Source organism: Cynocephalus volans, chromosome 16 (genome assembly GCF_027409185.1).
Source record: "Cynocephalus volans isolate mCynVol1 chromosome 16, mCynVol1.pri, whole genome shotgun sequence".
NCBI classification, from domain to species: Eukaryota; Metazoa; Chordata; class Mammalia; order Dermoptera; family Cynocephalidae; genus Cynocephalus; species Cynocephalus volans.
Window position 1 is genome coordinate 28,644,201 of NC_084475.1, and position 109,929 is coordinate 28,754,129.

Consider the following 109,929-nt stretch of genomic DNA (forward strand, 5'->3'; position numbering starts at 1 on the left):
ACACACACACACACACACACACACACACACACACACACACACACGAATGCTTGGGAAATGTCATGGATCTTCAAGGTCCTAGAAAAACAGAGCATGACTAATACTTAGACACAGAAGACAGGCCAAAATCTAACAGCATCAAGAAGGAAGCCAACAGAACAGAGACTGTCACTCAGAAAAGGTAAGTGGACATGTCCAGAGCAGGTTTGGCTGCTGGATCCTACTAGAACTCACCAGTAATAATCAATCATCTATTTATATATACTCATACAGATGTTCTACACAGCTCAGAGACTATTCACAAACATTTATTGGTGTTATCTACAGAATTCAAGTTATTCCTCCAGTCTTAAAACTTCACTTCTTATAGTGGCTTTATCTATAGGTAACTGTTTTCTTACATATTTTCTATAAAAACTTTTGATATTACATAAAAACACAAGTTTTGGTACATCACTTCTAGGTGAAGGTTTTATCCTCAATCTTGAAACTGATACATATCCTCAGAATTAATTACCTGAAACTAAACTTTCAGTATTTGTTGAAAAATGTCATTTATTCAAAACATAAAATTTTAGTCTACTTGATGTTTAATTCAATTCACTTTATGGTAAAGGCTTTTGTGTTTTTCCCTGAGATTTTTCAGATTTTTAATAAAGGATCAGTCATGATGTTGACAGAACTTTTCTTTCTTATATGTAGTCTCGGACATACAAAAAGTTGAATTCTTATAGGTCTTCTGAGGTTTATATCAATAGGAATTCATACCACTTAACAAGGTTGGCTAAACAGTGTGCACTTAACAGACCAAACCTTGAAGAACCCAACAGAATACAAATTTAACTATTGCTTTTCTAAAAAAGAGCCAATGGGCGAAGGTCTGGACTTGGAGAGTACTGTTCCACACAGCTGTTCAGATTCTAGCTTCCTTCACCTTGTGCTGTACCATGTTCAGTACACAGGGCCCAAGTTTGCTGTGGAAATCATCTTCATTCCACCTTAACATGGACCAGGAAGAATGTAAGGTGATTTGCTTAAGTGCCAGGCTTAAATGTAATAGCTATCATTAGCATCACATTCCATGGCCAGCCCCCCGCCGTATGAGTAACAAATTGAGAAATTTCGACAAGCTATGTGCCTAGCGTAAATGGAAATGTATAAGGGAAACAATTAGCCAGTTTATGTGACATGTTTCTCTACTGTGTGTTATCTAAGGTTTGAGTTCCTTCAGGACTTCCCAAGTTTATTACGTTAGGTTTTCTCTCTGGTGTGCATTCTGGTGTGATGTACTCTAAGAGCTGCCTTACGGACAAAAGTTTTCCCACATGCATCACACTCATAGGGTTTCTCCCCTGTGTGAATTCTCTGATGTACTCTAAGAGTTGAATTTTGGGCAAAAGCTTTCCCACATTCATTACACTCATAGGGTTTCTCCCCTGTGTGAATTCTTTGGTGTGCACTAAGATGTGACTTCTGGGAGAAACTTTTCCCACATTCGTTACACACATAGGATTTCACACCTGTGTGAATTCTCTGATGCACTCTGAGGGTTGAATTATGGGCAAATGGTTTCCCACATATATCACATGCATAGGGTTTCTCCCCCGTGTGAACTCTCTGATGTGCGCTAACATATGACTTCTCAGAGAACATTTTCCCACATTGACTGCACTCATAGGGCTTCTCCCCTGTGCGAGTTCTCAGATGTGCTTGGAGATGTGATGTTTTGGAGAAAGTTTTCCCACATTCATTACATTCATAGGGTTTCTCCCCTGTGTGAATTCTGTGATGTGCCCTGAGCGCTGAATTATCAGCAAAAGTTTTCCCACACTCACTGCATTCATAGGGCTTTTCCCCTGTGTGAATTCTCTGATGTGCACAGAGGTGTGTTTTTTGGGAGAAAGTTTTCCCACATTCATTACACTCATAGGGTTTCTCTCCTGTGTGAATTCTCTGATGCACTAAGAGGGCTGCCTTATACACAAAAGATTTCCCACATATGTTACACTCATAGGGTTTTTCTCCTGTGTGAATTCTCTCATGTCCACTGAGGTATGATTTCTGAGAGAAAGTTTTCCCACATTCACTACATTCATAGGGTTTCTCACCTGTGTGAATTCTCTGATGTGTACTGAGGTGTGTCTTCTGAGAAAAAGTTTTACCACATTCATTACAGTCATAGAGTTTCTCCCCTGTGTGAATTTTCTGATGTGCTCTGAGGGCTGAATTATGGGCAAAAGTTTTGTCACAGTCATTACATTCATAGGGTTTCTCTCCTGTGTGAATTCTCTGATGTACTCTAAGGGCTGAATTATGGGCAAAAGTTTTGTCACAGTCATTACATTCGTAGGGTTTCTCCCCTGTGTGAATTCTCTGATGTGCTCTGAGGGCTGAATTATAGGTAAAAGATCTCCCACATTCATTACATTCATATGGTTTCTCCCCTGTGTGGATTCTTTGATGGGCTCTGAGAACAGAAATATGGGCAAAAGACCTCCCGCATTCATTACAGTCATAGGGTTTCTCACCTGTGTGAATTCTCTGATGTGCTCTGAGAACGGAAATATGGGTAAAAGACCTCCCACATTCATTACAGTCATAGGGTTTCTCCCCCGTGTGAATTCTTTGATGTGCTCTGAGAACAGAAATATGGGTAAAAGCTTTCCCACATTCATTACATTCATAGGGCTTCTCCCCTGTATGAATTCTGTGATGTGCATTGAGGTGCGTCTTGTGAGAGAAAGTTTTCCCACATTCTATACATTTATAAGGTTTTTCTCCAGTATGAATTCTCTGATGTGCTCTAAGATGTGATGTCTTCGAGAAAGTTTTCCCACATTCAATACATTCATAAGGTTTTTTGCCGGTGTGAATTCTCTGATGTGCTCTGAGATGCGATGTCTTGGAAAAAGTTTTCCCACATTCAGTACATTCATAGAGTTTCTCTTCTGTGTGAATTCTCTGATATTCTTTGAGATAAGCTGTTTTGGAGAATGTTTTCCCATTTTCACTACCTTGATAGAGTTTCATCTCTGAGTCTGTTCTTTGGTGTCCTGTGAGCAGTGACTCATAAGATTTCCCACAGCCATTGTTATCATAATGTTTCTCCTTTGTGTGAATTCTCAGATGTTCACTGAGGTTTGACTTCCGACAGAAGGTATTTCCACATTCATTACATTCATAGAGTTTGATGCCCACATGAGATTCATGATGCTGAATAGGGTGTGAATTTGAACAAAAGGATTTCCCACATTCGTCAGCTTTCTCCCCTGAGTGGGTCTTCTGATGCTGAATGAGGTGTGCTTTCTGGTAAAAGGATTTCCTGCATTTCCCACATGCACCAGACTGGTAGAGTTTCTCCTTGGTGTGAGTTCTCTGATGGCCTAATCTCTGATAAAAGGCATGTATACATCCATTAAATTCACAGAATTTATCTTCAGTTTCTGTTTTCTGATGTATTATATGGGCTGAACTCTGGTTCAAGATTTCCTCACATTTATTGCTTTCAAAAGCACTCTGTCCTGTAACACTTCTTTGAGGTTGAGTGAGAGGTGACTTCCTACTGAAATTAACCCCACTTTCATTACATTCATAGTGTGTCATGGCCATGTGAACCTTATTATATTCCACAATGGTGATTTTATCACAGGATTTCCCACATTCATTAAGATCTGAGTATTTCTCACTTGTGTCAGTTCTTGTGTGGTTATAAAGAGTTGTTTTAATACAGTTTTTCCTAAATTCATCACCTATACATGACTCCTCTCTTGCTGGAGAACTCTCAGCTCTAATACAGATGATCTTATTATGTAAAACTTTTCCAAACTGATTACAATCAAAAGATTGCTCCGAAGTTTCAAATTTCTGATGCTGGTCTTTTTTATAACTGAGAGCTTTCACATTTTTATTATATTCATAAAATTTTTCTCCAGTATGTGTTTTCTCATGCTCAATATCAAGATGCAACTTTTCATGTGCACTCATACAATCAGCCTTCTTTCCTGAAGAGTGTCCTTCACTAATGATTAATTCAGAAACAATTGGCAAATTCATTCTACATGAGTCACATTTACAGGGTGTTTTTCCTGAAAAATCTGGAGGTGGCCCCAGATTAAGTGGTTTTTCTAAAACTTTCTGTCCTTCTTTACTCAATGTTTCATCATCGATGAATATTACTTGCCATAGAGGTGTCTCTTGTTTGTCCTGGTTCCCCTTGATGTGGACATCAACTTTGTAATATCCTAAAATGAGAAAAATTAAAAACATCACATAAATCTTATACTTTTCATGGAGAGGAACTTATAACCATGTTTTGTTATTTATTTTATTCTATTGTTCCTCGTCAGGTTTCCATAGGTTAAGTGATTCATACACACTGACAGACATACACTCTCTCTCTCCTCATCCATGTTGTTTAAAAAAAGGGTTTTATCTCCAGTGCCAGCCAAGATGGAGTAGCCCCTTTCCCAAGTCCTCCCTCTTACAATTAATCCCTGGACATTAACACATTAACAAACATACAAAGACTACAAAATGGAGAGAAAGTGGACCCCAGTTCTTAAGAAGTAACATAGTGCAGAATGCCAATGCTTTTCCTTCTGTTTCCCATATACTCTAGGCTGGGTGCTGAGGAAGCCTACGATCCAGACAACAGGCAAAGTCAAAAAGAGCTCTAAGAAAAGGCTATTCTTCTAGCCAAAGGTCTGAGGAAAAGGTGGTCTAACAGAACAGAAAAACTCCCTGACAATATTCATCATTCTTGAGCCAAACAAAGAAGGAATACTCCTCCTGTGGTTCCACTGAGGCAGAGCAGAGAGCTAATGTTCCATTGCTACAGAGACAGAGGATCTGCACATATCTGTAATATTTCCCTCCATGAGCCAACTTGGAAGCTCATAGGACAGATCATAGAGAATCCTGAGAAGGTTCCATTCTTGGGATATGTTGGAAGATGGTAATGGCAGTCACAGCCAAAATTCCACCTGAAACCATATTGTTATCTAACTTATGAAACAAACATCTTAATCTGCAAGGGCAAAAACAACAAATCTATTTTTTGGTTTTTTTGGTGGCTGGCTGGTAGGGGCATCCAGCCCTTGAACTTGGCCGTTGTTTTAGGATACTAAAACAACTTGTAGCAGCTAGGGGAAGAAAAAAAGTAAAAAAACAAAACAAAACAAAAAAACCACAGAAATAAGAGGCAGAAATACACGATAGGCCCAACACTACAGGTAGAAGAAATGAAATCCCTCTTGTGAAAACTACACCTCCAAAACCTGGAATTCACGTTCTTCTCAAATGTGCAGAAAATATTCATGAAGACAGATCACATTTTGGGCTATAAGTTTTTACAAATACAAAAGAATAGAAATCTTACAAGTATGATCTCAGGCCACGGAGAAATTATACTAGAAATCAATAAACACGAAGTTATCCAGAGAAATACGAAATATTTGTATATAACACATGTCTAATGAACCCTTGGGTAAAAATGGGAGTCTTACAGAAAACTGAGGTATTTTTAAGTGAATAAAAATAAAACCAAAACACATAGAAATCTGTGGAATCCAGTCAAAGCAGTGTTCAGAGATAAATTTGTGGCTTAAAATCTTTATATTAGAAAAGAAAGATCTCCAGTCAATGACCTAAATTTCCCCTTTAAGAAACTAGACAAAGAAAGGAAATTAAATCTAAAGAAAGCAGAAAAAAGAAAATAATAAAGATTAGACAGAAAAGCACAATGAAACTAAAAACAGAAAACATAGAAAATTGATCATATCAAAGCTTAGTTCTTTTAAAATATATATTTTGTTAATGATAAAAACCAACAGAAAAGAAAACAGAAGACACAAATTAGTAATATCAGAAATGCAAGAGGAGACATAACTAGTGACGCAACAGACATTAAAGAGATAATAAAAGGGGCCGACCCCGTGGCTAACTCGGGAGAGTGCGGCGCTGGGAGCGCAGCAGCGCTCCCACCGCGGGTTCGGATCCTATACAGGGATGGCCAGTTCGCTCACTGGCTGAGCGCGGTCACAAAAAAGGACAAAAAAAAAAAAAAAAAAAGAGAGAGATAATAAAGGAATATTAACAAAAACTCTGTCTTCATCAGTTTGGGCTGCTATCACAAATTACTGTAGACTGGGTGGCTTAAACGATAAACACAGATTTCTCACATCTCTGGAAGTTGGAATTCTGAGATGATGGTGTTTGCATGGTCACATTTTTGTGAGGGCCCACTTCTGGGTTACAGACTGCCTGCTTTTTGTTGTATCCTCAAATGGTGAAAAGAGAGCTAGCTAGCCTTCCAGCCTCTCCCTATAAGGGCATTCTGATCTCATTCATGAGGGCTCCACTCACAGTACCCAATTACCTCCTAATGGCCCCACCTCTGAATATATTACAATGGGATTAGGGTTTCAACATAAAAATCTGGTGGAAGGGCACAAACATTCAGTTCATTCCAAGCTGTATGCCCATAAATTTGACAAATTATAAAAAACAAACTACCACATTTGCTCAAGAAGAGATAACCTGAACACACCAATATCTATCTAAGAAATTGAGTATGTGGTAAACACACATACTCACACACTCAATAGTCCCCCCTTATCCATGGTTTTGTTTTCTGTGATTTCAGTTACCCAAAGTCAACTGCAGGCTGAAAATATTAAATGGAAAATTCTTGAAATAGACTATTCATAAGTTTTAAATTGCACACTCTTCTGAGTAGCATGGTGAAATCTTGTGCTGTCCTGCTCTGTACAGCCCACGAAGTGAATCATCCCTTTTTCTAGCCTGTCCATACTGTATGTGTTACTGTCCTTTAGTTACTTAGTAGCCATCCTGGTTATCAGATTGACCTTCTCAGTATCATAGTGCTTGTGTTCAAGTAACCCAAGTAACCTTTATTTACTTACTAATGGCCCCAGAGTGCAAGAGAAGTGATGCTGGTAATTTGGATATGCCAAAGATAAGATGTAAAGAGCTTCCTTTATGTGAAAAGGTGAAAATTCTCAACTTAAGGAAAGAAAAAAAGTCATATGCTGAGGTTGCTATGATCTACAGTAAGAACAAATCATCTGTCCATGAAATTGTGAAGTAGGAAAAAGAAATTCACACACAGTATATATAAGAAAGTACTACCTGCAGCTTCAGGCATCCACTGGGGGTCTTGGAAACATATCCCTCACAGATAAGGGGGGACTACTGTATAGACATAGTTCTAAATAACAGCACTTGGACCAAATAGGTTTTTTTTTAGGTTTATTTATTTATCAATATATATTTTTTTACATTTTAAGATGATGTTGCATAGCAGTTGGGGGGGAGGGAAGGGGGGAAGGGGAAAAGAAATAGGGTGGAAGAATGAGAAAGGAGGGGAGGCATGACTGAGACCCGTGGCACCCCCCTCATTCCTGCAAGGGAGACAAGGGGGCTCTCAGCAGTGGCTCAGTTGTTGCTGGGCTAGATGCAGATGTCAGAGGGCTGTGGCTGAAGCCCTCAGTCCCCCACTGCCCCAGACTGGGAGACCAGGGAGCTTTCTGCAGAGGCTCGGTGGACCAAATAGTTTTAACAAGTGAATTCTACCAAACATCCAAGGTAGAAATAACACCAATTCTACAAAATCTATTCCAGAAAACATAAGATGGGGGAATATTTTCCAAATAACTTTATGACACCTGCATTACCCTCATAGCAAGAGCAGAAAAAGACATAACAGAAAAAGAAAACTACACACCAACATCCCTAATGAACAAAGATATGATATCCTCAACAAAATACTAGTAAACAGAATCCAGTGTCACATTAAAAAGATCATGCACCATGATCATGTGGGATTCATCACAGGGATTCAAGGAAGGGTCACCATATGCAAATCTATAAATGTGATACATCACATCAACAGAATCAATAAAAAAATTATGATCATTTCAACAGATGCACAGAAAACATTTGACAAAATCCAATACCCCTTCCTGATAAAAAAACACTCAACAAATTAGGTATAGAAGGAATGTACCTCAACACAATAAAGGCCACATAGGACAAACCCATGCTAATATCATACTGAATGCATGAATATGGGAGGCTTTTCCTCTAAGACCCAGAACAAGATGAGGATGCCCACTTTCCCCACTCTTATTCAACATAGTATAAGTTCAAGCCAGTGCAATAATGCAGGAGAAAGCAACAAAGGGCATTCAAACAGGAAAGGAAGAAGTTGAACTATCCCTATTTGCAGATGACCTGATCCTATATATAGAAAACCCTAAAGACTCTGTCAAAAAATTACCAGAACTAATAAAAGAATTCAGTATACTGGCAGCATACAAAATCAACACACAAAAATCAATACCCTTCCTATACACAAACAATGAAATAGCTGAAGAAATCAAGAAATTCCTCCCATTCACAATGGCTCCTAAAAAAATGAAACACCTAGGAGTAAATTTAATGGAAGTGAAAGACCTCTGCAAGTAAAACTATAATATAAACATTGATGAAAAAAAATTGAAGAGGACACAAATGGAAAAATATCCCATGTTCACAGGTTGTTATAATTGATGTCATGAAAATGTACATATTACCCAAAGCAAGCTACACATTCAACATAATCCCTATCAAAATACCAACTACATTCTTCACAGAAATAGAAAAAACAACCTTAAAATTTGTATGGAACCACAAAAGACCCCATATAGCAAAAGCAGTCTTGAAGAAAAACAACAAAGCTGAAGGCATCACACTTCCTGATTTCAAAATATTCTATAAAACTATAGTAACCAAAACATCATGGTACTGGCATAAAAACGGACAAGTTGGCCAATTGAATAGAGAGCCCTGAAATAAATACATGCACTTCTAGTCAACTAATTTTCAACGAAGGTGCCAAGAATATACAATGGGGAAAAGACAGCCTCTTCAACAAATGGTGCTGGGAAAACTGGAGAGCCACATGCAGAAGATTGAAACTAGATCCCTATCTCTCACCATACAGAAAAATCTACTCGAAATGGATCAAAGACCTAAATTTAAGACCTGGAATTATGAAACTACTAGAAGAAAACATAGGGGAAATGATACGTGAAATGGGTGTGGGTAGTGCTTTCTTGAGCAAGACTTCACAGGCATAGGCAATTAAAGCAAAAATGCATAAATGGGACTATATGAAACTAAAAAGCTTCTGCACAGCAAGGGACAAAATCAATAAAGTGAAGAGACAACCTACAGATTGGGAGAAAGTGTCTGCCAATTACACATCACACAAGGGGCTAATGTCCAGAATATAAGAGGAACTCAAACAACTCAACAGCAAAAAACAAACCACATGATTAAAAAATGGAAAAAGGAACAGAAGAAATTTCTCAAAAGAAGAGATACAAATGGCCAACAAGCACATTACAAAACGTTCAACATCACTAATCATCAGGGAAATACAAATTAAAACCACAATGAAATATCATCTCACTCCAGTTAGATAGCTATTACCAACAAGACAGAAAATAACAAATGCTAGCAAAGAGGTAGAGAAAAAGGAACTCTCCTATACTGTTGGTGGGACTGTAAATTTGCACACTATTGTAAAAAACAGTATGGAGGTTCCTCAGAGAACTAAAAACAGATCTACCCTAAGACTCTGCTATCTCACTACTGGGTATATATCAAAACAAAAATGAAATCAGTATATGGAAAAGCCACGTGCACTCCCATGTTCACTGCAGCACTATTCACAATAGCCAAGAGATGGAATCAACCTAAATGTCTATCAATGGATGAAAAAACTGTGGTATATATACACAATGGGATACTACTAAGCTATTAAAAAAATGATATCCTATCATTTGCAGCAACATGGATGGAACTGGAAACCAGCATGTTAAGGGAAGTCAGACACAGAAAGACAAATACTGCATGATCTCACTCACATGTGGAATCTAAAAAAACAGAGTAAGGCAGGTTGGTTAGTTCAGTTGGTTAGAGTGCAGTGTTGTAGCACCAGTGTCAAGGGTTTGGATCTCCAAACTGGCCAGCCACTAAAAAAATAATTTGAATAAAAGCAGACAGTAGAATGGTTACCAGAGGCGGATTGGGTGGTGGGAGAAATTGTAGACTAACAGGTACAAAACTATGTGATCCACTCTAAGTGAATCACTGCACAGTATATGCATGCATTGAAACAATATACTGTACTCCACAAGTATGTACTAGTAAAGGTTAAAATAAAGAAAAAAAATACAACAAAAATGCAAAATTTCTAAAAAAAAAAAAGTACACACCAATATATAAAAACAAAATAAATCATGCCCATGTAGAATTTATTTCAAGAATACAAAACTGTTGCTATATTTTAAAAAATCAATGTAATCCATTATATCAACAGTGTAAAGAATTAAAACCACACAATTATATCAATTAATGCAAAAAATTTTAACAAAACTCAAAATCCACTCATCAACCTAATAAAGAGAATCTACAAAAAATCCTACAGCTAATGTCATACTTAAGAGTGAGAGACTAAATGTTTTCATTCTAAGGTTGGGCAAAGGACAAGGGTGTCTATTCTCACTACCTTTACTCAAGATTGTTCTGGAAGTATCAGCCAGAGCAATAGGGCAAGAATAAAATTAAAAAGATATAGAATGAATCTACACAGAAAATTACGAAAACATCTACAAAAATCTCCTTGAACGAATAAAATGTTTTTAACAAAAGTAGAATACAAGGCCAATATACAATGATATGCCTATAAACAATAATCAATTAGAATTTGAAATCAGAGAAAGAGTATCATTTAGCATAGCACCAACACACCAAAACCAAAAAAGTCTTGGTATCTCTATTCTGAAAACTACAAAACATTGATAAAAGAAATCCAAGAAATCCTAAATAAATGGATAGGGATATTTGCTTACGGACTGGAACACTCCACTCTATATTGTTAAGATGTCAATTCTCTTTAATTTGATATATAGATCAAAAGAAATTCAATTGAAATGACAGCATGCTTTGTTTTGTAAAGATCAGAAGCTCATTCTAAAGTTCATACAGAAGGTAAGAGTTGAAGGAATACCTGATTTCAAAAATTAATAAACAAGCTAGAGTAATCAAGTTAACATGGCCCTGGCATAAGGACAGATATGCAGATGAATGACAAAGAATAAAGACACCAGAAGTAGATGCACAAATGTACACTCACGTGTTTTCTAAGAAAGGTGGAAATTCTATTCAATGGAGAAATGATAGTCTTTTCAACAAGTAGTGCTAAAATAATTGGACTCCCCTTTTCAAAAATTAAACTTGACATAGAAGTCACCCTTTCTATGAAAATTAACACAAAATGGATCATAAATAAGTGTAAAAAGTGAAACTAAAATTTGTTCAAGAAATCATAGTTATAAATCTTGTGTTACTTTGAGTTTTGAAGTTTGTAACAGGACAACAAAAGCAGGATCTGTAAAAGAAAATTAATAAATTGAATTTTTCAAAATTAATGTTCAGCTTTAGCCAGCCTGCTCTGAAATCATGCCAGCAGGAGAATTTGGGTGCAGTGCTACTACCCGCCAAGCATGGATAGCAGTTCAGTTTCCCCAGTAATCTCTGGTGACACCATGGTGGGCAGGAGACGGTTTCCACATTAACATTTGGGCAGGTATGGGAGACCAAGCACCCTATAAAGGCCTCTGCTGACTCTAACCACCTTGTATTTCCTCAGGTGCCAAGACCCCTAGTTCATCTCCACTGTTTCTGCCACCATACAGTAGAAAGGAATACATTTACTCTATCTTTATCTTGGTTAATACCTTCTATATCTTATTAAATCCTTCCTTGCAAAGAGTCATAAACTTATTCTCCCATATCATCTTCTAGAATATTTGTAATTTTGCTTTGGTAATTAGGTATTCAAGACATTTGAGTCTGATATTTTTTTGTCTATATGGACACATCAAGATCCTTCCCCACTTTTCTGTGGTGCTACCTAACACCCACTGTCTATAAAGCACCTGTTTTTTTTCTTGAGCTTTCTATTCTGCTTCACTAATTTAGTAAACTATCCCACCCCCAGCTCCACACTACTAACCTACTCAGAGACTTACATCAAGTCTCAATATCTGGTTGGAGCACGTACTCCCACAATGCTCTTTATGACTGGAATTTTGATTGGTATTGCATTAAATCCTTATAAATATGTCACAACTTGAATTTATTACATAGGTGTTTCCTCTCTTTTGTCTTTGTTACAGTTAGCTAACATTTCATCCATTTTATTGTTTTTTTATTCTAACATTTTTCAGTTTTCCAGTTTATTAATTTCAAATTTTACTTATAAATTCCTCTGCTTTCATTAGTGTATTTTTGTTACTGTTCTTGCTTAATTTATTAATATACAAATGAGACTACAAATCTACATCTGTTCACTAATTTAGCTATATGTGAAGGTTTCTAATATACCATTACATTTATTATTTCATAAGTATCATGCAATTTGGGATGGATATGATTCCTTTTTTTATACATTGTTTAAAAGCGATAATTTAAAATTTTTTCACATGGAAAGATTTTTATTCATTTTATTATTCATTTCTAGATTTATAAAACTATGTTTAGGGAATATTATTTGTGGTGATTCTAATTTGCTGAATTTATTGGGCTTCTCTGTAGACTAATGCGATACTTTCATGATCATATGATCATTCCAAGGGAACTTGTTCTTTGTGTTCAGCACATACACGTGCGCATGCGTTCGCACACACGCACACACACGCGCACACACACACGTGTATGGCTCACTTTCACAAATATCATTTATGTCCTCCACAGGTGTACTCATTTAATGTCCAGCATACCTATTGTTTAAGCAGATGAGGTACTTTATGATGTGCTACTTCTAATGAAAGTTCTTAGAATTCAATTCTTGTGTTTTATGAATACTGATGTTATTTGTCATTCAAATGCTTACAGGTTTTCTCTAACCTGTGCTCTTAAGCTAGAGCAGCTTCTTTTCATTTAATGTACTTATTGTCTAAATTCAAATCTGAATGACAACAAAACATAACACCTAAATTATTTTATTTTTATTGACTCAAGAATTTACCATTCTTTTATTACAATCTCCCTAAGTTACTCTTTAGGGATCTTTTTTAGCCAATCAGTATGATCCAATCATTAACATTTCGTGACTGGAAGATAATTTGATCTAAACTACGTTAATCTTTACGTTTTGCTATTTGTTTATATGGCTTCACAACAAAACTTTCAGTAGGTATGCTACACTTCTAATAATTAAAATAATTTTACTCTTTTGTTCTAGCAATTATATAGAAAACTATAACTTTTTAAAATTCCTGGAATTGTTTATTAGCATAGACAAAGGCTAATGGGCACATGGAAAGATACTTGATATCATTACTAATCAGGGAAATTGTTATGGACTGAACTGTGTCCCCTCCAAATTCATATGTTGAAGTCCTAATCCCCAGTGTAACTCTATATGGAGACAAAGCCTTTAAGGAGGTAATTAAGTTTAAATGAGGTCGTAAGAGTAGGGCCCTAATCCAACAGGACTGGTGTCCTTACAGGAACACCAGAGTGCTCTCTACCCCCCGCCCTGCTGTGTGCACACAGAGGAAACGCCATGTGAGGACACAGCAAGAAGATGGCCATCTGCAAGCCAGGAAGAGAGACCTCACCAGAGACCAGTCCTATGGGCACCTTTGATTCCAGCCTCCAGAACTGTGAGAAATAAATTTCTTTCGTTCAAGCCACCTAGCCTATTGTATTTTACTATGACAGCCTTAGTTGACTAATACAGAAATGCAAATCAAAACCTCAATGACTACCCTTTCACATCCACTAAGGAGGGCAGAATCAAAAAGTCAGATAATAACAAGTGTGGGTGAGGATGTGGAGAAATCAAAACCCTCACGTGCTGCTGGTAGGGATGGAAAATGATGTCATCCCTCAGAAAAAGTCAGGCAGATACTTACACAGATAAATGCAGAGGTACAATGTGACTCAGTGATTCCACTCCTAGGTATTTCTCCCAGAGAAATAAATACATATGTGTCTGCAGAAACTCCTGAATGAATGTTTATATAGGCATTATTCAAAATAGCTAAAAGGTGGAATCATAAATGTCTACTGCCAGATGAATGAACAAAGAACAGCTGGTACATCCATATAATGGAATATTATTATTTGGCCATAAAAAGCATAAAGTACTGATGTACACTATAACATAAACCTTGTAAAAATTATGCTAAGCACCTGAAACCAACCACAAAAGACCACATATTGCATGATTCCATTTATACAAAATGTCCAGAACAGGCAAATCCACTGAGACAAAGTAGATGAGTGTGGAGTAACATTTATAAAGCAAATGTATTTCACAGGGCCTAGCTTCCAAAGCCCTGTAGTTTCAGGTATAGCCTAACTTTTTAAAATTACACATAGAAATGTTAAGCTTGCAAAAGACATGAAACTTTCCCCAGGCTAAAGTCTCTGTTGTAGATAAAGAATTGTAATGCATCAAAATTGCTGGCTCAAAGGGCAGATGTCTTTGGTGCAGGTTAACCTCCTGATTGATATGTTGAGAAAGTTACTTGACTGTTATGTAAACATACTGAGGAAATTGCTGTAGGCAAAGAAAGTGTTTGCTAAGAACAAGCTTTTGCTGGTGGATTGACTTAACCTTTTACAAATTGCATTATGGAATGTCACTTTGTTTATTTCACTGATGTTACTAGTTTCCACTGTTTAACTATACTTAGCCATAACTCTGCCCCATGCCCTTGTGTTCTTTGTAATGATTAAATCAACTGAATTTTCTTGTGAAACTTCCTTGTCTTTACAATAAAAGGGAGAAACTAACTTTGAATCGGGGCTGTCACATTCAGCTTTCTCCTCCTGATGGGGAAATTACTGAAGTGCAGTCCTTCCAGGCTTCTCAATTAATTTACGGTGCTTTGAGTAATTGAATAATTCTTTTTTACGTCTCTGTTACACAGGGAGAAGTGTAACAGATGAGCAGTTGCTTAGGGCTGGGGGGATAAGAGGGTGATAACTAAAGGGCATGGGTTTCTCTTTGAGGTGATGAGTAATGACCTGTGGTGATGTTTGCACATAGTTGTGAATATACTAAAAATCACTAAACTGTACACTTTACATGGGTAAACTGTATGATATGTGAATTATATCTCAATAAAGCTGTTAAAAAGAAGAAAAAACTTTCAAGGTTTTCCTCCCCCTAAGGTCTCACTACCCCAGGTCTCCATCTGTCAATGCTCACTCACCTGGGTACTTCTGATTTGGAAATTCATCCTCTAATGACCATGGTTCTTTTCCTTGCTCCAACGTGAAGATCACCAGGGGTTTGGTAATGCAATATCCTGTAAACAATAATTGCAGGCACACATGGAGCAGATGCATGGGCTTCTGGGTTTGTGAAAGTGGAAAGAAGATATGGCAGCAAGCGCAGGTGCTCGCTGGTAGTTTTCAATGAGAAAGTGATGACAAGAACATTGTTTCTCTTTCTCTAAAGATCCAAAACCTGAACAAAATTAATCCCTATAACGTGTCCCTATGCTTTGACCTTTTTAAAAAACAGAAATATATTCTTGAGGGAGCCAGAAGATAAGATCTGCTCACCCAGTGAGACCAGGTGGCTGTAGTTCTCCAGCATCACATCTCTGTACAGAGTCCGCTGAGCAGGGCCCATGTGCTGCCACTCCTCCTGGGAGAACTCCACAGTCACGTCCTCAAATGACACTGATCCCTGTAACACATTTTGTTCAAAGGTTCAAAATTACTGACATAGAATATACCTTTGAGAACACTACTTTTCCTGCTTACTCCTGAGGCTCGAAAACCAATGGTTATAAAGGCCTATTTGGACCTAATTTGGTCTTAAACTTCGGGGTTACTTAACGTAATTCATTTATATATACTTATATGAATTATAAATTTTTTTAAGACAAAAAATTTCAATTTAAATAGAACTCCTACAACTTTCTTTCCACATCCCACCAGATTATCCCAAATATTCTCTAGGATGTTCACACCCTCCTTGGGCATCAGCATTGTGAATAATGGGGGCCAAGGAAGAGACACATGTAAGTTCTGGAGATAGTACACCTGACCAAACTTGCATATAAGTAAATGTGTAAAGATATATAGATCTATAGCTCATAAAAAGCATATAACAGCATACAAAGGAGTTGTAAACAGAGACAGCAGTATGAAAGAACACCTCTGTGTTAGTCAGTTTTCTGCTGCTTAAAACACAATAACTTAAACTGGGTAATTCATAAAGAAAACACATTTATTTCTTATAGTTTTGAAGGCTGGAAGTCCAAGGTCCGGGTGGCACATCTGGTGAAGGTCTTCTTCTTTGAGGGGACTCTCTCCAAAGTCCCATGGTGACATAGGACATGACACAGGGAGAGCTGAGCAAGAGATCTCTAACATGCTTCTTCCTCCCCTTATAAAGCCACAAGTGGCACTCCTGTGATAACCCATTTATCCATTAATTCTTAATCTATGAATGGATTAGTCCGTTAATGAGGACAAAACCCTCACGATCCAATCACCTCCCCACAGTCCCACATTTCAACACTGCCACACTGGGGATCAAGCTTCCAAATGAGCTTTGGAGGGGACAAACATTCATATCATAGCAGCTACCTACACCGAAGTAACAGCAATAGATTTTAAGAATAGGAATACAGTCACATTGTCACACAGGAGAAGGAACAATCATTTGATAACTACTTTGTTGTGCAGCTACTCAGGCTAGCTATACAAGCAGCTTCTTTCTTTTTTATTTTTAATTTAATTTTACTTTTAATTAACAGAAAGACAAATATCACAAATAAGAGATCACTTACATGTGAAATCTGAAAAAGTCAAACTCATGAGTGTAGAGAGAATGACGGCTAACAGAGGTGGGGGTGTGGGGGAAGAATGGGGAAATGGTGGTCAAAAGGTAAAGTTTTGGTTAGACAGAGGGAATAAGTATTAAGATCTTTGCACAGCATGGTGACTGCAGTTCATAATAATCCACAGTTCAAAATAAGCCACTTCTTGGTGCTGAAAACTGGTATGGGGGTCCCCAAAACTGATATTTGAGAAACAAAAGGAAAAAAATGTGTTAGAAATGTAGTGACATAGATCTGTTCATGTTGCTACTTCAGGGTCTATGGAACGTAAAGCAGAGCTGTCCCAGCACACAAATGATTTCAGAGCACACATGGGACGTGTAGGATGAAGACAAGCATTTAGGAGTCACGAGCAATTCAGGTGGTAATAGTAGTTATTACAGATAATGCAACAGCTCCTTGGGCACAGAGGGATTGAGGAAAGAAAAGTATCAAAACAACACCTGAGGAACCATGGATCTTAATGAGGCTGGCAAAAAATAAGTACAGGCTAGAAACACAGAGAAGAAGTTTTCTGAAAACCAATAATAGAATCAAAAGAGGGACATCTTGGAAACTGAGAAAAGAGAAAGTTTCCACAACAAAAGACTATAAGTTCAAGCTAACAAGTGACGTCAGTGAAAATAGTGAAGTAAATACCTAGGAAGATTTTCTCTTCCATAAGATTGGTAAGATTCTGGGAAAATTTATGAATCAACTTTTTTCAGAACTCTAGAAGCTAACCAAAGGCATGTAGCAATCTGTGGAACATTTACACAAGAAAAATAGTTGCATCATAATAAAAAAAGTGATCTTGTGTCATTTAAATTTGCCGTTTCCATCCCTTTCTCCCCAATTCCACAGTAGATTTGGGAACCAAGAGTCTGAAATGTCAGTGAAATTCAGCAGCCTGGCAACCCCTGGAAGAGGCAGAACTGCAGAACTGGGTTGGGGTTCTGTCAAAGCCTCAGTCCCAGTAAACTGTCATCATGTGACCTGTGTGGTGGTTTCCTGGAAGACTCTCTTGCAGGGCGGCTGTTTGGAAAGCCTTACCCTCAGAGGATCAGTCAGAGACATTTAAAGGCAACTGTTTAACTTAGCAGCTACCTGAGGTGGTGGATAACAGTGGAAACAAAGCCTAATCACAAAGCTTGACAGGAAAAGCTGGGGAATGAGATGACCATAAAGGTTTTGAAAAGCTCCAGGATGTTCCTGAGAATCTAGAAGGCCACATACATGCGTAGAGCTGAGCATATGTCCAGTGCTGTGATCATGCCCAAGGAAGGCATGAGAAGGCCCTGTCACCTCTGGGTGATCTTGAGGTTTGGAGTAAGTAGGAAGTGAAGGCTAATGCAGAGGTGTGAACTGCCTGGATGATTGTTGAAGGAATGTACCAACAGGCACACAGTCCCTTTGGAAAAACTGGGAGACTTACTGGTTTCAGGCATTTAAGAAAATTTCTGCAGACAGTTCAATGCCACACATGACAAGAAATACAGGCTCTACAGAATTAGTTAAAAAAAAGTTGCTAAACATATAAATTTCAACAACAACCCCAATGGAGAGGAGAAATTCTGATTTCTAGGGTACTACATTATTTTATTTAAAGCATCCAGTTTTCAATAAAAAGTTTTAAAACAAAAAAAGAAACAAGAAAGTAAGGCCCATATATACAGGAAAAAAGTGTAATCAACAGAAACCACTCCTAAGTGAGCAGACATCAGAAATTAGACAATGATTTTAAATCAGCTATTTTGGGGCCTTAAAAACTAACGCCACCTTAAGTGACATTACAAGTGGCGCCATTATGGGCCCACAAGGGCGTATTAACGTGGCAGCCTAAGACGGCGCCGGGAGGAAGTAGGGTGGGAGTATCCGCGGGAACCTTGCCTTAGCCCTTATTGGCCAAATACGCGCTTCCGCACTCGTGAACACTGCATGATTGCAATAGCGAAGCATTGAGACAGGATGCATGCCCTTGACCTTTAAGCTGATAGGATTATGTTAAAACCTCCCCTCCCCATCTGCCTATAAAAGCAAGTGCTTGTGTGATAATAAATGGAACTGCTGGACAGAACCCTGGGCGCATCTGAGTGTACTTTACCGGGCTGGTTGGGGCCGGTGGCTGTGCTCACCTCTCTTCATGGCTCTCTTCCCCCGTCTCCTCCTAACGGGGACCGGAGGGAAAGAGGAATCCGGGCCATTCGCTCGCCCACCAAAAGTAATGAGGCTAGGGCTGTTCGGGTCGGCTGGCGGCGGACCCAACAAGCTATTTTAAATATAGTCAAAGAACTAGAGGAAATAGTATCGAAAGGCTACAGAAAAGTATGAGTACAATATCTCACTAAATAAAGGATATCAATAAAGAGAGATTATGAAAAGGAACCAAAAGGACAAGAGAAGATGGCTCCATGAAGACATTTGCAGGGGAAGGACAGGCTAGTGGAGAGTGTCACTGACAGAGAACTTTTCCAGAAGGACAGAGTGGGAAGAACAGGCAAGTATTGCAGAAAAGTCAAATAAGAAAAGGATGAGGCAATGCCCAGTGGATTGACCTCTAGTCCCATTAGGGTAACTGGAGAGCATAGGCAAGTGGGAAGAGAGAGCAGTGCACCACACCAAGATTTAAAGTTGAATGCCAAGTGTGGAAACATTGGAGAGATAAGAGCATTGTAAACTGTCTGCTGAGCAACCCGAGATCCTGGGTACTAGAAATATTTATGCAAAGTCACTTTAAAGACATTCAGCTGATTCATTAGAAAAATGTCTAATTCAATCCCGGTGAGTCCTCGAAAAACAGTGCTGAGTTCACATTTACCCTTATGTTTTCTACTTCTGTAGAAGAACAAGTAGAGGCAGCATTTTGTGTTATCTTAGTGAGCTGTTCAATTCCATGAGGGATCAGTTTGCTTTACCTTTCCCATCAGTGTAAACCTGTAAGTTCTGTCTGCCTGACACCTGCCATGGCTGTCAAAAACCTCAGAAATAAATGTGGAGCTCAATAAATAAATGTAGATCTGTGATATCGGAGGACCTGCGTCTATTCACGTGCCACCTTTGCTCTGCTGTTCATCTGTATTTCTGTATCTTCTACAGATGTGAATGACCCATTTCTGTTTCTACTTTTCCACCTTAATGTGTAGACACGCAGACCCTTATAAAATCCATTGCAAAACAAAGTGGTTATTAAAAACCAAACTCACCAGAGGTATGTCCATTTTCTGCTGGTCCTGGAAGAGTGCAGAGAGCTGTGAAGGTTCAGCTGGGGAGGATGAAAGAGAAATGGGGTCATGGGAGACCTGGTCTGCCTTGTAGTTCCTGTAACTATACACCTGCCTAAAAATCTCACCACACCAGCTGGAGAAAAGGCTTCCCAATGGGAAATGTCCCTTTGACTCTTGAAAAGGGACAGGAAGGACCACACAGAGGTAGCAGAACCTGAACGTGTGCGTCTCTGAAAATGATCATGTGGGCTTAACTTTGCATTTTCACTGAGCAAGGAAAATTGTTTTTTGTTGATGTATTGACAATGTATGTCCCCTTCTGACTGACTAAGAAGTAAAAATAAAACAACAGAAGACTGGCTTAACAAGTTCAAGTACACAAGAGATAAAACCCTCTACCTTCATGAAAACTCATTTCAAAAACTATTCAGGCTTGCTTATTAATCGAGTTCTTGTCTTTACACCCAGAGTTAAAGCTTCCACAGAAAACTCTGAAATAAATATGGAATGTTTTATGCAAAGTATATATTCTTAAATTTGTTCTAAATTGGTTGCCAATTCTAAAAAAAGACCTTTTCATAAAGATACTTACGGCACTCACCTATGTGAGTGAACAGCCCTGTGCTTAGTTCTTGGTCCTGCCCTGGGTAATTCTACAAGTTATTCATTTCAAAACCAATATTTTGGTGCTTTCAATATAGAAAACTCTTCCTCTGGTATAATTTATTTTCTATGTTCAAAAAAGAGGAAGCATCAGCCTATGGTAAATGCCATCATGACAGACAGACATGGTGTGAAAGCGGCCCAGAATCTGGAGAGAGGGAGGAGAGAATGAAGGAAACTGGGTGTATTTAGGATTTTGTCAGTGGATTACCTCTTCCCTGAATATCATGCCTACACCACTCTTCTAGGAAAGCACCCTTTTCTATTCAGTCTGGCAGTCACCCATCCCTCTCAACTCCGAGTTACCACCTACTGTAAGGTGGCTCAAGGCATCCAGAGTCACACAGTCTGTGACAGCTTCTGGATGTGTGGACATTAACAAGTCTGATTCACGCTATGCAGGGAATCAAGAACTGCCTCTGGTGGAGTTAATCAGGATGTGGTTCTTTCTAGAATCTTCTGCCTCTGCCCTAAAGCTCTGGGAGAGGTCTCTGTCAAATGGACTGTTCTTCTGAGTGGCAGTAATCCCTGGGACTCCCTCTTTCCTGACTTATAAGAGCTGCTTTGCTCCAGAGGAGCTGGGGCCTGGGCCTGAGAAACAAATTCACTTCATCTGAAACCTTCATCTAACACCCTAAACCTGACTCATTTGGAATTCACTAGAAATGTGCTATCCAGTCCCTGTAGCCATGAGCCATATGCAAGAACTGAACACCTGCAGTTTTGCCAATGCCACAAGTAAAAGTAATATTTAGGATCTACTCAGTGTCATAAAATACATCACTAAAATTACTTTACCTGACCCTTCTCTTAACTGTTTTTACCGTAGCTACTGAAGAATTCTAGATCCCGTCTGTGTTTGTCTTTCCAGTGCACAGCACTGCACTGGAACATCAACTTGCCTTCGAGGACAGACACGGCCTGGAACATCAACTTGCCTTCGAGGACAGACACGGCCTGAACAGCGCAGGAGGGTTCCCGGGCCTCAGTCTGACCCAGGGGCTCTGCAGACACCCCACAAATCCCAGGGTGTATTTACCACATGAGATTAGGTCCACATTCACTTCACGGTCATCCCTGTAGATCTGGGGACGGGCCACTCTGCGTAAGTGCTCTGAAGGTTTTAGGAGTATAGAAGCTTAGGAAGAGCAAGAGACGGGGAGCAAAACCGTCCGTGTGTGCACCCTACGGCTCCCACCCACCCTTCACGCCCTTGCGCATCCCTCATCACAGGCCTTTCATATGTAAAGTGTCATTTTTATAACAAGTAGGGTCGTGGCGAGGCTTAAATGAAATACCAAACGAAGGGAACAAGTGTCCCCAATCATGGTAGCATCTTATACTCCCGGTGATCATGGCAGGCACCTGACACAACGTTCCACAGATGACAACGTGTTTAACTCTTGGAACAACGCCCCAGTGACTAGCGGCACCTCCTGGGCTCGCGCGCGCAGCGACCGCGCTCCCTTCCCGCCCGCCCCGCCGCTCCTGGGCCCCGCACGCAGCCCACCCGTGCCGAGGGTCCCAGGCCGCTCGGCGCCCCGTCTGGGGCCCTCACCCCACGCGCTGCCGCCGATCCCACACAGGCCCCAGAAGCCGAGACACGGTCCCTCAAAGGGGCCGGAGAGGCAGGACGAGGACGGAGGGCGGGGCATGCACATGCGCAGACTGAGCCCCGAGGGTCCATCCCAGCGTGCCGCGCGCATGCCCACCACCGACCACTACAACTCCCAGAAGCCTCTGCGGCCGGAAGCGTAATTCTCCTTCCTCGGCGGGCGGGCGGACGCTACCGTTGGTTCTCGCGGCCCGGGTTTAACGACATCCTGCGGTGCGCGGTTCTCATCGGAACCTGGCTGCAGAAGAGGCTGCGACAGACGTTAACAACGGGGGAAACGTGCCTGCGGACTGAACACGAGGAATAGAATGACCCTTACTTTTCTTAGTGTGGTGGTGATAGGAGGGCGGTGCAGATTGTTCTTATTTGTCGAAGATACTTACCGAAACGTTTACCATCACGTCCGGTAATGGTCGTTTAAAGTCGAACTTTAAAATAATTCAGCAAAGGGCCGGCCCCGTGGCGCACTCGGCAGAGTGCAGCGCTTGGCAGCGCAGCCGCGCTCCCGCCACAGGTTCGGATCCTGTGTAGGAACGGCCGGTGCGCTCACTGGCTGAGCGCGGTGCGGGCGACCCCACAACCAAGGGCTGCGATTCCCTTACCGGTCACAAAAAGACAAAAAAAAAAAAAAAAAGAAAAGAAAAAAAAATTCAGCAAAACAATTCGAGGAAGCAAATATGGCAAAGGGGAAAAATGGTTAAATTTGTGTAACATATGCATGTGATGCTCATTTTACTATTTTTTAATATTCCGAGTGTTTGATTTCTCTTTATTTTTAGTGTTCTCCACGGTAAATGACATGTGAGGGGGTGTTGGAAGTGGGGAGACTCTTCTGTCTCTTTAGAAACGTGCCTTTCTACTCCAAGCTGCCATGAGGGGTAAGGGTACGTACACATATGTCTTATGAATAAAGTTGTAAACTAGGACCGTGAGACACGGGAGTGTCGTCAGTGACCAGCAGGGTGTGTTGTGTGGGGGGAGGGCGTGGAGGGAAGCTAGCACTAGCCGTTCACAATTACACAAGTAATCCATGAAAACACATGCAGCCCAAGTAAGAAATGATTATTGTGTCCACCTTGCATTTCCACGTGGTAACATTTCTTGAAATTTAATGTGTGCACCCATCTGGCTTTTTAACAAATTATGGATGTAGGAGCGAAATAACATGGATGTTTATTTTATTAATAGGCTCTTTTTAGAGCCGGTTTTGGCATACGAAATAATTGAGCAGAAGGTACACATGGTTCCCATAAACCCCCTCTCATCTCCCCCCACCACATCTTGCATTAGTGTGGTCAATTTTGTACAATTAATTCATGAAGTTTATAGTTTACATTAGCTTTCACTCTTTGTGTTGTACAATTCTACAGATTTTGCCAAATGCATGATATCATCTGGTCTGATTTCCACCAATTCCATGATGTAATATCCACCATTACAGTATCACACTGAATAGTTTCATTGAACTAAAAAATCCCCTTGTGCTCTGCCCCTTCTGAACTCCTGGCAACCACTCATCTATTTACTGTCTCCATCTTTTTGCTTTTTCCAGAATGTCATATAGTTGGAATCATATAGTATGTAACCTTTTCAGACTGGCTTCCTTAATTCAGCAATATGCATTCAATCTTCTATATGTCTTTTCATGGCTTCGTAGCTCATTTATTATCTCTGAATAGTATTTCACTGTATGGATGTATCACAGTTTATCTACTCATCTATTGCGGGATGTCTTGGTTGCTTCCAAGTGTTTGCAATTATGAATAAAACTGCTGTGAACCTTTGTGTGCAGGTTTCATGTGGACATAAGTTTTCAGAACAATTGGGTAAATATCAAGGAACACAATTGCTGGATTGTGTAGGGAGACCATGTTTAGCTTTATAATAAACTGCCACACTGTCTTCCAAAGTGACTATCATGTTGCATTCTCACCAGCAATGAAAGAGAGTCCCTTTCTGGCGTGCGGTGGGGATGCCGCTGAGGCTGAGCACGTGCTCCCGCGCAGAGCCCAGGCAAAATGCTGCAGGCCTCTGGGTGCTTGGCTCTTCGCACCACCCCACACCCCAGGAGCTGGACAGGAATTGCCCCCTGATCTCTTCACACTTGCTGGGAAGGGGGAGAGAGGGATGCTGACTTTTCATGAGATTCCAGGCAGTAATAATTAGTTAATCTAGTAAATAACAATCTGATAAACACATTTTCATAGCCTTTACGTGAGATTTCTTTTAATGCTGATATCTGTCAAAGAGAATAGTCTTTTTAAAACTTAAATGTGTGTGTGCATCTGGTGTTTGTGCGTGCACACATATATGTGTGTACATATATTCCATGTTGCACAGTATAGTCCAGGAAACCAGGCAAGTGGAGAGTCCTGCCCTCAGCTAATAACTGACAGACGTGCCCCAGAGGGAGCAGATGGCTGAGACCCTAGGAGGGAACCAGGGTAAGGACTGCAAATGGGGAGGGAGGGGGAAGGGAGGCTTTAGGGACAAGCAGCAACAGATAAGGGCAGGTTATGCACTGAGAGGTCTCATCCATCTGTCAAGGGGCAGCCTTAAGAATACCACTCAGGCTCCAAGCCTTGGGCCTCACATCAAGTGAATCTTGGATTTGTTTCTCTGCAGTTTTTCTCCCTAATTCTCTACCAACACAGAAAAAAATGCATGAGGACCCTTAGGAAGGGAATCTCAGGAACAAGGGGGCAAATCCAATGTGAAATTTGCTCTGAAATCCTCATGGTAAAAATCCTAGCCTTCTGTTTCTTCAAGATGTGGTACTGCTAATGCTGTTGGCAGCGGTCGGTCCTTCCTGTTAGCTTGTCATTCCTGTTAATTCATCCTCTCATTCAACCAGTTTATGTAAGTACATAAATAACTGACAGTGGCAATTTTACCAAATTTTTTAATTTCAAAAGCCTTCATCTCTGTCAGTGTACTTACTCTACCTCGGGTTTTTCCAGTTATTACCCTGTTTTCAAGGAAAACGCAGGAAAAATATCTTTAAATCTTCTAATCAGTCATGACATTGAATACCTTAAAAAAAAAAAAAAGATGAAGCATCTTGAAACAGAGTAACTAAAAAAAAGAGGAAGCTGTAATTCCTAGATTTTTATATTTTTAGAACATCTCACCACCTCACCTCCACACAGCAGAGTGAGCAAAATATATTATTGCTTTTAACAAAAGAATATACTTCTTAAGAGAGCCACAAGAATTTTGTCCTCTGTTAGTGGCAACTCACAGTCAAAGCATGAATTAATCTACCCCACTAAATCAAAGGACTTGAGCTAATAAACTGATCGAGTCTAAGGAGAAAGAATAAACATAACACTATTATTCTCATAATTGGAAAAGAAGTGCTATTCTTGCATGGAAAAAAAAATTGGCTACATAAATAATAAAGAAGGACTCTTAGTTTAAGAGAAATCATAATGATACGTCACATGATATTTCTTATTATTTGCATTGGGAGAAGAAATGAATGTCCTAATGAGATTATAATGACATAATTAGTAGAAATATCAATAGAATTATTTTGATTAATATAGATTTCGATTACAACTTAGAAACAATAATTTTAATAGTTGTGCTTATACTATGTTTCAGACCCTGGGCAATAAATAAAATGTTCCCTCTAAACTCAAGGTACAAAAAGAATTGTGGATTTAATCACCATAATGGTATTTACATGTACTAAGGGGAAAAGAACTAGCTCACACATGTGGGAAATGCATGCATTTAAATTTAGTTGATTTTTTAAATCTCTGTACTCTGGTAAACGCACAGCCCCTAGCATAGCATCAAGCTGACCTTCAGTAGTGTCCCCTCCCTCCCTCATTCCAGATGTCTCTCTCCAAAAAGAGGTCATTTGAAGGGGAAAATCTTTCCACTTAGAGCAGAGCCATTCTAGTCAAGAGCAGCCATGCAGTCCTGCGGGAACCACCAACTAGATGTGAGGACATACTGACTGATTTGCGATGCCACATATGTAAGTGAAATTAGACCATCGGATGTAGAAACTTAACTCTGACACTTCTTGGTTATGTGACCTTGAGTGAATCATTAAGCCTCAGTTTCTCTTTTTATAAAATAAGTAATAATATCTACTCTACTATGTTAGTTAAGACACAGGTTCAGCTACTGTTAAAAGATAACAAAAACCCCACAGCTTAAATAAGGTAGAATCGGTTTCCCATGTAGCTGTTGGAGCTATGATGTCTGGGCTGATATGGCAGCCCCACAGCATGGGGTTCCAGGCCCCTCCAACCCGTTGTTCCCCATCCACACAGGCTGAGACAGCTCATTGCCCGGTCCTCTGGGTCTGTGTCCCGGGCAGGGAGAAAGGGAAAGGAGAAATGAAGGGTTTGCATCTTCTCGTTACAGGTAGGACCGAACAGTTGCGCCCACCATTTCTGTTTATATCCTGTTACCAGAATCTCGTCTCAGACTGCACCTAATGAAAGCAGTCTGGGAAATGTGGTCTCTAACTGGAGGACCCATGACCAAAGGAGACAGGAGAGAGTGGGGCTGTGTCTATAACATGCACGTCTGCCACACTTACTTTCCTACAGTGCTGTGCGTGTGGAGACAGCAGCAAAGCTACAGCTTTATTAAGCCCTGTTCGTTCAAAGATGTGCAGATCTGATCCTTCTATAACTTAGTTTCTTTCAGTTCCTATCTTGGGACCCTGGCTGGAGTTGCTGCCCTGGGAACCCTTTGGCTATTTCAGCTTTGTTTGAGTCTCCTGAGGAGCCCTTGACTGTGACATCAGTCTCGTGATGAGCTCATGAGTTAAAAGAGTCAATGATCCCCATCAGCAAGTTCACTGTTTAATCAATCACTCTCAGTTTTGCATCCTTCAATGTATATCCCTGCAAGACTTAGTCTTTTATCAAGTTCATAATCCTATTTGTCTTTCTTATTTTTTTATCCAAGCAAAAAATAACAAAAAAGCAAAACCACTTACTTTTAATGATAGAAAGCTAGCTTGTACCACCAACCAGACTTGGATTCTGTTTCTTTGGCCAGGAGACAAGGCATCAAAATTACAGTTGATTTTTTAAAGTCATGTTCATAAGGCACATGTGTTGCCCATGCTATCCGCTCACAAGCCACTCATACATCTTGGAAGAAGTTGGGAGGCAAACTCTGTGGTCCCTTCTCGTGATGGCTGGTGGGAAGCAGTTGCTTTCAGTATTTCCATGTATGTGAGCCTGTGAGAAAAATGAGGATACTTGGATCGAGTTCGTTTCTTAGTGAGTAGCTGATGAGAACTTATTCAGATGTGATGACATTGCTTATTCAAAAGCAATGACAAGCAAGCCACAACATCCTTATGCCTATTTCGTGTCCAAAATGCTTATTTCAAAGGCTGGGCACTGACGTCCTTCTCTACAGACGGCTTTGCTTCTGCCGTTCAGAACACAGGCTGGCACCTCAGCCCTCGTCCTCAGGGAAGAACTAAACTGGTAAAGTATTTTACCGAAAGGTTAAGAACATGGATGCTTTGTTTCTGTAAAATCTGTTCAATCTTAATTCTTCTCCTCTCAGTCCACTTTAAAAATCCAGCACACTTGGGAATGGCAGCAACAAATCTGGTCTTTCTCCTGCTTTCTAAACATTTAGAAAATAACGGTATTGTTGAAGCCATCCACCTGCAGCAAGGGTAGAGAGAAATAAACTGGAGCACTGAAGGAATCGTCACAGCAGTGACAGCAGATCTGCTCACTGTCTGCCAGCAGAACACAGCATCTGACTCTCCTTTTCTCATCTCCACTCAGAGGAAACGGCACAGCAGGTCACAGACATGCAGCCCATGGAAGACAAGGGGAGCCAATAGCAGTGCCACCTCTCTGCTGATATGTGTGCTCTTGAGTTAGGTAAATCAGTTATCCCCTGCTTAAGTGACAAATGGTGGGGATTGCTCATTGTTTGATCTTCGTATTTCCAGCTAACATATGGAAAAAAAAATACTAACAAGTAATCTCACATGGTTTGAAGGGGAAATAGCCAACGATCAGGCTTGGACCTCATCTCAGATGCAGGACCACAAACTGAAGCAAATACCACAGCAGAGGGGTTAGGGTCAGAAAGATGCTATTATCTCCAGCGTTGCTTTCAGACCACTTTTAAGACTGGGTGAATTCTGTTTCCACCTGTTTTTACTAATGACAGTCACCAAACTGAAACACAAAAACAGTCCTGCACATGCCATGCCAGTGTCAGAAGCAAGATCTCCATTTACACACTTGGTAATAAATGGCATTCATAGTGTGAGACAGTTAAGTGATATGATTACACCTGTTAACCAAGGTAGTTCCGTTGATTGGAAAATATTTTTTCCGGATTTCCACAGAATCCAGATAGCTTCACACAAAATGTCCTGCAGCCCACCTCTTCATCAGCTTTTTGCTTTATAATGCTGTTAAGTTCGGTTTAGTTCTGTTTGGCATTGAGAGTGAATTCCCATTCTCTTCAGTGTGCTTTGCCTGTAATGCAGCCTGGGGAGCTGGTGACTACATTTCCCAGACATCCTCACCTTGAGGGTTCTCAGTGTCAAGAGCTGGGCTTGCCTGAGACTCAGGAGGCAGAGGCATAGCAACCACAGTCGTCGTCGTCCCCTCCTCCCCCTCCCCCCCTCCTCCAGTAGTGGACAGAACTGCCTTCAGCAGCCTCTGCGTGGCTCTGCGTTGCCTGTGTCAGCAATTCTGATGCAAGGCAGCTGTAGCCAGTGAAGATTTCAGGCAGTGTCCTGATCCCTGTGGCAGCAGCAGTGGCCTCCTGGATCACAGTGAGGGTGGCTGACTTGAATACCACTGGCAGTCTCCCCTAGCTTTCCCTCCTGCAGCCCTATAGACAGTTACATAAGTACTAATATCATCCCTTTCTGCTTGAAATATCTATGATGTTTTCTGTTTTCCTGACTGAACCCTGACTAATATGTGATATACTGTCTGGAAAATGAGCAAGAGAACATCTGCCCAACAACTGCCCGTTCACCCTCAGATTGGTGTCACTCTTGTATTGATCCTTATAGCCAAGGATAATTATCCCCAAACAATTATGTAATCCTCCATCACTTTTCCTTTAAAACTGTCTTCCTTTACTTGCTAAACACACACAGTTTACTAGGGCACTCATATTCCCTTTGCAGTGTTATATTCCCAATTAAACTCATTGTTCTTTAGGAGAGTATTTGTTATTTAGGTAAATGGCAGAATCATTCACACAGCAACTCACGTGTGCAAAAAAAACATTTCCACTGTTTATTAACTAAACTGATTTTTAAGCAGAGCTGTCCCGCTGCTGATTATAAGAGAGAAATCATCCACCAAGGTTTTTTTTTTTTTTTTTTTTGATTATTTTTTATTTATTTTTTTTTTAAATTTTATTTTGTCGATATACATTGTAGCTGATTAATGCTCCCCATCACCAAAACCTCCCTCCCTTCTCCCTCCCCCCCTCCCCCCCAACAATGTCCTTTCTGTTTGTTTGTTGTATCAACTTCAAATAATTGTGGTTGTTATATCTTCTTCCCCCATCCACCAAGGTTTAGAACATATTAAATCCAGTAATTTAGACAGGCTTCTCAATTAATGCTCATTATCCCTTGGGAGTATATCTAGTCTTGTCAGTTTTCTCACACACCTTTCCATGCCTCCTGGTCAAGAGGGCATCATAAGGGCACCATAGCTCATCAATAGCAAATATTTGTCTGGTGTGTATGAGTGTGTGTCTGTCCGCTCTGTTCCCAGGCACTGGGGACTCTATCATGAACAAAATGCTAAATTCCTTGTTCTTATGCAGCTCATATTTTACTGGTAAGCTGGAGAAAGAAAGTAACCATGCGTCAGGTGGTGATAGGTGCTAAAAAGAAAAATAAGACAGGACCAGCGGATACGGTGACAGTGGTGAAGGGAGATCAGTTTTAGAAAAGTTGGTCAAGGAAGCCACCTGATGTGGGTGGCGACTGGAGAAGGGATGTAAGTGCAGTAAGGCAACCAGCATGCTGGGGGGGACGCATTTCTTCAGGGAGGAGGATACCTCTGTGCAGGAGCCCCGAGGTGGGAGGGCTCCTTGGGTGTTCCAGGTAAAGCCTTCAGGGGAGCAGCGGGGCTTATGGGGGAAGAGCCAAGACCTTGAGCTGCAGTGTCTGGGACAAAGGCCCTCCCAACTTATCGCCCCTGCCCTCAGCTAGATAAAGGCTAGAGGTTGCTCAAGATTTCCATCACCCTGGCTCAAACTCAGTGGCCTTGGGCAGATGTGGCCCTGCCCAGGTTTCTTCTGGCCCTGCAGATGCCTCTGATACTTGCTGTGCCTCGTGTTAGGATCCAGCCCATGTAGGCCACTTTGCGCCCACATGTGTCCCAGGAGCCAAGAGAAGTTCAAGAGCTCTACAGCTCAGGGCATCCTGCTTCCTGACCACCCTCTACCCCCAAGTCACCATGGCTCCACCTGCAGCTGGTGCCGGGCTGCTTCTGAGACAGTCTTTCCCCAAGCCCGAAGGTTAAATAGTGTGAAAAATAATTGTCATGCAAGAAATAAGCACTACACCCATGTATAAAAGGTAATTATTTTATATGTTGAGAGTATCATTTGATGAACTCTATTTTTAAACTAAAACTTGCAAATATGTAAGGATAGATATATAGAGAAAGTAGGATAGATTCTACTGTGTGATTTTGTGAGGTTGGGAAGAACCTGTGTCCACAGATGCTTTTAAAATCTTGTATCAGACTGAAGCTGTGTTTTTGCTTAGGAATTATGAGAGATCAGGGAGGCAGAAATGAGGGTGTCTGTAGCCACACTCTTCAGCTGCCACTCGGCCATTGCTGGGCAAGCTGTCAGCAGAGGATGGGCTTGCTTTGGCTAATGTCAGCTCTAGGTTGTCGTGTCCTTGCATTGATTCATGCAAGATGTGATGCTCTACCAAGGCTGTAGACCCTGTCCTAGTAAGAAGCATCACTCCAGCTCGGAGGAAACAGCCAGGAGACAACAAGGTGAGACCCCAAATGCCACAGCATTCACAGGCCTCCCTAGGCAGTGGCTACATTCGTCATCCCTTACTAAGAGGTGACTTGCTGTCATTTGCATTTTTCTTCTTTCCTCTTGGAAGCCACGTCTGTGAATTCCAGAGGGAGTCTGTGACTAATTTATATTCACATTTTAAAGAAAAAGAAAAAAGTTGTAGAAAAATGGTATCCACTGCCATAACTGAAGATTAAAGGAGCTAAGCCAATTGTTTTACTTTTAAAAGATTGAGTTACCCCAGATTTATAGTGAAAATACAGGAATAAGAGGCCATCATTTCCAGAGGGAGACTGGAATGGAGCCCAGGCTGTTCTGGCTCTTCCCTCCCTGTCTCAGGATGTTGTATTCTCAGGTTATTTTACAGTATTCTTAAGAACTACATGCAAAAAGGGGGGAGAAGTGGGTCAGTCCAAGACCACCCAGAGAACTGTCCTGCACTTAGATTATTTTAACTTTTGCAATTAAGATAAATTCCTCTAATTAGTCATCTTGTTTTATGATAATTATTCATACAGTCCTAAATGCATTTATTATATAACTAGAGAAATCAAAATCAAAATAAACTGAGCTTTCAACATAAGAAGTTAGATAAAAATACAAAATAAGCAAGAGAAATAAATAATAGAACAAAAGTTTATGAAACAGAAAACAAACAAAAAAAAGACATTATCTGCCATTCTGTGATTTTTATTTCTTTTATGTTCATATCATTTGAACATTTTTTTCCACAGGGATATTTGTAATCTTAGTGTTGATTTGTAGAAGCTGTATAGATTATAAATGGCAATCCATTGTTACACACATTAAAAGTATTTTCCTTGTATTTAGTTACTTTCTTATAATGTTTATGCAATCTCTTGCTGATAACATTTAAGATTATAAAATAAAATTTTACTATATTGAAAGGGAAAGAGAATTAAAAAATACTTCCTTCCCATAGAACATTCCTCAGATACACTCATCATAGCTAAATTTGATTATTCCCTCCTGTGTTGTATACTAACCATGCTTTGAAAAATGAAAAGTTGTTTTGAAAGTATACACTGGAAGCTTGTTTAAGATTAATGTGCCTACCTAAAAGTTTCTGAGTGAGTAGAAAATTAGAAGTAAACACACAAGCATTACACACACACATGCACATACTCACAGATACACTCAAAGCAAATGGCAAAAAAGACAAGGAAGGAAAAATGTATGAACTTGAACATCCCAGAGCATTTGGGGCGTTTAATCACAAAGACAGGAAACTAAAGAAAACTGAAGTTCTGACCTGTCTCGTAAGTTCTCTGTTGCAGGGCAAATATGTGGATGGTTTCAAGGACGTGTGTTGAATATTAAATACTTACTGAGATAAATTGCTAACAAAACCCAGAAATTCAGTAGAGCTGAATTGATCAGCCAGCTATGCACAGCAGTACTTTAATTCTTTGAAATATAATGAGTCCTTCAAGAATACTATGGGGTTCTTACCTACGTATTTGTTGTTGCTTTGTCTCACACAGGTTTGTCACACACAGATTTGTCACCTCCCTTCCCCTGGGTGACAGAGCTGCAAAAAAGATTACTCAAAGTCCATCTCTTCTGAGCAGTGAGAAGCCCTGAAGGGGTTAATCCCCTGGAATCCTCAAGAGAGAGGCATCCCTTCCTTTTGGGAAATTAACCACAAATTGGGGTTCTCTTCCCTCATTTATTCTGCAGACCAGGAAGTTACAGGAAGAGAACATAGGTGGGGTTATAGTTTAACAATATAGGCTGGTAACATTCAGTAAAACAAGCAAAGTTACATTCCATTATGCAATTTGCAAGAGGTTAAGTCGATCCACCAACAAAAGCTTGATCTTAGCAAACGCTGTTTTTCCCTACAGCAATTTCCCAATATCTTTATATAACAATCAGTAACCTGTCTGTCCTTGAGCCAGCAACCTTGCTGTGCTATAATTCTTTATCTTACAACAGAGACTTTTAGCCTGGGGAAAGTTTCCTGTCTTTTGCAAGTTTAACATTTTTATATGTACTTTAAAGAAGTTAGGCTAAACCTGAAACTGCAGGGAATTAGACTCTGTGAAATATATTTGCTTTATAAATGTAAGTATACTCCACAATTTGTTTCCAACTTTAGTAAAGTGTGTAAATCCTTATAAAATATTCTGCCTTATGTCAAATAGCAAAGACAAATCCCAGTTTGTTGGGGATTTTTTAAAAGGGTTTAGAGTCAACAACTTTTTTCAGAAATGGGGAAGTAGGATTTTTGAAAATACTTTTAAATATTAGAACAGTACAGTTTGTAAAAGTTAAACCACTGGATGATTGTTTATACTTAACGTTGTCTGATTGTAGGAACATAACTGCTCTTAGATGATACATGCCAAAACAGCAAATTATCAAAAATGCAAACGCTTCTATTTTGCTGATTTTTCAGACTAGTCGTTAAGGCCACACAGTTCTATAATTAACTACTTTCTGACTTTAAGACTGTGGCTGATACCTGTTGTCAAGGGCTTTGAATATCACTCTGAATATGAATGCACCTCTCTCATTAGACTGTCCACCCTAGAAGACTGGAAAGATGACTTAAATGTCTTTACATTGCAAATGGGGCCCCAGACATAGTTACGTGTTCATTAAATACAGGTTTTTTTAAAAAAAGTAAAAAAAGGCTATGGCTGGTGCAAAATAAATGCATTCCACTTTGTTTTAACATTTCCTTTTTGAGAGAAGTCAAGTATAAATGTAGATCTGTAAAACTTTTGTGTTGCTAACAATGTCATCAAAAAGACAAAACCCTAGAATAGAATGAAATATTTGCAGGTCATTTATCTGACAAGGGTCTTGTATCCACAATATAAAGAAGTCATACAACTCAACAGTAATAAGACAAATAATCCAAATAGAATGTAAGCAAAGGATTAAAATAGGCATTTCTCCAAAGAAGATGTACAGATATCCAACAAACACAGAAAAATAACATTATTAGACATGGGAATACAAATCAAATCACATCTACTAGAATGGCTATAATCAAAACAGACAGTAACAAATGTTAGCAAGGATGTGGAAAAGTTTAAACATATACATTTCTGGTGAAAATGCAAAATGGTGCAGCCTCTCTGGAAAACAGTTTGGCAGTTTCTCAAAAATGTAAACACAGAGTTACCATGACTCAGTAATTCCACTATTAGGTATATACTCAAGAGAATTGAAACATGTTCATACTCACAAACAGGGCACATGAATGTTCACAGCAGCATTATTTATAATAGCCAAAAGTGGAAACAACTCAAATATCCAAAAGCTGATGAATGGATAAATAAGAGGAGGTATATCAATACAATGGAATATTACTCAGCCTTAAAGAGGAATGAAGTATTCATTCATGCCACAACATGAATGAACCTTGAAAGCAGTACACTAAGTGAAAGAAACCAGTCACAAAAGGCCACATATTGTATAATTCCAATACAGAAAATGTTCAGAATAAGCAGGTAGATTAGTGGTTACTTAGGGCTGGGGCAGGGGGTGGGGTGGTGTGTGTTGAGGGGTTAGTGAGGTGGAGCAGTGACTGCTAATGGTATTGAGTTTTAGGGTAGACAAAAAGTATTCTCAAATTAGATAGTGGTGATGGTTTCACAAACCTGTGGGTACACTAAAAAAATATTAAGTTGTGCACTTTAAAAAAGTAAATTATATGAAATGTAAAATTTTATCTCAATAAAACTTTTTTTAAATCCCTCCTTGTAGAACATGTCCTTTCCACCTTTCATTCCAACTCTCATTCCATCCTTCATTCCAAACTCTAATTTTCCACCTTTCATTCCTTAGGCAGGATCAAAAAACACTCTGTGTGTTTGTTTAATATATGAGTGCATGGGCTTAGAGAAAGGTACTGGATGAGAACAACAGACTATTAACGTTCAGAGGGACGTAAAAGATGGAAACAGGATGAAAGAAGAGGGAATAATTTTTTTCTTTAAATTATGCAGAAAAGAGAGAAAACACACATAATATTAATTGAACATAATGAATATAAAATTCCATGTATAATATTACTGCAAATGTTTGAAAATGTACAGAAACAAAACATACAATGTATGCCCTATTAAAATAATACTACAGCAAGGTGGCTGGCTGGCTTTGGTTAAAATTCAGTTATTAACGTGACATAAACCTATGTTTTATTTGCCAATTCATCCAAGATCTTTGTTCAGCGGTGTATACCAGAGGTTCTTTCCTCCACTAAGAAGGTTTAAAAACTATAAGAGGGTACGTGGATTGAAGAGAGCAGACAGAAAGCAAGCATTTAATTATGCTCACTCCTGAAACAATGCTAAAATGACAATAAGGGACTGTCTTTGCAAAAAAACATAAATGCACAAGGACAAAAGAAGAGAAAATGGGAACTAGGGGATCTGAAAAAAAAAAACACATGAATGTGTGCAACTGACTTAGCAGATTACACCAGAAGTAGAAAAAGTCAAGGAAAGGCCTGAATAACACCAAATGCCCCTGGCCCCAAAGTTCAGGAATTGATGACATTAGATACACCTGAAAAAATGGGCAAATTTGGTGCTAAAAGCAGGAGGATTATGTAAAGGACATCACCAGCAGGCACATTGCATGTCCCCTTTCCAACTCTGAACAACTAGGTAACGCCCCTCCCATTCTCTCACCTCTCATTCCCTCACCGCTGCTCATCTTATATTCTCTCACTCTCTCTGACTTCAGCCATGGATACATTGCCCCGCCTGCTTCCTGCAGTGAGCTTCACTGAAGCTTCTTAGGACACCTGCAGTAACCTAGAAGTGGGAAGGCATTAACTCCCTGGGGACAACCTGCTTCTAGCGGAGGACCTCCTTCTAGTAGCCATCAAATATTCCAACATGCATTCATGTAGTTCCCCAAAAGGTTCCTCCGCACAGAAGTGAGCCCTTATCCATTTTTAAACTGGCTTTTCCTTCTCTCTTTCATGCTCCCCAGGCCCTCAAACTACTGCTTCCTACAATCACTTTCCGAATAAATTAGATGCACACAGTACCTTTGAACTAGGCTCTGTTTTTAGGGAAAACTAAGGCTAGAAAACTTTGATTTGAATATTGGTATTAAGTGCCTAGAAAACAAAGTATATCAACAGAAAAACAAACAGGAAGTCACTAATTCCACAGGAAAAAAAGTGCTGTTCTTGAAAGAAAAGAAAAGAAAGAGAGAGAGAGAAAGAAAGAAAGAATACAGCACATGGCTAAGCTTGGAGTAGCAGGTGGGTAGTCATAAACTTTGAATAGCAATCTAACCACAGTATGATACGTGCATATTAGGTTCTTGGGAGAACTGGGGATGAAAAGTGTGGATAGCTGTTGTACTATGCTGTAAGAGACATATCGTGGCTGTAAGATTAATGATAGCCATAATGCCCACTCTAACATCTTGCAGAGCCTACACTTAGCAATACCATGTGACATAGCAATACCATGTGACCTGCTCTGGGGACTTTCAACCCTGTCCAGGAGATTATCAGGTCTCTATGATAATGAGATCTAAGGACCCTGAGTGCACGAAAGACAAGACCACCTCAGCACAGATGCAACTCTCATGAACCTTAAAACAAAGTGTACCCTTGTCATCTCTCCCAGCGTGATGGAGACACAAAGGATTACTCAAAGCCCATTTCTCCTGAGCAGTGAGAGGCTCTAAAGGGTTAATTCCAGAACCTTCAAGAGAGAAGCATTCCTTGGAAATAACCCAGAATCAGGTTTTCTCTCAGTATTTATTGTCCAGGCAAGAAAGTTACAGAAAAGGAACATAGGTGGTTACAAAAAGAACAACAAGATAATTGTCCTGGCAACACTTAGTTCCCTAAGAAATTAAAAGAAACAGCCAGAGACAAGATGTAGAACATCCCCCAAGCATTAACCTTGAAGTTTTTAGCTAACATATTTTCCCATCATTAGGTTTAGCTGCACCAAGGGCATTAGCCCTTAGAGCAATCACCTTTTGCTGTGCTTCAATTTTCTTATCCTCACCAGAGACTTTTTAGTCCTGTGAAAGTTTTCTGTTTTTCCCAAACTTAGCATTTCTATGTGTAATTTTTAAAAGTGAGGCTATTCCTTAAACTATAGGACTTTGGTCCTGCTAAAACTAAGGACTGTGGTCCTACTAAGTTATAAGTTAGTCTTATTAATGTTAGTATGCTCCACAGAAGTGATCGGGAATATTGCTGTTTACAGGGTTGAAAGCAAACATTTCATTAGGGCTGCATGTAGTTAAGTTGGCCTGGTCAATACGTGTGTGTGTGTGTGTGTGTGTGTGTGTGTGTGTGTGTGTGTGTGTGTGTGTGTGGTGTATATATGTAACCGTGTGGCATTTATTTCAAAATGAAGTGATTCCTACTTAAAAGTAACTTGATTCTGTAGAGCAGTACACCCTATTAGAAATAAGACTTGTTAAGTGAGCATTTGCTAAGAAGTGCTTCTTACCAACTCTGGAAACATGATCTTGACTATAATTTTCAGGCAACTCTATCCTGTTGACATGTTTTTTCTTAACAGTACCTGAAAATGTTCTTTTCACCTGAAGATTTTATAATAACAAAAACGAATAGCTGAGAATGATTGAACCATCTCTATGGAATGAACTCTAGTGCTTGGTAAACATTTAACTTAACATCAAGCAACAACTAGAATTTATACAGAGAGGATTTTATTGTGATCCCTAAAAAATAGAAGACACCCTTAGGCACTTGCATTTAAGGGATTTGTGTGTGTGTTTTTTACTCTCAAAACTTCTTGTTTTTTATTTCCTATATCCCAAGATATAGAACCATAAGTTAGAGAAAAGGACACAATGTTAAAGCATGAGACAATTGGAATCAACCATTTTCTCTACTTCCTCTGCTTTTTCCTATGTGTAGAACTGGGCAAGCTACTTAACTTTGACTTCTGATTTATTCTTTGCTAAGACAGGAGTAGCAACATGTCAGTTATATTAATATTGTTAGGCTGTTGGGGCTTCATTCTCTGAAGGCATACGCTTAGACTTACTGAACTATGTCTCACTGAACTATGTCTCTAACACTATACAGAATACTGCAATGCTGGAACAGAACATGTTTCCTCCTCTGCAGCATGTGATAGCAAACTGTTCTGAACTGATGTAAACCAATTTAGTTCTGCACAACTCAGAAATTCTTTTTTTTAGAAAAAGATGAACATTTTGATGTGGATTAGTGTTTTCTGCTCTGCATTATCAAACTTTGTTACCGTTATGATAAAACCAAGTCTCACATATGAATCTATATTCATACAGACATATATTAATTAAACACATATGTGCAGGCAGACACAAAAGAGAAAATACAATGTTATTTGTTTCAGAAAGACTCAATTTGCTGTCTTTTTAGATGAACAAACTATGCAGGTTTGTTATATGAATGATTCACTGAGACAGACACAATATTTCAGATGCAGATTTTGTTACCTTTATAAATTAGCATCAGTCACTAAGAAACTCTCTCATCCAAAGACAGCGCTCAAGTGCATTTAGCAGTCTAGTCTTGGGTGACGTTCCAAAGGGACCAGGTAACAGATTTCATGGATTCTAATTCTTCATTTTATGAAAGTGTTAAGTGTGTTTCTAAAATACTTTAACCAATCTACGTATCTTGAATTCTACTAATTTTACAATTGAAAACCCATTTCTAACATCCATTAGGCTAATTAGCAAGCCACTAAATTCACCAATGAAATCCATTTCTGACATTAATTACACTAATTAGCCACTCATCTGATGTTACATTAAATATAAAGACAGATGAGGCCTCTGAAGTGTGGCCATTCTGGGATAACAGTGGCTGACCACCCACGGAGTGTGGGGTTTTTATCAGAACAAGCCACAGTCTGACAATACTAAAGGGAAGTGGAAACCACTAATGTATACATTTATATCTCACTTTACGGTAAAGAATTTTAAAGTTACCAACACCATGACACTAGGCATTTCAGCTTTTCTTTCTGTCTCTCTCTCTCTCTGACCTAAATACTCCTCTTTTCTACTTGAAGCTAGTTTGTGGGGTTTCATCCACCACTGTCATTTTTTGGCCAGTTGATTCCTCCGCGAACCCATATCAGCAGCTCATTCCTCTCCCTGCTGCCACATGCACTTTGCAGAAGCCGGACGCCCTTTTCTTCCTTTCCCCAAGCAGAGCCCTCTGGAGCCCCCTGAGGTTTCGCAGTTTATCAATTCTGTAGCCACTGTGCGTGGCCTGTAATCACCTGGCACTGATCCACACTGCCCTGTCTTTTGGGACAGTAAAGGCAAACATATGGGGAGAATAGTTGGGGTAGGACTTTCTGGGCCAAGGGAAACAGTACAGTTTTCTCCCACGCATAAGCTACCTGTGGGCCACAACATGCCACATTATCATCCTATCAATTTCCTAAGTCTTCTTGGCTTTTCCCCCCACATATTGGCTGTATACTCTTTTAGTCCATTTGCAGATATTCGAAGGCCTGAAAGAGAACAACCAAAAGATCAGCCAGTGGCTGGTATTGTGCTTGTGGAGAGAGCTAAAATATCAAAAAGCCAGGTATACTCTAAACACACATACTGTGCCTGTTCTATAGTTTTACACGGAAATGTAAATTTGGAATGGTTAGTAGTGTGCGCAAATGGATTAAATATCTTTGCTGTTACCAACATGAAATGTGGGGGTCTTTTAATTTAAGTCCGTGAGTAAGGGTTGTATGCCTGCTTTAGTCTGCTCTTTGGCAAGACTCACAGGTCTTGGCTGGAGAGTTAGTACTTTTTTGGCTTTTGTTTTTCTTTTCCCTACCTTACAATTCATATAGAAGCTGTTTCCTCTTGAGTTCATTCTTATACCTTAATTAAGTGGCCAATTCTAGTTTATTTATTCCAGATGTTTCTTATGCACAGCTTAACATACATAACACATGACGTGGGTAGCCATGCTTTTTACCGGCCCTAATATCGGGTTTCTTGGCACCCTAATATTTCTTAGATGATGAGATTTCATGTAACACAATAATAATGTTTCACATTAGCTGGTATTATATGCATTTCAAATAACTTCAAGTATTTTGCCAATAGCACACTCATTCATTTTGTGTGGCTTGAGTGAATAAAATTTCAGATGTCTTCTTCTTAAGAGGGATTCAGAAAAAGAATATTTTCTTGTGGCCTGGAAAACATAATTAATTCTTTCGAACTCCTAGGCTATGTGCACATTGAAAGAAATGTGAAGAATTAGAAGAGAAATCTATTGAACTGTGGATCTGAAATATATTAGATGAAGAAATGGTTATATAATGTACATTTGTTTAGAGAAGTTGTAAATATATAATTATATGGGTAAATATGCTTAAAATATTCTGAATGCTTTATTTGCATGATAAACATTATACATTACTGGATTTGCAAGAATTTATCTTATTCAGAAAGTTGATTAAAAACATAACTGACAAAAATAAGAGAATGTGGCCGTGTTTATGTTCTCGTGATCCAATAGTGAGGTGATCCAAGAATGTGGTTAGAGTTTGACTAAATTGGAGACTCACAACATACATAAAAATTATAAACTCTTGAAAAAAATTTATTTTTGTACTTATGATAGTGTTTATTTATTTAATATTTTAACATTTATTTGTATGTATTTGTGGGGTACAGCTTGTTGTTTAAATACATGCATTTACTGCACAATGATTGACTTAGAGTAGACAGCATACATTTTCTCTCAGTCCACCATTTTCTCTCTTCCATCTCCTTCCTGTCCTGGCTTCTTCTTGTGAGTATTATTCTCCCCTACTTCTGTAAGAACCACTTTTTCAATTTTTTTTTTAGATTCCAAATATGAGTGATATCACACAGTATTTATCTTTTTGTGCATGACTTATTTCACTTAATGTGATGGTTTCCAGTTCCATCCATGTTGCTGCAAATGATAGGATAGCATTTTCTTTAATAGCTGAGTAATATTCCATTGTGTATATATACCACAGGTTTTTTGTTTTCTTTTGTTTTGTTTAATCCATTCATCTGTTGATACATTTATGTTGATTCCATCTCTAGGCTAGTGTGAGTAGTGTTGTTATGATCATGGGTGTTACACATCTCACTGTGTAACAGAGATGAAAAAAGGATTACTCAAAACACCATGAATGCGATGAGAAGCCCGAAGGATCTGTACCCCAGAGAAAACTGGGTACAGCCCTGATTCAAAGTTAGCTTCTGTTTTTTATTGTAAAGACAAGCAAGTTTCACAAGAAAATTCAGTTGATTCAATCATTACAAAAGGACACAAGGACATGGGCAGTGTTACAGAAGTTATCTATGGCTAAATATAGCTTAAGCAATGGAAACTAGTAACATCGGTAAAATTAACAATGTGACATTCCAAAGTACAATTAGTGAAAGGCTAAGTTGGTCAAACTGGCTCATTTTCTAAAGTATAACCTCCCCTTAAGCAAAAGTTACATTCTTATGATAAAATCTAAGTACAATGATTTCTAAAGTTTCCCCAAACAGAAGCTTGTCCCTAGCAAACATTTTTTTCCACATCTTTCCCTTCAGAAATTCTTAAAATCTCTCAACAGGATTGGTATGACAACCACCTGTTAGCTCTAAAATCATTAAAGTATACAACGCCATACCTAACAGTGATTAGATGGGCTTTTGCCTTCTGGCTGTAGGCTGTCACCTCCCACCCAAGGGCTTTTGTCCTATACATGCATTTACCTAAAAACCCTATTCTAAAATCAAATGAGAATCAAGATTTCTAACCCTCTATGTTTCCCCCCTATTTAATTATTTAAAAAACAATCAGAAGAGATCAAGGAGTCGGAGTCAATGGTGGAAGCAAGGATATTCTGATGAAGAAGAGTCAGCATTATTTCACCTTGATGAGTCTGTTGGAACATGGAACATAACAGTTTGATCACTATAAGAAAACACAAGGTACATAAGACAGTAATTCCAGCAACAATCCAAATTCTTATGTTTAAACCAGAAAAACAATGAGTAGGATTAAGCCTATGGAACAAATCATTTAAATGATTAATAGTAATCTTTTGAGCTTCTTTTTGAAGCTGTGTCATTTGTTGTTGAAGTTTAATTATTAAGTTTTGAATATCTCCATGTAAATCAGAATGAAAAGCTCCATGTAAAAGTCTTTGTACATCCTTCCATGTAGTGGAGGAATTAAAGTTTCATTTGAGTTAGCAGCTCAGAGGTCATATTTTGAAAATAGCCATTCTTTGTGTTGTTTGGATAAAATGAGAACAGTCGCTGCTGTAGCAGTTGTAGCTGTAGAGGCCATAAGAATGTCCAAGAATCTCTTAGGGTACACTCTCTCTAGAGCAGAGGTGACTTGCTCCAGGGCAGAATTCCCCATCCATTGTCATGTGCGGTTAACAGGTAACTAAGCTTCTGCTCTCTGTTTTAATATAAACACATGATTAGGGATATTAAAGTGTAGAGGAGATGGCAAATATATATGGATCAAAACTTAATGGTAACATTAGCTATCCAATATAATTTATTTTCTGTAAAATTATTTGAACAGCAAGAGACCCATTAAAGTCCAGACCATTTCCAATAACAATCCAGGGGAGAGAAAAGGCAGGAATATCGAGTTTAGGATGATTGTTTTCCCATTTAGAATTTCCACTGGCTCCTGTAGTTTGAAAATATATTTGATGTTTCACAGCTTATAGTACAATTAAAAGCTGTAAAAATATGATTTATATACCATGGGTAGAAATGGAATGCAAAAGTTGTTAGCAGTAAAATTAGTACTACAATTTATTCCACAGTCTTGTAATGGACCAGGAGACCTCCAGGTTAAGCAGTATCATTAGATGAAAGAGGAGGCTCTGAATCACTCCAAGTAAGCAGATCTAAAATGGGAGAATTCAAAACATGGGTCCAATAAATATTATTACTTACAGAAGGCTGAGTAAAAAGGAAAAGCTCATATGTTATGAACAGCCATATTACCTCTGGACTGGAGGAATTTATAGTTACATGATTCTGGATTTCTGGAATTGGATTTGTTCTCACATGGTGCCACATGATGGGGGCAAATGGCCTTTGCTGGTATCCAAAGTGTCCTGTAGGAGCAAAAACAGAAGACCCTCTTTCTCCAAATTAACAATTTAACAGGTTCCAACTATTGTGGTCCCATTGGTAGGTGGTGGTATAAAACCAAGCATTTAGGTTTTTCGTCAGTGGTAATAAAATGTCATTCTATAGCTGTTAAATTTTGAGAATTGCAGTTTAAAAATTTTAGAGTAAATAAAGCCTTAAAGACCTGTTCATTTTTAAAAAATTTGCTGAGACTCGATTTGTGAGCTAATATGTGGTCTATCCTGGAGATATACCATGAGCTAATGAGAAGAAAGTGTATTCTTTAGCTGTTGGGTGAAATGTTCTGTATATATCTGCCAAGTCCAGTTGGCCTAGGGTGTAGATTAAATCTTGTGTCTCTTTGTTGACTTGTTGCCTGGAAGTCCTGTCCCATACTGAGAGAGGGGTGTTCAGATCACCCACTATTAATGTATTAGGTCTTATCTCCTTCTTTAGGTCTAAGAGTGTTTGCTTGATATATCTGGGTGCTCTGGTGTTGGGTGCATACATTTTCTGATTGTTATGTCTTCTAGGTGGATAGTTCCCTTTATCATCATATAATGGCCTTCTTTGTCTTTTTAAATGTTTTTTGGTTTAAAGTCTATTTTGTCTGATATAACAATAGCTACTCCTGCTCATTTTTGGTTTCCATTTGCATGGTATATTTTTTTACATCCCTTCACTTTTAGTCTATGGGTGTCTTTACAGGTGAGGTGGGTCTCTTGAAGACAGCATATACTTGGGTCTAGCTTTATAATCCAGTCAGTTAGTCTGTGTCTTTTGAATGGGGAGTTTAGTCCATTCACATTTAGAGTAGTTATTGAGAAGTGTTCTTTAATTCCTGTCATTGAATTGCTACTTGTTTAGGTGGTTTAAATATCTTTTGATCATTATTTCCCCTTTTATTTCTCTTCAGTGTGATTTGGGAATTTAAGGTAGAATGATTTAGCTTCTTTCTCTTTCTTACTGGCATTTTTGTTTTAACTATGGGTTTTGCTCTTAAATCATTCCAACAATGTTTTCAGACCACAGTGGACTAACTAAAACTGGAGATAAACAATAAGCAAATCACTGGAAACTACACAAATACATGGAAAATAAATAATAGGCTCCTGAATGACCTATAGGTCCAAGAAGAAATTAAACAGGAAATCAAAAAATTCTAGAAAGTAGTGAAAATAAAGAAACATCATACCAAAACTTGTGGGATACTGCAAAAGCAGTACTAAGAGGCAAATTTATTGCAGTAAATGCTTATATCAAAAAAATGGAAAGACTCCAAATAAATAACCTAATGATATGCAAATTTATTGCAGTAAATGCTTATATCAAAAAAATGGAAAGACTCCAAATAAATGACCTAATGCTATGCCTCAAAGAACTTGAAAAACAACAACAATCCAAACCTAAAGGCAGTAGATGGAAAGAAATAATTAAGATCAGAGCAGAACTAAATGAAATAGAGACCCAAAAAACAATAGAAAAGATCAACAAAAGTAAAAGTTGGTTTTTTGAGAAGATAAACAAAATAGACACACCATTAGCTAGATTAACAAAAAAAAAAAAAAAAAAAAGAGAGAGGACCCAAATAACAAAAACCAGAAACGAAAATGGCGATATTACAGTTGACACCACAGAAATATAAAGAATCATTAGAGAAAATTATAAACAACTGTATGACAACAAATTTGAAAATCTGGAAGATTTGGATAAGTTTCTAGATACATATAAATTACCAAGACTGAACCAAGAAGAAATAGAAAACCTGAACAGACCAATAACAAGCAAGGAGATTGAAGCAGTAATTGGCAATCTTCCAATAAAAAAAGTCTGGGTCTGGATGGCTTTACAGCTGAATTCTATCAAACTTTTAAAGAGGAGTTAATAGCAATTCTCATGAAACTGTTCCAGACAATTGAAACAGATGCTACTCTCCCAAACTCATTCTGTGAGGCCAACATAACTCTGATATCAAAACCAGATAAAGACACAACAAAAAAAGAAAACTACAGGCCAATATGCTTGATGAACCTAGATGCTAAAATCCTCAACAAAATATTAGCAATTAGAATACAGCAACGTATTAAAAAAAATTATACACTATGATCAAGTGGGATTCATCCCAGGGATGCAAGGATGGTTCAATATACAAAAGCCAATATATGTGATACATCACATCAACAAGCTCAAGGACAAAGACCATATGATTATCTCAATACATGTTGTAAAAGCATTTGACAAAATTCAACATTCCTTCATGGTAAAGACTCTAGACAAATTAGGTATAGAAGGAAAATATCTTAACACTATAAAAGCCATTTATGACAAGCCCACTGCCGGTATGACTCTGAATGGGGAAAAATTGAAGGCCATCCCCTTATGGACAGGAACAAGACAAGGATGCCCACTCTCACCACTTCTATTCTAGCTAGAGCAATCAGGCAAGAGAAAGAAATAAATGGAATCCAGATTGGAAAAGAGGAAGTCAAACTTTATCTATTTGCAGATGACATGGTATTATATATAGAAAAACCTAAAGACTCTATCAAAAAACTCCTAGAGCTGATTAATAACTTCAGTAATATTGCAGGATACAAAATAAATGCCCCCAAATCAGTAGCATTTATATACTCAAATAATGAATTAACAGAAAGAGAAATAAAGAAAGTAAGCCAATTTATAATTGTCACCAAAAAATACGATACCTAGGGATCAATTTAACCAAGGAGGTGAAAGACCTCTACAATGAGAATTACAAACCACTTCTGAAAGAAATTAAAGAAGACACAAAAAGATGGAAAGATATTCCATGTTCTTGGAAAAATTAACATTGTGAAAATGTCTATAATACCCAAAGCAATCTACAGATTCAATGCAATCCCCATCAAAATACCAATGATATTCTTCACAGAAATGGAAAAAACAATCTTACCTTTCATATGGAAAAACAAAAGACCCTGAATAGCCAAAGAAATCCTGAGGGGGGGGGGAAGCTGGAGGCATAACTCTGACTGACTTTAAATTATAGTACAAAGCTGTTGTAACCAAAACAGCATGGTACTGGTATAAAAATAGACATTCAGACCAGTGGAGTAGAATTGAGAACCCAGAAATCACTCCTCAGGCTTATAGCCATCTGGTATTAGACAAAGGCAAAAAAATCTACATTGGGGAAAAGATTGCCTTCTTCATCAAGTGGTGCTGGGAAAACTGGGTATACATATGCAGAAGAATGAAACTAGATATGCATATCTCACCACACACTAAAACCAACTCAAAATGGATTAAAGATCTAGGTATAAGACCCAAAACTAAAATTATAAGGGAAAATATAGGTGAATCCCTTCAGCAGTTAGGTCAGGGCACAGGCTTTATGAACACGAGACCAAAAGCACAAGCAGCAAAAGAAAAAATAAACAAATGGGACTATATCAAACTAAAAAGTTTCTGCACAGCAAAAGAAACAGTCAACAGAGTGAAAAGACAATGTACAGAATGGGAGAAAATTTTTGGCAACTATGCATCCAACAAGGGACTAATATCCAGAATATACATAGAATTCAAGCAATTATACAGTAAAAAATTAATAAATAAATAAATGACCCAATTAAAAAATGGGCAAAGGAGCTGAATAGACATTTTTTCAAAGGAAGACATACAAATGGCCAGCAGATACATGAAAAAATGCTCAACATCACTAATCATGAGGGAAATGGAAATTAAAACCACATTGAAATACCACCTCACTCCAGTTAGACTGGATATAATCAAAAAGATGGTGAATAACAAATGCTTGTGAGGGTGTGGAGAGAAGGGAACACTACTGCACTGTTGGTGGTACTGTAAATTAGTACAACAACTTTGGAAAACAATTTGGAGGTTTCTCCAACAACTACAGATAGATCTTCCATTGATCCAGCAATCCCTCTTCTGGGTATATATCCAGAAGAATGGAAATCATCATGTCAAAGAGATAGCTGCACTCCCATGTTTATTGCAGCTCTGTTTACAATAGCCAAGATGTGGAACCAACCTAAATGTCCATTAATAGATGATTGGATAAGGGAACTGTGGTATATATACACTATGGAATACTACTGTGCCATAAAAAAGAATGAAATACTCCCGTTTGCAACAACATGGGTGAACCTGGAAAAACATATGTTGAGTGAAACAAGCAAAGTGCAGAGGGATAAATACCTCATGTGCTCACTCATATGTGGGAGGTAAGAGAGAAAGGAAGGCAGGCGAGAAAGACCACAGTAGTGCCATGATCCAACAGAGGGAGGGAACATTCCTAGTGCTACAAATTGGAGTTGAGGGGAGAGGGGCAGGGGGAGGGACTTTGGGGGATAATTGGGAGGGGACAAAGGGTATGCCCCCAGTATGAATCTGGTCCCCACATCATGGGCAGGAGGGGGGGACAGTCAGTTTTGTATCTCATGAATATTCATAATAGATAGACAGATAGACAGACAGACAGACAGACCTGTTCATGAGGGGCCAAGCCTTTCTCCATACTCCCTTTTTTGTTTATTTAATTGAGATTAGAGTAGGACATTAGCTCTTTTTACAATGCCTGGCCAGTGGGGTTATATGAGATTCTTGTAACATTTTAAATATTTTAATTATCATAAAATAATTGAAAGGCCTTAGAAGTATATGCACATTTCTCATAAAGACTCAGAGTCTTTGGCAAAGAAGAGAAGCACATGCAGTTAAGAAAAGAAAATATGCTCAAACAAAACCAACATTGTAAAGAAATATCAACTTCTTTTACTTTAGTTTGTCCAATTTAAAGTTTTTTCAGTCACTGGCAAAGATTAAGTTTTATCTTTTTCAGTAACATAGACATGTCTTTGTTTTTTGTTAAGGTCTCGAATAAGTCTCAAAGAGATGATATAGATTCCAATTTGTTAGATGAGAAGACTTGATGAGACCCATTGTAATTTTTAACCAGTGACCAATTTTTTCCCAAATTTTTATGTCAATGCTCCCTTCCTTGAGGTACCAAGGACATTGTTGTCTAATAACCACTAACAGTTTTAAAAGCTGCCATTCAGTTACTTTACAGTTGGCTGCTTTAAGGAGACATTGGAGTTGTAATTTATGTTGAGTCTCCTCTTTAGTTAGAGATTTTTTTCATATTTAAAGAATGAAAGTAAGAGAAAAGAAACATTCCGGTGAACCTAGCTAGACACTGCCACAGATGTGCAATGCTAATTGAAAGCCACCTGTGATTCCCTTACTAGGACGCGCAAATATAAATGTCAGACGTCCTTTACTTGCCAAAACTTGGCAGGTTAGTCTCTGATCCGTGGAGTCAGAATGGCTCTCATGGGGCACCATTTGTTACACTTCTCACTGTGTAATGGAGGAAAAAAAAAGGATTACTCAAAGCACCATGAGTGCAATGAGAAGCCCGAAGGGTCTGTACCCCAAAGAAAACTGGGTACAGCCCTGATTCAAAGTTAGCTTCTGTTTTTTATTGTAAAGACAGGCAAGTTTCACAAGAAAACTCAGTTGATTCAATCATTACAAAAGGACACAAGGACATGGGCAGTGTTACAGAAGTTATCTATGGCTAAATATAGCTTAAGCAATGGAAACTGGTAACATCAGTAAAATTAACAATGTGACATTCCAAAGTACAATTAGTGAAAAGCTAAGTTGGTCAAACTGGCTCATTATCTAAAGTATAACCTCTCCTTAAGCAAAAGTTACATTCTTATGATAAAATCTAAGTACAGTTATCTCTAAATTTTCCCCAAACAGAAGCTTGTCCCTAGCAAACATTTTTTCCACATCTTTCCCTTCAGAAATTCTTAAAATCTCTCAACAGGATTGGTATAACAACCACCTGTTACCTCTAAAATCATTAAAATATACAATTCCATACCTAAGCAGTGATTAGGGTTGATTAGATGGGCTTTTGCCCTCTGGCTGTAGGCTGTCACTTCCTACCTAAGGGTTTTTGCCCTATATGTTCATTTACCTAAAAACCCTATTCTAAAATCAAATGATAATCAAGATTTGTAACCCTCTACACATGGGAGTGCAGGTGTCTTTTATATATTGACTTCATTTCCTTTGGGTATTTACCCAGTATAGCCTGATAGCTGGGCAGTAAGACTGACCTTTTCTTATAGTTCTCTGAGGAACCTCCATTCTGTTTTCTATTTTATTTCATTGGACAATTAGTCTGTTTTTATGCTAATACCATGCTGTTTTGGTTACTGTAGCTTTATAGTATATTTTGAAGTCAGGAAGTATGATGCCTGAACTTTGTTCTTGTTGTTTAAAATTGCTTTAGCTATATAGGGTCTTTTGTGGTTCCATACAAATTTTAAGATCGTTTTTCTATTTCTGTGAAGAATATCATTGGTATCTTAATAGGGATTGTATGGAATGTATAGAGTGCTTTTGGTAATATGGATATTTTCATAATGTTAATTCTTCTGACCTATAAATATGGGATATCTTTCCATTATTTGTGTCCTTTTCATTTTTTTACACCAATGTTTTATAGTTTTCATTGTAGAGGTCTTTCATCTCCTTGGTTAAATACACTCCTAGGTATTTCATTTTTTTTTATAGCTATTGTGAATGAGATTACTTTCTTGATTTCCTTTTCAGATGTTTCACTATTGACATAGAGGAAGGCCATTGATTTTTGTGTGTTGATTTTGTATCCTGGCACTACACTGAATTCATTTGTTAGTTGTAGTAATTTTTTTGGTAGAGTCTTTAGGGTTTTCTATATATATGATCATGTCATCTGAAAATAGAGATAGCTTGACTTCCTCCTTTCCAATTTGGATGCCCTTTATTGCTTTCTTTTGTCTTATTGCAGTGGCTAGAATTTCTAGTACTATGCTAAATAGAGTTGGGAAAGTGGGCATCCTTGTCTTGTTCCAGACCTCAGAGGAAAACCTCCAATATTTGTCCATTCAGTATAGCATTGGCTGTGGGTTTGCCATATTTGGACTTTATTGTGTTGAGGTACATTCCTTCAGCACCTAATTTGTTGAGTGTTTTTATCATGAAGGGGTATTGGGTTTTAACAAATGCTTCTTCTGCATCTATTGAAATGATCATGTGGTTTTTTTCCCTTCATCCTACTGATGTGATCTATCACAACACTGATGTGATGTTTATAGATTTGTATTTGTTGAACCATCCTTGTATCTCTGAGATAAATCCCACTTGATCATGGTGTATGATCTTTTTAATGTGTTGCTGGATTCTGTTTGCCAATATTTTGCTGAAAGAAAACTTAATAAAGTTAAAAAAAAAAAAAAACTTAATATTACCTTGTTTAACAGGTGTTTCCCAAATGTATTGATCACAGAACCATAATAAGATACCACGGGACTTCCAATTTCAGCTCCAACAAGTAAAGAGGTTGAAAGTTGTCACTCCCATCTTTACAGAAAGAAAAAAATTTTTAAACTGAAAATCAGTTACTTTTTTTACGCCTGTCAGAGAACTGAGGTTGCAAGACAAGCTACCACTGTGAACTCTGGAGTGACTGGTAAATAATACAGAGAGTCACAACTAAGTTCTGCTTAATTGGAACAGAAGGTGCTGGATCCATAACTTGTAGAAACACTTAAATAGTATTTTGTCTTTTTTTTTTTTTTTTTTTTTTGTGACCAGCCACACCGTGCTCAGCCAGTGAGCGCACCAGCCATCCCTATATAGGATCCGAACCTGCCGCCGCTGCGTTCCCAAGCGCTGCACTCTCCCGAATGCGCCACAGGGCCGGCCCTAAATTGCTGGAAGTTAAAGTGTGGAATAGCAAGATAATGAGAAGTTCCTAGCAGCTGCAGTATTAGTAGAGTCCCCACATTTCTGTAGGTGTTACCTCTGGGAACCGAATTATGTCCTCACAGTGAAGAGCTGAGAAGCAGTCCCTTGGGCTCTGGCAGGGGAAGAGTAATCATAATAAATACACCAAGAGCTTTCTCTCCAATAAATGCCTGCTCTCCAGGGAAAAATCCTTTCCCAGACCTTTATCTCACCTGGGGAAAGGCATTTCTCCCACTCCAACCCCCACTAGTTTTCTAGTCTCACCTAAGATGGGGGGAGAAGTGAAAGCTAAGAAAAACTTACAGAAGTCCATGGTAGGAACGGAGGCCAACTTAAAAAATGAGATTTAATTATAACATTGTGGAACATTTTCCTTCCCCCACCTTACTACAACACCGACAGTTCTCCAATACAATGACAGTGGCTTAGAGCAGAAAAGAGCTTCAAGACACAGACTTTCTCTGAGGGAGAGTACTTAGGGATACCCAAAGTCAACAGAGGGAGACAAAAATAAGGATGGTAGAAGAATTTTTAGCTACAGTAAACATTAAACACAACTCAACTCCCAGCTAGATTAACAGAAGCCTCACACTAAAGGCCCATTTACTTCAATTCCTATTACCTGATATATTGTGCCCATTAAAAATATATATACAAGGCATGCAAGTAGGAAAGAATAAACACAGTGTAAAGACCAATTCCCAACAAGACTCAGATATATCACATACGTTTGAATTATCATATAAGAAATTTAAAATAACTATGTTTAGTAGAATAAAGAATAGAAATTGAAAAAGGGGGGAAACGGGAAATCTATCAATGAGAAGATCATTTATGAACTAGTCTATTACTTTAAATACAGAAGTCTACATTTCCTAAGGGTAGCTGAGGATGCTTAATTTTGATGTACACTAAAGAGATTATTGCCATGTATTGCTGAATCCATAGGGAAATTTGAATTATGCATTTTCTTTAAGGAAGGTGTGCCATAATACATGCTCATATCATGTATTAGTGATATGAACAGTTTAACTCTAATTATCAGAGTGGACGTTAAATCACACATTTTATCATGATCTCATCACCTTCCCATATAAAGCATCATCTACGTATTTCAGATTTGTTTCATCTTTTCATGTGTTGCTGTACATATATACATAGTATAGTAACAAGAAATGTTGACTTATGTTCTACACACACTAAAAATATCTTTCTCATTTATTGCTGTAGTGGTGAAAAGATAGGAAAGGAGAGGATGGTGTGGTGAGCTTCTCAGTTGGCCCCCAGTGAGCCCTGCTCCCTGATATCCACAGCCTTATGTCATTTCCTTCTGGGTACGGGTTGGACCTATTAATTCACTTCTAATAAAATATGCCAGGAGTGATGGGATATCAGTTCTGAGATAAGTTATAAAAGGACTATGGTTTCTATCCTAAACATTCCTTATCATGTTTTTAATTTGGGGAAGCCAGCTACCATGTCTTGTCAGGCTGATCAACTATTTTAGTTTTCCTGGGACTTTCCTGCTTTTAGCACTGGAAGTTCAGTACATGGAAGAGTTGGTTACTTAGCAAGAGGCCAATGTGAGTGAGCTTAGAAGACTCTGAGGTTTGCCTATAGCCATGTGAGTGAACTTGGAAGAATATCTTCTAGAGAAGAGACCAACAACTTTTCTAGGAATTAGCTAACCCCGGAAGGGGCTGCCCCTCTCAGGTCAAGGCTTCAGATATCAGAGCATCAAGAATACAGAAAATAAGACATATAGTTAACACACACAAGAATTATTTTCTGTTGTAGCTAAAACAGTCATAGATGGTACATAAACTAATGAGCATGGCTATGTTACAATAAAATATAGTTTGCTGACTCCTGTTTAAGGCCTGCCTGTAGCCGTTTGCCTTAAGTGAGTTTGGAGGCAGGTCCTTCCCCAGTTGAGCCTTTGGATAAGACCATGTTTCTGGCCAAAGCTCAATAGCATCCTCATGAAAGACCCTGAACCAGAACCACCCAGCTAAGCTATAACCAGATTTCCAATCCATAGAAATTATGAGATAATAAATATTTGTTTGTAGACACTATGTTTTAGGGCATTTATTATTCTACAACAGATAACTAACATATATGGGTTGAGTAGAAATACTACAGAGAGTAAAGGAAGTGACTTCAGCAAGATGGTAAAATAGGAGGTGTCTCCAGCTTAGAAGTCCCCCCAGCAACAACAATTTTGCAGCCACCCATGGACAAAAGTGGCTTTGTGGGAACTTTGAGATTTAGGCAGGAGGTTGTAAATCTTCAGTGAAGCCCAAGACATAGGAAGGCCATTTTGAGAGAGCAGATCCACACCCAGGTGACAGGCTTGCCAACTATGTTCCAGGCTTCAGATCTGGAAATGGCTCTGTATCCCTGTACTCATGTGCAGCCCTATTTGACCTTGGTCTTGTTAGAGCTGTCCACCAAGGGAACCAGGAGGAGTCTTGTCCACTTATGCCTTGTGTGACAAGTCCACTATATTAGTCAGCATTCTCCAGAGAGACAGAATCAATATATCCATAGGATATGTTATAAATATATGAGAGGGATTTATTAGGGGAATTAGCTCATATGATTTGAAGAGAAGTCCCATGATAGACTGTCTATAAACTGGATGCTGGTAGCGTGGTTCAGTCCAAGTCTAAAGGCCTCAAACCAGGGAAGGTGATGGTGTCCCTGGTGTGTCTTGGAAGCCAAAATGTGAAGAGTCTTGAGCTCTGATGTCCACAGACAGGAAAGAAGAGTATAACCCAGCTCTTGGGAATAGAGAGAGAGATTCTTCTTTTTCCTGTCTTTTGTTCTCTCCAGAACCCCAGTGGATTGGATGATTCCCACCCACATTGAGGGTAGGTCTTTCCAACCCAGTCCACTCAGACTGACATACTAATCTCTGCTGGAAACACCCTCACAGACACACCTAAAAAGGTAGCTTTACCAGGTTTCCCAGCACTCCTTCATCTAACCAAGTTGACACCTAGAATTAACCTTCACTCCCACCAAACTCAGTTCCAGGTGTGTACCCTAAAATAGCCCTGTAACTTAGCTTTAGTCCCTTTCAGCTGTGGCTTGAGAGCAGCTCTGCCAGTACAGGAACCTGAAGAGAGACACACCTGTCTGAGTCCCTGGGGCAGGCCTGCCAACACCAGTCCCACAGCAGATCCTGAAACTTCCCTAAAACTGATCTCCAGCCTCTCTCAGCTGGAGTCCTGCCTGCTCAGAGACCCAGAGGGAACAATCCTCTGGGCCTGTCTGTGCCCCTGTAGGCAGGCCTGATGTCCTCAGTCTCAATGAAGACCTTGAAATGGCTCTGTGACTCCACTTCAGCCTCTCTCAGGTTCAGTCTAAGAAAAGTTCTGTCTGCTCAGGGACCTGGAGGAAGACACACCCATGTCAGTCCCTAGAAGTGGGCCTGTAGACCTCAGTCTTGGTTGTGGACTCTGAAGCAACCTTGTGACTTGTTCCCAACCCCTCTCAGCTGCAGTCCAGAATCAGTAATTCCTGCCTAGGAACTCAACAAGTGACACAGTGAGAGTTACCAGGGACCTTTAGAAAGCCAAACCCATCTGTGTACCTGGTAATAGGCCTAACATCTACAAACCCTGAAGTGGACCTTCATCCCAGCACCAGCCCTATTGATCAAGGTTCTGGAGGAAGTTCACCTAGGGACCAGACAGGAACCATGCCTGCTTGAGCCTCTGGGAACAGGCCCACCAATCATGGACCCCACTATCGACCCAACAGCAGCCACATAACCTGGCTCTAATACCACTTGGCCAATCATGAAGGCAATCCCATCATCCCAGGGATCCAACAGGAGAAGATTTTTCACTGCCAGAAACAGTCTATAAAGACTGAAAGAAGTGTTTGCTCCTTCAAATGCATAGATACCAATGCAAGGCTACACGGATAAAAAATCAGGCAGACATGATACCACAAAAGTAAACTAATAAAGCTGCAGAAACCAACCTCAAAAGATAGAGATGTATGGATTGTCTAAAAAGAAATTCAAAATAATTATCTTCAAGAAGCTCAATGAGATGTAAGAAAGCAGAGACAACTACTTGAAATTAGAACAACAATGAATAAACAAAATGAGACATTTAATAAAGAAATAGGAACAAAGACAATGAACTAAACAGAAGTCCTAGAGCTGAAGAAAACTGTGACAGAACTGAATTAAATAGAGATTATCAATAGCAGACTCAGTAATGCAGAAGAGTTACCAAACTCAAATACAAGTCATTTGAAATCAACCAATTATAGAAACACAAAGAAAAAAAAAAGAATTAAAAAGAACAAAGAAATCATAAGAGACTTGTGGAACACTATTAAGCATATGCATACATTAATTATGGGAGTTCCAGAAGGAGAAGAGCAAGAGAAAGAACAGAAAACACACTTAAAGAAGTACTGGCTGAAAACTTCTGAAATTTTGGGAGAAGTGTGGATACACAGATTTATTTTCAAAAGAAAAAAACCTGGGTTTCAAAGAGATATCTACATCCCCATGTTTATTGCAGCAGTATTCACAATAGCCAAGATATGTAAGCAATCCAAGTGTCCCTTGATGAATGAATGGATAAAGTAAAGTGATATATACCCAATGGAATATTACTTAGCCCTAAAAAAGGAGGAAATCCTGTCATTTGCAGCAACATAGATAAACCTAGAGTACACTATGCTAAGTGAAAAAGTCAGACACAGAAAGACAAATATATGATCACATTTATATGTGGAATCTAAAAAGATTGAACTCAGAAGCAGAGAGTAGAACATGGTTGCCAGGGGTTAGGAAGTGGAAGAAATGGAAAGATGTTGGTCAAAGTGTAGACACTTGCAGTTAACAAGATAAATAAGCTCTGGGCATCTGATGTAGTGTGGTAACTATAGTTAATAATACTCTGTTACTTGAAACTTGGTAAGACAGTAATTTTTAGTGTCCTCACTACTCCCCCAAAACAAAATGATAACCATGGGATGTGGTGGATATTTTAATTAATCTGATTGTAGTAATCATTACACATTGCATATGTACATCAAATCGTCATGTTGTACATATTAAATATATACAATTTTTATTTGTTAATAAAATACTTTAAAATTGAAAAAACATCACAGACTCTTGGAAAAATATCTTGAATTTTTAACTGTCACATTTTTTTTACTTTGTGTTCCATACTGGAGCCTCTTCTACAAAATCTTTGATAAGTCATCATTCAGACTCTGCTTTAATATTTTCTCTGGAAATACCTTAGCTCGTAGGAAGCCATTTCATTTTTGGGTAATGATAATTGTTTAGAAAGGCATTTCTTGAGATCAGCATAGGGGAGCACAGTTTTTTCTCTAAAAATCATTTATTACTGTCTCACCTCAAATTCTGAGGCTTGGCTGACACTCAAATACACTGATTTCCAAACTTGGTTTATAGATTGGTGCATCTACCATATTTGACATTTTTTTTTTTCTTTTTTTTTGTGTGAGATATTTGACATTTGGAGCACACTGTTTTTTTTGGGGGGGGCACACTGTTTTTGCTTATTTGTTTGTTTTAACAATCCCCTCCTCTGAACAATCAAATTATTTTCAATAATAATAATGTGATAATTAGTAACCATTACTTTAGTTATTCTTTTTTATATGAGTAATTTAAAAGAAAAGAATAAATTTCAATTTTAGAGATATTATCAAGTTGGTAATGTATGCTATGAACTAAAATTAGTACTCACCAGAAAAAATAGTATACCTCACAACTGCAATCTGTACCATTGTATTATATATTTTTTCTTTTGTTTTTGTAATTTTTTCTTATAATTAGTATATTCATTTTTACAAATCATGATATTTCTTTATGCCCTTTGAGAGACCTATCACTTCCCAAACCCCCTTCCTCCCACCCCCTCCTATTATCCTTAGGATTATTTTCTCCTTCTGAAATTTCAACTTATTGTCTTTTTGTTCTTTCTTATTTTCATTCCTTCCTCCTTTTTTCCTTCTCTCCTTCCCCCACTTAATTCCTAGCAGCCAGTTACGAGTGAGAACATGTGGTATTATTCTTCCCTTGTTTGGCTTATTTCACTAATATAATTTTCTCCAGACTCATCCATGTTGCTGCAAAAGGCAGAATTTCATTCCTTTTATGGCTGAGTAGTATTCCATTGTGTATATATACCATAATTTCTTCATCCAGTTTGCCATCAATGGACACTTAGGTGGGTTCCATATTTTGGCTATTGTAAATAGAGCTGTGATGAACATGAGAGTGCAGATATCCCTTTGACATGATGATTTCCATTCCCTTTGAGTATATACCCAGTAGTGGGATTACTGGATCATTTGGTACATAGACCAAAGTGATCTTCCAAAATTATTTTTAGTGGATTGCAATAGTGGCTAACTTAATGTCTCTAACTCCTTCATTTATTTTTATAGGTCACATTCCATCCCTAAAACTTTCCATGGGCCTGTCAGTGACTTTGATTGAAGCAAAAATGATTAGTCTTATCAGATATCCTGATGAGTGCTTTGAAGGGTCTTTGCTATTAACAGAGTTTTGTTGTCATGGTATTTATCTTAATCAGATTTGGCTGATGTGTCTTTTACTCATTAGAATTTTAAATGGGAAAACAGTCTAACCAACTTAGAAATCATCGAGTCCAACCACCTCATTTTGCCAAAGTGGAAACAGCCGGAGGTTTACCCAAGGTCACATAAACCTGTCTTTGGATCCCAGTCCTGGGCTCCCCCAAGACTCCTCCAGTGTCTTTCTGTGTTGATTTATGGATGTGATCAGTGGCTTTGAGGCCCAGGGAGGCAGTTTTCCCCTGCGAGCCATGGTGCCCTGATCCATTCACTGCATGGCCACACCACCTGGCCCTGTCTCTGATAAGCCGCAGTGGACTCACACGTGCCCTGGGGAATCACAATTGCAGCCAGTTGGCCTGTCTCAAATTCTGCCTTGCTCTGTGCAAGTTGTGTGACTTTGGGCAAGTCATTGAATCCCTTTGTGCCTCAGTTTCCTCAGATATAAAATAAGGATCTTTCTCATAGGATCATTATGAGGACTGAGTGAATACATACAAAGTGGTTAGAACAGCAGTAAAGAGCACTGTAAGTGTCACATTAGGGTTTGCAAACTATGGGTCTCCACAAGGTATTGAGTTGTGAAATCAGTGTCCTGAGTCATTAATAGCACTAGAAGCATTCAACGGCATGTATTAGAATAAAATAGAACATATTAGAGCACATCGTATCCGTGCAGGGTATTGTTGGGTGTCCCTTTGCCTTCTGATTTGATGTTCTTTTGGTTTCGTGTGTATGTGTGATGGTTCACAACATACAATGTATTTCTCACTGAGGTTGTGGTTAAAAGAGTTTGGAAGCCCCTCCTCCAGGGACTGGAGTGAGGGAATCCGTTTTTCTAAAAGCAGACCCATCAAGGTGATGTGATTGCAGCAGGTGACGCTGGCTGAAACTTCCATGTGCTTCCTTTGCAGAGGGAGACGAAAGGGCAGTTTCTCATCGACCACATCTGCAACTACTACAGCCCGCTGGAGAAGGACTACTTTGGCATTCGCTATGTGGACGCAGAGAAGCAACGGGTAAGAGCTGACCTCTATCCAGAGCTGTTTCCGGGGAGTGACCCAGACTGGGCACTGTGTGGGTTCCTCTCAAAGCCCTTGCGATACCCTGTTCTCAAGGATTACTGGCCACAAGGGTGTGTGAGCAGAAGGCCCTGGCTCTGTCCCCCCTGGACCGGGTGCAGCAGGAGGAGGGAAGAGTTACCTCAGGCCTTTCTGGAAAACTGCTCCCTCCTGGTTAGAACATTGTTCCCGTGCCCTTTGAACCCTGGGTCTGCAAAGCTCTACAAACAGTGGTTACATAAAATCTCATCACAGAGAAAATCCCCTCACTCCTCACTGTAAACAGCTATGGGTAGAGAGGAGAATGGGGGAGTGGCTGCTTAATGGGACTGGGGTTTTCTTGTGGGGTGATGTAAATGCTTGGAACTTGGTATGGGGGGTGGTTGCACAGCACTGTGAATACGGTAACTGCTCCTAAAATGTACACTTTAACATGGTTAATTTTATGTTATATTAATTTTGCCTCAATTTAAGAGAAAGCTTTGACAGATGAAGGGTTGAGTCACCTCAGAAGCTGCTCCTTGAGCACCACCAAATTTGACAGCCCCATTGTATTCCTGCTCCTGGACACACCTGCCCATTCTGGTGTCTGCTGGTGGGTAAGAGAGGATGGGAAGTGTTGCTTTTTGAGCCGGTGTACCATCCCAATGTGTTCAGGCATGGCGTGTGCTGGACTCACAGTGTGTGTGCCCCTCACATCCCAAAGACCCCTGGGAGTCTCCATCCCAGTTCCCGGGGTGCCCATTCCGGCAGCCCTGCTGTGGGTTCCAGTTATGGGTCCGGAGGCCCTGTACCCACTCTGGCCTCTGCTTCTTACAAGCAGGGCAGTGTGTGAAGGGGTCACCTGGGGGTAGCCAGGTGGGGGGAGGATAGGACCCCTCTGCCTTCTTTAATTTGCTCCCCTCTTCACCAATGTCCCTGGTCTTCTTGTCTCCTTGTCCCTCCGCACAATCCTACCTGGCTCTTAGTTTAGTATTTACTGACCCAATACCGTGAGGAGAGACTCATAGAGTGTAATTTTGTAATGGAGGAGGAGGTTTCAGCAGTAGATTAGATTTTCTTCTGAACATAGAGAATCTTACTCAGCTCCTGGAGTCCTGTGGGACCCAAGCTCATATGAAGGGATACAATGCAGTAGCTCAGAGGAAGGAGGGTGGGTTTCCTACAGCACTTGCTGTAACCCTTTCAGGGGCCGAGCATTTACCTGAGTGAGAGGAAGGTGGGGGACGGTGGTGAGGATGTAGGGCGGGCATGACATCAGGGATGGGATCTGTGTGGCATTTACTACTGAGCAGCAGTGCTTCCCAGACCTGGCCCTGAGATTAAGTCACCTTAGATGTTTGCTGAAAGTGCTTAGAGTGCGCCCTGCTCTAGGCCTCCTAAATCAGAATCCCTGGGGCTAGGGCCAGGAACATGTATTTTAACACATTCCTAATCCAATTTTGCTGTCGCCAACCAGCTTTGGTCTGGGAACATGGCGTAGACATTCATAGACATAACTGCTTATGGCCATGAAGATATTACACTTGTATGAAGGAAATAGGTTCAAAGGGGTTGTTACTTCAGTATTTGAGTTTAGGATTATGGTTCAGAGTCCCTGTGGGTCAAATAGACCCTGTAGACTCTATTAGTCATCAGAGTATCCCCTTGTTACCATGGTATTTTTCATTACAAAGGGAAAAACAATAACTTTATAGTGGAAAAACCTGGCAGGCACCACTTTAACCAAGAGATCAAGGTTAACATTGTCCGTAAAAAGACACGTCAGCATCGCGTACCTCCTGATGTGGCACTGAGAAGGGCACATCACCTCTGTGGGATTCTCCCCAGCACTGCGTGACCTCAGTGACAATCTTGAGAAAACATCAGACAAACCCAAAGTGAGAGACAGTCCAAGGCAGCCTACCAGTATTCTTCAAAAGTGTTAGGTCATGAAAGACGAGGAAAGACTGGGCAGCGTCCACGGGTTGGAGAGACACATCGGCTGAAGGCAGTGTGGACTCCTGGATGACAGTCTGGAGCGGAGGAAGGTGAAGCGGTGGGAAAACTGGGTAAACTCCAGATTAACTCTGTTGTTTAGTTACTACTATTCTGCTACTACTGGTTTCCTGTTTGATAATTGCATTGGGGCTGTACAAGATGCTAACCTTAGGGGAGGGTGAGTGAAGGTTATACGCTACTATTTTTGCAACTTTCTTTTACATCTATAATTTTTTTAAGTTAAAAAAAGGATAGCCTTTAGATTTATGTGCTTTATTGTTCTTTATATTTTGACTTGGTTTAGCTCAATTTTTTTTTTAACTCTCAATTTCTTTTATTTATTTATTTAAACATAATCGATTGTACATACCTGTGGTTTAACTTAAGTTTTAATGTCCAGACTTGGATAGTAGATTGGAGGGAAAAATGAGGGCTATCCCCCAAACAATCTTATCTGATAGAGCTACTAAATCGCTTAGAGGAGTGCCTGAATACTTCTGATTTTTCTCTGCATCCTACAGCTGTCATAGCCTTCTGATTTTGACGATACAGTGTGAGTGTAGCTCCCACAGGGGTTGCAGAGTAGATGCTGCACACAACTGTGTGGACTTTCGACTCAGAAAGATGTGAATTAAAAATCCTGTGTCTGCTGGTGAGTACGCTGTGTGATCTTGACCAAGTTATTTAGCTGTCTGGTTGGTATGAGAATTAGAGATAAGGTATAGAAATGCTTAACACGTGGTATACATTGAGTCCATTGGTATCTGTTGTTTTTACTATTAATTATTATTAGTCTTACAATTATCATGCACTAGCTAAGTTCAGGCAAGACAGTTGCATGAGGAAATACAGCTATGATTGGCACCTCTAAAACTTAGAAATGTGTATAATAACTTCTTTTAAAGGTGTGGGGCGCTATTATGATCTTTGGAGAGAGAAGGCAGAAAGTGAGTCTTGGATAATTAGAAAAATGGGCTCAAAGGACAAGGATGTGCTGGTTTGGGAATTTTAAGTAGAGATTAATTGACCAATATTGTTTTTTGTTTGTTTTTACCTGTTCCTGGACTTTTCCCCCCTCAATGACAAATAAAGCCAGTGAAATATTTGGTTTCTGTTTTGTTTTTTCTCTTTCTTTCTGATTTTGGTGTCTGGCAAGTACAGGGATCGAACCCTGAACTGGTGTTATTAGCACCACTCTCTATCTGACTGAGCTAACTAACCGTCCAGCCCTAAATTATTTGGATAGGAAGTTAATCGACAAAGAAAACCAAGTAAGTTAGAGAAGCTATAGTGGAACTTACCTTTGCTGTGAGGGCTGGTGGTTTGCCTACAACTTTTCACCACTAGATTTACGATTAAGCCATTGTGGAATATTAAATATTTAGCACTGTCATATTTGGAACACCATATGTTTGACAAGATGTCTCATGCCCCGTATGCTCTGCAAGTGGTGAGAACTGAATCAGTAAATGATGACTGTCTTTTGTTATTTTAATGGCAAGGGCCCAGAATTTCCATTATTGTTACTTTTTAACTTGATGTAAGGAGGGATAGATGGAATACTGGTCAGTAAAAATCCCCTGAGTTTCTACCACATTCCTCCTCTGAGGAACTCATATGCTCTTAGTTGCCTGAGATCAGGAAGAAGATGGGTGATGTTCTCCCCGTGCTACAGAGAGAGAAAGCTGGACAGTGAGTTCAGAAGTTTTAGAAGAAATAATTCTAGAAGAAGAAGGTAGTACTTGGCTTACATTAAGATTTTTTTCTTTTCTTAAATCCAGAATATCCTTTCTACTATTTCTGTTAAGGAATTTTGGTAGCTTCCCTTTAGAAAGGTGAAGTTTTGAAATAATTAACTGGGTCTCACAATTCTAGTTTCTGTGACTATGGTTTGAGATGTCCCTTGTCCTGGATTTCCCTCTTGTTCTTCCACCTTTTCCCTTTTCCCAATCCTAGCTAAGAAAGTCACACCCAGTGCTTTAGAGCCAAGGAAGTGTCCCAGCCCGAGCTCAGACTTGGTGCAGGTGGTCGGTTTACAGTCAGGAGGGAGATTGACCTCAGTGCATTCGGTTTGAATTTCCGTATTTCTAAGCATCTTTTAAAACCCATTTACATCAGTGTTGTTTGCTTTTCCAACATAACGATGATTTCCACTCAGTCCCAAAGACAAGGGATTCACCTTGGAGATGCACACCTCTGGACAGCAGTTCCCAAAGGCCCTGTGGTAGGGCTTGGGTGCCATTGTGTCCACTGGCCACCAGAGCATTTACTATGCTTTCTGCTGGGAGGATGAACTGGAAGATCATGGATGAGAGGATTTGCTGAACCTGAGCCCTCTCCCCACCATATGATTACAGCCCTGAGGTTTTTATGTTGGTATCCAGAAAGAATTAGTGAGCCTGTCAGTAAGTTTCATTAAAAATGGGGAAAGACCTTGTCTATGTTAGAGCAATTTGTTTTTCCTAGAGGCACCTTGGGGAGGACATGAAATGGACTAAAAGCAGCCCCGTGATTCGAAGTTTCAGTCTGGGGATGGTGCCAGGAAGCCAGACAGCACGATGTCCCACCAGCTGCTCCTGCTTTGAAGGGCTGCTTCCTGCTCCTCGGAATAATTGCTTCACAGCTGCTTGTAACTAGGATTGAGAGCAGTACCTGAGATTTAGGGCAGCCCTGTGTTGGGGAGAAGGGCTGCTCTCCTGCCTCAAGTCACTGGTCGTGGATTTGTCTGCTTAATGAATCCTCTTTTGTTTTTAGTATCAAGAGGCATTAAAAACCAAGACTTCTTGGGTGTCTTATGGAGCAGGGCATGTACCCGTAACTTGGCTTTGTGGGAAAGAACCTTGGGCTCTCAAGTTACAAGGAAAACAGCACTATCATAACAGCTTTAAAACTGGCTATCTTTCCTAGTGTTCACTTGTGGCCCAAGGTATGAACACTGACAGGTTTGGGGAAATTGTGATGCCTTGAGTAGAAAGCAGAACCTGGTGTTTAACTATTGCTCCTACTTGACTCTGCCTACATGTGATGTGCTCTCCTGGGAAGGGAGAGGAGTGCCTGGTAAAAGGTTGCAATCTAGACATCACTTAGTAAACTGGGATGTCATATTTTAGTGGGGGGAGGGGCAAACACATGAACTGGTTATCTTGTTTTAACCAGAACACAGGCACAAGAATAAGTGGGGCTGGGAAAATTCCATTTTATCCCTGTTCAAGTCAAGAAAAATCAGGAGGAATCCAAGGTAGGAAGTTTGTCCCCTCTTGATGGTAGGAACAGCATGGGCAGGAATCACTTAGGGAGATAAGGTTTAAGAGGAATCATTAGAAAGAGAAGCACTTGCTGGAGGCTTCCAGTAAGCAAGATCAGAGCTATTAAGACCAGCAGGTTGGGAAGTTTCAAAATAGCTTTAAAGACAAGTTTTAAGTCAAGCTGGGAAGAAGACTAGGGTGCAACAATGTATAACTCAGAGAAATAAAGACAGTATAAGTTAGGACATGAGAATTTGAAGTCAGCTTTTGTTTCTTTTTCATTTAGGCCCCAGCAGATTTCTTTCAAAGGTCAGTTGTCATTGTGTGTTACATGCACAGAGGGTGATAGTGAGGAGCTAGTGTTCTAGTTATCTAGTGCTGTGTAACAAGCCTCCCCAAAACATACTGGCATAAACCAACACAATTTTATTATATCATAGGACTCTGTGGGGCAGGAATTTGAGCAGGGCTCAGCTGGGTGATTCTTCTGCTCCATGTCATGTTGACTGTGGTCATTTGGTGATGTTCCATTGGTGGCTGGTCTGATCAGGAGGTTCCAAGACATCTTCACTCATATGCCTGTTGCCTTGATGGGGGTGGCTGGCAGGTGGGGCTCAGGGCATGTAGTTTCGGGGCCTCTCCAGGTGGCCTGTCCAGCAGGATATTTGGACTTCTTACAAATGGCCATTTAGCGATTCAAGCAAGAGTGGAGCTACTTACTAAATAAATTGTACAGAAAGAGGAAGTGGTGATAAGTTTTAAACATGTTGAATTTGGATGCCTGAGAGATGTGGAGGTGGAGATGTTCAGTGTATAGTTGAAAATATGGGCTGAAGCTCAACGAAGAGGTGTAGGCCACAGATGAATACTTTGGAGCCCATGAGGTCTTTCTTACATCAAAGCCCTGGAAATAGATTGCAGAGATGAGGGAGAGAGAGTATAGAATGAGAGGAGAATCTGAAAGCTAAGAAACATCCATATTTTAAAGGGTGGTCCAGAAGGAGAAACCAGCAAAGGAGACTGACAGGGAATGGACAGAGCAGAAAGAAAAGAATGAGAAGAGGGAGACATTCTGGAAGCAAGGATAGAGACAGACTTAATAAGAGGGAATTGTCTGTAGTTTCAAGCATCAAGGAGGAGGTGGGATTGGAGGGCGTTACTGCACAGATGCTAAGAACGGTTAGCATCTAACACCAGGAAGACTGGGTCAGATCCCGTCCCTGCCACTTGCTGGTTGTATGTGAGCAGATTCCTTACGTCTCTATACCTCAATTTCCTCATCTGTAAAATGGGGATACTAATAGTATATATGCCATATGGTTATTGCTTAAATGAATTAATCATAGTGACAACTTACATAACTGATCATTTTACTGTTTCCTGCTTTAAAGAGTTTGAAAAGGCTCTTCTCGTTCCCAGACTCCCCGCTTCACCTCAAGTACCATGAGGCCTGGTGGCACGGCTACCCTGGCGGCGGCCTTAGCGACAGTGGCGATCGCAGAGGTCTCGGCCCCGGAGCTGGCCCCAGAGCCAGCCCCAGAGCCAACCCCCGAGCCCGTGCGGAGCTTGCGGATGGCTCACGACGTCGGTGGCCCGCGGACCCGCACGGGAGACGTGCTGCTGGCGGAGCGGGCGACTTGGAGTCTCGGCTGCTGTCGCGGCCGGTACTGGAGGGGCTGCGAGCTGCCGGCTTCGGAGGCCCCTGCCCCTGCAGCGCAGGCCATCCTGCTGGGTCGCAGCAGGCTCGATTTAATTGTTCAAGCTAAATCTGGAACTGGGAAAACCTGCGTGTTCGCCACCATTGCTTAAGCACCCAGATTTTGATTTTGGCTCCTACAAGAGAAATTGCCATACAGATACATTTTGTTATCACAGCCATTGGAATCAAAATGGAAGGCTTAGAGTGTCATGTCTTCATTGGAGGGACTCCATTATCACAAGACAAAACCAGACTTAAAAAGTGTCATATTGCTGTTGGATCTCCTGGCAGAATTAAACAACTCATAGAACTTGACTACTTGAACCCAGGCAGTATGAGTCTCTTTATTCTTGATGAAGCAGGTAAGGTTTTAGAAGAAGGCAGCTTCCACGAGCAAATAAATTGGATTTATTCTTCCTTGCTTGCCAGTAAACAAATGTTGGCAGTATCAGCTACTTACCCTGAATTTTTGGCTAATGCTTTTACAATATACATCAGAGATCCCACTTTTGTAAGACTAAATCCCAGTATCCAAGTCTAATAGGCTTGAAGCAGTATTAGAGCTGTCAATTCATACCCTTTGGCCCATAAGATTTTTGAGGAAAAGGCTCAGCATTTACAGGAACTGTTCAGCAGAATTCCATTTAATCAAGCCTTAGTCTTTTCTAATTTGCACAGCAGAGCACAGCATTTGGCTGATGTTCTTTCCTCTAAAGGCTTTCCTGCTGAGTGCATTTCAGGTAACATGAATCAGAATCAGCATCTTGATGCTATGGCTAAACTGAAGCAGTTTCATTGCGGAGTCCTCATTTCCACAGATTTGACTTCCTGTGGGATTGATGCTGAGAAGGTGAATCTGGTTGTAAATCTGGATGTACCATTGGACTGGGAGACATATATGCATCGGATTGGCAGAGCTGGCCATTTTGGTACATCGGGACTGACAGTGACCTACTTTTGCCAGGGAGAAGAAGAAAATATGATGATGAAAACTGCCCAGAAATGTAATATCAACCTTCTCCGTTTACCAGATCCCGTTCCTCCTGGTCTGATGGAAGAATGTTTGGATTGGGATGTGGCGGTTAAAGCTGCTGTGCATACATATGGCTTAGAAAGTGTACCTACCCAACCCCTAAGAAAGCAAGTTCAAAAAATAGAGAACCCTTCAAACTCAGAAAGCTCATGGTAACCACATGGCTTCCTCTAGAAATACTTTTTATCTACAAATCAAAAAATAATACGAAACAAAAGCTTCCTGTGAAAAGCCAGTCAGAGTATAGAATCATGGAAAAAGCAGTGCCACTGAAAGAACTGGGCTGTACCATACAACTGGAAGAGCAAATGAAGAATTCTGTTCAGACCCCTGTTGAAAACCCTACCAATAGTCAGTACCAAGTCCAAGAAGCTTTACCTGTGTCACTCCCCCAAATTCCTTGTCTCTCTTCCTTTAAAATCCAACAGCCCCGTACTTCAACTTTTGCAGAATTGGTAGAGGATTATGAACACTATATTAAAGAGAGGTTAGAGAAACCTGTGGAAATCATCAGATACTACACAGGTCCTGGGGACCAGGCTGTGAATCCTCAAAATGGTTTTGTGAGAAATAGAGTTTCTGAAGAGAGAGTACAGATATTGGTAAGTAGTAGTTCAGTCTGGAGACTCTGATAGTGACAGTGATTCTTATAGCTCGAGGACTTCTTCCCAGAGTAAAGGAGATAAGTCATACTTAGAAGGCTCTTCTGATACTCAGCTGAAAGACTCTGAATCTACTTCTGTGAATGGGCATATCTCTCTGCAACAACCTCTGAATGGAAATGACACCCCCAATCTGGAAGAATATCAAGGATCACATGAAATCCAGATAAAGTCAAGGCACAAAGAGGTGGCTAACCAGAGAGCTAAGCAGAGCTAGAGAAACCTACCCAGGCAGTCTTCCTATCCATTGCATACAGAACCCCAGGAAGATGGTTGGTATGACTGTCACTGGGAAACACATTCGAGTTTTTCTGACACCTATCAGGATTATGAGGATTACTGGAGAGCTTACTATAGGGCATGGCACGAATATTATGCTGCTGCTTCTCAGTCATATTACTGGAATGCTCAGAGACATCCAAGTTGGATGACAGCCTACACATGAATACCATTTATCTACAAGAAATGATGCGAGGTAACCAGTGATTATAGGATATACCTGCAACCGTCAGGAACTATGAACAAGAGTTATGTTTGGATATCCATCCTCCTTGACCTATAGTAGAGGGGCATACAGTGGTAGTTTTGAAGAACTTGAAATGATTTGAGGATTTCCACTGGGCACATCTATTTTTCAGGTTGTTTTGATTTAGGCCAGTTATACTATACTCTTTTTTTTTTTTTTAAAGAAATTTCATCAGGTTCTTGAAAAAGAATTTCTGGGACAAAGCTGAAGGTCCCAGGGTGCCATTTTCTATGAGCTGTTCCCTAGAGAAACTTCTCAAAAGATAACATATATACCACCGAGTCTTAATTGAGTCACAAGGCCCTCCAATATCTACACATCAAGTTTCAAGAGCCAATAAGAGATCTGAAAGGAATGGCCAATGAGTTAGGAGAAACCAAGATAAGAGAAATGTTTCACAAAGCAGCGAGGTGCTAATTGTGCTGAATGGTATTAAGAGAAGAAAGACATAAGCAGAAAAATGTTCACATGGATGTCATAGTCACTTTGACTACAGTCTTCTCAGTGGGGTGTTAAAAAAATGCAATTAGACTACAGTTCAGAAAGTAGAAAAGTAACTACGAGATGATAAAATGTAAGCTGTCAGTATGGACAAATCATTCAGGAAATTTTATTAAAATGGAAAGCAGAAATAGAGGTAGTCTCTGGCATGGGAGGCAAGGTGTCAAGGGAGGGCTTTTCCTTTTAGGATGAAAGATACTAATGCACATCTATATGCTGATGTGAATGATAAAAGTAGTGAGGGAAAGACTGGTGATACAAGAGAGGGGATGACTAAAACTGAGTTGTCTCTATAAAAACGAATGAAATACTGCCATTTGCAACAACATGGATGGACCTTGAGAGAATTATATTAAGTGAAACAAGTCAGGCACAGAAAGAGAAATACCACATGTTCTCACTTATTGGAGGGAGCTAAACATTAATATATAAATTCACACACACACACATACACACACACACACACAAATCGGGGGGGGGAGGGAAGAAGATATAACAACCACAATTATTTGAAGTTGATACAACAAGCAAACAGAAAGGACATTGTTGGGGGGGAGGGGGGGAGGGAGAAGGGAGGGAGGTTTTGGTGATGGGGAGCATTAATCAGCTACAATGTATATCAACAAAATAAAATTTAAAAAAAAAAAAAAAACTGAGTTGTCTCTGAGAAGATGAAAAGAGATGAAATCTAAAGTAGGAGTGAAAGGGAGAACATATATATACACTGAGTTTAAAGTATAAGAATATGGTGGGAACTTAAGTTGGTACAACCTTTCCAGAAAAAAATCAAGTGCTTTATAGATTATGAAGACAATAGCTATATCCTTTGAGCTAGTGATTTCGCTTATAAAAACCTACCTAAAAATCTGAAATCTATCTTAACTTTATCTAGTGATTAAGACTGTTAGGTAAATTATTATAAGATGCTTATGAGAAGTCCTTAATGATATGGGAAAAGGCTTATAATATTAAGAAAAAAAAAGAAAGATACAAAATTCCAAATGTTAACTTTCAAAAATATAAAAATATGTGCACAGACAAAAGATGAAGGAATATTAGTAACTTATTTCTGGATAGTAAAATCATTGATTATAATTTTCTTCTTTATGTGTATTTTGTACTTTCTCCAAAGAGAATGGTTCCTTTTTAAGAACAGAATAAAATAATTTACTTTCACCTTGCCTGGATATTCAATGTGTGTCTCTTTCTCTACTGACTCTTTCCTAACAGCATTAAATATTTACATTTCAGAAATATTTTTGAATTACTATATTGCTGTTTATAGCATAAAAATTTATATGTAAGTATCTGGGACATCTGAAGGCTATCCACCATAAGTCAAAATGATAGCGCAAGGATGCCCTGCTGGAGATACACGTTACACTGTTGTAGTAGTTCATCCATGTTTTCTACCACTCAAACTTCCAAGTGGCATGACAGTATCACCAATAATAAGGCAATAGAGAACAGACAGTCTACAGGAATTTAGACAACACTTGCTTTGATATAGCAACAAGAAAAATGGAGGAGGCAAGAAGAGGTAACGGGCAGGACCCAAGTTGCTCTTACTGGATGACCTCAGCAGAGCAGCAGTAACAAGGGTGACCGCAGCTTCCTCTAAGCACAAGGAGGAAGTACACAGCCACAGAAACTAGCAGCCACAGATATTTAGTGTCAGGGGAGAGGTTATTTATTAAGTCCCCTTTCCCAAAATAGTGTTCTGTGAAGAAGAGAAAAAAAGAGGGTACTCAAAGTGAAACACTGAAAGATAATTTTTGCATAGCCAAATATCTCGACTTATGGAATTATCACATTTGTAAACTAAGGGTTTGTGTCTCTTTCTAGAGTAACACCTTTGGAGTCAGAAGCTCTGGGTTAGAACTCTAGCCCCTCTGTTCACTGGCTGTGCCACCATGGACCATTACGTCACTAACCCTCAGGATCTGCATTTTTAATTTCAGGATTATAATATCCTACTTGCAGAGAAGTTAAGTGGACAGAAAAAAATAAAACAAAAACATTTACTGAAATGCCTGGTATATATTAAAAATTAACAGTTTTTAGTTTCCTCTCGTTCATGTCATTCATTTACCATCTTCACAATTTACTTAATAATTCACTTAATATTCTTCTTTCTATATGTTTATTATTTTTCTAAATAAATGTAGCCTCATATTAACAATACTATCCACTGAGACACTGAATATAAAAACAGACGATGGCCAGACCATACATGAAAACAGAGCTCTGACCCACATCTGCACAACCAACCTGGAAGCCAGACCACAAGCTCTGCAGCAACGAGCCCAGAACACTCAGGACGTGGGCAATGACTACCAGCTTCCCTAATGTTGCCCCTGCTTCCAGCTCAGGAGCAACCAGAGAAAGCTAAAGATGCTCCCCAAACCAGTGCAGGGGTGAAAAGGTGACCCTCATAAGGGTCACTTACCTCTCATAAAACAACACTCCTCTAACCAAAAACATGTTAACAAGAGAAAAGCATAACAAATTTATTTAATCAAAGTTTTATGTAACACGGGAGCCTTCAGAATGAAGACCTGAAGATAGAAGGAAAACTACTCATTTTCATGCTAAGGTTTGACGAAGAGTGGACAGCCATGAGGGAATATGACAGGACCAAAGAGTATGATCTAAAGCTAGTAATCAGGGGGGGAAACCCAGCAGGGCCTGTCTGTTCAGATATCTCTTGGCCTCTGTGTACAGCATTCCTCCTCCCAGGTATGGGGCAGGACCCCCCTGAAACAAAGGTCTGTGACCTACTGTCAGACAAGAGTAGGTCAGAAAATTTCTTTATGATCAGCTCCTGGACAGAAAGGCACGGGAAGATTAGACTAATAATTCTAGTTATTATGGCTGGCTTTGGGGAAAGGGGGCTCTAGTTTTTATCGCCCACGTTGGGGAAGGGAAATTCTGGTTTCTACGACTCACTTCAGGGGAGAATGAGGAGTAAGAGGCAGGAGGGCAGGAGAAGGTCAGAGAGACCTTGGTTCTGAGGCTGCTTCTGAGGCCTTCCAGTGTCCTTTAGTTCAAAGTACTCAGCAGGCCCAAGTGCCATACTTTGAGGTATTGTTTTCCGATCCCCAACACCAGTTGCATAAGATGCCTACCTCCTGCCTCCCCATGCCAACAGCCTCCAATCAGTTCCCTTTTTCCCACCGTGAAGCTTTCCCTCTCCCCTGCCTGCCTTTGAGTCTTTGCCAAACGCAAGTGATGGTGGCCGACTCCCTTGCTATGCAAGCTCTGAATAAACAGCTTTTGTCCTCATTTGAGTGGTCTTAGTTGATTTCTATACCATGAAAGGAGAGATTTTTCATATTCATCTAATACATAAAAATAAATAACTGATGAAATTAAAAAGGTTCCCTATGTACCACCTAAAATAATCTCAAATGTCACACTCTGGGAAATACTGTGCTGCACTCAGGGTATAGACAAGACTGTTGCCCAACAACCTGTGGGATTCTCAAAACAGTCCAACAATGTAACCTCCTAGGGAGATAAGGTTATCAAGTTTCCTTTCTAATCTATATAAAAAGAGCTAAAGTCAGTAAGTGGCCATCTGTCCACAATTTTATTGGGATCAGGCATGGAAGAAGCCTGAGTGGATCTGAGTGTGGTGGGCAGTGGGAAAGGAAAACAATCACCAGAGCCTAAAAGCTTTTATAGGAGGCCCTGGCCCTCATCTGCACCCATATTTCAAGATGCAAAGTTTGAGGTCTCAATATTCCTACAACAGGGTCATTCAACAATCTGATGCAAAGCTAGAACATTAGAAAATAGAACGTATTTTGTTTCCTTGAGTCTTAAACCAACAGTTTTTTGTTTTTTTAAATTAGTCTAAAAGTCTTCCAATGTGGATTGAGTATCCAATAAGCTTGGATATTGGAATTACAAAATATGTCAAATGGGTTTTTAAATAATAACCTCAGACTCTAGTTAGTCTAGAAATTTGCAACACTAGTTGTTAGTGAAAACTGTGAAGAGTTGTTATATAACTGACACTGGTTATATAACTGACACTGGTTCATTAAAAAGAATAAGAAAAGAGTTTGTGTACCGATAATGAAAACTTAACTCAAGTTCAGAAGAATAAAGAATAAATACCAATGAACAAACAAGGACTCTCAACAACTATCTGGTGACACATCTCTTGTTACTGGGTATTTGCCAATCAGCACTGTTACGGTTCTGCAAAGAACCTAGTGTGCCAGACTGTAGCTAATTATGTATATTCAAGTGATTAGCAAGCACTTGTTGCCTCTTTCACACCACCCTCCAAACAACAGCCTCTGAGAGGAGAATAGACTGCAGATTTATTGAGAGAACACTGTTAATTCTTTGGGGAGAATCTAAACGTAAACAGGACTACTCTTTATCAAGGTGCTTTGACAACAGCTGTCATTTGCATAAACACATGCTCAACGACAAACAGGAGTTCTATTTCAGAACTAGCACACATTTGATGCTTTCAAGTAAGCATTATGCACAAACGGTTAGAGTACTTTGAAACCAGCTGCAATTACTATAATTAGCTGCTTTCCTACACTTTGTTTCCTTTTACCTGTTCAGTACTGTGCCCTATGCCTGTTCTTGCACTCCAAGTAAAATGACCAGTTCAGGACTTTCACTCTGAAGGTATGAAAAGAGGACAACCTAGACTCAATTTAAACTAATTTAACCAGAACACTCTGCAAAAGAGCCCAATCAAAAATACTGAGGGCAAAACTCAAAACTTCTGTTTTAAAACACACAGTAGTGAGAGAAAAGATAGTTCTTTTTCAAAATCTGTTTAAAGTTTTTATACAGAACAGACACAAATTATTGTGGTACTGACTGAAAAGAAGAGAAAAGGGTGAAACAGTCTGAAAGTCCATCAATTAAATAAATAAAATGTAGTGGTGCATATTCAAATGGAATACAATACAGCAGTTAAAAGGCATGACCTAACAATAGCTATTGCTGTAGCTGTAATGACACAGCATGAGCAGAGCACAAAAACATAATACTGTACTGAGGGGGGGGGGGAAGAAATTTTTAGAATGCCAATGAGTAAAACTTAAAAACTACATAGAAATCAAACCAATATCTACATAACTACAAGCATAATTCTAAAGTCAGTATATTCAAATGTATTAATAAAAAGCCCAGAAAATACAAAATTCAAATACAGAGGATCTCTCAAGAAGAAGAATTTGGATAGGCTGATTCTCCTAAGTCTAATCCAGTCACAGATTCACTGTCAAGTCTGTGAGGGCCTGGACTGTGCCAGCCCTGAGTGCCACTGTTCCTCCTGTACCTGGCCATCACCTCGAGTAAGCAGTAAGCATGTGATCAGTAAAGGATTCAAGAATGAGTGGATGAATGAACGTGTGGGTGAGTCAATGAGCATATAAATGGAAGTTCAGAAATACACTGAAACGCTGAAATATGATTGTTTACAAAAATATAGCATGAAAAATAAAAAAGGAAAAAAATACCAGGTCATATTATTCGATTATTTAAAAATATCTGTAAAAATACCATTTTAGTGAGATATTTGACACTGTTAACAACAGGTTGCTCATATTTAAGATAAATAGTAGGATTATTTGACAGCCAGAAAAATACTTTGCTGGGTTTCTCCTCCTAACACTTTCCATCATTTTTTGTCATTACTGGAGACTACTGTAGCATAGCCAGCAACAAACGTCAGCGCAGGAGCAGCCAGGTATTGTCATCATTATCCTCACTGTCTTCACTGTCGTCCTCATACGTGTCATTATTATTAGCTGTCCAGCTATTTCCAGCCTTTTTTATTACACTGAACTGCACAAGTGGGAGCACATTTGACACTAATACATAGGGAAGACAAAAATGTAAATTCAGTTAAAGAGTCAAACTTTATAAGTACTGGGAAGAAAGAAGAAAATGATGGGTATCTGAGATGATGCCATGGGAAAATATGATGGAAGAATGAATTTGAGTTTGAAAATAAACATTTCAAATATTATTAAAAAGTAAAATTACTTCGTTTTGCTAATTCTAAACAGAAAATATGTCCTAAATAAATATTAAGTATAGTGGTAGGTAATCTAGGGGGAGATGCATTCAGCTTTGGTTATATTTAGTTTAAAACATCTGCCACATATTAAAAAAGAAAAACTGTAAAAATAAGAAAAATGGACAGAAGGCTTGAGATGGGGTGAAAAGTGTGTGCTTTGTAGTCAGATACCTGGATTCAAATCCTGGTGATAACATTAATCCTGCTGAAACTTCATTTCTTTCACTATAAAACTGAAAAATAACATAAAAATGCCCACCACATAAAGTTGTTATATGGCTTAAGTTATAAAGTACTTAGAGTAATTAACACACTTAGTGACCAATGAGTGTATGTTAGAAATTACAATTGCCAATCATTATCAGCTGTAATAATCAATGTTCAGATTCCAAAAAACTGAGGTCCAAAAAAAAAAACCACTCTGCAAATGGCTGTACTTGATGCCCAGCATCAATGAAATTTACTAGAAAGGTACTAAAGAAGGCTGCAGAAAAAAATGGTCCTGGAAGAAAACAAAAAGCTAGAATTAGGAAGAAAATGAAAAAATTAAGAAGAGAATTAGGAAGAAAATGGCTCTATAGATGAAGGTTTAAAAGTCAGAAAAACAACAGCTATAGAGTTATTTTGTTCTTAAAAATATTTTAAAGGCAAAACAAAACAAAAGTGGTGTATTATAGGAAAATCTTAAGGAAACTAGGAGTCTTGGAAAGTACTAAGAGCTACAAGAAAGAAATGGTGTTGCTTTGCCTCCCACGGATTTGTCACCCCTTTCCCCCGGGTGACGGAGCTGCCAAAGATTACTCAAAGCCCATCTCTTCTGAGCAGTGAGAAGCCTCGAAAAGGGGTTAGTCTCCCGGAACTCTCAAGAGAGAGGCATTCCTTCCATTTGGGGAAATTAACCACGAATTGGAGTTCTCTTCCTGCATTTATTCTCCAGACCAGGAAGTTACAGGAAAAGAACATAGGTGGGGTTTCTGCTAAGTATAGTTTAACAAGTTTAACAATAGATGCTGGTAACATTCAGTAAGAAAATCAAGGTGACATTCCATAATGCAATTTTTCAAGAAGTTAAGTTGACCCACCAACAAAAGCTTGATCTTATTAAACATTCTGTTCTTATAGTAATTTCCCAGTATCTTTACATATCAATCAGGAACCTGTCTGTCTTTGAGCCAGCAACCTTGCTGTGCTACAATTCTTTATATTACAACAGAGACTATAGCCTTGGGAAAATTTCCTGTCCTTTGCAAGGTCAATATTTGAAAATGCAAGGCTTTGGAAACCCAGGCCCTGTGAGGTATATTTGCTTTATGCATACTCCGCAAAATGGAAGCCTAACTACAAAATGACAAAGTCAGGGCATATTCCTATTTAAAACAACACAAAACAGATGTACCAAGAATTTGGTCAAGATTCGTCTACTTTTAAAACCCTCAGACAAAGTCCATTTAATTCCATTCAGACAGATACCACCCATATTCTGCTCTTTTCTTTCCATCTTCCCCACAGACAGCACCCACATAACTGGCACTCCATAGACACAAGTATTTGCCAAATAAATGAACCATGGCATGCAAAACCATGTGTAAAACATTATCTGAACACAGAGCAGTCACCTCTTCAGCATCACTTCTCCCTAATCCCTTCCTCACACACTACTCCAGCCCTGCAGATGGACCTTCACTTCCAAAGAGGTGTGAGATTCCTCTCTGTCGCACTTTTGTTGGTCCCTCTTCCCAGAACCTGCTTCCCTTCACACTGCACCAGGCAACTCTTCCTCTTCAGGTCCCAGCTTCTCCTTCACAACCTCTAGAAGCCTTTCTTGGCTCTATCATACACAAGATGTCTGAGCTTGGACAAGTCACTTTATTTCTCTGGGTCTCACTATATTCATCTGCAAAAGGGAGATAATAATAGTGCTCACCTCATGAAGTTGTTCAAATTAAATGAAATAAATCATGTGAAGCACCTAAAATAGTGCTTGGCTCAGTAAAGCACAGCTGTCATTGCTATTCACTCTAAGTCCAGGTTAAGAGCCCCCTTTACAACTTCTTCTTATGATTACTATTAAACTTTCCCTACCACAAACTTTACCAAAGTGTGGATGGACTCCATTATAGTACACTAAGGAAGATGAAAGTAGAAAGAGAAAAATAAAAACTAAGAAAAGTAGAAAGCAAAAAAAAAAAAAAAAAAAAGGGAACTCACGACAGAGATGAACAAACAAAAAGATTTAAGGATCTCAACAGCTTTTCTCTTGAGCCTACAAAGTATCTACACTAAATAAGACAACTATGAGATTCCACTGAGAGAAATTTTGGGATGACAATAATGAGAATAATATTTTGTTATAAATCAGATGAAATAAAATCAAGGGCAAAAAGGATTTCCCATCCTAATCTGGGATTAAAAATCATGTATAAAAGTAACCTAAGATAAAGTAACACACAGTTGTAAATTATGAAAAGATTCCAAAACTCTGAAGTCCTTTGGTCTCTTCCTACAAATTAGATGTTTGTTTTAAAGTAATATTGAGTAGGATCATAACCAGAGATTAAGGTAAACTAATACACTCAAATTGCACCAACCACATCCATGGACCAGAGAAGTTGAACAGAAGAAAACAACAGTACTAGACTCTTCACCAAAAAAGAAATGTTTGTTTTTGCAGGTTAGCTCCACCATTTTTTTTTTTTTACATTTGCATCCTGATAGTTCTACTTGGTCTCCCCGTTATGCAACAGTTCTCTACAATACAGCCAGCTGCCCTGACAGCTGGGTTCCTTTGCCAGAGTGGCTTTGTCTAAATCCTAAAGCTGTGCTTGGCTTTGCACTGAGTGCAGTGGCTGCCTGTGATCTGAATGCCAATGAAGAGCACAGACCCTTTTGTCTAACAAGCCAGAGACTAAAAGGTCTTTTGGGGGTCAAGAAACTGTCTTGACTACTTTCATAAGCTTGAGAGACTAGAAAATGAATCTAGAAATGCGTCTTATTTGTTAGGAGGACAATAGGGAGAAAGTATTAAACATTTAATATGCACCCAGATACTTTAGGGCTTCCACTTTAAATTAGGGAGGCGTCTAGTCCTTCACATGTAAATACAGTACTTGTTCTCTTAAATAGGAATAAGCTTAACCTTAAAGAAAAAATGCAAATAAATTTCAGATTATCAAATTTGAAAATGTTTAGAAAACTTATATGTTGAAAAGTATATTAAAACCTTGGGCCCCATTTCCAACTTGGCGATTGGCTGAAGGAGAAGAATAGATAATGACCAGGAAATAAAGATGTTGAATTTCAGTGTCCAGCTACCATGGAAGAAATGCAAAATTATATAACTCTAATGATTAGTAGGTAGTACCTAATAAACAGCAAACATTAAAAATGCTAAACAGTCCAGTGGTAAAAGCAGAATAATACTGTTTTAAGGTACCTAATTTTAATTAAATTGTCAATGAAAATAACGTGAATTGTCTTTGTTTACACATCTGAATTTGCTATTAAGCTACTATATACACATTTCCCTGTATTTTCATACTTGAAGTTTCCCTTTTTCTTTATAACTAATTCACTACCTTTCTTATTTAATCAAATACTAAATCCTATCAGTTTCACCTGCTACATCCCTCTCAAATTCATCCACCTTATCCTGCTGCCACAACCCTGGCTCAGATCATGACGACCTTTCACCTGGATTCCTCCAAGAAACTCCTAACTGATTTCAGGTGAGGGCAGTCCAATAACTACATAATGTGATACACACATGTAACTTTAAATTTTCAAAAAGCCATGCTTAAAATGGTAAAAAGAAACAGGTAAAATTAATTTGAATAATATGTTTTATTTAACCAAATATATCCAAAATATAGTCATTTCAACATGTCATCAGTAGAAAAAATTGAGATACTGTATTCTTTTTTTCATATCATGAATTTAAAATCCAGTATATATTTTACACCTACAAAACAGCTCAATTCAGACTCTAAATATTCAACAGCTTAAGTGAAATGTAGTCCAACCAAAACAATAAAGTTAAAGAAAAAATATTTTCCATTGCTTCAATTTTTAAATTAAAATTAAATGAAAGTAAAACTCGTTCTGCAGTCACACTAGCCACATTTCAACTGCTCAACAGCAACATGGGGCTCATGGCTCTCCTGCTGGACAGCGCAGCTGTAGGTCTTCAATTTTTTGTCTCTTCTAACCCGGACTCAACATATTCAAAAATGCAAACCATTCACATTATTCTAAGGCTTAAAAGCCCATTGGATCAATTCTTACTGGTCTCCTGACAAAACCCAAGCTCTTACAGAGGTCTTGCAATATTGGGCTCCTCGTCCTTTTCCCCTTCATACCCTCTGCTCCAGGCAAACCATGCTTCTTCCAGATTCTGGAACATGCCTAGCTCTGTCCCATTCGGCATGTGCATGAACTCTACCACAACACTCTTCTTCCGCATCTCAATTCACCCCCTCCAGCTCATCCTACAGTTTTGCAACTTAGAGGTCACCTTCTCTTCTCAGAGCCTGTTCTGTTACACCACACAAGCTCTCATGAGGGCAGAAGCTGTGTCACTCTTGTCCACTGTTGTATCCCCCACATTTATCAAAATGTCTGGCACTTTGTAGGTGCTCAATAAATAAAACTCAATCCACAGAGGAATCTGAGCTACCCTAAGCATGCTGAAGGGTACCAATTACATCCATGGTCCAGAGAAGTTAAACAGAAGAAGACAACGATGACTAGACTCTTCCTCAAAAAAGAACTGTTTGTTTTGCAGGTTAGTTCCACCATTTTTTCACATTTGTCCTCCTATTGCCACATGTGGCAGGAAGGTAAAGGTCCTTCTGGGAGCTCATTAACTAGTTTTACTCTCACTAGCCAAAAATGAACTGACCATAAGGGAAACACTGAAATACCAAGACTCTCAAAGTTGGAATATGCAGTACGAAATTACACTTTGTGCTCATAAATTCTTAGGAGTCCACTAGAAGGGCAGTGCACCTGAATATCACAGTAAATTCTAGGGTCAAGGGGCTGATGAGGAAGGCTTTCCCCCCACTTCTTATAAGGGGAGCTGATTAGTATAATTCCAAGTTTCTTCTTCCCCCTTTACTCATTCTAATACTGGTGAGATGGAGTATTTTATCTGATGAACACATTTGGGGGAAAAACCTTGGTATGCAAAATTCAGCTAAGCCCTGTTTCTTCCTTTTGACACTAGTTGGCCACAGAAATGCAGATTTGCCTTTGTTTCCCTATGCGTGGGATCAGCAAACTACACAAGTCCTGAAGCCTGTTTTCCTAAATAAAGTTTTACTGGAACACAGCTACACCCATTAGTTTACATGCTGTCTATGGCTGCTTTCTTGCACTACAATCACAAAGCTGAGTAGCTGCAACTGCAACAAAAACTATACAGCCTGCAAAGATATTTACAATCTGGCCCATTACAAAAAAAGATTCCTGCCCTATGGCATTGTCTCACTTAGACTGCCTGGAATGTGCTTGGAAAAGTCTGTCTTGTCTGCAATTTAATCAGCAGGTCATTTGGCTCTTACACTAAGACCTCCAGTTTAACCTTTGTCATTAGTAGATGCATTCTGGCCTCCACTTTTACTCTTCATTTTGTATCTAACATTGTGCAGAAGGCCAGGCAGGGACAAGTAATTATATACACTGTGTCCTCTAGAAAATCCAACACTTCATCTATGCAAAATTTTGAAGCATATACAGGGTCTTCAAAAAGTTTGTGAAAAATGGGTATTATGAAAAAACTATGCATGGATTTCAAAAAGTTTTTGCACCAACATAAACACTCACCAACTTGTTATAAACTGAACAGGATCTAATTTGAGGCACTAAGAAGGATAAGCCAACAGTTTGATAACAGCCCCTATTAGAGCAACATGAATTCTGCTAAAATTGAAGCAAGAATAAACATCAAATTTATGGTGAAGCTTGGGTGGAAGAATGGTAAAATCACTGATGCTTTATGAAAAGCATATGAGGACAATGATCTGAAGAAATCAACAGTTTGCAAATGGGTAACTCATTTTAAGAAGGGACAAGAGGACATTGAAGATGAAGCCCACAGTAGCAGACCATCCACATTGATTTGCAAAGGAAAAATGAATCTAATCTGTGTCCTAATTGAAGAGGACTGACAATTAACAGCAGAAACAACAACCAACACCAAAGACATCTCAATTGGTTCAGCTTACATGATTCTGACTGAAAAATTAAAGATGAGCAAGCTTTCCATTTGATGGGTGCCAAAACTTTTGTGCCTAGATCAGCTGCAGACCAGAGCAGAGCTTTCAATGAAAATTTTATTTTATTTTATTTTATTTTATTTTTTATTATTATTTTTTTTCTTTTTGGTCTTTTTCATGACCGGCACTCACCGGCCAATCCTATATAGGATCCGAACCCGCGGCGGGCGGGAACGTCGCCACGCTCCCAGCGCAGCACTCTCCCGAGTGCGCCACGGGCTCGGCCCTCAATGAAAATTTTAAACAAGTGTGATCAAGATCCTGAAGCATTCATTTCTTTGGAGAATTGTAACAGGAGATGAAGTGTGGCTTTTCTATTAAGATCCTGAACATAACAAACAATCAAATCTGTGGCTACCAAGAGGTAGAAGTGGTCCAGTCAAAGCAAAAGCAGAGCAGTCAATAGCAAAGGTCAAAGGAATAGTTTTTGGGGATGCTCAAGGTATTTTGTTTGTTGACTTTCTGAAGGGCCAAAGAAAGATAACATCTGCTTATTTTGGGAGTGTTTGGAGAAAATTAGCCAAAGCTTTAGCAGAAAATGCCTGGGAAAGCTTCAGCAGAGAGTCCTTTCTCCACCAGAACAATGTCCCTGCTCAATCCTCTCATCCAAAAAGAACAATTTTGTGAGTTTCAATGGAAAACCACTATCCACCTTACAGTCCTGATTTGGCTCCATCTGACTTCTTTTTGTTTCCTAATCTTAAAAAATCTTTAAAGGCATCCATTTTTCTTCAGATAATAATGTAAGAAAGACTACATTGATATAGTAAAATTCCCAGGACCCTCAGTTCTTTAGGGATAAACTTAAATGGCTGGATCATTGCTTACAAAAGTGTTTTGAGCCTGATGGAGCACATGTTGGGAAATGAATTTTTTTTTTTTTTATCTTTTAATTCTACTTTGCCACAAACTTTTCGAAGTCCCCTAATACTAACTAAGTTCTAGGGTATGAAACTTGAGGGTAGGAGTCTCATTCAAATACTTGTTCAAGCTATGCTGTACCTAAAAATCTGTTTTTGAAGGAACTGTTAGTCCTGACCTGGAAAGTTTACATCATTAATTGTAACTTCAAATATAATTGTATGTTCCTTATATCATCAATAAAGAATACCAGCAATATAAACTCCAGCTTAGTTCTTTAAAGACTTTCAGTGTTTTCACTTAGTCCCTTTGTTTTGGGAAAACATGTACATATATTTTCCGCAAAAATTTTGTAGTCTGTAGACATTAGTAATTTTTGTTTCCTTAAATGCTTCTCTGTCTGTGCCTTTCTCTCAAAGCAAATCAATATGATGCAGAAAGTGGCACTAAATCACTTATTTCCAGTAACACTAATAAAAAATTATTCCAATCATTTATTAAGGATTCTTCATCTTTTTTTTATGCTAATATTTTTTAATCTAAAACTTTTTTTAAAAAAAAATTTTATTTTGTTGATATACAATGTGGTTGATTACTGTGGCCCATTATCGAAACCTCCCTCCCTCCACCCTCTCCTCCCTCCCACCCAACAGTGTCCTTTCTGTTTGCTTGTCGTATCAACTAAAACCTTTTGTTTTAACCAGTGATGATTCTATCATACAGACTTGTAAAAATTTTCATTCAAGACAATACCTATAGCAAGGTTAAGCAGAGGGAATTAAGATTTTCCTTTTATAAGCTTATAGGCTATAGCCCAACGATAATTTTACATAAAATATTTAATTAGGTCAATGAGAGTATTGCACATTTTCATTACATGCTTTTTATTCATTTCAACTTTTTAACCAATTTTGCCCCATTTAAGATCATTTCTTTGTGTTATGCATCTCACATTTCCAAGTTTTCTACTAAAGCTACTTAAGTAATTTAATACATGAACAGTGGCAGACATGGTGGAATATAAAATACTTCCACCTTAGTACTAACTCAGGTTTATTTTTGGTTGCTGGGAATTCTTTCTGGAACAAAACCAAGTAGTATAAAAGACAAACAAATTAGAGCTCCTCAAAAAAAATTTTGTGTGAAGAATTAAAAATGAGAAAATTTGAGGATGAAAGGCCTTTATTTTTCTAAATATTTTTCATCCCAATTAGGCTTTCACAGTATTCAGAAAATACTTGTAGATGACAATTTTTTTCATGATCCTCAGGATAGTCAGTCTGTGTCATATGCCTCCCTGTGACAGTTGTTACCTTCCAAAATTGAAAATATTGAAAAAAAAGTTAAAATCATTTTTAATGTTGTGAAAATGATGGAATTCCATGTAAGTAACAACTTTGATAATCAGAAACCTTAAAAAAATTGTTTTTAAAGTTTTCTTCTCATTTGGTAGCACAGCAAAACAAACCTCTGTTCGTCTTTATTTTCACATTATAAGCCTATTTCTCTTCATAAGCATATTCTCTGAACCCTAGTCTTTAAGAAAGGCAACACTCTGTTCACAAAAATCATGGGCATACAAATATTTCAGGGTCTCCAGGGCATCTTTTTTTAAAAAAAATGTGTAGACCATTTACTGAAATGAAACTATTAGGTTTCTTAACACAGACTGTTAAAATAGACAAGTGCTAGCTTAATATATAAACTTTAGAACATATACATGTTCACCATGGCAGAAAAGAGGTCAAAGAGGGGGGACACCAGCTGTTTACTGCCTCAGCCCAAAGTGATACAACATTTTTCCTCACAGTCTCTTGGCCAGAAACTAGTCATATGGATCCAACATAACTTCATGGAAAGCACATAGAAAATGTAGAAGCATATGGAAAAGTTGGTCTTTACCTAAGAAACTTAGCTCAAAAATTTTGCTCAAGAAAATTCTAAACTCTTATGTTAAAAGATAAGGTTGTAATTGACCACTAAAACTAAAATTAGTTGGGCACATCAACTTTAATTCTATACCTTCTACAATGTCTAGTAATTTTTTTCCTAGCAGGAAAAAATGTATTCTATTTGTTTAAACTATTTAATTTTGATAGTTTTGTTTTCATAAGATAATATCAATAACTAGTCTTAACACTTAAAAGATAAGCATTTGAAATTAATTTTTTAATTTGAATTACAGAGAGAGTAGTTTCATTTAGTCAGAAAAGATTTTCAAAGAATTTCACAATTTATCAAATGCAGAGAAAGAGCAACTGATTATGCCAAATATTTTAGATAGTGTCTAATTTATAATATTCCTTCTTAACATAAGGAAGTTGAATTTTTTAAAATGTGTCATGAAATTATTTTAGTACTCCAAATAAATGGCAACTACATGAAAAAGTGCTCACTTTATTAGTCACAAGGGGAATACAAATTAAAACCACAATGCCTCATCACTACACACACACCTGAATGGCTAAAATGAAATAGACAATCTCAAGTGTTGACAAAGATATAGAACAAATGAAACTCATCAACTGCTGATACGAATGTAAAGAACCAGCATTTCAGGAAAGCATCTTGCAGTGTCTACAAAACTGAACATATGTGCATTCTGTGATCCAACAGTCCCACTCCTAGGTATATACCCAACAGAAATGTGTGTGTGTATGCACACCCAAAGACATATTGCCAAAAATAAACAACCCAAATATCCAACAATAAAACAGATAAATAATTGTGGCCTCATCATATAATGGAAATATTACATTGTAATGGGCATGAATGAACCATTAGTATAGTCAACAACATGGGTAAATCAAACATGATGTTGAAAAAAAGAAGCCATATGATTCCATATTCAAAAAGCAGGCAAAACTAATACTCGTATGTGGTGCGGAAGTCATCCTGTTAGCTTGGCAGGACATAGCAACTGGAAAGGTATGAAGTGAAGGCTTATACGGTAGTGGTAATATTCAAGTTTTTTATGTGGTGTGCTCACTGTGAAAATTCACAGAGCTATATTCTTACGATTCTTTTTCTTTTCTATGTGTATCTCATACTTCAAGAAAAAGTTAATCTTAAAAAATTATTACTAAAAATAGTAATAGAAACAGAATTCTTGATTTTTCATATTTTGCACCACCTTCTCTTAGTTCCAGTATTCATTCCCATGTTCCAGGGTAATTTTTGAAATGGCTAGTCTCATCACCAGGAGGAAATCTCATTTGTGATAACTGTTCTCATGAGTCCTTGTTCATTAAAAAATATACATTTTTGTTAATTTCTCAAAAAGGTGTCCTCTTATAAGTAATGGTGGAGGTTTTAAACTTTCTTGCAGTGATCTTGTGCAAGGTCTCAGTTCTAAAATGGAAGTATGGAACATATTAATTTTTAAGAAAATGAAATATGACACCAAAAAACACTGAATTTAAAATATCACAGTATATTAAAACGTGGGGAATTTAGAGATGATTTAGATCGACCCCTCTTATTTTACAAAAAATAGGCCAAGTGATTTGCCCAGGGTCACAAAAGTAGCTGGTAATTCATATGAGTACTCAGCTCTCCAAATGAGAATTTATCATTTTTCCTTCTAAACTATTCTTCTGACCATTTAATCACTGGCACTAGAAATGGAGGTTTATGACGCAAAGGAATTTCCTATAGCCTGCCTTTGAAGTTGGATTTAACTAATTCAAAACACATAATTATTGTAAAAGTGAATGTCTGCAGTAACACTAAGTATTCACGTTGAAAATACTTTCCAAAAATCAATGCATTAGGTAGGCCTTCAAAAAATTAATTTAGCAAAATCTCATTGATTCTAGAACACAACTTTAATGCAAGTGTCAACAAATTGCAAAAACATAAATCCCTAAGCAGAATAAAAATGAAAAGATCTTTCAGGTTCACTGGATGATTTTTTACTTTCCTTGATTTGTGTTTCTATTTAGCTCTATTTCAATGCTTATTTTACTAAACTCAAACATAGATAGTACTTTATATTCTAACATGTTTCTCTCTGTATATTTTTTCAATAATTTAGCATCTATAACTTGCCCTATCAGTCCCATATCTTTTCAAATCTTTCTCAAGTATGGTTGTTATGTATTTCCATAATATATAAATCACATCCTATTTATTTAATTAAACTGTAGTCTATCTTTACATTTCAATGAGCTTAACATGCTTTATCTTTAGTAATAAATGTTTTTCCTCTCCAAATAGTAAGCCTATTATTTGATAAAGCTAAAGTTAAAACAAAAACTTTAGAGAAAACTTCTTGTCAACCGGTGTGTCATTGAGTTAATAAGTCATTAATTGCCACTTGCTCGGGTTATCTGTACCCCCATTTTATCAATAGAGAACATAAAAAAAAATGAAGAAACTTCCAAGTTTGAAGAACTAGGTCATAACCAGAACTGCAGATTGCACCTCTGATCCCGAATCTATCTCAGCTTAACATACTCTACAGAAAGGATAGGAGTCCCATGACCTCTGCATATCTAATGCTTTGATAATCAATAGTTTGGTTTTTTTCTCTTTTTCTTGGTTTAGAGATCTGAACCTGTGACCTTGGTGTTACAAGGCTGTGCTCTAACCAACTGAGCTAACCGGCCAGCCCCAATAGTTTATTTTTTAAGAAACAAGTTTATGAGAGACATTGAAGCATCAGATGAGAGATAGAGAGAGATCTCTCCCTTGATAATCTCTGGTAAACTTTATGAACATGCTTAGAATGGAAATGAATTAGAAGAAACAAAAGAGGAAGCAGGCATCAGAAATCTTTAGCCCCATGTTTTGCCTCTGGAGGATTCTTATTGTGATGAAAAACATGAACACGGGGGTGGAGTGGGCCGGTGCAGGCGAGGAACAACTGCAAGCTGCCATGCTGAGTTAAACCACCACCATCAAAAGGGGCTTTGGGAGCTCGCCAGCTGCAAAATTTCTGTATTAGGCCGTGATTCCACTGGGAGGATGGGAAGCCCCAAATAATGAGGTCAAAGGAGTTTTTACATGCCCAGAAAACTATTTCACGCAAACAAAAATCTACATTTGTTCCTAATGGAGGTTAAGGCCTTTGGGGATTAAAGACAGAGAGTGTAGATGGCTATTATCTAAACAAATGTATTGTTCATAGCACAACAAAGGAATATATTCCTGACAAGGAATATACAATATTGTCACTGTAAAACTCCAATGAAATGAACACTTTTTCCATGTACAAACAAAAATGTCAGAAAGAAGCTTCATTTTGAAAGTTACATGGCAAAGTAAATTTGAGAATAAAAAGGGAATTACCCAATAATTTCAAGAGAAGCTTCATTAGTGGGGCATTTTTGCATCATATTTAAGTGTTATTTTTATCATAGGGTCTGTAATTCATAATGACTGCTTTAACACAATTTTGGGAAAGCAGAATTATAGTGCCACTGCTGGGAAGTTTTTACTGACCTGCTCTCTTGCAGCGTTAGAATTCTACCCAGCCCTCCTCAGTCAGAGCAGCACGTTCATGTTCCCTTGTCCAAAAAGCAAAATACAATCTTTTCCAAGAGACATGAAGAGATTAAAGGGAGATACCTTCAAGGAATAGACCAAAATATTACCTAACAACATTTTGTTTGAAAAACCAATGAAAAGTAAGTTTTTCCCCAGTCAAGGGAATGTCTTATAATTCTCAAAGCAAGTTGCAGTGTTTTTTTCCTTCACTGCAGCTTACCAAGTTTGTGGCACAAGTTCTGTTCCTGGCCACTTGATGCAAAGGACTTTCCTGATTGGTATTTGTCTTTACATGTTAGTATTACATTGGGAGGCACCATAGATAACCACATTAAAATATAAACTTTTTCCATGAACACACAGAAAAACACATTAAACTATAAACTGACTTTGCCCATAAGCATAAAAGTCCAAAAGAGATAAATTTAAGACAGTTTGCTTAAGTCATACCTGGTATAGATTTTTTGCAGACACAGCTAAAAATGATTTAAGATCATAATGGATCACAAGCTTAGTAAGAGTAAGCAATGAAATGAGGTCTGTAGAAAGCACTGGGATATATGGTTAGGCATATCATATATAAAAAATATGACTATGCTTTTCCCACCACAATGATCTGCAAATTGTTTTATGTTGAGAGCCGTGAGTTCTAGCAATGCTGTATAATCGCATGTCTCCTGTCAAATGAAAAAAATTAACATAAATGAAAACATAAGAACATAAATATATCCCATACCTGGGTATTATTTTTATATGCTTCTGGGGAAGTCAACATTTTTTTTTTTTAATGTTTGTTTAATAACTGTATTACATAGCTGTCCAAAATTGCTCAGAAGTTTTGAAGGAACCATGTTGGAAAATGTTGTGGATAGGCAGGAAGTCTGACAAGTTTTCTAAACATGAACCCTTTCTTTTGAGGGGACAGATACCATGTTCTTCCTTCTAGTTGAGGACAGAAAGTTCACACAAAGAAAACTTTACACTCACACCTTTGGTGCACGATCTTGACCATTTAGAAAGCAGCTTCATTAGTGCTAATAAAAATTTATTAGTCCCTATAAAACCAAAACCAATTTAGCAAACAAATAACTAACACAATATTAAGGAAAGAAAATAACATCACCAACTTTGATGCAGCATTTCAGAAAATGTTAAAGTTCACTGGAGGAATACTACTATTTAGTGTGATTAATATACAAAAAATAAATCAACCAAGCAAAGATAGTGTTTATCATGAACTTTTCAAACTTGAGGGTTTGCTTTTGTACTAAAAGAGGTATTCTCTCAAAAGTAATTGTAATAATAAGATAACTGGATAAAGAGGAATTGATCTGTGTAGGCCCTTAAAAACTGCCTGTTTATTTGCATTTCCCGAATGCTGAGTGATGTTGAGCATTTTTTCATGTGTCTGTTGGCCATTCATATATCTTCCTTTGAGAAATGCCTATTTAGCTCTTTTGCCAATTTTTTAATTGGGTTACTTGTTGTTTTGTTGTAAAGTTGTTTCAGTTCCTTGTATATTCTGGATATTAATCCTTTGTCAGATGTATATTTTGCAAATATTTTCTCCCACTCTGTTGGTTACCTTTTAACTCTGTTAATTGTTTCTTTTGCTGTGCAGAAGCTTTTTAGTTTGATATAATCCGATTTGTTTATTTTTCCTTTGGTTGCCCATGCTTTTGGGGTCGTATTCAAATCAAGCCACGCTGAGATACCATCTCACCCCAGTTAGGATGGCTAATATCCAAAAGGCTGAGAGCGATAAATGCTGGCGAGGTTGTGGAGAAAAAGGAATTCTCACACATTGTTGGTGGGACTGCAAAATGGTGCAGCCTGTATGGAAAATGGTATGGAGGTTCCTCAAACAATTGCAGATAGATCTACCATATGACCCAGCTATCCCACTGCTGGGAATATACCCAGAGGAATGGAAATCATCAAGTTGAAGTGATACCTGTTCTCCAGTGTTCATCGTAGCACTTTTTACAATAGCTAAGAGTTGGAACCAGCCTAAATGTCCATCACTGGATGAGTGGATACGGAAAATGTGATATATATACACAATGGAATACTGCTCTGCTATAAAAAAGAATGAAATAATGCCATTTGCAACAACATGGATGGACCTAGAGAGAATTATATTAAGTGAAACAAGTCAGGCATAGAAAGAGAAATATCACATGTTCTCACTTATTTGTGGGAGCTAAAATAAATAAATAAATAAATACACAAATAAACTGGGGGGAGGGGAAGAAGACACAACAATTACAATTCCTTGAATTTGATAAGACAAGTGAACAGAAAGGACATTGTTGGGAGGGAGGGGGGAGAGGGAGGTGGGAGGGAGGTTTCGGTGATGGGCCACAATAATCAACCACATTGTATATTGACAAAATAAAATAAAATTAAAAAACAAACAAACAAACAAAACAAAAAACCTGCCTGTTTATGTACGTCTGACTTTGAAAGCCCTCAGTCTTGAAGAGTGTGTCGGGGCTAGCCTCACCATGTGAGTCAGAGTGACATCTAGTGGCAGCTCCACTGAACAGTCTGTAGCTGGTACTTCTCTTGTGAACACAAATGAGCAGTATCTAGCACATTGCATCAGAGGCACTCAAATATTGTTGCATGAATACTCTACCTTTAATATTTTAATTTTCTCACATCTTTTTTCTTTTTTTCCTAATAATCCGAGTTCCTACAATCTCCTCGCTTCTACTGAACTTCCTCCTGTGTTCCTTACCCCCTCTAGTTCTGCATTCTCTGTTTTCCCAATCCTAAGTTCCCTTCCGCCTGTCTCATTCTCTGTGGAACCCATGATCAGCCTGTAGTTTTTCCATTTAGTTTTTCTTTTATCGTACACTTTTTATTAATCTCCATCCTAGGTATACTATATAATCTATTTTCTGTGTAACTCTTCTCGTTATTGCTGTATTAAATCATGAAACTAAGCTAGATGAATCCATCATAAATCATTTCTAGAAGGAAATCATGCCCCATTTTCTTTATTCAATCCCCTCTCCTCCAAACCCCATCTCTCTCATTTCATAATAACCTTACCTCCTAGAAAACATGAAAACTTGCTCTAAATGTAAATAACCTCAACTTCCACTCTCCATTTGAAATAGTCTCTTTATTTGGAATACCGCCTTTTCCCTCTGTCAAAGGAAGACATACACATCCTCCTTTTCAAGGACTAACTCCTTTTCTTGTGTCTCATTTTTACTGTCATCTCTAAGATTTGGTTACATAAATGATTATTTTTCTTGAATCTTCAGAATTTCCCTCTGCATTTTGACTCTTTCTTGCAACTAAAAACATGCCCATCAAACCCCAATCAAAAATCATCTTTCTTTGGCCTACTATAATCTATTTTCTTTCCTTTTATCAAAAAATAACTCAAAAGAAAAATCTATAATGACTTTCTCCATTTCCTCCATATCCATTCACTCTTCACCTCCTGGCAATGTTTTCTGTCATCACTACTCTACTGAAATTGATCCATGCAAAGGCACCAAGAGGCCATCAGTGGTCTCTCTACAGGCCTTGTTCTCCTTAAGTCCTGACGTGATGTGATCTTCATCAGCCTCTCACTTGATTTCTACAGCACAGTGATCTCTTTTTCCCGTCTCCTTCATATCTCCTCCTCTGCCTGCCTTTCCTTCTTATACAGTCTCAATGCAATGTGGCCTCATACATACTGCAGTAGAATAAAGAGGCAAAAGTGATTCAGTTAATAAATGGAAGTTAATTTGCTTATGAATTTAGCCCCAATTTATATTCTGCTAATCTACCCTCCCTTCCTTCAAAATACTGTTTTAAACCTATTTTGTTTAAACTTGCCCTGATTATCTCCAATCATAATTCAATGTGTCTGATGAACCAAATTTTATACTGTATTAATGTACATTTTATCATCTTTAGATGTGTCCTAAGGTCTTTTTAGTTCTATACCATGTTTCTTGCAACTTGTATGCGTCTCCCTCCTCCCTACCCCCCGCCACATGCACACATGCACACACACTGTATTTTACAAAGGCAGCAAGCTCAATTCCCTTGTCCTTTGAATCTGAACATACTGCTCTTTATACAGTAGGTCCTTAGTAAATGCCTGTTGATTAAGGCTGTCTAATACTTGAACAACTGGTTAATTCATTGAAAAGAAAGGATAAAGTCAGTTTTAAGAAAGAAAGAAAGAAAGCTGACTTCCTTTTATTTTGGCTGTTGGTACTAACACTATTAGCTATAAACATATATAGGAAGTAGGATGATGCTTTGGGAAAAAAGAGTAATTTTCTAAATCTGAGCTACCTAGTCCAATTTCTCTCATAAAAATTGCTCTACAATGTAATTTGTCACAGCTCTAATTTACATCAAACAAGATATAAAATTTTAAGTGCTTCTCAAAAAGAGACTATGAAAGAGGATTTCTAGTCAGCCCAGAATCATGAAGAATAATACATTTTAAACACTATACAGCTTTTATATATGAAGATATTTGCCACACGGCAAGTTTTAGTGTATGCAAAATCCCATTCATAGACCAACTATGACAGACTGTTTAAATGATAAATGTAGAGGACATTCCTGCCATATGCTTGGATTTGAATTTAAGTGTCAAAAAAGCTTAAATTAATACTGTAAGAAAAGCAATTGTATCTAAATTTTATGTATGTAATTGTCTCATTTCTTTTTTGAGGGGTGGGGAGGAATACTATAGTCATCTTTTAAATAATAAATTCTTTGTTTTTGCTTTGTTGTTTTCTTTGTCTCCTTAGCCTAGTGAAGAGAGGGGTCAGGATATTCTGCTGTGTCGCCCTGGCAAATCTAGCACACTGTTGTGGGGAGAAGAGCACTTTGATCTGAAGGTACATGAGGACTCAGATTCAGAGATGAAAAATGGAGAAGGCAGAAACATTTATTGCTGAATGGATCTTTGTCTACAGGAATAGGCCTGAGGCATGCATGGAGGTGCTGAAACCGGCTTGCAGGGCAGTGGGGGAGGGAGACAGAAAAGCAGGACTAGCTGACCAAGGCTGAATTCTTAGGTATCACTGGGGTTTCAGGAGGTCGTCTGGCCTCTCGGGAACTTCAGTTTTGAGACCTGCCACTGTTTAAGGCCACTCTGATTAGCCAGTCCGCTATTCACATTGATACTCCACTCAACCAAAACTCTCCCGGCTCCAAGAAAAGGTGGGGGAACTACAGAAGTCTGGCTAGCCAAGCACAGCCAGCACCTGAGCTGGGTTCATGCCAAGTCTCAAACAGTGTTCCTTGGGAGACCTCTGTCTTACGATTTAACGTAATCGAAAGTTTCTTTACTTTTGGTACACAACCAAAAATCAGTGCATGAGAGAACATTTTAAACTAGGAAAAAAATCTCAATACTGAAAAGTACAAAAAAGCACGCTACTTATCCAAAATCAAGCATTTATATATTTGAAAGGTATATCTTTTAAAGTGATATGGCGGAGCAATTTTAAATAGTCCTGAAATGCTGAATTAATTGCAGGAACCATAAGCAGTGCTTTCTGAACAGCTCTGATTCTGAAATGAAGTCTTTGTATTTGATGACACTAATTCAGCCTTTTCTCTAGTTGATGCTATAAATGTACTGCCCATGTTCATTACCTAAATTTCACACAATAATAGGTTTGTTAAGTTAACTTTTCCCTAAAATAGATAAAATGATTACTTCTTATTAAGAATTAATCACTGCCAAATTTAATTTTCTAAAACAACCTCATTTCAATGACACACAAGTCTTAGATTCAGTATTTTCAACTTTCTATTTTATTTTTTTCAAACTCAAATAGACTTTAAATTTTTAAATAATAGAGACACTTTGCAGGTAGTCCCTTGGCTTATAAGTGGTCTGTACTCTTTAAGTTCACTAGTAGCTTTTAGGTGCTCCAAATGCTTTGTTTCAGAGAATAATTAAATTTGAGAATGTCATCACAAAGGACTATTTAACTCAGTTAAATAGTAATAGCTAGTACCAGCTAAACTAGACCTAAATTTAGATCCTTGGAATGGAAGGATGGGGTAACAGAAGTTAAAGTTTTCACCCCTCTTCCCAGGCATAGAATTGCCCTAAGCAGATATTCGATATGGACAAATGGGCCTTTTGCATAATTCCTACCTCCTTTCCCAGTACATATTCTTCTCCCACATCCTCTTGTTATTTCTACTAGTTTCAAGGTCTTTTTGCTTCTTCCACCGTGTCATACTATCTTGATTTGCCTTAACTTCCCCAAATGTCCCACATTTAAAAATGTACAATCTTCCTTCCCACCATGATCTGACCTTAACAACCACTTATCTGACCAACAAGCATGCAAACTGCTTCGAAGGAGTAAGTGACATGCCTAAACCTCTAAAAGATAACTCAAATTTTTAAATAGCATGACTACTAACTTAAATAAATTTATGATTTAGGGGTCTTCAGTAGTATAAAAAATTAAAATAAGAGCAACATTTAAAAAAGAAAGCCAGGGAATAAAACAAAGGTACGTGGATGCAGAGAGCTCCTACAGAGGCATCTTAGTACTGACCTGAAAGCAGCAAGCTTTCCTGCATCTTTCCTAGTTTCTTCCCTTCTTTTTCCCTCACCATACAGTTTCTCAAAACCTCCTAGTACCTTCATAATTGACCCTAAAAATTGCAAGCGAAATAGCGCAACAGTGTTTGCTTCTATATATAAATGATCCTAGGAAGTCTACTAATAAGAGACTTATAGATATTTAGTTTAGTTTAAGAAAGAATTTTTCTTTTAGTATATATACCTGATAGTTGTTTATATAATATTGTTCTTTTGTAACCCAATGTTGATAGCATCCAGGTTGGTATAGAAATGAATGGTTTCTTACAGGAGATGTAACCATTTCATCATGTTATATTCCTCATCCAGACTCATTCCCTGTACCGGCCAGCTGCCCCCCAAAAAGACACTCCAGTGGTTCTCTATTTCTGCTACCTCAAGTTTGAACTCTTCAACAGTTTGGAGGTTAGGCAGTAGGGTATAATAACTGAATAGGAATGTTGAGGCATGTTAAGAGAACCTCCAGAACCAAGTTGAAAAGCTGGAATTCCATCTTTCTCCATGAAGCCCTCTATAAAGTCAAGATGAAGAAATAACAATGAACCTCCTCTTGCATTAATAATATGACATGGTTCAGCACTTAATTTATATACGGTCTTGAATTACTGTGTGTGTGTTTTATATATTGGGCTTCTTCCCTGAGTAGGTAATGGAAGTGTGGAAGTAGATTATGAAAGTCCTTCTGCAGGATTTGCCTCATTTCTTCCTGCTGTCCCAGCTTAGTTATTTAAGAGTGTACTCTTTTCACTCTCTAAAGGTTACTGGTTTGGATGATATATTATACAGCCAACCTATCCTTAAACAAAAAGACCACGTCTTACATTTATTTTTTCACATCACATACCTACTACACACTCGATAAAAAAGTTGAACTGTTTGACTGAACTCCAAATGCATTATGGAGTCATTATTTTCTTGGTTACAGTCTCACAGCTCTCCCTACTTTACATAACTAGCATTTATCACAGTTGACAATTATGTATATATATATGTGCGTGATTAGCTGTTTAATGCTTGTATCTGCATTTGGTTTTTCTGTGAGCAGTGGTACTCAACCAGGAGTGGTGATGTTGTGCCCCGCCCCCAGTGGAGATTTGGCAGTATCTGGAGACATTTCTGGTAATCTCAACTGGGGTTGGGGGCAGGGGTGCAGTGGGTGGGTGGGTGCTGCTGTTATCTAGTGGTAGAAATCAGGGATGCTGCTAAACATCTTATAATGCACAGGGCAGCCCCCTATGACAAAGAATTATCTGGTCCAAAAATGCTGAGGTTAAGAAACTCTACTCCATGAAGGCAAAAAGCCTGTCTATTTTGACTCACAATCTTCCCAGCAGAACAGCTTGAAGTTTATGAAATACTCAATAAATATTTGCCAAATGAAGGAATAAATGCACCACTCAAGATCCTTTATTCATTCTTCCCATAGTGGCTCCTTCTCATTTCTTGCCTTTTGTCACATTTGCAAACTCATCTGAAAGACTGGAAGTTAAGGGCTACAAGTGTAAGTATATCTTTGAAATGCTTCAATTACTAGTATATCGATAGATTAGATGTTAAAAGAGCAAAACTATTAGCTACCTGAGCTTCATGTTAATCATGATCTTGTTAACAGAAGTATAAGTTAAATTACAAAGAAAACTCTCAAGATTCTCCAAACCACTTTCTTACGTAGTATCATTTTATTATAACAAGCTTTGTTTTAAGCTAGCCCTTAGATAGGTTCAGAACACAGCAAACCATGTTCATCAAGGGTAGAATGAAAATCTAAGACTTATCCACATCATCAAAGACAGACAGTTACTAAAACACTAAAAGAACCCCTTATTAAGGCAATTTGACCTAAAACCACATAGTATGAGGCTACAGAATCCCAAAATATGCATGAAAATGTAAAAGTGCTTCTTTTTTCTTTAAGTCATTAGGCAAGGCCAAGGAAGTTAGGAATCCACAGGCAGTGCAAGGAGCAGCAAGGGGCCGAGGGTCAGCCCATCAAGGAAGTGAATACAAGGAGCGGTGGGCAGCATGACTGAGAGACGGTTATGCACAGGAAACTGATCACAAAAGTCATAGGTTGGAGATAACTGGACCCCAGTTTCTCACTGCAAGTTACGAACATAGAAAGGGTGAAGCTAGAATGAACCCTCTGGTGTTAGACAGTAACTGAGATATCAGTGCAAACTTGGTTTTCAATATATAGATACAGAAATTAATATGAGGGTAAATGAGTACATACATACTTACATACATATATTTCCTAATTCTATTTGCTGAAAGGACTTGAAAACACTGATATCCCATACAATCAATACAACTGGTACCCAGATTTTGGGTTCTAAATAACATTCTCTACACAGAAAGGAATCAGGATTCCCTGGAAAACAGCTGATTCCAGAGTTGGGGCAGGGATATGGCAAGATGAGGCTGGACATCTTATTGTGCCAGCAAGTAAGAAGGTGCTCAAAGAATGTTGGAGAGGTGTTAAAGCACACGCAAGTGTGAAGGAGCTCCCACTGGCCAAATCTGAGGCAATCTGCGCATCAAACACATAACAATAAAGAATGATAACTCATTGAATAAAACAAGAATCCATCCGCGAGCCCATATTGATACAAAGAAATAAATGCGTCTATGAACAGGGAGATTCCTTATAGCAGAATCCCAACTAATGAATGTAGAAAAAATAGATTAGAAAATCACCACTTGACACCCATCTTAGTTACAATTAAATCAGGCAAGAAACATCAATAAATGCCAAAACTAATGGGTGAAAGTTTGATGGAAACATGACATTTATACGATCTCAAATTACCTCCTTAGAAAACAATAACACAGGAGAAAGAGAACCTTGACGTGGAGAAAATCAGCAGTCACACCTTCACCACATGATCAAACTTAGCATCAGCAGGAATTGGCTAAATCAAAACTGGATATCAACAATACAATACGAACAAAGCATCGCTTCTGTGATATTGCTGCCAAAAATGTGCAACCTACATCTAATCATTAAAAAACGTCAGACAAACCCAAACTGCGGGACATTATGTAAAGTAACTGGCATCTCCAAAAGCATCCAGGTCATAAAAGTAAAGACTGTGGAGCTGTTCCAGATGAAAAGAGACTAACGAGCACTGACAACCAAATGCAGTGCAAGATCCTGGATTAGAATCTTGCAATAAAAGACATTATTGGAAGAACTGGCAAAATCTGAATGGGGTCTGACGATTGGCTAGTAGTGATTGATATATCGATATTAAAATCTTGACTTAGCAGTTGTACTCTTCTTATAAAGAGAATGTCCCTGATTGTCAGGAAAATGTGTCAAAGCATTCAGGGATCATGGATCATGTAACTCTCAAATGAACCTTGAAAAAAGTGCTATTCTTAAAACTTTTCTGTAAGTTTGAAATTATTTCAAAATAAAAATGAAAAGTAAATACAATGTGAAGGTTCTTGCACCGGCATTCTCTGTCTGCATTTTTACATAGATTTATCTAATTCATAATTAAAGCTCTTAATTAAATAGGTTCTGGTAAGAAATTTCATTCATGCATTTGTTACTCATTCGACAAATTGTAAGTGCCCCACTCTTTGACAGGCACTGGGAGCCTAGTAGAAAGAAGTAGGAAAAAATGACTACTTCTATGGAGTTTATATTTTGATGGGGGAGAAATAAGTAGAGTGTACAGTATGATAAATGCTAAGGAGAAACACAGAAAAGAAGGGAATATAAAGCTCTGAGGGAAAGACTACAGTTTTAGATAAGGTAATCAAGGAAAGCCTCACTGAGAAGGTAACTTTTAAAGAAAATCAGAATGATCTGAGAAGGTCAGATACAGATATCTGCCGGCAAGAGCTTTCTCAGCATAGAGAACAGCAAGGCTTTGAGATGGGAAAATGCCTGATGTTCCTGCAACACACACACAAAAGCTGCAGTGGTTATAGCATGAACAACAGGGAGGAACTAGCAGGAAATCTCCAGAGAGAGAATGAGGAGCCAGGTCACCTACAGCCTACAGATCCCGGAAAGGACTTTGGCTCTTATTCCGAGCAAGATGGGAAGCCACGGGAGGTTTCTGAGCAGAGAAGCCACATCGTTTGACTTAAGTTTTACTAGGATCACTGGGACTGCTGCCTGCAAAATAGAATAAAGGGGACAAGGACAGATTTGATAAGAAAAGAGGGTAACATCAATCAAATTTAACTTCTCCATCATAGCCAGTCCTATATTATAAAATACAATAAAAACTTAAGTGAAAGCTAAATTAAGAAATCATGTTTTATACTTTATCTTTCCAAAATAATATGATGGCTAAGAATTAACTTTATGAATTAAAAAGAAAAAAACAATGAAAAAATTCTGGGTCTTGTTCTAACTTCTGGGTTTCTTTCTCTTTTTTAAAAAAAAAAGTCGGTAAGTTTATTTCTCATATATTACTAAAGTAAGCAGAAGGCCACATTTTAGTGTAAGTCTAAGAAATGTGCTTAAATGAGAATAGTTATTCAATCTTACAAAAATTATAGTAAATGCTTCAAAATCCAAAGGGGGAAAAAAAGGAAAGAGAGGACATGATAATATGAAGATCATGAGAAGTCAGGAGAAATTAAAATTAAGACGAAGGGGAAAAGATAGGGAGGTTCAACTTCCATAAATGCCAGATTAGGTAATCCAGATGGATACCACTGCATCCAGAACAATTTAAAATGTTAGACAAAATGCAGACTCTGAAAAACCAACTCCCACGTTAAGGTGGAATCACACATGGTTACTCTCTAATGGTAATAAGAGAGCCAAAAAATAAACTAGATCTTGCACAGATTTGCAGCTTAGATTTATGGCATCTGACTGAACCAGGAAATCTCAGGCTTTGAACTTGGATTAGAGTACTTCTGGACTGCTAATGCCTCCAAGGCATCTGACAAATAAAAATAAAATCCCTTCAGGGTAAAAAAATTTTATTCCAGGCTTCATATTTCTACAAATAATTTTCAAATACAATGTCCAGCACAGTCAATCCTCTTTATTCACAGATTCAGTATTTGCAAATTCACCTACTCACTAGAAAATATTTGAAACCCAAAAATCAATACTGTGGGTACTTTCACCCAGAGATGTGCAGAGTTGCAAAAGAATTGTATCACCTAACACCCACGTTCCCAGAGGTGGCCGAACAAGGCGTGGTTCCACCTTCTTGCGTCAGCCCTCCAACTATAAACAATGCCCTGTGCACGTGTATTTCACAGTGCAATGTTTTCCCACATTTTTGTGCTTTCTGTGGGTGGTTTCACTGTTTAAAATGGCCCCCAAGCATAGTATTGAAGTCCTGCCTAGTGCTCCCCAGCATAAGAAGGCTACGATGGGCCTTACAGAGAAAATGTGTTTAAATAAGCTTCATACAGGAACGAGTTATAGTACTGGTGGCCATGAGTTCAATGTTAATAAATCAATAATATTTATTAAATAAAGTGGCTTTAAACAAAAACACCCAAATCTTTGTCTTTAAACAGAAACATACATAAAACAAGGTTATGTATCGCTCAGTTGATAGAAATGTTGCAACCAGAGGCTTGCAGGAACCTAACCCTGTACTTCCCCTAGAAGCAATGGTTCAGTGTTGGTGGCCACTCAGATAAGACAGCTACCATAATGGGAAGAAGAGACAGTATTTATAACCATTACCTGCTGAGCCAAGACATCAGAAATAAGAACCAACAGAAACTATGGATGATAGAGAGAGACCTACAGACTCTTCAGATACTGAAAGTATCAGACACAGAGGGTAAATAAAACAACTATGCTTACTCTGTTTAAGGAGATAAAAGCCAAACGTGAGATTTTCATCAGTGAAATACAAAACTATGCAAGTGACGTGGCTAATTTGAAAGAGAAACAAATAGAAATTTGAGATCTGAAAAATATAATTTTAAAATATAATTAAAAATAAAATTAAAAATATAATTAAAAAATAAGGACTCAATGGACAAGTTTAATATCATATTACCCACCAAGAAAGAAAGAAATAGTAAACTGGGAGACTGTCAGAAGAAAGTAACCTAGAATGAAGCACAACGAAGACAAAAAGATGGAAATAAGATAGGAAAGAAAGGAAATGAGATACCCAGAATACACCTACAGAAGATTTTGCAAGTTTTTAATTGGCATCCTAGACGATCAGAGAGAAAACACGGGTCAGAGGAATCATTTCAAGAGTTTGGCTAAGAATTTTCCTGAACTAATGAAAGACATTTGGTGTTTTTTCTCTATGGTAAATAAAAGTTTTTGAACAACAACAAAAAAAGATAGCTAATGAATACTCAGCCAGGATAAATAAAACGAAAACTTACAGGCAGCCAGAGGAATAAAAGGAATTACCTTCCAAGATTCAACATTTACATTAACAGCTAATGCATCAGTGGTTAGAGTGGAAACTCAAAGACACAGCAATGATATCTTCAGTGAGTAAAAGAAAATAAATCCTGACCTAGAACTCTCTACTCAGTAAAAATATCCTTCAAGAACGTAGGCAAAATAAATATTTTCACACAAATAAAAACTGAAAGACATCAGTGGATGAATGGATAAACAAAATGTGGTATATACATACAACAGAACATTACTCAGCCTTAAAAAGAAAATTCTGACACATGCTACAACATGGGTGAACCTTGAAGACATTATGCTAAGTGAAACAGGCCAGTCATGAAAAGACAAATACTGTATGATTACATGAGGCACCTTACCTTTCACCATGTAAACACATCAAATGACAACTACATGCAAAGCACATATAGTAAGGACTAAATGTTAGCTGGGAAGAGATACCAGTTAACTTAAAGACATTAAATTTTTATAAGGTAAATAATATGTATGTATTTTAAGAAATACAATATGAGGCTGGCCGTTTATCTCAGTTTGTTACCGTGTGGTGGTGTAACAGCAAGGGTCAAGGGTTTGGATCCCCATACCAGCCAGCCGCAAAACAAAACAAAACAAAAACGAACAAACAACAACAACAAAAAGAAATATGATATGCATACATTTTTAGAAGTATAATTATTTTGTTGTTGAAGCAAAAATGCACAGAATTTTGATTCTTTTATCCTGGAATCTCTCTTGTTGTCCCAACTACTGACACTAATCCAAATCCAGTATCTCATAAGAAATTATGATGCTAGTTAGGACAATTTTTAAAAGTCTAAACAACACATTTTTGTCAGGATACTGGCAACTATAAATGAATAAAAGCATTTACAGTTAGCCCCAAATTTCTGAAGAATAAGTTTATCTTCGTAGTAATTCTGAGTTTCTGAGATGTTTTGGCATGTATTTCGTGACTAAATCATGTGAGATGAATAGATTTAAAATATGTTTATTAAAATTAATCTTTCTTTCCTAGAGGGAAAAAATAATCATTTAGTTTGAGGCTAAATTGCTGATCCTCTGTTCCTAAAATTTTTCATGTCAACAGAAAATACTAAAATAAAATTATAAACAGTAAATTTAGTGTGTAATATATTTTTAATTGCCGCCTTTGAAACTCCTTTGTAATAATTTGATCAAGCTAACACAACATTTTACAGAAGTAAAGTATTTAGGGAAGGAAAGATAATGTCAAAATTACCCTTTTTTCTGACTGATGTATCATCAATGATCCACCCTCTACAGATGGCTATGAAAGCATCCAAAACACGGTTTCTATGTGACAGAGTGCATCGTGCTCCACAAAAAGGACCGTTTTCCATACTATTAATAAGACTATTAACATACTTTCTCGCAAAGCCTTCTTTTCAATCATAAGTCCCTTCGAGACTTACTAAGTAATTTCAGTAAATAAATAAGATATGTGGGTGGTTAAAACATTGACCTCAGCACATCTGGCAACACAAATTATGCATGGCAAGGTAAAGATTATTGACACCGTATTTAAAATGTAAATCTTCTAATCTTCCAAAATCATTTACACACTGTTCCAGAAACATTTCTAGAATGAACCATAGCTTTCAGGATTGGAGCCAAGTATTTTATAGTGAATTTTAATGTTGGCTTATAGATCTGGTATCTGTCATTTACCTACTTTATGACATAAAGACAGACTTATCTGAATAGAAAATATTTTAACAACTTATGAAAGCAAAAAAATGAATTTCTAAGAAAAGTACTCAGCTATAAAATCGAATTAAACACCACATTTTCCTACTGAATGAAAAATTATCATCTTTCCATTCTTCATTAAACATTGTCTACTAGCTACACAGAATTATATGCTTTATTACTCTAGAAGAGTAATGATTCAACTTAAAGTTTATTTTATTATTATTAATCAACTAAAACCAATCAGTCAATTTCTAAATCATTTTACACTACTAAAACTCCCATAAGTTTTTAAAAGTGAATAAACAGCCTATTCAGTAGGATTTTTGTTTCTGAAGATTCTAATCATTAGAACAATCTTATAAATTAAAAGTTATTTAAAGTTTACAGTTCAGTCCCAAAATAAATCCCTAAAGTCATTTTTCAAACTGGTTAGCTATATTTCAGAGAATCCTGCTATATTTAGAACAGAGTTCACAGATAATTAGGTAAAAGTCTGAATTTTACAAATTTTGTTGAGTAAATATGAAGCTGGTGCTTTACTGTGAATCACTCAAAAATGCACCATAATTATTTAGTGAGTTCAGAGCCCATTCAGGACAAAGTATTTTGCCAGCCTCTCATAGATATTTGTCTTTATCACCATTAGCTAAAAGCATGTCAATTGATATGGGAAATTCTGCAACAAATTTAGAGTAAGGAACAGTTCATAGAACAAATGTCCACACCAAAATTCTTCATAGGATACTCAAATTTAAATGAAAACAATTATGGTAATGTCAAAAAAGTTTTAAAAATTAATTTGGGATGTTTCTAAACTTGTTAGAACCTCATAACATTTTTGAAATACATTAAAAATTACAGTAATATTCTGACTCGTGTCTTAGAGTGCAAGCCAAAGGAATGTTAGTTATTTGCTTAATAATTCTAGAATTTGTGTTATCTCTCCTTTAAGGTATAAAATTATATTCTTTCTGCTTATTTCAGTTTTAGATACAAATATTACTTTTGCTTTGATTTAATTTCAGATGACTTCCAAGTATACATCCTTCACTTACTCTTTCATTTCATCAACCTATTCAGCAGAATATTGAGAGTAAGAAAAGTTAACATGAACACCCTCTGGTGGCTGGCTCTGCAGCACAACATAAACATTTTTACTCTGAACTCTTATTTCACTGTGGATATTTGTGAATGACAGAAAATTTTAAATTTATATACTAGATTACAATGACACAAATTTTAGTAAAAGTCCAACCTTTAGAAAATGAAAACATGAACTATAGGCCACTACTTTAAATTGACTCTATTTACAAAATTCATATTTCAAAATTTCCTCTACCAAGGCAGGTGTTAGATACCATTTTAATAACAGTATGGCAAAAAAATAATTTTAATTCCCTTTTTAATCTTTTGTCATTATTGAGCAATATCCAGAAACTGAGATTGTAACTCTATAAAGAAAAAGGGATTGGAAGGAAATTAAAAAGCAAAATAGTGGATCCTTATGAAAGAAAAATACATTTGTTAGCAAATACCTTTCTTAGCAAAGGTAACTTTTAAAAATTCCTTATTCAAGGGTAATCTGTGTGAAATAATGTGTACTGAGAGTACAATTCTCCATACATTTGATTTAATCCTGTAACATTAAATAACATATGCTGAGGGGAAATGACTGTATTTTTAAGACAACTTTTACTAAAATGTATGCCAATGTAGAAAAGAATTATGTGTTCATATTACCATCTTAAATGTAAATTGTTAAATCCTGAGTTCTGACCTCTAGAAAGCAAAATGAGTTTAAAAATACACAGTAACAAAAAATGGTAATAAAAAAAAGAAACCAAAAAAAGTCTATATTTAACTGGCTGCTCAGTCATTAGAAAGGTGCCTTATAACTACCATATGTTGCTCAATTATGTTATCGCACCTACAATTTCATCATATGTCTCCCTATAAATTAGTTAGCTCTAACTTTTTCAACTTTGACAAAAATGTTTGCATCAGTCAGATTACTAGCTGTTGCAAACATTTCAAAGTTCAAAACGTTCTTCATCTTGTATTTCACTTTTTAATTACTATTAGTCATTTAACAACATTTCGAACAGCATTCATTAGATGTCTAATTCTAGAATTCTGAATAATGTAAATTCATTTACACATATATCTACTTTTGGTGCATACTTGCTTAGTAATGTTAAAAAGCAAAAGTAGTCTAAGGTCTAAAACCACTTACTGATACATCATTTCACCGCTGTATTTAGGTTAAAGAGGAAAATACTTAAAATTTTTACTTTTTCTAAAAAACCTAAAAAGTCACAAGTAGTTGAAATCATATAACTTACAATAATAAATTTAATGATTATAAAACTTAAGTTTAGAAAAAGAGACCTAAGAGGATGTGTTAGTCTAAAAAGACTTTACAAGCTATTAGCAGTAAAGAGAAACAAAAGAAACTAAGAGAATTTTCATAAATATTCTCTTTATCACCAAACTTTTCAAAAAGAAAAAACAGAAAACGCCTATTCCGGTGTGATGTGAATCACAAGACCAGGCTACCTCAATCATGTAAACCAGCTTCCACCTCCACCAATTTACTTAGACTACTCTGTTAAGGCTACCGATGACTAACCAAGTATTCATTCCACAGATATTTACTGAGCAATGAACAAAGTGGCAAAACCCCCTGCTTTTATAGAGTTTACATTCTAGTGGGAATGAAAGAGATAATAAAAATAAAATAAGTATATTATATAGTATATTAGTATTGCTAAGTGCTAATGTCTTCTGATTCCCTTGGTAACCAAACAAACATAAATCAACCAATAAACAATTAAGCTTGCACTGGCTTCCGTAAAGCTACGTTGGAAACTACCAAATTCTCCTCTAGATTATCTCAACTAACAAAATAATGAATCATCTAAAAATAATCTCTTCCAGTAAGGAATTCGATTTAAATTCCAAAGCTACTACTCAGGCTGCAGTAAATGTTCACGTCAGTCAGAATGAGGGCATCTTCAGGATCGGCCAAAAATATCCTGCTGGTAGCTTTCAGTCTCCTCTTTGCAGCTACCCAGGTTTTTCCTACTGCCACAGAAAATGGCACCTGAAAGTTTATACGATTTTTTAGCTGAAAATAACCTTAAACCTATCGGATGTTGTCTAGGAAACTTTCCTTGGCCTCTCCAGTGAGATTTCTTCCTCTTTATTCCTAAATTCCATGAAAAGCAGGAATAGTGTTCTTATTTATCTTTGGAATCTCAAAACCTATCACATCTGGCACAGAAGTTTAACTGAACTTTTCATTAATAAAAGTACTGTTTTAGAAAGATTAGTCTGATCACAATAAGGCAAAGACTCAAAATCTAAGGTTTGTAACTGTTATGAAATTATTTATATTATATACATGTACACTGCTCTCAACTGGGGAGGAGAGGAGTAGCCATTCATATTCAATAAATATTTATTAAGGTCCCACTGTGCATAAGATTACCATCATAGAGGGTACATTCCATGGGGAGAAACAACAGGAAAAAATACAATAAATAATAATTTTAAATTGCAATTAGTTTTATGATAGAAATAGAAGGGGTACCTTGATAGAGACTCTGTTGCCTTCATTAGACTACTTTATATAGGATGTACTGCAAGGGAAAGGTTTGAATTTGGTAGATATTAAAGGAAAACACATGAAGAGATTAGGAGTTCAATTCATTTCAATTAACATTTAACAAATATTACAATGTCTCATGTACTATGGTGCAAGTATGTATAAAACCCAAACTTAGCCACTCAAGAGCTTGGATTCTAACGAGGGAAGGGTGTGTAAATACATCATCTTGACTGTGCAAAACACATGGCATTTATGGAATCACAGAGGAGGACATTTAGCCAACCTAGAGGTAGTGAGGCAGTTTCCTAGAGAAAGAAAATGCCTGGAATAGGTAATAACAATGAAAATGCAAATAATGTACACACTTTATAAGAATAAATAACAGTAAAAGTTAATAACAAGTACATGGGGGATTTAAGAATGTAGAAAATACAAATATTTCTAGCCTAGTGATCTGAAGAAGCAGGCCAGTGATGTGTCAGTAGAAGAAAGTTGACGAGGAATGGGTATTAATCAAAATGAAGATGGTCTCAGTTTTGAAGATCTGAATTTATGGACAATGAAATATCCATAGGAAAGTTTTAAGTATTCAACTAGAACACTAAAGAGGGGGTCCTTCATTCACTAGCTTAATAAACATTTAGGATTCACTGACACATAAGATTTGTAGCCATGACAGCAGAAGAGCTAAGAATTTGCATAGAGCAGAAGAGTCTCAGAAATGGATTAAGGATGGGATAGAGTCATATTTTGTGAATATCAAAAGAAAGTGTGACAATAAAAGAGCATTCCTATACAGGGATGAACCAGGGAAGCCAAACATCAGGAAATCCAAGGGTTATGTATGCTTCCATAAGGAGTGAGTAATCAATAATATCAAATGATGGACACATGTAAAAGGCAAAGCAGAATGAAGGGCATTGAATATGCTAAGCAAATAATTATTAGCTGTAGAGAAAGAGTTTCATCATGCCTAAGGCCTCGTTAATCATAACTCATCACAAAGATGAGCATTAAGATTAATATATGAGCCAAATTCCCATAACATCAATCCTATTGTTTTTATAAGCATACCTAATATTTGCTTATTAGAAGAAATGGATATGCAACCAAATAAAAATTATATAAATGAGTAACAGAGTAACAATTCATTTCCACCCATAGGTAACTGTTTTAATAATCTTTATTCATAAGCAAAAATTTCCAAGTTAAAAAATACCCAGTAGTAGATGTTTTAAAAAAAGAATTCTTGCCATTTAGTGATAAATAAAACTTATATATGAAATGATACAATGTCTGAGAGTTGCTTCAATATAATTGTGGGGGTGAAGGAGTAGGCAGATATATAGATAAAATAAGATTGGGAATCAAAATTTTTGAAGCTGGTGATGATTACATGGGTGTTGATCACACTACTCTCTCTACTTTTGTACATGTTTGAATTTTTTCTTAATAAAATGTTTTATAATCTAACAGCAAATAGAAATAAATATTTGAATTTTTCCTAATTATACAGTAAATAATGTTTACAAGGTTCTGAAATTAACCTCAAACTGTCAAATGAATGAAAACACTAGCATTTCTATAGGATAAAAGTTTGGAAACTTGGCTTATAAAATACATAAATAGAGAAGAGAAAAAAAATTTAGCATAAACAAATTCCAGAATTTAGCTCTGGCTTCATAAGAAATATAAAATGCCACAGACTAAAATTTTAAACTATTTAGAATCAAATATGAAAAATAAATGCCCTGTTTTCCCCAGAAGAAGTTGGGATATATTTTTTTAATAACAAATATTGTTATATTATATTTGTTTCTCCATGTGATAGTTAAATTACTTAAGACAAAAGGTCTTTGACAACCTTACTTAATTTAATGATAGAAGTAGAAGCTGAAATTGGCCTTAAGCTGTTGATTGTAACTGATACGTTCTTCTGTTTCATTCCATTGCTACCAGTTGTTTTACCCGAGTACCTCCAATCCCTTCTTCAGGTCTCTGCCTAAGTATCACTTATTTTAGGAGTCTGTCCTGAACCCCTCGCAGTAGGGTAGGATGTCACCCTGTATCCTCCCAAAGAATCCTTTTCTATCCCTATCATAAACAGTTCATTTTAGTTAAGCGCCATGTCTTTTTTTTTTTTTTTAACTGAGATATAATACAAATACCATAAAAATCACCATTATGATGTATATATGTTTTTAGTATACTCACAGGTTGGGCAGCTATCACCACTAATTCTGGTACTTTAAATCACCCCCAAAAGAAACCCTCAACCCATGAGCAGTAACCCCCATTCCTTTCTCGCCTTAGCCCCTGGCAACCATTAAACCACTGTCAAACTGTTAAAATGGATCTGCCTGCTTTGGACACTTCATATAAATGAAATCATAGCATGTGAGGCCTTTTCTGTGCAGCTGCATAGTTACATGCACAGCATGTGTGTTTATTTCATTCCTTTTCTGGCTGAATAATATTCCATTTTATGGTTATACTGTATTTTGCTTATCCATTCAACAGCTGATTAGACATTCAGACTGTTTTAGGCTATTATGAATAACGTCATTATAAACATTCAAATACAAGTTTCGTATAAACCGATGATTTCGATTCTTTTGGGTATATACCTACACGTGGAACTGCTGAGTCACACAACCATGTTTAAGTTTTTGAGGAGTTAACAAACTGTTTTCTTTCCCAAAGCGGCTGTACCATTTTACAATCCGACCAGCAGTGTATGAGGATTCCAATGTCTCCAAATCTTCACCAATGATTTTTATTATCTGTCCTTTAGATAACAGCCATCCATCCTAATGGATGTGAAGTGGTTCTCACATGATTTTGATTTGCATTTCTCTGGTGACTAACAATGTTGAATATCTTTTCATGTGTTATTGGCTATTTGTATATCTTCTTTGGAGAAATCTTCATTCAGATCTTTTACACATTTTTAAATTGAGTTATTTGTCTTTTTATTTTTGGTGATAAGAATTCTTAATATATTCTAGATATCAGACTCTTATCAAATATATAATTTGTAAATATTTTCTCCCTTTCTGTGGGTATCCTTTTCACCTTCTTGAGAGTGTCCTTTAACACATTAAGTTTTTAGTTTTGATGAAGTCTACTTTATTTATTTCTCATTGATTGCTTGTGCTTTTGGTGTCAGTTCTAATAAACCTTTGCCCGATCCAAGATCACAAAGATTTACCCCTATCTTTTTAAAGAGTTTTATAGTTTTAGCTCTTATATTTAGGTCTTTAATCCAATTTGAGTTAATTTTTGCATATATTGTGAGGTAGGGATCCAAATTTATCCTGTGGAAAGCCACTTGTTCCATCATCATTTGCTGAAAAGACTATTCATTCCTCCCCACTGAATGATCTTGCCACCCTTGTCAAAAATCAACTGACCGTAAATGTACGGTTTTATTTCTGGACTCTCAAATCTATTCCATTGATCTATGTCTACCCTCCATGTCTCTTTTGGATTGCACCTAGCATAGACCCTGCCATGTGGGAAGCACTCAATAATGATTTGTTAAGTGAATAACCAACGCTGTTAATAATAAAATAATAGAATTTTCGAGCTGCGAAATACCTTAGAGAGTATTTAATTACAGCCCAACGCAGTACCAGAATTCGGGTCTCCTAATTCCAAAGCAGGGCTCTTCCCATAATATCACTCTGTTTTCTAAGCAGAATTAATAGCTTTAGCTTCAGCCAACATGCCCGTCTGTGAGAACCTGCATGACTATGAGAAGACAGAGATACAGGCGTGTACATGGAGGCTTAAATCACAGTGGAACCCTACTTTAGTATAACTTACCAAAAAGCCTTACAACCAAAATGGGCCAGAAAATAATATACCACAGAATACAATGTTTCCCTCAAGACAACTCTCTAACTTTATTTTCAGCTCAAGAACATCGAGAGTCACGCTTTGTTTTCAGATCACTCTAAACAGAAGAAAAACATGTGAGCGACAGTCAAACTGATAGAGCCGTCGGGTGCCTAGTTCCGCTGCCCTGCTCTCTTCCACATTTCCCGCCACAGTTGTGATCTTTCACTCACTACTAAGTATTTTTAAAAATGCAGAAATACAGTCTGTCTGCTTCCGAAAACCAGAGAAATTTAAGAGCTGGTGAGAAGAAAAATAAAGGGAAACAAATGAACAGCTACGAGAGAAATCTTCTAAAAGATATGGAGGGGGAAAAGAATATACATGA

General features: G+C 38.1%; 1 protein-coding gene and 1 pseudogene across 11 annotated transcripts; one reads left to right on the plus strand and one right to left on the minus strand.

Annotated features, from left to right (window-relative positions):
- Nucleotides 1-288: 288 nt before the first annotated feature.
- Nucleotides 289-22,444, minus strand: ZNF658 (zinc finger protein 658). Of its 11 annotated transcripts, none has more exons than XM_063081050.1 (6): nt 22,320-22,432; nt 21,849-21,894; nt 20,126-20,184; nt 15,655-15,781; nt 15,300-15,395; nt 289-4,241 (listed from the first exon to the last, which is right to left on the minus strand). In XM_063081050.1, the coding sequence occupies exons 3-6, from the start codon at nt 20,138-20,140 to the stop codon at nt 1,252-1,254; spliced, it is 3,228 nt and encodes a 1,075-aa protein (XP_062937120.1). In that variant the 5' UTR covers nt 20,141-20,184; nt 21,849-21,894; nt 22,320-22,432; the 3' UTR covers nt 289-1,251. The 11 variants fall into 11 exon arrangements, with proteins under 11 accessions (XP_062937120.1, XP_062937123.1, XP_062937118.1 ...); XM_063081053.1 differs by having other exon boundaries at nt 20,126-20,152; nt 21,849-21,923; XM_063081048.1 differs by having other exon boundaries at nt 21,849-21,923.
- A 4,224-nt stretch (nt 22,445-26,668) lies between these two features.
- On the plus strand, nt 26,669-68,170 carry LOC134364493 (probable ATP-dependent RNA helicase DDX20; annotated as a pseudogene).
- Nucleotides 68,171-109,929: the final 41,759 nt, after the last annotated feature.

Excerpts from the sequence above, each read along its gene's own strand:
- ZNF658 (XM_063081047.1), bottom strand. Across the intron at positions 15,396-15,654 it reads CAGCCACCTGGTCTCACTGG|GATATTGCATTACCAAACCC; the intron begins GTGAGCAGATCT and ends TATTGTTTACAG. Across the intron at positions 4,242-15,299 it reads TCCAAATCAGAAGTACCCAG|GATATTACAAAGTTGATGTC; the intron begins GTGAGTGAGCAT and ends TTCTCATTTTAG.